The 132,257-nt window shown below is 42.6% G+C and overlaps 8 protein-coding genes across 11 annotated transcripts; 5 read left to right on the forward strand and 3 right to left on the reverse strand.

Moving 5' to 3' along the window:
• Positions 1–236: 236 nt before the first annotated feature.
• Positions 237–2,650, reverse strand: LOC139330696 (galectin-3-binding protein A-like). Its single transcript, XM_070961751.1, has 5 exons — positions 2,590–2,650; positions 1,987–2,178; positions 1,747–1,878; positions 1,376–1,640; positions 237–1,266 (listed from the first exon to the last, which is right to left on the reverse strand). Exons 1-5 carry the CDS (start codon positions 2,648–2,650, stop codon positions 237–239), a joined length of 1,680 nt encoding a protein of 559 aa, XP_070817852.1.
• A 1,561-nt stretch (positions 2,651–4,211) lies between these two features.
• mutyh (mutY DNA glycosylase) lies at positions 4,212–13,054 on the forward strand. The gene is made up of 26 exons (XM_070960806.1): positions 4,212–4,488; positions 4,729–4,797; positions 4,890–5,056; positions 5,187–5,383; positions 5,585–5,669; positions 5,804–5,920; positions 6,191–6,263; positions 6,469–6,598; positions 6,806–6,883; positions 6,982–7,063; positions 7,127–7,136; positions 7,942–8,069; positions 8,567–8,691; positions 8,916–8,955; positions 9,044–9,117; positions 9,209–9,250; positions 9,341–9,412; positions 9,505–9,618; positions 9,725–9,822; positions 10,098–10,242; positions 10,394–10,481; positions 10,559–10,741; positions 10,885–11,030; positions 11,120–11,269; positions 12,078–12,128; positions 12,240–13,054. The coding sequence occupies exons 1-26, from the start codon at positions 4,280–4,282 to the stop codon at positions 12,363–12,365; spliced, it is 2,799 nt and encodes a 932-aa protein (XP_070816907.1). The 5' UTR covers positions 4,212–4,279; the 3' UTR covers positions 12,366–13,054.
• Positions 13,055–13,251: 197 nt separating this feature from the next.
• On the forward strand, positions 13,252–16,639 carry elovl8b (ELOVL fatty acid elongase 8b). 2 transcript variants are annotated; one of them, XM_070960204.1, is made up of 8 exons: positions 13,252–13,432; positions 13,533–13,578; positions 14,005–14,192; positions 14,367–14,447; positions 14,536–14,592; positions 14,674–14,788; positions 15,609–15,736; positions 15,827–16,071. In XM_070960204.1, exons 2-8 carry the CDS (start codon positions 13,533–13,535, stop codon positions 15,989–15,991), a joined length of 780 nt encoding a protein of 259 aa, XP_070816305.1. In that variant the 5' UTR covers positions 13,252–13,432; the 3' UTR covers positions 15,992–16,071. The 2 variants fall into 2 exon arrangements, with proteins under 2 accessions (XP_070816305.1, XP_070816304.1); XM_070960203.1 differs by having other exon boundaries at positions 13,252–13,578; positions 15,827–16,639.
• Positions 16,640–18,653: 2,014 nt separating this feature from the next.
• On the reverse strand, positions 18,654–90,497 carry LOC139329764 (zinc finger protein GLIS1). Its single transcript, XM_070960201.1, has 11 exons — positions 90,335–90,497; positions 65,485–65,491; positions 59,777–59,969; positions 56,901–58,452; positions 38,309–38,470; positions 34,922–35,032; positions 32,093–32,234; positions 28,630–28,810; positions 19,986–20,119; positions 18,954–19,109; positions 18,654–18,851 (listed from the first exon to the last, which is right to left on the reverse strand). The coding sequence occupies exons 1-11, from the start codon at positions 90,425–90,427 to the stop codon at positions 18,715–18,717; spliced, it is 2,868 nt and encodes a 955-aa protein (XP_070816302.1). The 5' UTR covers positions 90,428–90,497; the 3' UTR covers positions 18,654–18,714.
• A 4,588-nt stretch (positions 90,498–95,085) lies between these two features.
• dio1 (iodothyronine deiodinase 1) lies at positions 95,086–96,911 on the forward strand. Its single transcript, XM_070961725.1, has 4 exons — positions 95,086–95,478; positions 95,556–95,699; positions 96,213–96,412; positions 96,756–96,911. The coding sequence occupies exons 1-4, from the start codon at positions 95,142–95,144 to the stop codon at positions 96,819–96,821; spliced, it is 747 nt and encodes a 248-aa protein (XP_070817826.1). The 5' UTR covers positions 95,086–95,141; the 3' UTR covers positions 96,822–96,911.
• Positions 96,912–99,721: 2,810 nt separating this feature from the next.
• On the reverse strand, positions 99,722–115,768 carry ssbp3b (single stranded DNA binding protein 3b). Of its 2 annotated transcripts, XM_070960228.1 has the most exons (18): positions 115,569–115,768; positions 114,783–114,855; positions 114,575–114,636; positions 114,402–114,486; positions 106,970–107,059; positions 105,827–105,901; positions 105,526–105,588; positions 105,354–105,417; positions 105,197–105,270; positions 104,901–104,965; positions 104,757–104,805; positions 104,398–104,433; positions 104,220–104,274; positions 104,065–104,129; positions 102,321–102,399; positions 102,144–102,172; positions 101,930–102,031; positions 99,722–101,706 (listed from the first exon to the last, which is right to left on the reverse strand). In XM_070960228.1, the coding sequence occupies exons 1-18, from the start codon at positions 115,622–115,624 to the stop codon at positions 101,677–101,679; spliced, it is 1,152 nt and encodes a 383-aa protein (XP_070816329.1). In that variant the 5' UTR covers positions 115,625–115,768; the 3' UTR covers positions 99,722–101,676. The 2 variants fall into 2 exon arrangements, with proteins under 2 accessions (XP_070816329.1, XP_070816330.1); XM_070960229.1 differs by lacking the exon at positions 105,827–105,901 and having other exon boundaries at positions 100,157–101,706; positions 115,569–115,741.
• A 973-nt stretch (positions 115,769–116,741) lies between these two features.
• Positions 116,742–125,858, forward strand: acot11b (acyl-CoA thioesterase 11b). Of its 2 annotated transcripts, XM_070960226.1 has the most exons (17): positions 116,742–116,950; positions 118,209–118,353; positions 118,481–118,679; positions 119,567–119,636; positions 120,080–120,140; positions 120,222–120,323; positions 120,415–120,550; positions 120,655–120,808; positions 121,565–121,684; positions 121,824–121,962; positions 122,098–122,153; positions 123,210–123,276; positions 123,378–123,461; positions 123,872–124,005; positions 124,400–124,531; positions 124,706–124,832; positions 124,972–125,858. In XM_070960226.1, the coding sequence occupies exons 3-17, from the start codon at positions 118,490–118,492 to the stop codon at positions 125,128–125,130; spliced, it is 1,731 nt and encodes a 576-aa protein (XP_070816327.1). In that variant the 5' UTR covers positions 116,742–116,950; positions 118,209–118,353; positions 118,481–118,489; the 3' UTR covers positions 125,131–125,858. The 2 variants fall into 2 exon arrangements, with proteins under 2 accessions (XP_070816327.1, XP_070816328.1); XM_070960227.1 differs by lacking the exons at positions 116,742–116,950; positions 118,209–118,353 and having other exon boundaries at positions 118,478–118,679.
• Positions 125,859–128,419: 2,561 nt separating this feature from the next.
• fpgt (fucose-1-phosphate guanylyltransferase) lies at positions 128,420–131,711 on the forward strand. Its single transcript, XM_070960706.1, has 4 exons — positions 128,420–128,611; positions 128,703–128,870; positions 128,990–129,082; positions 129,758–131,711. Exons 1-4 carry the CDS (start codon positions 128,539–128,541, stop codon positions 131,161–131,163), a joined length of 1,740 nt encoding a protein of 579 aa, XP_070816807.1. The 5' UTR covers positions 128,420–128,538; the 3' UTR covers positions 131,164–131,711.
• The last annotated feature ends 546 nt before the right edge of the window (positions 131,712–132,257 follow it).

The raw sequence follows: 132,257 nt of genomic DNA on the forward strand, positions 1-132,257 counted from the left end.
AATCCGAATCATTTCATTCTGCAGCGGCTTTAATTCAGTTCAAACACTGCTCATTGAGACTCGGACCATCAAAATCTAACACAGGCATGGGTCCTGTCCCGTCTTTTCTCCAACTTGACACATTCACATATGTTGCTTTTCAGGTATAAAAATATTTATTCAACCATTCAGTTATTCAGATAAATCATCCTTGTCCACATCCTCTTCGCTTAAGTTCTGTTTTGCTGAAACAGAAACTAATCTATAGAGTACTGAGGACGCACCACCACTTGGTAGGAGAGCAGGCCTGAGTGGCATGGATAGGCTTGTTCTTCGCTGCTTGGGACAAATATCAGATTGTCACCATCAGCAGAATTAAACTCCTCAATGTGGACCACATACCTTCCTTCACACTTGATAACAAGGCTATTGTTGTAATCGATACGTCCCTCGATGGGTAAATCATCGTTCTTTTCCTCTATCTGCAAACTAACAGCTGGCAAAGAAGAGCAAGTGACATTTTCACTGACGCAGTCTTCATCACTAGTATACACCCTTGTTTTCCAGCGCACGTTGTGAAAAGTGAAATAGGCGCTGTTGTAAAGAGGTGTTTGGAAATCATTTGTCAGATTACGGATGTGCTGGCCTTGAAAGGTGTAGAACCCCATATCCGTGTAAGCTTTGATAGCGTAGTAGTGGAAGGTAAAGCTCCACGGGCTGCCAGTGTAAATCCTGAATGTGTAGACATTTTGCTCTTCTGTCAGGTTATTGAGCAATGCCATGAAGGGCAGAGCATTAAACTGAAACCCCTGCAACTTGCTGGCTTTGTACTGTGAGCCATCAAGTAGGTATAAGTCCTCAGCTGGTATCATTGGAAAACGGATGAGCTTCAGAAGGACCTCAGGAATAGCTTTGTTTCCTTGGGCTGCCACCCATCTCTCCAGTCCTTTCAGGATGACGGTTTCATTACGCACCACGAGGTCCGAGCGAGACAGAAGAACTTTGACCAGATCTAATGGAAGACTTGTCCAGGCCGGGGAAGAGATCAGCGCCTCACAGTTCCACGCCAGGTAGCGAAGGAAAACTTCCCGTAGGTCCTCATCGCCTGTAAAAACTGCATAGTCATAGAAAGAGCTCTGATGCTGGAAAGTGGGATCCTCTGGAAGAAACTGTCTGAAAACATCCAGAGCCTCATTCTTAAGATCTGTCAGGCCCCAGGCCAGTGCCATCTTCAGCATGCAATGGGCAGAGGAGAGCGTAACATTAATCTTTCTTGTGTAGAGAAATCTGAAATTCAAAAACATTTTCATTAGCAACGTTCAGCTACTAGAAATCGACTCTGGAAATAAAAATCAGCTACAAGTGGCGCACGTTTACCGGGCAGTTTTACTTTTACCTGACAAAGTTGTTGGCGTGCTGCCGGCAGTCAGAGGTGACGTCAATGCTGAGGCGGCTGAAGTCTGGCTGTGAAGCTTTGAGGTCTGAGTTCAGAGCGAGGATGAGCATGTGGGCACAGATTGTCTCGACGCGCCTGCTTTCCACCATCACTGCAATGTTCACGTCGCAGTTCCGTCCACTGTCGAACAGCTCTCCCAGCTGCTGAGAGAGGCTCGCATTGTGGTCCAAATCGTACTCCAGGCTTAGATTCCTTTTGACAAATTCTGGGCAGAATATGAGCACAGTGAGCGGCAAATTGGTTTCTGACTTTTGATCCTTTATTTGTACATAGAAGACTCATAGATCATGCTTAAACACTGGTTGTCTTACCATTTTTGCATCTAACGCCAGCATCCTCACTGTGACCACAGTCATGGATCCCCCAACCAGGAAATGTACAGTGGAGCAGGCTCATCTCTGTCCCAATACAGTCTACATTGTCCATCCAGATGTTACCATGCCCTTACAGAAAACCAGTCACAGAAAATACACAGAGGCCAAATATTGTTTCAAATCAAAGGATTTCATCATTTATTTTTGGCACACGTATGACTGTGTGAGCTTTATTACCGGCGCCGAACACAGACGATCCCACAGCTTCTGTTGCTTCAGTGAAATGGAGCTGCCGACACACTACATGAGCGTCGTTTATGTCCCAGCTATCGTCGCACACAGTCCCCCAAGCTCCATTATAAAAGATCTCCACACGGCCCTCAAAGGAACCTTGACCGCCAACCAGTCTAACAAAACCTTCTGCGTCACCTAAAGAAGAAAGCAATGTAATGAGCAAGTTTAATCATCTGTGACCAATGATTTCTACTGGAAAAGATGAAGAAAAGTGAGCCGGACCAAACCAAGAGCTCAGGATTTGCCTTTTATTTACAACAAAATTCTACTCATTCTTAGAAAAAACAATCTATGGTCTATCTTGTGAATAATGTCAGTGTCTACTCAGTATCACAAGTTATGTGACTCATGAATCATCAGCGTTCCACCTTGAACCATGTATTGGCTCCACTTTCATGCACAAAACAAGGCCAGATTACTTCAATTCCACCAGATAGGCACAACTTACTTTGCAATGGTTTTGACCAAAAAAGGGAGACAAGAAAAAACATAAGTACAACATAAGTACTCCAGTACAGCTTCATAGAATAAGCGCAATTTACTCACCAGCAGACAAGCTGACACTCAGGAAAAGAATGCAGAAAAATAAGAAGGTATTTTCTTTCATTTTGATTGCAGTTCACTAGAGAAATGAGGGAAAACAAAGTTTCTGTCCTTATTCTGTGTGAAGGATATTTGTCAAATAATGACCATGCATGTCTGCCTCTTTACACCTAAACATAGCAGAGCTGTGTCTGGCTGTAAATCCAGCCTCTTGGTTTCCTGTCACTTTTAGGTTATGGCTCAGTTTAGTGTGAGAAATAAGTGCCAGGCGGCCAGACTTAAGATCAACATAAGAGCAGCAAGTAACAGTGCTGACTGATTTTCAAGAGGCATACTGTACGTGTGTTTTCTTTAATATAACCCAACACACACACACAAACACATGCAACTACAATTTTGCTGAGCGTCTATGGTGGGACTGAAATTATGGTTAAAAACAGGAATGGACTTACCAGCCTCTCAACTGGTGAAATCTGTGCAGGATTTAAATAGTGTACGCAGTACATGTACATGGATCTCAATCTTTTGGGAAATCGCAGTCTGCAAGCAGTTAGCTGCAACCACCCGCCAGCATGAGAATACCTGATTTACGATTATACAGAGTTTTAAAAAGAAATGTGCAGCTCTGATTGGTCAAAACAGGTGGTGATCATCGTGGTTTAGACTTTAGTGCTCCCTCCTTGGTCCACAGGCTGGTCCCAGCCTGTTGGCACACAACCCATCCAATCCATAGGAGACAGCACAATGAAAGAGAAGATAGCTAGATCCCCCCTCCCCTTTATGTAAATTATGTGTTACCTGACACGAGATATGTTAAGTTTCGTTTTCTGTGTTTTCTGAGGTTACTAAAGGTCATGTTGTCTGTGTGGCAATGTGTGCGCAGCTTAAAGTTACTGGAGGGCACGTTGGTTGTGTTACAATGTGTATGTAGCTTATTAAGAGATGAACTCTAACACATGCTGTATTGTGTTAATTTTTAGTGATATTTCACGCGTCAGTGAAGGGCAGCCAGCTAGCTTAGTAGCTGGCTAGATAAAGTAAAACATATTAAAATAGCAGCTAGGTAGCTAGCACCGACAGTACGTAGCCTATCTTGTAAGCTAGCGATGAATTTATCTGTACGCATCTCGCTATATCTCAAATTATCGACAGAAAATAGGTCTATATACTGTATGCTGTTTTGATATGAGAGAGTAATTATTTCTATATATTTTTGTGTACTCTAACGTCTTACAGAATAAATAATATACCTTAAGATCGAGAGCTAGGTTAAAGTTTTTTCTACTTCTCTATAGAGAGTGAACGTGAACCGGAATGTGGAGGAATATTTTTGCGTAAATACTTTTCAAAATAACAAGTACGTAAGGGACACTGCCTACTTAGATTTATAGAAAGCACTTGTATCAAAAACAATATACAAATTACTATCTCAACTTTACTTTATTGGGATTGATATCAGTACTGATCGATACTCTCACTCGCGCGCTGAGACTGTCAAGAGATTGTGGGGGCGTTGCTAAGCAACCGCTAGCTAGCTGCTACAGACAAAGTAGAGGAAGAAGGTAAAAAGCAAACAAAAATGTTAACTTTAGCTTTTTAGAAAACAAGCTGTAGAGCAGTTACCACCAGTGCTCTGCCTGGCTCTTGTTCTTGGGAGCCAAAAAGGTTTAAAAGCCAAATAAGGAAGACCGACATGATGTCAACACAGGAGGGACAAGCGAATATCGGCAAAGTCCTGACGTTTCTCCGTGAATGGGATCGCGGTGACAGGACGGTCAGAGGCCGCATGTTGAACACGTTCCTGACTCAAAACACAGGGAAGACGTTTTATGAGCTGGAGCTGGAGTTTGCGCAGGTTGCCAGCCTCTTCCTGGCTCGACTCACCACCTGGATGAGACTCACGTATCCTCCATCCATGGCTCGTGTCGTCGGATCAGGTTGAACAGAGGCTCTGTCACCGTGCTGTTGTACTGGACGCATTTCTGCACCTCCAGGGTCAACTCAGGGCCCTGTTGATGAAGAAAAGCTTATAAGAACAACATGAACAACGTTCATTTTTCTATATCTTAACTTTCATACATATCTGAATTACTTAATTGCTATTTTATCCATATTGAGTCCAGTCCTTCACTGAACATTCAGATACATGTTTGGGACGTTCCTGGAACTGCAGCTTAAAGCAATCGGGGTTTTCCTTTCTGCGTCAAGCCAGTGAGTGAAATGAAATACTGAACTTTAATCTATTGTATCTTTGCCTCATTATGCACCTTTCAACACTGAACCCCATCTCTCCCGTTGCTCAGTGATCAGTACCTGGTGGAGTTCCTGGAGGATGGAGGCGTCCTCACTCTTCTGGAGATCTTGAGCCGCTCACGGAGCAGAGAGGAGGAAAAGGCAGAGGCCCTCCATCTTCTGCTCACTATCTCAAACGCTGGTCGCAAGTACAAAGAAGTCATCTGTGAAAGCCGTGGTAAATGTTGTAAAGACTAACCGCTGTATGTTTAGTGTTGTTTTGTACCTGGTATGCTGATAACCTGCTTTACCATTTGCATAATGTTTGCAGAAGTGTAGGAGCAGCTCTGTTTCTTCTGTTGTTGCAGGTGTGAAAGCGATAGCAGAGTGTCTGGCTAAGTCAAACACAGACGAAACCCAAGAGACAGCATGGACCCTCCTGGAGTCCCTGTTCCATGGAAACCCCAAATATCAGAACCAAATCTACAAAGGGTTGATTGCTCTCATGACTTGCACCTCCCCCAAGGCCCAGCAGCTGGTCCTGCACACCTTACGCACTGTGCAGGTAAAGCAAGAGAGTGCACACTAAACCGTACATCAATGCAAGCATCTTCATTCTCAGAGCATGCATGTGCCCTCAGACCTTTTTCATTTGACATTACTTAACCACGATACCGAAAAACAGATTTAGCATTTGTAAGGAAATTTTCATAAATTGAACATATGAGAAGAAGTACAATCGTCCTTTTACTGTCATCTCTCTCAGGCCACAATGAAAACAGCTCATCACAGCATGGTAGAACCTCTGCTGAACGTGCTCAGGACCGTGCACCTGGAGGTCCAGGATGAAGGTGAGCCAACAACTACATTTGATGTTTTTTTAGATGCTGAAACTTTCCTTGAAATCATAGATTAATCAGCTAGTAGCCCTTGTGGCTGTGACTGAAAAATCACATTTGAGTCTTGCCTTGTGTGTTTCTGGCAGCTGTAAATCTGATCCTAGACCTGAAGTGTTACGATGTGAGGCCGGTGCTGCTCAGTGCATTGGTGGCTCTGCTGAGGCCTACGAAAGAAGAAATCCAGCAGCACCAGAATATGAAAGGTAGCACTTTGCTCTGTAATTGTGTTGTGCTGTTTTTTGTTTTTTTCCCAAACACTGTACAAATACCGTAAGCAGCTCTTTCAGACCGATCAGTGACAGGAAGTGAATTTCCCTCAGGACGTTGTGCCAACATGTCTGCAGTTTCTGAGATAGTTATGTAATTTTCCAACAATCCAAACCTTTCATGTGTTATTGTTCTGTCATTTTTGACAAAATGTGACCTATATTTGTCACATTAACACTTTTTGTTGATACATACAATCCCGTCAGAGTCTGAGATAATCAGGACGACTGGATCTCTGCCCGTGTTCCTGCAACAAGCTGCTGCAGCTAAAGCTTTACGGTACGGACACAAATATTAGTCCACTGTAACTGAACATAATGTAATGAATGTTTTATTATGCAGCAAAACACTGACAGAAAATGTGATGTTTTATAAAGCGATGTTATGAAATGTATACTGAATATCATATTGCTATTATAGCACTTTGATTACATAGCTGTTGTCATGCAGCACAGTAATTTTTATGCTGCTGAATGCATTGAAGCTTGCTGGCCGAGGGCAGTCAAGAGGTTTCTCGTGAGCTTCTCTCTCTTGGAGTGATCCAAAATCTTCTGTGCGCAATGGGCAACAGGGAACACATTGATGCCCAGATACAAGCCAGTCGGGCCTTGGAGGTACAGAACATACTTGCTGTCATATATGCATGCAATATACACAAACGCATGTGTGTGCCCAAAAGTTCATTCAGTACAGTTTAGATGTGATGATAAAGGCTTTGAGAGTCTGCAAATTTTTGGTTTAGGTACCTTGAAAGTGCCTTTACTCTTAAAAAGCTATGCAAACCCTGAATGAGTGCTGTATCACTGTGTCCTCTCTGCCAGCACTTTGTCCGCTCTTACCCAGGTGTTGAGGAACATGTGCAGAGAGTCACTGGCAGTGCACTGTTTGCAGCCTTCATGGTAAGCGTTAATAAAGTATTATTATTAAGATAAGTGTTGGTTAATGTGGAAGCTGCTCGAAGGCCGCACTGACAGACTCTGACATCCTCTTTCTACAGCAGGAACCTGACACTTTGTACATGAATATGGATGAAACACAAGCAGAAATCCTGCTAACCAACAAGATGAACGTAACTGAATGTAATGTTGTCATTGGTTCTTCTTAAATCTGGTCAAATCGTTAATGTTTGTCTTTTTCCTCAGTTGCCTGTATGTGAGAATGATTGTTTGGGTTTTTTTTCTTGTCTTTGCATTTCAGTTTTTGAAGGTGATAAACTCTGAAGACAAGTGGAACAAATCATTTTGATAATGCCGATGATGAAAGTTTCGTGTCAAAACTGTTATTAAAAGTTTCATTCTGAATGCTGTTTACCTCTTTCATTCGTGGAATTAAAAGAGATTTTAGTTTTGGCTTCAGTTTTCATCAAACTCTTAGCGAGAAGGCAAATAAGTGTGTTTCAAAAAAAAAAGTTGAAGTATTCCTTCAAGAAAAAACACAGGGTTAAGCACTAGGACAGCAAAAGATTAATTCAGTAAAATATACTAAAAAAAAAAATGACATGATATAATCTTTTACCTGACGCACTACACCATGACGGCTAAAGGTCTGTGAATAATACTGTTTTTCACAGGAGGGAGCACAGAGATACTGTAGTGATGGCATGTTGGATGGGGATGAGCTAATAGTCACAAACTACAGTATTTTAACAGTGTAGTAATGGTACTTTTACTGAAGTAAATTATCTGAATACTTCTTCCACCACTGCCAATTAAATCCAACACAGGACTGTGACAGTCAATTATAATCAACGTGAAATGATAGTTACTCAACTACCCAGGGTTCCATTATGCGATGCTCATTTTGACCCGCCCACCGGAGATTACGTTTTATTACGTCTCCCGTTTCCTTGCATTTGATTGGGCAAGCGGCAGTTGTCCATCCTGAGGGTGGCGGGAGCCCAAATTAAATCCGTGAAGTAAACAATGTCGCTCATGGTGTGAGCAGGGAGGTGAAAAAGTCTCTTCATGCGGTATTTGGTGATGAGCACGTTACGTTCAAAGATACGCGGAGGGAAGAGAGCCGGACTGGACATGATTCAAACACCCAAACCACAGCGGAAGAGGTCAAAGACGGCTGTGAAGGAAGGTAGCCACCATGTTGATGCTAAAGTTACTAATGAAAACTCGTTATAACGTGAAACATTGAGATGAATGTGGACATGAAGCAGCGCAGGTCACGTAAGACACGATGAAAGCAACAATTGGACGATGTGTAACGTGAACGCAGCACAGCACAGCATCCACACTCTCAGTAAAAATCTGCATTTTTTGTTAAAACTGTGTCAGGACGGTTTTCATAGTGAAGTCTACAGCTCAGAAATGATCCAACGTTGCGTCCAGAGGTCCAAAAATCAGCTCTCAATCATGTCCTCTGTTTGATATCTTAATAATAAACTCTCATTACAGAAACAGCTTCTTTCAAATGGAGCTTCCTCTTATAAAGCATCTGTGAAGCAGGAAATCCCCCCTCTGTGTGTGCTTACATCACCTCTCAACATCACCCCCCCCCATACATATTTTCTCACTTTAATGTCAGTGTTTTCCTTTTTCTCTGAATGACAACGATGCTTTCTGGGCCTCCAGAGGAAAGCTCGTCCTCGCCGTCCACATTTCACACTTTCCACGATCCGGCTGATGTTTCTCTGCTGCGGTCGAAGCTCCTCAGCTGGTACGACAGGGAGAAGAGGGAGCTGCCATGGAGGACGCTGGTAAGGACAAGCTTTCCTTTCACTGGCTTTGGCTTTTTTATGCACATATTTGGTTTTTGAAGACAAGTTTGGTTGATCTGCAGCAGACAGAAAACCTGTTTTTGTACTGTGACAGGATACTTCACTGATGTTTCACCTAATTTGGTGGTTTCATTAGTATTCTGTATCACTTACTTTGATTACTTTTACTGGAGAACTAACCGGCTCTTATGTGTCTTCTTCAGGCTGTGACAGAGTCGGACCTCAACATCAGGACATACGCAGGTTAGAAAAAATGATTTCTTGTCACATTTATCTTACTGTAACTGCTGCTGACGCCGTTTACAAGACAGCTTCCTCTCTTTTTTCTCAGTGTGGGTTTCAGAGATCATGCTGCAGCAGACCCAAGTTGCCACAGTAATAGATTACTACAACAAGTGGATGAAGGTAGGCGTCGTTGAAGAGTGAGTCCTGATGACATATCGAATGTGATGCTGCGTTACGTGTCATTTTAAACTCTGTCTTCTCTGCGTTCCAGCGGTGGCCCACGGTGCAGGACCTGGCAGCGGCTACGCTCGAGGTGATTACTGAAAAGCAGCCGCTGAAGATGATGCTGATGCTGAAATAGTTTTGATTTCACATAAAATGTACTGATTTCCTTTGTGTGCAGGAAGTGAACCAGATGTGGGCGGGCCTGGGCTACTATTCCAGAGGAAAACGGCTGCACGAAGGAGCTCAGAAGGTCCATAAATCTGCTGTATCAGACTTAAAATGGTGCCTAATAATTGCTTAATGTGGTTAAACTGCAGAGTGAATGGTATCTCTGGTCTTTAGGTGGTGTCAGAGCTTCAGGGACAGATGCCTCGTACAGTTGACAGCCTGCTCAAACAGCTGCCTGGAGTGGGACGCTACACTGCTGCAGCTATCGGCTCTATTGCACTGGGCCAGGTGGGTCATACGTACACATCTGCACCACAGCTGTATCTGTTTCTATAAGCCAGAGTGAACACTTGATAGCTGCACTGCTTCGACTGACAGGATCTCTGCTGTCTAGGTAACTGGAGCGGTGGACGGCAACCTGATCCGGGTGCTGTGTCGCCTGAGGGCCATCGGAGCTGACTGCACGAGTCCTGCGGTGACAGAGGCCCTGTGGTGAGATTCAGCTTCAAACTAACATCCTCAAGGACCCTGAATTTTGGCTTTGATACCAGCATCTACCGTAACATCTGTCAGTGTCACTGGGATGTTGTGAAGTGTGATGTTTCGGATTGGGTGCTCATCTTTGTCGGCTCAGCATGCGATAAACATCAGCGTGCAGCAAAGCACAAAAGGTTCAGACCAGTATTAGGAAGTGAGAGCGAGTTAGTTAAAGGCTAAAGAGAAGATATAGATATAGTCTTAAGGTGTATTAATTGTCTGTATTTTAGGAGTCTAGCCAATACGCTGGTGGACCCTGAGAGACCCGGGGACTTTAACCAAGCCATGATGGAGCTGGGAGCACGAGTCTGCACCCCTAAAGGTCCGCTGTGCAGCCAGTGTCCCGTGCAGGCTCACTGCCACTCTTACCGCAAGGTGAGAAGCATCTGAAGCAGCGCTGCTAAGTAATGTCTGTGCTGAGCTTTGTACTGTAAACGCAGAAGAAGCCAGTGCTAATGTAGATTGTGAATGCCTTGGATCCAACTGGGTGGTGGGTGGTGAGCTCATACAGTGTGTGAATGTGCAGGTTCATGTGAAGCAAGAGAAGAACTCCAGGAAGCTGTTGGGGAAGCCGGACAGGAAGCCGTCAGAGCTGCCCGACATAGAGGACTGCAGTAAGTGTCCGGAGTCCTCCTCCCAGACCTTCACGCAGCGAGGATGCTATATTAAAGTGCTTCCTCCTCTCGCTCAGTGAACAGCGGGACCTGTCCGCTGTGTCCCTCGCAGCCCTGGGACGATGAGCTGGGCGTCCTGAACTTCCCCAGAAAGCCGGCGAAGAAGCCGCCTCGAGTGGAGCGAACTCTGACCTGTGTGGTGGTCAGACCCGGAGAGGAGGGCGAGGACGAGTACCTGCTCACACAGAGACCCAGCAAAGGTCGGTGCCTGCAAAATGAACTCGTCTGCAGCCTGATGATCAGGCTGAGTGGGTGTTTTTCTTTTATTTCCCTCATTGAGAATTTGGATTCACAGATCTAGAGACAGGGTTTTATAAATAATCATAAAAAAAAACCTTTCCAGGTCTGCTGGCAGGCCTGTGGGAGTTTCCGAGCCTCCTGCAGGAGGAGAAGAGCTCTGACATGAAGCAGAGGAGGGCGCTGTGCGCTCAGACCAGCAGGATACTGGGAACCCATCTGACTGACAGCCTCCTGCAGTATGTGGGAGAGGTTAGCCTGACTTGTCCATCTTGCACACAGACCCCTTCTGTATGTGCGCGAGCGCCTTCTGATCAGCATCACTGATTGGCTGTTTGCAGGTGGTTCACGTCTTCTCCCACATCCACCAGACGTACGTGGTGCACAGCGTGTGTTTGAAGGACGGTGACGCGCACACGCAGACCGAAAATGCACAGTGGCTCACCAGATCTGCTCTGCAGGAAGCTGCTGTGTCCACAGGAGTGAAGAAGGTTTGTGTTTTGTTTACGCAGTGTGTGTGTGTGTGTGTGTGTGTGTGTGTGTGTGCGTGCGCATGTGTGTGTGAAGCCCTGCTGTGTAACTGAGGCTACATTCACACTAATAACCTTTTCATTTTAAAGCCAAAATGGTCATCCAGATGAATGTTTTAGCTCTGTATCAGAGGTAATCTCCGTCCAGACTAACACACCTGAGCACAGGTCACATGACCGTTCACAGACACTGGGCGTGCACGTGTGTGTTGTGTGGGTGCTGTGGTAATATGATAAAATGCAGAGTTCTCCTGTAATTTGTTATTTGTGTTGAATTAACCGCTGGTAGTCAAGTCTCATCGATATATTCAGGCTGATTTAGAATTTTTTTTGGACAAGGGTCACATGACAGGGGTGACTGATGAAGGCCAGCCAGGAAGCAACCGTGACTGTCTCTGTCCAGACTACAAGACAGTCCCAGAGTTTTCAAACTGAAAGAGGGTCAGCAGAAGAAGTAAACATAGCAAGAGTTAGCTGTTTTAAAATGAAAGCATGTTGGTGTGGATGTGGCCTGAGGTTTGCAGTCCCTGCAGCAGCAGGAGAACAGGCTTTTACAGCAGAAGTCTGGTGTATAGTGCTTTACAGGTGGTCATTTCCCGTTAAGGTTTCCCTCTTTTTAAGCCATTAAATAAATAAACTGAATTTCAGAGAAGCTCAGGGGCAGTTCAGGTTGTTCGTAGAGTTTGTTTCAGAAAGGCGTGACAGCAGGAGGGAGTCAGTGTGTGTGAACTGTCCATGACTGGGATCAACATGTTCAACTCTCCCGCAGATTGTGAAGCTTTTCGACTCCGTGCAGAGTCAAAAAGAACAGACGTCTGAGGTAAGCACGTCTGTATATTTATAGATTTCATAGTCTTTTACAAGAAATATACCTTATTCCATAATCCTGTGTTATTAATCTGTGTCATTTGTCTCTGTTTGTCTCACTCAGGATGGAAAAAGACCAAAGAAAGACAAGAAGCCACCGACCTGTAAAAAAGCCAGACTGAGTGCAGCTCACGGCAGCAGGCAGCTCTCCCTCAGCTCCTTCTTCAAGACAGTTAAACAGGAGTGCTGATGGGTTTGTGTGAGAGTCCCACAGGCTGCCTTATTATCAGAGTATGAATTAGGAACAAAATGGCAACAAATTATTTTAACAAGATCAGTTTGTGTGTGTTGTACCTCATGTTTTTATCATGTTGTGACTCGTCTTGCTTTGAAATGACTGATGGCATTCTAAAATTTAATGTCGGACATGTTTTTATAAGCAGTTAAGATGTAGGATGTCATGTTTATCACCACCATAAAAATGCAGCGTTCGCGGAAACAAAGCGTAGAGAATGTAACTGTAGACAATAAAGTTCAGACCCAAGACAAACACCAGGTCTCATGTCAGCTGCTGATCATCATCCAGTCGAGATCTGTATGTTATCATGGAGAAAGTGAATAAAAACCTGTTATTTTTCTATGATAAAACAGAAGCTTTCATAGGTTCTAACGTGAAAACGCTCCAGTTAAAGCCTGAAGTGAATATAATGTAGATTACGTTAGAAAAACCTAAGCTTATTCCGGGTTTTGGATGAGATGACTGGTGCCAGGTATGTGAATACTGGAGAAACTGGAGAAAAGGATCAGTTTGACTGTTAGTTGCTACGATCTGTCCCAGCTGTAAGATCAGGGAGGCCTGCATGGATCCAAGTCCCAGTCCTGGATCAAAGTCCACTATCAGTGCTCTGTCCACAGTCAGCACTGAACTAACAGGAGGTTCAACAGAGCACAGGAAAGCTCACAGAAATAATGGTGTATTGATATACAAATTTCAGTCATTTATATCTTAATTAGAAACATCAAATTCATTCATCTCTTGATGGACAATACGGTGCTTTTATTTTATTTTACTTTATTATTATATATATATTATTATATATATTATATTTTATTAAAAACGATATATACTATATGCTAAAATACATGAAGTTATACAAAACATAAGCAGCAAATGAAATGTAAGATCCTAATAATCACAGTTGGTCAGTTTAACAGCGCCCCCTGCTGTGCTGAAAGTGCAACAACCAGCTGCTCCAGCGAAGAAAAACAGGAAACGAGTGTCCAAAGATTGTCCATCGTGAAGTTGCCTTCAGACCAGTGAGCCGTGTTTTACGCGGAGCTGCTGCAGATTTTGGTACTTTTCTTCTTTTCGTTATCAACCCCCTCCCCCTTTTTTTAAAAAAATATATATTTCCAGATGGATTCTGCATGGCAGACTTTCCAGAGGGTCTTGGACAATGGAGGTATGAAGCTGGTCATTTTCCACCACGTGTTATTTTTGCTGCAGCTGTAGAGGACAGTCAATGTAAAGCAAGCCTGTGCTGGGAGTGTGTGTGCAGTGTGTGGGAGCTGCAGATGTGTCCTCACAATGACTGCTTTGTGGCTTGTCGCATGACTCGCCACCATGCCACTCTTTAGATGATATGATCGTGTTGCAGGGGTGGGAGGGACAGGGGCCGGGATTCAGGGAGGACTCTTTCATTGTCAGACCAAATCTACATTTCTAAATATTGGATTTTTGGTTTACATTGACAGACCTGCATGCAGAGTGTAAAACCCTGTCATTTCCTGTGCAGACTGCAGCACAGACTGCCTTTAACCACTGATGAATTGTAACCATTGCAGCTCTGATTTGTAAATGAAGCCTAAAAGTCCCTGTTGTGTTCCAGACAAGAGGACCGACCCATGGCTGCTGGTCTACTCCCCCGTCCCGGTGGCCCTCATCTTCCTGGTTTACCTCTTTGTGGTCTGGGTTGGCCCCCGTCTGATGAAACACAGACAACCCGTTGACCTCCGACTCGTTCTCATTGTTTACAACTTCGCCATGGTCGGCCTGTCTGCCTACATGTGCTATGAGGTGTGTTCCTTCTGCTTTTTAACAGGGAAACCAAATCAATCCTGAGCACAGTCACGATGGAAATCCTCAGTTTTACTTGACAGGTGTGAGTATGTCCAGTGTTGCTGCTGCTGCTGCTGCTTCATGAGATGATACTGGTGTCCTTTCAGTAAGTTATGTATGAATGTTTAACAGTTCCTGGTCACATCCTGGCTCTCAAGCTACAGCTACCTCTGTCAGCCTGTAGATTACAGCACCAGCCCGCTCGCCATGAGGGTAAGCACGTCCACCAGACAGCTCACAGTGCAGTGACGAGACGAAGAATACGCAAAACTCATCTGTCTCCAATGTCTGCGTCCTCCAGATGGCCAGAGTCTGCTGGTGGTTTTTCTTCTCCAAGGTCATAGAGCTCAGTGACACGGTGAGTGTTTGTCAAAACATCTGCAGTGAAGTCAGAGTAAGAATGCAGAGCTGAAAGTGTAACCGTCTCCTCTGCGAGCAGCTCTTCTTCATCCTGAGGAAGAAGAGCAGCCAGGTGACTTTCCTTCATGTTTACCACCACGGCACCATGATCTTCAACTGGTGGGCTGGAGTCAAGTATGTGGCCGGTGGACAGTGTAAGTGTATTTTAGTGATTTACTGAAGGTGCTGTAATACTCATATAAACACACAAACAACAGATAGAAGCACGAGTTTCAGCTGGACAACATTTATTTTTCTCCTTGTCTCCAAATCCCACGAAAAAGACTGAAACCAACAACGAATAATCTTCCTCTTCTGCACAATTGACTTCCACTGTTGTCCAAAAACACACACACTGCACACACTCCTGCAGCGGGAGATCTGCTCCCACATAATTTATTTTGAATCAATCCCACATTGTCCAGGACTGCTGCCTGAAACACTCACCAAATCACCAGCAGTGCATTAATCCGCCGTTGAAAATAGTCCCAAACAAATCCGATGTTTACTCCTGTTTGAGTAACATTTGCTGAAAGCCACAGAGCCCAGCTGGTTTAATGTTTTTCTTACCCCCTTTGATTCTAAAGAAACTATTTGTTTATGGTCTGTTTTTAATGTTTTACAGACAGGTTTGGAAAGTTGGAAGTTCCTGAGAGTGTAGAACAACACCAGCTATAGAATTACACATTTGATTATCGGATTTGTCCAACCTGTATGAAAAGGCCCCTCAGGACGACGCTGAGCTTGAGCGATGATTTCATTCCAAAGAGAGTTTTCAGGAGCTCAAGACAGAGTGTGTGAGAGAGGTGTGCTCATTGTGTGATGTTGAGGAACTTAATCAGAAAACATTTCACTGCTTAAGCTCATTTATTCAAATTCTCCACCGTCTCAGTGGTCAAATGCTGTCTGCAAATGACTGAAATGTTTGAAAACTAAACCTTTACTCATTCTCCTTTCTCTTCCCACATCCTGCAGCGTTCTTCATCGGCCTGGTCAACACCTTCGTCCACGTTGTGATGTATTCTTACTACGGGCTGGCGGCCATCGGCCCTCACATGCAGAAGTACCTGTGGTGGAAGAAATACTTGACGTCTCTGCAGCTGGTGAGCGTCTCCATTCACAGCTGTGAATGTGAGAGTGTGTGTCTGCCTGTGAAGGACGCTGATGTGAACGTCTCCCGATCGTCTCTCCAGGTGCAGTTTGTGCTGTTCCTCCTGCACACGGGCTACAACCTGTTCACAGAGTGCGACTTCCCCGACACCATGAACGTGGTGGTGTTTGGTTACTGCGTCACCCTCATCATCCTCTTCAGTAACTTCTATTTTCAGAGCTACATCAACAAGAAGAAGCAGAAGTGAGTTTCCTGTCTGCAGTACCTGCCAGCGTCCACTAGAGGGAACAGCACACCCACAGGTTTTTGTCAGCATCAAACTGGAATAGTATAGTGCCAGTCAAAAAATGAGACACTGTGCGATCATTCAATTATTTATTTCTTAAATTGAGAAATGACAAACATTCAAATGATTGCTGTAAACAAACTGTACAATTTATACATATAATAATAATAATAAAGTAGGTTGGTTTCGCTGCATTATTGCAGAATTAATGAGTTCAAACCCTCCTCCAGAAATAAATCCAAAAAGAAAAAAAAAAAAACACATTAACAACAAAATACGGAAATGCAAACATTTTTCCCCCACTGTTAAAGCAAACACAGCAAAATTATATATTCTTTTCTACACTTCAGTCTAAAACCGATTGAAAGATGCAGATTAGAGAGAAAAAACACGAGGAGGAGGGAGAGGGCATTTCATCTCCATTCAGGGGTTTCGTGGTGTGTGAAGTTTAATATGGAGACTGGACTAACAGCATGTGTGAGCTTGATCTGACTGTACATGAAGCCTTTTAACACCAGCGTGAGTCAGATTCTTTGTACACGACGAGTTCTTGGCCAAAAAATGCCATTCTGAGCCTGAGAAATAAAGCGTATGGAAGCTAAATCAACAGGGCACGTGTCTGAAAAATTCATCACTGTGCTTCTTCATAAGAAAAAGAGGCTTCTGTCTAATTTCTTTGACTTATTTCATTCCTTCATTCAAAGCGAGTAAAAATCAGAAGAGCAAGATAAAACTTTTTTTTTTTTTTTTAAAGCAACATTATGCAAGAATTGGTATTTTTTTAGTGTCTTTTGTTTCAGTTCTGCTGAAACACAGCTAGTGTTTTCAGGCCATATGCGTTGTTTGCCAAGCGTTTGAATGTGGAGTGTGTGCGCAATCGAATAGCATGTTGGCGACGTGATAGAGGCTAAATTGCTCAGAGTATGCATTGGACGGCTGAATTTTTTACAAGCCAGCTGAGATAGGTTTGCGAGGTTCCTTTCAAGGCTTACTTGGCGTGAGATGAAATTTATGCGTTTGCATGCAGCCTGAGATGGAGCTGAGGTTAGATGACTTTCGGCATCCAGAAAAACTACAAACCTCTGAGACGGATGACGATAAGGTTACAGCCTACGTCGCAATCTTTCATAAATAACATTGGCGAGGATGCACGCTGCTGTTGGACTGCTGTACGACAGATCATACAGCGAACGTCAGGGCAACCCTGCATTAGTCTGTTCAGCTAGAGCGTATAATTCATCGCTGACAGTGTTGAGGTTTGGACTCTTACGGTCTCTTCTGTCTGCACAGAGAATGCTGAGCCAGCTTCTTCTTATAGAGCAGAGTGGAAATGAACGAAGTGTCAGTCCCCCTTTTAAAAGTCAGTGCGTCACTGAAATGATCTTGAAGCTGTTATTTTAAAATAGTTGCATAATGTTGCTTTAATCTTTCCTCTTGAGTGTTTAAAGCCCCTCTAACCCTGTGGTTCTCAACCTGGGGATAGTGGCCCCAACAAAAAGCCACAAGACGAAGGGTCAGAAGTCAATTAAAGGGGCCTTCCACTGATTTAGCATTGCCCTTTCATTAAAGGTCCAGTGTGTTGGATTTAGCGGGATCTATTGGCAGAAATGGAATATTCATGAGTGGGCTTTCATTAGTGTATAAACTAAGAATAATTGTATTTGCATTCATTTAAAATGAGCCCTTTATATCTGTAGAGGGAGGGTCCTCTTCCACAGCGTTCACCATGTTGCACCGCCATGTTTCTACTGTTTTTTTTGGTGATTTTAGCAGCGGCTGTATGGGAGAGTGAAGCGGTGGGTATTCAGTTGGTTGCAATCTGCAACCTCACAGCTAGATGTCACTAAATCCTACACACTGCTCCTTTAAATTGGAGGACTTGCAAGAGCCAGACTAAAAACAGAACGGTCAAAAGGACGCAGCCAAGCAGTGAACATATCCGACTTTTAGTCTCTAATAAGCGTAAAATCACTGGTCCTGCATTTCCCATAATGTCTTTCATTAAACCCTCCCTGCCTGGTAAATGCCTACATATTTCAAACTCCACTTCCACTCCGACTAGAGAGCTCCCTTCACTTCCACAGAAGGCAGTAATCAACAGTTTTTACAAGCTCAGTTGTACTCGTCATGACAATTAAACCGAATTCGGTGTGTAAAATTGTCTGAGTAACAGAGCAGAAAATACAGAAGTTGTGTTCTCTCAAATCATTCGTAGGAATTATTGCATCATTGCATCACAGACAAAAACTAATTCTGGTCAAACTGGTCACACCTGGAAGACCTAAGCGACCGGTGATGAGTTTTTAGGGCTCGCAAGCCAAAAAGGTTAGGACCCACCGCTCTCGCCCACTTGGCCTATTAGACAGGTGTAGTTTGCATCGTGGTCATTCTGTTATGTAAGCAGTTAATCACACGGCAGAATACCCAACCACATGAACTGACTTCCAAACTTTTTACGTCTGTTTCATCTCGCTGGTTTTCCATCCGTTTGGGGAAAGTAGGTCAGAATAAGCTCTAATTTACTGTGATTTGCTGCGTGACCCATATTATGTACTTAAAAAAAAAAAAAAGGAAACAGGAAGTAGAGAAGAGGTGATCCAAGTGTGATGAGGAGGCTGTGGAATGAGGTGGCCTGCAGCGTAGTAGAGTAGGTGTGGTGAAGCGTGCCCGGCTCCAGTGTTGCTCTATGTCTCCGTGTAGACGGAGGACATGTGGCTCAGGCTGCGGTCGAAGCTGCCCACCTGGAAGAAAATGCTCTCCTCTGGGCTGGAAGAGAACTGGCACCCGGCGCTGCCTTGCAGGTCCTGGGTCAAGCTGAAGCCTGGAACAGACGGGCAGTTTAACACGTTGATGAAAGCGATCAGGTGATCTTTTATGATCTCTTACGATTCTGGCATGCGGGCTTGCGGTAAATTGTCTTCACCTGCAGTGCCAGTGTTGCTCGTCGACATGTGGAAGCCATTGTGTTGGTGGGAAGCGTAGGCGTGAGAATCTCCAGGGACGTGGACGCCACCGACCGTCTGCTCCATCCTGTAGGAGTCTCCGAAATGGAAGCAGCTCTGAAAGCTGCCTTGGTATTCTAGGAGATGAGGGAGGATGTCGATGAGCAGGGAGGAGAGAGAGAGGAGAAAAATAGCAGCGAGACTTGATCAACTGCCACCAGCGTCTATGGGTGATTGTCTCCAAGGTCAGCAAGCGTCCGCTCCATCCAGCTGAAACTTGATGTGAATCTCAAATTATGACAATGCTATATTTGTGTTCGTGCTAACCGTGCCAGCCCCATAGTATGTAACATTTGTCCCCATCGTCTCAGTTTGTACTCAGAATCGACCACAGGAGTCACGATAATGGGAAAGCAGCCTTTCCTGGAGCGCTTTTACGCAACTCCCGACCACAGCGTGGTTACAGAGACGTCCATGTGTAGATCTTTACAGGGAAAACAGTGTTTAAAGCATTAGGAAAAAGGCTCGGGAGTGACAGCTGAGCCTGCCATGTTAGGGTGCTGAGAGACAGCTGAATACATGAGCCAGCATTTTGTTGGCTAATTCAGCACAGGGAAAAGGCTTCCGGCATGTGGTTTTCCCCACTCTGTCTCTACGACTCTAATCTCTCCCTGTCCTAAAAATGCTCTGACAGAGCCACAGGGCAGTATCGCTGCTCGAAGAGACAACTTCCTCTGTTTCAGGCCTTTCATGTGGGTCTGCTGCTACAGGAAGCATTTGAGAACGGACACAGGGGTGTTCTTATGTATATTCAAGTGATCCGACTCTGGATTCTCTCAGAGGAAGCTGTTTAGAAGTAATATTCAGCCTACATGTTCCCGAATCACCTGCAACAGCACAAATGTCAGGATATTAAATTGAAACGCCAATGAACGTTTTCAAGTTCAAGTCAAAACCCATTTCCTGAACAAGTTAAGTTCCACTCAGCTGAGATGTGTTTGGGTCAGTCTTACCGTCGTTGGCAGACTGATGGTGGTGATAGTGAGAGTAGGGCTTGTGGTGAGGGTGGCCATGCTGTTTCTCCAGAGGAGGAGGAGGAGGCGTCCCCGTTCCCTTCATCCCCGGGGACAGGAGGGGACCCGACACCCTGGACGAGACGCAGAAAAGGTGGGTGAAATAGAAATTTAAACATCTCGATGTAGTATTCATCCCTTTTGAGACAATCTTTATAATTTCTCAATAAAATGCTTCATGCATTGTGACATCCCAATCAAAGCCGGAGCTACATGCCGGCCCGCTAACCACATGATCCGACAAACCCAGCGGAGCAGTTAGTGATCCTAAACACACAGAAGAAGAAACATTCCAGGCGTGTGGAAACTTGGGCTCCCCACACGTAATCGTCCTCCTACCACATATTATGATCTTAAGTCAACAAACAGCAGAGTGTGCATTCAAGTGAAACCAACCCCCCCCCAATACATACACACACACACACACACACACACACACACACACACACACACACACACACACACACACACACACACACACACACACACACACACACACACACACACTGCCCACCATTGCAGCAACCCCAGGCTCTGAGGCCTAGAGAGAAGAAAGCACAATAGTGTTTACATTCATGACTTTTGAGAAAGAGAAATACTAGGATGACATGTTTGTGACTCTGTGGACTCTTACAGCCTGGAGAACAACTGAGGTTTCCACATCGGCTTCTTTTTGTGGATATTGATCACTTCAATAAAAGGTCTGATGCAGCAGCAATTACAGGCATAATCTCAAATTCTTTAAATAGAGACCGCTGCTCAGTTTTCCTTCAATCTCAGCATGGAAGAGTCACCCTGTGCGCTGGGAAAACCACAATCTGGAGATCAAAGATGTCAAAGCAAATGCTGAAATGTTACCGTCGTACCAGCCGATGGGTAATTCCAGCATTTAGCATCACATCGAACTGGTTGACCCTCAGAATGAAATGAACGCTCTGCAGCTTCAGTCACTCTGTGCAGAAGCCGTCAGCAGCATCCGAGACCAAGTTCTGCATAGCATCGAATCATCTCATGAAAAGCATGCCGTTATCATGGTGGTTGTTTATCTTACATTTTGTATTTGCTGTAAAGTGTGCACATCAAGGGATTTCTAAATATTTGGAGAATTGCACCGTGCATTGTGAGGGGAATTCCACCTCAAAGTCATCACTGTTGTGGAAATAGCAGAAATGTAAAACCTCTCTCAGTCATGCCTCGTGTCACATAAATGTGAAGTTTACATGCCTGTCTCAAATCTAAATACTGAGTCACTTTTACATAAAAGTACCAACTGCATTCTTACTGGGTTGCACCAAGTAACGCTTACGTTAACATGGCATAAGTCTGAACTGAATCACTATGGAGAAATAATTTTCCGAAAGACTCATCGATTTGTTGCTGATTAGTTAGTTAAATGAGAAAATGGATATGACTCATGTCTGTATGATCAGTGTGAAGCTACAGCCAGGAGACGCTTAGCTTAGCTTAGCATAGCATAAACACTAGAAGTGTGGAGAAACAGCTTGTAATCTGCCTACCAGCACGTTATATTGTTGCTTTACATACGACGTGTTGATTGGTGAGCTACAGAGGTGCTGGGAGGTGGATTTTGTTAGCTTCAGAGCAAAGATAGCTGTTCCTGTTTCCAGCCTTTATGCTAAGTGAGACATATTTAATATGTGTCTTTCTCTGCTTGCTTTCATAAGATCACTTTATTAAGTTTACCCAGGAGCAGTTAAGACTCGTGTATGGAATTTATACGGACACTTAAAGATTAAATATGAAAGTTAACAAGAAACTCAAAATGACCACTGATTTAATGACCTAATGCTGTACACTTGACATTAACTTAATGGAACAGTAATCTGGTTCAAATCCAGACTGATAGCCAACAGACCTGCCTTTTAAAAACAGAGCTGGCCAATCCCCCCCCCCCCCCAAAATATTCAACAGCTACTTAGTACCCTCTCATGACTGCAGATCAGGAATGCCACCACATAAACTGCTGCTGTGTTACTATGTGCTGCTGTGCTGAGGAAGCATATGGTTTGCACTAAGCGCTATATGAATGTGATGACAGAGTGCTGCTGGAGGCAGCAGAGCCCTGAGACGACGGCTCGCTGCTGGCCTGGCTGGAGCCTACAGTATGACCTACTGCTCTATGTGTGGGGGACGTCCCACCCAGCACTCAGTAGCTGGCAGCGGCTTTGTGCAGGGCATTTGGCAGAGTCACCGATGAAGGGAGATGGCAAACGCTGTCAAACGAAAGTGAAAGAAGCTGTGAAGGAGTTCCTGCCACATTTTACTTCGCTGTAAGACATAGCTTGAGGCTCCCAGTGTTTCTGCCTTTATCAATAGAGATTATCATCAAACTGTGTATAAAAATACACTTTGACCCACTTGTTTTATTGTCTCTACGAGAGGTCATGTTTCTGCTCCCGTATATCTTCTTTCTGCTGACGTGTCTCATAAAGTATGAATGGATCGCATGAAATTTCTGATTATATTTCTGGGATTTCCATTGTACTAACAACCAGCGGTGGAAAGTAAAGTACACAATCACCATTAGAAAATTAAAATTGCACTGAATCAATAAGAACAAAAAATGCACTGTTAGCATAAATCTCACAAAACATGAAATAAGTCTACACTGTAACCCATAATAGAACAACAAACAAACAAACAAACAAACAAAAAGGTACCAAAACAACTATAACATCTATGATAGATCCCTCAGTCTATGTTTAAAGGACCAGTGTGTGGGATTTAGGAGGATCTACTGGCAGAAATTAATGTTTTTAATAGTGTAGAATCACCTCTTAATGTCTATAGAGGAAGTGGATCCACCATGTTTCTACAGTAGCTCAGAACAGACAAACTAAGCACCGGCTCCAGAGTGCCTTTCACCTTTTCCGTGAGTTTCGTGCTGCAGGTGAGTTTCGTTTTCATGTTTGAGGTACTTGAGTACTTCCATTTAATGCAACTTTGTGTTTCGACTTTGCTACATTTCAGTGGGAAACACTGCACTTTTTATTCCATTAAATTATTTGACAGCTTATAAAATCTGATATTTTTAAAGATTAACCTACACAACATTATATAAAGTAATAAAATTTGCTCCACTTTAACCAGCTATATCACTAAGAATAATCAAATACATACGACATATAACATGGAGAGGGGCCATTTTCCTGCTCTACTTTTTACTGCTCATGTAAAAGTATGAACATTGGATTTTTACTCATAATGGGGTGTTTTTATTGTGTGGTATTGCTGGTATGTCAACGATCTAAATACTTCCTACACCACCGCTAATAACTTTGACACAAACAAAAAGCGGGACTTTTGAAGTTCTGCAGGATTAGCAAATCACTTCAGTGACAGGACTGATGCCTTTGCGAGTAACAGCTGGTTGGAGAATTGTTCTACAGTGAATGTGAGTGCCGTCCTCTCATCATCATGTTCATCTGGGTATCAAATTTAAGTGTTTAACCATATATGGACTGCACTTGACCTCCATGTGTACCTCTACAGAATTGAGGAAGCTTGTGTGGCACCTTGTGTTAGTCCAGCTCTGGAGAAGCTAGCTGTTAGTGAGCGTGGCTAATCCATGAGCTGGCACGGGCCCAGTGCGTGGCCATGTGTTCCTGCAGAGAGCAGCATTCCCCCAGGAGCTGCTGTCAGCACAAACTCAGGAAACAGTTATACTGTTCATATTTTTACAAGCTGCCTCTATGTGCAGCTAAAGTGAATCATAAGCTAATCACTGCCAGCTGCCCCCGGCCCTGCTCTTGCTAGTCTGGTGCTTGCTTGCGACTCAGGCTGGAGGTATGAGGGGAATCTTTCACATGCCACATTAATCTCTGCCCCGATATTCATCTTCACTGACCATCCTGCACTCCACTTTTTCCAGCCAGCCCACCCACTCCTATCCCACCGCAATGAGGGAGTGATTTGACCGTTGACCTGATGATTCCTGAAGGTGGAGGGGATTCTGAGGTGAGGTTGTCAGATTGATGGACTATATTTCAAATACATATAGAGGGTTGAAAGTTTTGGGGAGAGTGTGGACAGATATGTAAAATAAGCCTTGTGTGCTGTCTCCTACAGCAGAGTGATGTGACCTCGACTGCGTGAAGACGGTGTTGGGTGGAGGTGTTAATGCAAACATTTTTGAAGTGATGCACTACATGGCTTTGGAGATCTCACTCCTTGCTCACGGAGAATGCAGTGAATTTCTCTGTGAGTAATGTGAAAACGCTGAGGTCACTGTGGGAATGAGATTTGTCTCAGCACTGAAGTTCGTGACTAAACTCGGTTTTTAGAAATGCTGCAACAAAAGGATGAAAACGACTTCCAGCCTGGACTGGACCCTAAAGCCACACAAGTCCAGAAAAACTGACTTGTATTGAGGTATGTGTGCACATACATTGACTGCAACTATCATCCAGAACATTATTACAAATTGACAACTCTTGTTGTGTGAAAGGGAAGCTGCCCTTGGATTCTTGGCTCTTTGTACTGAGGCGTGATGGGGTCAAAAGAAGATTCATGAGGAGTCCTGCTCTGCTCCTCGTTCGTCTTCCTTCACCTGCAGCTAACTGTCCCACCAGGGAGCAGGGATCAGACCCTGTCCTCCGCAGACCCTGCGTTCTCTACAAACACCCTCTGCCTCCCCTCTCATCTCCACCCCTTTGTAGCCAACATTAAGCCTCTCTGATGGATGACAGGGGCTTCTTTGGCGCAGACTGGTGGGAACACTTCTGGTTCTGGTTAGCAAGCTAAAGCTGTGCTTGAGAGACAGACTGCAGCATCCTGGCTAAAGCTAAGCTAAAGCTAAGCCAGGCCCGCAGGCCCCAGTGTGCAGAGCGTAGCCAGGGATCAGGATATTTTTGGGGCCTTGAAAGCTCTCTGTTAGAACTAGAAAGATAAGTGCCCTTAACACAAATGATCTGTCCTTAATCACCATCTGTCTTGGAGGAGTATTGACAGTAAATCATTTGAATCTTTTCTGTGAGTTAACCGTTTGTGTAGACGGGTTAATTGAAGACTAGACATCTACAACTGAGCACCGCAAAATGAGGGACTGACCACATGCTGCCATGAGCGACTACCTCAAAAATGTTTTTGTTTGGGCTGTGAGATTGACGCTCATTTTCTGGATCACCGTAGAATGATAATGGTTGGAAGACAGACAGTGTAGAGTTACGAGCCGTGAACGTCCCCCTTCAGAGCAGGAACTCTTAATGTAGCTCTGTGCCGCCATCCTAATTCAATTAGCCCGTGTCAATCACTGCTGAGGTATCAAACCACCTCAGACTAATATTTGCAGAGGGGCTCTAATATCAATACGCAGGTAAAGGCAGTAGACTCTCCCCTCCGCAATTATATAACCACATATGGCTGAAGCAGTGAATGACAACATTTACCACCCATCTGTGAGCACAGGCCGCCATGGTGGAACAGCCATCTCTATGAGAGAGGCCCTACACACACACCCACTCACACACACATATGCGCTCGTGCCACGCCAATCGCCAAATGTATTTTAACTGGCATATTTTAATATTAGCTCCAGAAAAATGACACTGGTATTTACAAAGTAAAAGGAGTCTAAATGGCCCATTTGAGCCAGAGTAAACACATTTAGCTATGAGGTCAGAGGCTGCCACACTAGAGGCAGGTTAGTTTGATAATTTTGTCAAAATGTTTAATGTCCTGCTAAACCGTTTGGGAAAAACAAGTGCTGCGCTGATATTGACTTTGGCAGCAGCCTGTATACTCAAGGCTTTAAACATGTAAATCAAATGCTCCATCGTCAGGCAAATGTGAGTAGACGTTTCATGCCCAGCTAGTCGCACTGTAGGTCCCTGCCACAACTCGCTCACCCCACCCTCCGTCCATACTGTGTGATGAACAGATAGGGCACCACAGTGTGCGTGGGGGGGCGTGTGTGTGTGTTTGCATTTCTGAGTACTTTTAGGTCAAACATCTTGATTTGATGAAATCTGGAAATTGCTGCAATTTCAATGTAGCATTGTCATCACATCACAAGTACGTAGGAGCTTGAGGTGAGGTGAGATATACATGAATGGGGTAGATTAATTATATGGCATGGTGCGCATTTAAGTTACACGTGTAAGCACCGCTAACCACTCACATACACCCACACATACGCACACACAATGTTCAGATGTTCCTCATCAAGCACCTAAAGGAATAAGCCCACATCTCATATCCAATATGTCACCCTGCCTGCGTAACCGCTGTTACAGCATCCCCAACTCAGGTCCTTTTCACTTTCCATCGCTCTCCTTGCGCTGGTAATTGTGCATGCCGCCGAGAGAGAGGCACTGAAACCGCAAGGTAATTTCAACAGCGTTCTCCTCCTGCTTTCAAGGCTTGAAACAACACATCACCTCCCAGATGCTTCTAGGCCGACCTGACGTCTCTGAGCAGCGCTCCGACGTTTACATGCAGGCGGTTTCACCGCGCCGGCCCGCTGCACTGTTTGTGCTGGAAGTCTGCTGTGCCTCACACCCCAATCACATGCAATCATGTGTGTTTCCTGGATTACTATATGTAAACTCCTCTCACTCACACACACTCCCACACACAGAGGCACACATGAGTACAAATGCATGCATGGCCCTTAGAGTAAGAAAGCCATCAAAACTCATTCTGTCATAGGCCTATGCTGTATATACTCTCATAAAAGCGTATATACACACACAGACACCCAAAGAGCAGACCACAGAGTTAAAAGAAAGCATGTTTACGTAACACGATCACTTTTGTTACACAGGGTTTATGATGCTTGATTCCATCCACTCTTTCTCAATGTTATTAAACTGTAAAAGACTGTTTTCCTTTTCTACCTCCCTGGTTTTCGGCACATTGTTTAGTACAGTACACAGTGTGCCTCCTGACGACACTCAGCCTCTGTAACTCTGCTCTGCTGGCTCTCTGGGGAAATCATCGGCACTAATAGGAAACATGCTGTGCTCTCTCTCTCTCTCTCTCTCTCTCTCTCTCTCTCTCTCTGTCACTCTCTCTCTCTCTTTCTCTCTCACACACACACACACACACACACACACACACACACACACATACGCAAAGAACAGCGCAGATACATAAAAAGAGTTGCCCATTTGTGCCAAAGTGTCTTTGAGCAAGACAGCTGCACTTCTACGAGCCGCAGGTTCTCCATGCACTCTTGGATATTCTCTGGGATCTAATGGAAGAGGCAGCTTTCTAAAAATGTATTTTAGAACAGTAACTAATTTACTCTCACTACACTCAATTTATTTCTTCATGAAATGTAAAACAGGACTGAATAGAAACTTATTTTCTTCTTTGCCAAAGATGTAGCAATACTGGCGCACTTACTAAATGACACTAAATTGTCTTCAGTTTTATTGCTTTCTCTTTAAAAGTATCCCCAGTTGTACTTATTTTCACAATTATCTGGCAGATGCATTATCCTTTTAAGATGGTATAATCTAAGGCAGTTCATTGTTTGTATTTGTCGTATGATCCCTCAGCAAATCAAGTGTCTAAGGCAGCACATGATGGTCTGTAAGACATGAATACTGGTAGATTTGTACAACAGGAACTGCTTGGTTTTCTGTTTTCAGAGAGAATTAGCTGGAAGACAGACAGCATAGAGTGTGTGCAAGTCTTGTCTTCTGAGAATAAAACAGCTCACAACATAAACACAAAACGATAATCCTATCACGCCGCTTTGACAGTTTACTCTCATTAAATTGTGAATCATGTCCGGCCAAAGTGTTCGGTCATTGCGCTGACGCTGTCGTATCCAGTGGAGATAGGGGACCTTATGAACACTGATCTCCGTGCCAGAAATAGAGCTGGTGATGTGTCACGTTGACCCTGTGGAGACCAGCACGGCCCCTCTTCCCATGAGGGATGTTTTAGGGGTTGTGGAGTTGAGCTTGTTTCCAGTGAGACAGCCAAATAGGTTTGTCAGCAGGACTGAGAGGCTTAGCCTAACATGATCTAAGTGGGTTTGCCCGCGGTTCTGCATTGATTTAGGATGATTAAATAAGTTAAAACCATGAAAACACGGTGGGTCAATGAGGATCATAATTCTATTGGCATGATTAATGGAAGAAGAAAGTTCACAACTGGCCTGTGTGTGTTTGTATAGTTATGGGGATTTTTAGATGTTAATGTGTGAAAATGGTAAATGTATTGTCATCTGCACTCATTTCTGTTCTGTTTGAGACAATGTGTCCCTTTTTCTCAGCAAAGACGATACTCTTGTTCATCTTTATCCATCAAGTGCTTTTGGTGACTTCAGCTAGAAACGTCTGACCTTACCAGACGGCGATGTCGCATGACTCTACCTCACATATTTGTGTTTACTGCAGAGGCCAGTCGGAACAAGTTTTCTGTTTGTGTTGTGACTGAACTGTGACAAAGCCTTGTATGACTATTGGTAGAATTTTCCACTCGTTAATCAAGAAATGCACACTTTTAGCAGATTTAATGTTTATGTTTCCCACCCTTCTGACACTAAATGAACAGTGACCCCGAGCGTATGACACATCTCCACAGCTGAGTACATCCACAAGGGACTCACCCATCTCTCGTGCCGTCCATGGCAGCCAGCGGGGACAGGTGGTGAGGGCTGCCGAGGCCTTGGTCCAGTCGGTGTTGTCGGGAGGGCAGGTCAGTGGTGGAGGCGGAGGTGGGGTTAGGGGCAGGGGAGAGGAGCTCCACTGAGGCGCTGTGATGGGGGGTGCTGGAGCCAGTATACAGGCCTGAAAGACAAACAAAGCTAATTCAGTAAACGTGCCAAATAAACTCAAGGGCCCTGCGCTCCATATTTCCTTTGAGCAAATTAAAAGCCATTTCATGGCAACAGGACTTTGTTTTGACAACCTTCATCCAATCAGACAGCTCTGTAAAATAAAATGTTCTGTGTTTGCCCTGTTTGTAATTTAGGGTACATTGTTTGCGCTGCCACAGGGATTGGCCTTGTTTGTGCTTTTAGTTGTTTGTTCTTAATACACAATAATAAACTAAAATGTTACATATGCTTGAACAGTGACTTTAAACAGTAGGGCTATTAAAAGGGGGGAATAAGGTTACTGGATAGCATCTGTTTTGTGTGTGTGTGCCTGTTTGTGCATGCTGATTGCAGTTACGGTTACGTCGTTGGTACATGCATGGGTATGTGATGTGTTTCTGCATGTGCTGGTCAGCAAGTAAAGTGGTCAGTATCAGTGTCATCTTTTAGACACGCAGCTGGAAATATGCAGAAAAAATATAGCAGAGAACAGTATCGTTTCCTGATTTGGTTCAAAAACGTCCAATCGTCTTTCACTATTCAATCACTGAGTATTTCTAAATCATACTTGATTAACATTTTGTATGGAGGGTTATTCTCTACTGAATCTAGATGCATGTTGCCAGTTTTTTCTACAGTCTCAAGCTGTGGACTCCAATTAAACATTCATTCAACAATTCATTTTTCCTATTCAGAATGCACTAACTACAGACTACCAACTAATTATTATTGCTTATAGATTAACATTTGTTTTCAGTGACAAAAGCCCATCCTAAATTCACAAAGCCCAAGGTTATGTCTTAAAATGTCTCATTTTATCTGACCAACAGCCCAGAACCCAAAGGTATTCCTTTTACTGTCATATAAAACTAAGAAAGAATTATCTTTTCATTTGAGAAGCTGGAACCAGTAGTGTTCGGCCATATTTGTTGGAGTACATTGCCCCTTAAAATCCCTGTTAATTTGTCACCACATTGCGCATATGAGCTGCACATATCATCAGACAAATCCGCTGTAATACATCTGACCTTTCCACCACTTCCCTCGACAAGTTTCCACTGGTTTAATCTGAAAATGTTGCTCCAGAGAGAGGCTTCCGACAAATCATGGTGAAATCTTAATGTTCAGTGAAAAACTAGACATTGTACACACAGTGTCTTGATAAGAACAGTTACACTTGATCTCCACTTGCTCTCCCAACACAATAAATCTGCTCTCCCCATCTTCCACTCCGTTTTTTGGCTAATTTCTTTCCCAGCATCCACAAGGACTGTCTGTGGCAGTTAACCAGCGATGAGCAGAGAGGACAGGATGAGATGAAAGGAAGAGAAAAGATCGGTGCTCCTGGTTTTGCCGTTTGCAGACCCAGCTGTTCTCAAGTGGAAGCATGAGGCCTGATCTGACAGCACTCTGAAATGGCTACAAGCTTGATTCATTACCCCCAAATCATCAATCACAGACCTTAAATGTTTTCCCCTTTAGCCCCAACATCTGCTACCAGACCAGCAAAACAGTCGACAAATAATGGCCGTGATTGCCTCAATTTCTTTGCTAGTTCCTTATGGACGGTGAGCGAGAGAGAGGGGATCTGGTGGCACTCTTTAAGGGTTAATAAAGGATTATGTTCTGAAGATGTTGTGGATTGGCTCTGAAATGTTTCTGGTCGAGTTCAGGAAGAAAGCTCCGCGTGAGAGGGAGATGGAGAGGTACATCGGCCATTCAGCATAACAGCAGGAGCATGTAAACCTCTGCACTAAAACAATGATGAGTTCTTCCTCTGGTTAATCAGAGAACACTCTAATTATGCTCAATAAAACAGAGAGGGGCTTCTCGTAAGTCTCGCTGCAGCCATGTGAATAAGAGCAGGCTTATAACCGGCGAACAGGAAAACAGTTTAGCTCTGACTGGAAGCATGACTCATTTTCTGCTCCACAAGTGTTAATGATGGGACGGCTGCCCACTTTGCCCCACCTCTTCCACGCATCCTATTGGGCCTGGAACAAAGTAAAACTCATGTAAATCGGGACCCGGCATGCCAACCTGCAACATCTTTGCTGGCCTCGAATAACACAGCATCCCTGAACGCTTTGGCGTCGGCTCTCGAGTGACTCCTCCGGGCTTTACAACATTTAACAAGAGAGCAAGAAACATCCACTCAGAAACAGAGGGAGGCCGAGGGGAAAAAGCCAAGATTCGGAGGCCTGGTCCGACATTCAAAGACAAGCTGAGCATTCACAGTCATCAACGGTGCGCTGGAGTTCCAGCAACAATAACAGAGAGCAACAGGGAGCCTGGATGCGGTACAGGCAGAAAACAAGGACAGATGTGTCCATAAACTGAGGGAGCCATGGGGCATCTCTCTTGTCTTTAAGATGGTTATAATAATTTATTTATCTCTCTCTTGTTCCCAATCCAAAGTAGTGTTGACATTTGGTGATGGTCAAATTCATCAATTAGAAAAATGGAAGTTTAAAGGCCACATGTGATGAATAAAAGTTTCTGTTTGTAGCTGTTAGTAATGGTTTTTGCAGTCTTTGCATGACAAGATGACAGGTTCATATAATATGGTTATGAAATTCAAACCAAACAAACAAAAGCTGAAGGTTGTAACACTTCTTTATAAACTTAAAATGGCAAGTAGCGTCCAACATCTAAAATGTTGATACAACATGTGTATAAGCAATTAAAGATAGATTATGGTGGTGTAATTTGCTTATGTTTTACCAAAGGCACCATAAGTATGATTTTTCTGCCTAAAAGCACAAAATTACCATAATACATCTGCAGGAATGTCAACACGGCTGTTGATTACCACCAATGACTTGGTGATTGTTTTGCCAGGTGTTACATTTCTGGCGGTCATATCTCACTTGTTGGCCTGTTCTTCTGCTTTGGAACAAGTACTCCCTGGCCATTGCTATTTTGAGACACGGCCAGTCTCTTGAATTCATATTTTGAATTGCTCAACCACAGAGAACGGTGCTACTGCCGGTGTCACATGACATTGTATTGCATGCATGTGGTATTGCTCATTAAAAGTGTTTATCCTAAGAATCTGTGCCATAATTCATTTATGTTCCAGCATGTTTTGTGATGTTTTCACATATGGAAGGTGTCATAAGAAACTTCAAATCAACATTGATGAAATCATGTACATATGTTGAATTTGTGGATCAATTATTAAAAATGTCTCAGACACAGAATGGGTTACATTATCAGGGTGTAAGATGACAGAGGAGCATCGTGTGTGCACCTGTGAAGATGTCTTGGCCCAGTCCAGGAGAACGACCGTCTTTGCCGTTGTAGAGGTGCTGCGAGGAGGTGGAGGTCTGGAGGTGCTGCATAGACAGACAGTCACTCAGGACGTCCTGCTCCAGGTGAGGACAGGGCCGAAGCTGGTAATCACAAAGACCAAACAGAAAATGTTTATGATAAATGATGTTGAGTCATTTCAAGACAACCCCATCTGGTTTGCAAGATTATACAACCTAAGAACGAAACACAGCTTCAGAGTGCTTTTCTGTTTGTAGGTTGGACCCCACTGTACTGTATGTGGGGTGTCTTTTGTTTTCTCTTTTTGCAATAACGTGATTGTGACGTTAATTTGAAACAGTATCTCAGCAAATGAGAATACATTCTCAGTCAGGGGGAACCAAAGGAAAGATCGTACACTCCTTTTTGAGTCATGCATTGGCCTTGGACATTTGCGGGTAAGTGATCAGTGTACCAACTGAGAGCCAACGCAAGATTGCTTCTGTTTCTCTCACTGCCAACAGTAATGGGGGCAACTGAAGACACATTTCAGCTGGATAGTCCATCACACGCCACACAGAAGTAACCTAAACCTAAGGAAAGTTGTTGGAGAAATGAGACATCTGCCTTATGGATCAGTAGAACAGCTGACCCCTGTTGTATACATCAGTGGATTTGTCTGTAATAAAACATCACAGTTGCTGAGGTACATGCCAGGACTGTACTAACAACCACATCTTTCCTTTACTCAGGAGATTTACCTTAAAAAAACACTGAAAATTCAACACAGGAACTGCTACAGGACTATAGCTGATTATCAGCAGGTAGAGAGAAAGACATTTCAGACCAACAGCATGTAATACAGCAATGTGTGCCAGAATTAAGACAGTGACTGGAAAGAAAGAGGAATCTACCAAAGGACAATGGCAATGGACACGATCTGCTACAACAGATCTTCTATTCATTCATAAAAGCTTGATTATAGTTTGTTCTTCTGTGCCATAGACCGCCATTGTTCTCCACAAACTAATAAAACACATCAATGAGCCACAGTGTTGCACTGGGTGACATTTTCCTAATTATGATGAACAAATATGCAATTATGCTAACCTAAACAAGACTGTTATTTAAAATCCACCCAGTTTCCATCATCGTTAAACATTCAAACAATGATCAAGTGTTAGACCAGATATGTCAACCATATTCAATTCTCTCTTTTATTCTTCAATTTAAAGGGTTCAACTGCTATATATTATCAAGTTAACATTAGCTTTTTCAATTGGTTCAGTTAGCACAGAAGTGTAAATATTAAGGAAAAACTAATCTCTGTACGAACTTTTGTGCAATCTCTACAATATACTGTACATGGGTTCAGTTTCTCAGGAAATCAACACGTAAACTAACTTTACATCAAGTTTGCATTTTGGCATCATGCTGTGATATTAACTCTAAACTATCTTGAATAATACAAACAATAAGTTTTCAGCCAAGTTTATAATAGTAAGAAGTGATAACTTTATGCCAAGAGGCATAAAAACCTGGCAGTGTTGGCTTGAGTCGTTTGGACAAGTACAAGACGACAAGGTTGCCGCTGTTCACTAAGGTTTTTTCTCCATCATCATTCCAACCTTATCAATCTGTCCATCTGTCTCTTTCTGTCCGCTTGTCTTGTTCATCCATCCACAAATCCACCCTTTGTTATTCCATGGAAATCAATTCCACCTTTTGATTTTGTGGTTGGACCGCGGGTGGAAACATTCTTCAGCATTATCACAAAAATCCACTCTACCCTCTGATTACTCCCACAGAAGTTCATCGACAGCAATGAGCCAAGTGGACAGATAACTTCATCTTTGCGTGAGTTACTTCTTTTAAGACCTATCTGGCAAGTGATATTAAAGATGGTTGAACTTTTTTCAGCGAGGTTTTGCTCAACAGTTTTACGGCTGCCATCATCCATGTTGGGATTTCACACTTAGATACTGTATGTCAGTATGCGCATGTCCTCTAGGGGATCCTTGTGAGTGCCCTGCAAAACATTCATCACATGTAATTGGGGTTCTGTTTTCCCCACAGCGACACTCCTAACAGTTTTTCTCCAGTCCGCTCCAAGAGTGGAGTAAGAGCGTTTGTTTGACATTTGTCCATAACATCTGGCCACTGGGGTATTCCGCAGTGCAGCTTATTAACAATGCTACAAGCACACATGTGTTTCCCTTTACGATGCTAAGCGAAGGAACACATCATCCAGCCTGCCACTATCCAGCCCCTTCCACAACAATGAGCCCATTCTCTGTTATTTACCCGCTTCCAGTCAGGGAAAGAACAGGCTTTTGACCATGAACACGATGAAATGTGGTCAGACCTGATCTATTGTCAGGGAAATGATTCTCAAAGACACCCCTCTGCCACCCTGGCCTCCCAATCCCTCAATTAAACCATCTTGGTGGATCTGTGGGTAATGCACATCAGAACAGGAGATAATACATAAAGTGGTCTGTTTGAAAAACCTGTAACTTAACCATATTGACTTGAAGAAATCATGCTGGAAGCTGACTAAGAAAAAAGACCACAGTAGCTTGTGAACACAACATAGCAGTGTACTCTACACGATAAGCAGGAAAAGCCACCCATATGCACGTGTCAACTTTAAGTTAGAGACATTTATGTTTTATCAGTTGCTCTCACTTGATGCTAAAAACAAGGAACTTAAAAATCCCAGTGACAGTAGTCTCTAACTACTTGCAAGACCGTTGTACACTTTTTATTTTAGTTTCTCTTTAAATCTTTATCTATACACTCCACCCCTCTGTTGTAGAACATGTCTTACCTTTCTACGCACCTGTTGCTCTTTGGCCGAGTGGATCTTGACATGTTTGCGTAGGGAGCTGGGATCTGTATAGCGCTTGGTACAGCCGGGGATTTGACATGCGTATGGTTTCTACAAGGACAGAGAAGATATTTCCTATCAGTTTGAAGTGTGAAATACATTTACATTCACTTTATGGTAAGGACAGAGACACAAGGAATTAGGGTGTGAGTGAGTAAAATGTATACACAGTAAGTTTGAAATCTGCTGAAGTAAAGGCAATAAGTAAAGTCCTACCTTTCAGCTGAGAATGACAGAATTTGAAGTAAGAAGAAGAGGAAAAAAAGCATGAAAAAGAAAAAAGAAAAAGATCCATTATAAAATATTTCAATAGCAAATGATCTCCCTGTAGTTTTTTTTTTTTTAATGAATTTAAAGCTGGTGCATGTTATGTTTCACTTGGTGCTTGGTGTTTCTTTCCCTGCTGTAGTAATGAATTTCATCTCTTGGTTCTGCCATCATCAGGACTAAGTGGTCAATATAAATGCTTGACGATGTATCTAAAATTCACAGCTAATATTTAGGACACACAGTAGGGAGTGATTTGGGACAGCTGTGGAGGAGGTACAGCCGGGTAGTCTACCGATCACAGGTTTTGTGGTTCAATCCCCACCTCCCTCCGTCACGTCAAGTGTCCCTCAGGTTGCTGCTCCCCAGCCACTGGGGATACACAAGCCAGCGCATTTGTAATTGCCAGTCCCAAGTGAATAAAACAGGGGGAGTTGCATCAGGAAGGGTATGCAGCGTAAAAAACCTATGTCAAATCAAATACGTGGATCATAATCAAATATCCATGTCGAGTTGGGCGGGGCTCAATTTGCCAGTGAGATTGAAATAGATGATCCACTGCGGCAATCCCTAACAGGAAGCAGCTGAAAGCAGCACGACTCAGAAAATAATGGAGATTGTGGATATCTGTTGGATATTACAAACCAATAAAGAGTAATATTTAATCAATGTTGTCTACTGGTACTCTAAACCATCAGTCTGTAGGTGAGTGAATATGGTGAAGTGCAGACTGGTTGTGAGGAGGGAGATGTAGGCAGATTAGACTAACAGACATGACATCTGTAAAATGACTATCCCTTCTCATTAACCAAGCAAATATAGCATGTAAGCTGCCTCATTGAGGGATTTTTCCCCTCACGACAATTTTTCTTTCATCCTCTGGAATATAAGTTGGCCATTAAAGTGTAAGGGGATACGCGTCTTTATTAGCTCTGCCTCCATACCTCGAACCTCTCTGTAAATAAGCCATTGTTATTGCAAGGCGCTTACAGTGCCACTCATCTCCACCATGTTTGTTTTGCCAAGCAACGCACCCAATACAGTGCAAAAGCTTGAGTGAAAAAACATTAAAAATCAAGCATAACTTCTGTGTAGAATAAATATCATTAAAGCTCTAAAATGATTTTCCCCTAAAGTGTTTCTGGCAGCGCAGGCAGCTGGGCAGGCAGTGAATGTCTTAGCAGGGTGTTAATGTGAAGCCATAAGCATCAGGGTCCCAGATTAGCTGTATCATTTGTCCTACTGTGGAAAGAGTGGGTGGTGGAAGAAAATCTTTAACTGATAGAAAAACACAAGCCCGCATTCAGGACTCTATTTAAGTAAAAGTTCTGAATGATTTACTATTACGTGTACCAAAAGCAATGGTGGCTGGCCAGTGCAGGAACACGCAGGGGAGATATTCTGGAAATATAAATATTATACAAATACAGTTAAAATGAATATCTCTTTCAATTCAAGTTTTGCAGAAAGTGGTGAATTTGACACTTTCCTGATTAAAAAAAATCTCATCCTGTGCCTATATATATATATATAAATATATCTATATGTCATACAATGTAAGAGTAAACTGTTAAGAAATATAGGGCTCTAAAAGAGTTTGCGAGGAACAAATTTAGTTCCACATTGTTAAAAAGCTTTAAAATGATCTTAACTCAACTGAAGAGTTTGGAGTTTTGTTGGAGAGAGGCTGTTTGTAATGACCGATTTTAGGTTATATAAATATAACTTAATTGAGCTGACTGACTGAATATGGCTCTGTGGAAGCAGAGCATTCATCATCAACATTAACTTAATTTTAGATTCAGATAAACACAGGCTTTAAATTCAGTTTAGAAAACTGGTATCGTACTTCTAAAAGGCTTCTTCAAAGACCTATCCAAAATAATGTTTTTTTGGCTGTTTGGCTTGAAGCTGGTAAGTGTATTATTTTAGAGACTGGTCACATATTATTTTAAAGCGTCTAGTAATAATCTCAAACATAGATAATGAAAAGAGGTGTTTGGATTGAAATAGTTGATTAAAGTAGAAATTACTTTAAAATGTACAGGAGAAAACTGTAAGAGAGAAAAAACAAATACCTCAACTGTATTAGGTGCATAATCTGAGCAAAACAACTTGTTTACTCCCTTGCTGTGTTAGCGTGCAGATGGTGATAAAGTGAGGTACTGGTTGGGTTACTGAGACATGACGAGTGGCAGCGATGGCTGACTCAACCTTTCCTTCCCTTTATGCAGGTCAGAGAAACAGGCAAAGCTCTGTCTGAGCTCGCAGCTCCAATCCAAGTCTGTTACGACCCAAGCTGCGACTCGACCTAATGGAACTGATCGTTTAATGATCTGTGGCATGTCGCTGCCAGTGTAACGAGAGTGAGAATGCCACACCGCTCACTGACTGACAGCAAATTAAAGTCTAACACTGTCAAGATGTGGAAATGGGCATTGAGACTTGGATGGCAGCACAGTTTTTAATGTGGGTGTAAAAGTGATGGAGTGATACAGTATGAGCACACACGGCAGGCGCAGGCACACGCACACACACATAAACTGACTGGCATTCATTGCTGCTTATTTGACAACTATATTTTAATTTTGCATATAATCTAATTCCTCTCTCCGGGTACTCCGGCTTCCTCCCACAGACCAAAAACATGCTCATTAGATTGATTGGTGACTCTAAATTGCCCCTAGGTGTGAGTGTGAGTGTGAATGGTTGTGTGTATGTGCCCTGCAATCGGCTGGCGACCGGTCCAGGGTGTACCCCGCCTCCCGCCCGTTGACAGCCGAGATAGGCTCTGGCCCCCCCGCGACCCCGAAAGGAATAAGCGGCACAGAAAATGGATGGATGGATAGAATCTAATTCCTGACCGGATTTGGTAGAAACTAAATACAGTTTGTATCTGACACATGCAAACATTTACACTCAATAATTTCACGCAGCCATCCTTTCCGCAGCGCAGCGGCCTCCCAGGCTAGTATTACTGTCGTCCTGAGACAGATGAGACATTAATCTGTTCTGAAGAAACATTCGGAGGTGAGACAGAGCAGAGGCTTAGCTTCTGACCGTGTCCAGGTGAGTGCGCTGATGCTTGGCGCGGTCACTGGAGTTGCTGAAAGCTTTCTGGCAGCCGGGGTGCTGGCACAGGTACGGCTTCTCTCCTGTGTGGCTCCTCAGGTGGATCTTCAGGTTCTCCAGACGTGAAAATGCTTTGTTACACCCCTCGAACTGTGGAGGAGAGGAGAGAAGTCAGCACACACACGCACAGATACACGCAAAAAAGACAACCACACTCAGGCAGGTATGCACAGGACCACACAAGGAAATAAACAAAACACCCACACCCACACGTATACATGGAGAAGCACACACACACACACACACACACACACACACACACAGAAAAAAAGAAATCAATCATTGTAAAGCTGGCAAATTCTGGTACAATGTGGGCTCTGTATATATGTACGTCTGTGACTCAGAAAGATGCTGTCCCACTCTTTCCCCTCAGTCCCTTGATCACTCGCACAGCTGGAGGAGTTCACTCTACACCACAAATTCACCAGCTATGGAAAAGTGAGAGACGCTTAGGAACATGGGTGGTATAATCACGAGCATTTTTTCCATGGCTCTTGAATTACGCAGCCAATCCACGACCCTTTGTTGAAAACCTCGTCCACTTGAAAGACAGCAGCGTGCGTGTCAGTACACCTGCCTCAAGGCTGTCACTGCGTCTAAATTGCAGGGGAAACTGGAGTGTGCTATACAGCGGCAGTTAATGGGCTGTAATGCATAGCATGAGATAAGTGTTCTGCTGTGTATAGTGCATTAGACTGACAAGTGACAGTGACTGTAAACAAGCTCATATCCGACCCGGCTTGGCCCATTTGATCCAAACCACTCAGCCAATGAACACCACAGATTTGTTAACACGTGAATGATTCATGAGGCTTCTCACATGTCTACTCCTGCTCTTATGCAGAAAACACGGCTGATTGGCTGATGAGGCGGGCCATGTCAAGATCCCCTACAAGGGCTGCTGTGTAAAGAGTCACAAAGTGTATGGATCTACAGTCATATGGGGAAAACAGCTCAATGTTACTTATATACACAAAGAGCAATTTCATTTAGATATTCAGCAGCACCATGACATTGGTATACTGAGACTACTGTCACAGGGAACAATCGTGAGGAGCTCATGTTGGCATCTTTCTTCTGTACACTTCCCTGTGACCCTGCGAGGACTTCAGATGCAAGAAAAAGACAAAACAGTACACAGACAAAAAGTGGTGGAGGTGGAAAAGAGTAATGAGTAGTAGGGCAGAAACGACATGCATGATATTTGATGGGGTCTCGACCAAATAAGCAAGTTCCCTGGTGATGTAAATCAAAACATCTACTAGGCTTTTTTGACCAAAAAAATTGCTGGAACTATGAAATGAAGAGAACTTTTTAAAAGTCCCGTTTGTGTATTTTTGTTTACATTTCACTGCATCACAATAACTGTGAAGATTAGACAAATTATACAGATAAAAAAAAAAAACGACAATATTTGATACACAATTTTCACATAAAAGAAAAATAACAAGTATTTGTATCTACGTATTTACTGTGGCATGATTCAGATGTTTGAGTTTTATCCAACGAATAAATGTAAGGTGGTATACAACTTTGGTGATGCAAGGTTGTAATACCAAAAAAGGCACTGTAGCTACCCAGAATTTAAAATGAGCTACGACCACATAAACCACAGTTTATTTGTTTTTACATTTTCCTTTATGCACTCATTTTTATAGATGTTTTAGAAATGTATATCATAAAGCAAGATAAGATTGAAGAAATGTTAAATGTGTTGAACAATGTCTTTATTCATTCTGTCTCAAGAGGCTAAATATGAGGTTCAAAACACTGAGAAACAGGGAGCCAGGAAGGCATTCGGTGTAATGAAAACATGGTGATCAACTTTAAACTTAAATGTCAGCTGATAACAGCTTCCCCACTCTTAAATCTCACCTAAAACTAATTTCTTGCAGAGGGCTAAGCTGACAGCATGACTTCATGGATAAACTGCAGGTCTGTGGTCTCTACTGTCCATTGTATCCTGACCTTTAGTGAAGCCTACTGACAACAGGTCAGGTTACGGCTAAGGAGAGACTGACACCATTCTTCTAATGGGCCTTCAGCTTCATCTAGGCTCAATACTCATCCCTGGTCTCCTTCATTCACTCACACAGCACAGTCGGGGCCTTCTATTCACCGAGGCTCCATTTAATATAGACGAAACCTAAGCCAGTCATGGTAGAGCCGTGTTGGGTGACCAGGCTGATCTGTGGGTGTATGTGCCTGCGTGCCTAAGTAAGAGAGTCTTAATCTGTCCGATTATGGCAACACAACGCACAGCTCTTCATGAAGTTTGTACGAGCTTTGAGCCGATGAGGTTGGAAACAAAAGCATCCCGTCAAAGTGATCAAAGAGATGCATTTTTTCTCTTTGTCAAACGTTTTTTACAACAAACTAACACCTTAAACTAAACTTGCAAAGTGGATTTTACTGAAAACAAAATTGGACTAGCATATGTTCAACAAACCATTGGATGTGGATGGCTTCTAAGTAGGTCCTGAGTTTACTGAAACTTCTCAAAAACATCCATATCAGAATCATGTTAATTACATACAGTCTATAATATCATATATAATACCATTTAAATTTAGAAATATCTGATCAAGAATAAGTAAGCAAGACCAAGAATCTGATTGAGCATTTCAATGGCAACTTTTGATGCATGAAAGTTTTAATACTTAGAGGTACACACATTTCAGTCTGTAATTAAAAAGAGGTTGGATACACAGCCCAATACACAAGACCGTATCATAATGAGGGCCCATCTAATCAGCTATTTTTAGACCTGTGTGTTGTGTGGTATGTCTAAAGCTGAGACACAATCAGGACAAATGCATGACAACAAGTCTGACTTCGTGACTAGACGGCAGCACAAAAGTCACAATGAGGCAGAGAACTGGAATGTAGTATGAATAAAAAACCCTCCTCATCAACAAACACAGACACACACACGCACACATTCTGTCCAGGCATACAACCATGGAAAATGTCTTTAAGAGTTCACATTGCGCAGTCTTGTACAGTGGAAATATATTATTCTAAAGCCATGCCAATCAAATGTTTCGGATGGAAACGAGAGACGTGGCGAGGGTGGGAAAGTTTAATAAAAATCTGAGTGCAGAGGAACATCCACACTGCCATACCAGTCATGACAGACACAGGCCATGCAGACTGCTGAAATACGGCGCCGAGCATTTCAGTTTGGAAAACAAACACAGCTATTATTGACGTGCCAAATGTGTGTATTTATGTATAAGGGAATAATCACTCTTTCATTGCTTTCTTTTCCGCAATACAAATTTGAGGCTAAATTATAGTTACAGGTCCATGGAGGAAACCGTGTTAATCGTGTAGAGCGTATTATTACTCTGGAAGCTGGACGAGCAGGGAGACGGCTGAGTACGAGGTTTTCCTGCCTGCTGGGAAACCAATAGGCACTGCCACCTCTACGCATGGACGCTACCCAGAAACCTGCATGAAAACTTTTATGCTACAGTAAGATGTTTTTTAGCGTGGCCAATCTGCTGGTTAAAATGACTTCTTTCAGTGAGTTCATGGACTGTCATTTGAGGCACGCAGTTAAAGCTCAGCACTGCTCCTGAAGGATGAAGGATGTGAAAGTGTTTGAACAGTTGATGTGGGCAGTATGTGGTCTTATTTTGGTAAATAATGTGGCAATCATACATCCTAGGTTATGGGTCTGACTCGCACTAAACTGACCAAAGTTAAAAATATAATCATGATATAAACCTCTAAAGCATACATGTCAGTAGGCTCCCTGTATCATCCATGAGGAGTTGCCTAAAATATAAAATGTTTATAAAATAATGAGCACACAGTTTAAAGTGACATAAACAGTTGTGTGGCGGCTGGGGCTTCTGACACAAGATTGATTTTACCTTTCATATCTATGAAAACAGTTTAGACCGCGCTAATCACATTAATTGCTTTAAACATGTTTAGTTTTCCTCTTTGAAACCTCGTCTAAGGTAAACCAGCACATCACCGCATGAGGGGAGCGACGCTGGCAGCACGGAGGGATTTGAGCCCCCTTTGACACCATCTCACTCTTGAGTGGGGGGGTTTCAGCAGCTCGGTAAACATTCGGGATGACAGCGAGGTCTTGACATGGCTGAAAGGGGCGAGAGTGGGTTGAATGGGCGGACGGGCAGCTGATCACAACAGACAGATTATGGGCCCAGCATGCAGGCTGGTGGAGGTGCGGCACGACTGAGGCCTTCATGGGAAATGACTCCTGACTGGCAGGGAAAAGGCCAAACAGTGTCGGGGCTAAAAGGCAGCAGTGTGCGGCCCTCCTCACATGCGGCGGCTCATTAGCAACCTGCAGGAGCCGAACATGATGGAAACAAACCAGCCGTTATGGAGGCGTGCGGGGAGGAAATATGGTTGCTGACAGAAATCTGATTAAAAGCTTTAATGAATGGCGTAAGAAGAGAAATGCAGGGGGAGAACAGTTAAGGAAGAGATTTTTCACTTTGGAAGAAAAGATAGTCCTTGCAGCCAAGGGCATCACCTATAGTCTTTTTTCCAGCAAGAATAAGATTAAATATTTTCACTCCTGACAGTCGATCTTCTCTGCAGTTGCTACAGATGCAGAGACTCTCCTTCGGCACTGACATATGTCTCTGCCCTGGGCAATATTTGCAGATCAGACCTCTGACTAATGATGAGGAGAAAGGATTCAACAGTTCGGCTGCTTACTAGCATGAAATTCACTATTACTCATGTTCAGAGGAGTCCCCATAAAAGAAAAAAAAAAAAGGTTCTCAGACGCTGACAGCCTTCACCGGTTCTCCACTATGATTAGTTTTACCTAATACATCCAGGCTCCTTCACAGCCAAGCGTGACAGACACGATGAAGGGCAAAGAGTTTTGGTGGCAAAAAGAAAACACTGCCAAATAAAACATGTTAAAGTGCCAATGCTCAAAAGCAGCCTGTATAACTTTATAAGTATGAAAAAAGGGCTTTGGGGAATGAGTTGGTTTATCACAAGGTGTCTTTCTCTGCCCTGACCAACGAGGAAAACCACCAACACTTCAGGATCTGTTCGGAGGGGAGGCTGTGGAGCAGAGTGTCCCGGCTATGGATAGGAGGAACATGTGCATTTAATCTGCCTGCTTCCAAATGCCCTGTGGCAACCACAGCAAAGAGCAGAAAAACGTAAATGGATGAAATTATATCCATATGATTCAACGAGACAGCTAAGGAGAGGCAGGTTTCTCATGCGCTTCGTCAGGATACAAAATTAAACACAGCTTTGCTAAAACATTCGCATTACATAGTTTACATATATCATTTCCACTGCGAAGCGGGACCCTTTTAGCAGCCAGCCTCATCTGTTGCGAGCAGGATTTTAATTTGAATCGAGGCTAGCGGTGGACTTTTTTTCTCCCCTTTTCACAGAACAGGAGACAAATGAATTCACACATACTTGCTTTGTTTTCCATGATGCATCTATTTCTCCTGCACTTTGCCTCCTTTTTTGGACAGGCTTGATTTATGAATGGTAAGATATGAGTGCACAGAGCAAATGACTAAAAGCGAGGGAGTGTTCTCCAGATGCGAATGAAAAAGCGAGCGGAGCAAGAGCTCAGCCGATAAATTGGTGGGAGGAAGTAGTCATGTAAATGACTAAAGAAATTGTTCTTAACAGCCATTTTGCACTCATGCCTGAATAGTTTGGGGGCCAGATTAAAAACTATGTGGATGGCACAACAGGAAGCATTCCTATGATGACTAAATGAGGCTGCTCACATAATGAGCCGGCCCAGCTGTTTTGTTCCTCTTGCAGACTGTTAGCTGGAGATTGAGGAGGAAGTGTAGTGATGGATCTGAAGCCCTGTTCCTGCGGTAGAGGCCTGGCAGAGTGCGAGCCTGGCTGCACAACAACATGGTGAGGCTTCATGGAAGCACTTAACCTGCTGTGATTCAGAGGCCTTCATTCAAATGTCTACCAGCTCTGCAGCCCTGCATCAGATTAGAGAGCTAAGATGTGATTTCCTCTTTCACCGGGCAGCCTGGGGTTCACCAGGTTGAGGGAAAAAGGAAAACAGGGTCACATTCTCAAAGAGATGAAGAGGACTGACAGGGAAGAGGATATTTCTTGTGTGTTATCATGCAGCGTTAGAAGAGAACCAAACAGACTTCCAGCTTGATTCCTCTGTTGCCCCAGCATATTAAATTTTCCTTCTGGGCAAAGGCTCAGAGTGTCAAGAAATCATTTTCACAAAGCCTTTGAAACAGATTCTACTCCTAACAAACAACGGACCACGTTTCTAATCGCATCTATATCAATACTTCTCGGTGACAGAGGACAGTGTTTGGTTGCGACAAAACCAGAGCTACAACAGCAGATTGCACAAACTTCATCTATCTGTTAAAGGGACAGTTTTTTGGCAGTTGAATATAGTGTAGGTCCTCTTACATCAATGTTCCATAATGGCTCTATTCAAACATGATGGAGTGTTTGCAGGATATTTGGGTCTGGTGCACGACAGGAGTGCTAAAGTCTTTTTCCTTTTAACTGGCTGCCCTGAGAGAGAGAGAGAGAGAGAGAGAGAGAGAGAGAGAGAGAGAGAGAGAGAGAGAGAGAGAGAGATTGTTTTTGTCTTTAGATCTGTACTATGAGGGGAAAAAAACACAAAGTTTTATTGCTCATTTGCTATGAAAAAAGAAAACTGGCTTATTGACACAATGTCGCGGTTTATTCAAGTGATTTAATTTCCTTGAGCGAGGGAAAAAAAGACAAATTGCTATCTTACTCTTAATTCAACCTTGAGCTGTCGCTGCCCTTCTGTGCATGAGACGATACTCAGTTTAGACTTGAGTCATGTTAGACGTGTTGTGCAAATGTTACTCGGCATGACAGTAAGATTCCTGTCGCGGGTTTTACAGAAAGGTGACAAGAGCATTTAAACATGAGACCAGCATGTGTAGTGCCATTATATTAACTGTTTTAAATGCACATCTGAAAGGGGCTTTTTACGTTTCTATGCAAAACAGAGCATGTACTTATTAGCTCAATAACCCCTGGATATGAGGGATATGGGGTGTTCACTAAAGTGAGGAGACACATGATCTTGTGACTTCTCATTCAGTGAAAGGCTTCTAGAGGAGCCATCTCACTTTGCCTCGTTTATTCTCACTCCCAATCCAAACCATTTATAATGGCTAATTAGAGTGCAATACAAAGCTTCCAGTGCCACAGCCATTAGTAGCCATCAAGGCATTAATTATAAACCCTTTAACGAAATCCGAACCCACCATGAAAAAGACAGACTGGGGGTTACGCAATGAAAATCCTAAACATGATCTGTGTTCCGAGCCGGCGCCTGGACTGATGTTACTGGCAGTCAATGCAGGATCCGGTTTGACGGGTCCATGAGCTACGGCGTCCTCTGACACCAGGGCTTCAATCTGTCCAGCATCTTTCACTCACACCTGCCTCTATTCTCACTCTCGCTTTCTCTCTCGGTCTCGCTCTGCTCTCTCTTACCCCCTTCTGCCAATAAGCTCCTCTTGCTCCAGCCCTACAATGGGGTGTTATGTACCTCGATGTGCTCCATGACATTTTATAGACGCTATTGGGGGATGACAGACACCAATTCAACAACAGCCAGAAATGACAATAAGGTTATGGTTAATTGATCCTCGTTATTGCTCTTTTGTTAAGAGTATTCGATAAATACTGTATCATCCAATGTAATGGTTGTCCTGCGCTTTGAAGTGATGTTTTTCATTGGATTGTCACAATCATCCATCATGTTCTCCTTCCTCTCACTTTGCCCGGGATAGATAACTTTTGTATTTAGGCTTTCTTTTGTCTCTCTCCCCCACAGCTATTCTTCTTTTACTCTAAAAGTTAAAATATATTTGAAGGTTTACAAGCAAAGGAAAGAGCCATGTCTCTTTGTTTCTTTTTACTTTAACCTGCCTTGTCTCTGCTGCAATTTCCTTATTTGAAAATTGTCCAAACAAAAAAGAAAATGTGTCACAGTACACAAAAGGCAACATATCTTGTGATTGCATTTCATTTTGGTCTATTGAGGCAGCTGGTAATGGAGAAATTGGCATGTTTAGATATTGCCACAGGTCTGGAAAGACGCCCTTGCTCTGAAAACAATTCTTGATATTAACCATTCGTGCTTTAGAAAGAACAAAAATCCACCACTGAACCACAGCATCAATCCAGAAAACCAAAGTACATTACCAGCAACTGATTTCTAACAGGGTGAATGTTTTGTTTTTAAAATGTGGATTCTTGCTGAGGTCAGAGACCAACAACACAATTTTATTCTCAATTAAATGCAAACAGGGTCACTCTTCTCTGCTGCATTTGCACTTTGTGATGTGAGATGAAAAGATTCAATCTTGCCTACTGGCTGTAAATTCTTTTGCGACAACCTGATATAATGAATACCACAGTTGAAGTCACATTTTAAGAGACTTGTTAGGTAAAGAATGAAACGGTCTTCTCCTTCTTTGGCAAAGCATTTGCTGTCCACAAAAGGCAAGGGTTGACACAGCTGTCTAGGGCTCACGCCTACTGTAGCATACACTGGGCGACTCTATAACTCTGATGTGACAACAAATAAACACTGCAGAAGTCCACTGAGGTGCCAAGCCAAATACCTTGATGCCAGAAGCACTATAGTATTCAGACAGAAAACATGCCAGCAAAATTAAACAATAGGTCAACATGGCATTGTGATCAACACCAGCCCAAGGACTCAAGCAGGGTGTAGGGGAAGAGAGTGCGTTTATGCAACCCTCTGGAGGGGGACCAGACCACATAGCCTTCTGGGTAAAGAAGCAGCTGCCCAAAAAATGTGGTGCAACTGAGATGCCATGGTGCCTCTAGATTTGTTCACTCCTCGGCATGCCAAGGTTGTGTTCTTTTCTGCTCTCTGTGGGTTTCAGCGTCCAGTTCCCAGTTGTGGAAATGTGGATACGGCTGGTCGCAATACATGAGACTGCTCTAGACAGTCAGTGTGTCAAGTCAAATCACGGCTCAGGCATTGTCAGCGAGCACATCACCATTCATTCGCATTTCGATAAATCAATTCACCACATTTTAGTATTCATATTTGATAATTCAGTCCACAGCAACATGTGTGTGTCCACTGTCCTGTAGGAAAAGACATTTGAATATAAAACCACTCCCCATTCCTGTGCAATTACGACTGACTCAAGCAACACGGCATTGGCAAAAATCCTGAGCTTCTACTTTTTACTGGTACTCTTCAGTAAACGTTTCGATATTTATGGAATATTTCCTTCAAAATTCTCATTACTCGAATGTTTATGTTAGCCGTAATATGAGTGCAAGCCTGGTACTAGCTGGCCTCGCACAATTTGCCAGTTAGAGTGCAGGCACACTATAATGCGCCAATTTTCCCATATACAATATTTATTTCCTGGCTGTACCTTAAATCATGCATGACGTGATCTAAATTTCTTGACTTTATGTCTTTCAAAATGAAACTGGTATGCTGGTGACACTGATGTTTTGTTTGTTTTGGCCCTGACAGGGATGCAGCTCGAAATCAGTAAATGACAGCTGCTACGTGACCCAGTACATAAGATCCCTGTTATGAGAATCTGGAAGAATAGAGGAAAAGCAGAAGGATATGCTCTGACTTAAAGGCTTCTACTTCTACTGTAATTCTGCCCAAATAACTAAACCAATCTGGTTCTAAAGCCTGCATAAACCTTTTTACATCGATGTTAAACTAATTCCAAAGCTGAACAGACTGAATGTGAAACAGATGTTTTCAGAAGTGAACAGAAAGCGAGAGGGCTTCTTTCTGGAGACAGTTAGAGATCATTGGGGTGTAAAACTCAATGGGGGAGAGGTAAAACCATGCTTAAATATCAGTCTCTGTAGTTCCAGTTCTGCTGGGTCACACCATCATAAAATAGAGTAATAGCAAATTGGATCATTGTGTATCGTGTCCTTATATGTCCCACTGCAAAAGATTTTTTGGTCCTGTGTCTCTTTCTCTAATTTCTCCCCACTCTCACATTATCAATCACTAAAGTGGACGTGGTTTTGGTAAAGGCTCACTATTTTGATGTATGTGCCATTTAACGCCACGATGCATGCCTCAATATTCTTCTTGGACCTTTCCATTTGGATCTCTCTCCACTCTCTCACTCTCTGGTGGGCATTTGAAAACACACTGAAGGTCCTCTCAGTGTAAACACACACGAGGCTCAGCTTGGAAAGCTTGGTGGACTTGTAACAAACGCTTGAGTTGTGTGTGCGCGAGGGCTCTGCTAATGCTTCAAAAATGCTCTTGAGTCCACATTCAGTGCATACCAAATCACTTGTCATACATAATGCCTTGTGATGAATTCTGGGCAAAAATGTCGTTTTTTGGGATGACATCAGTGGAGCTGAATTGCCTTTCTGGCTCTGTTTCTTCCAGCCTTCACTTCTTTTCTCAAACATTCAAATTAAACCCGGCACACTAACCACAGAACACTGCAGTGCATAATTTAAACTTGACACCCTTAACGTAAACACATCTTTCGCTACATAATTTATCCATACTTCTCTTCATGTTTATTTTGCACGGTAGCAGCTCAGTTTCTCATATATATTAGCTGCAGGTCTAGGCTTGTCTGCTGTGGTTCGATGTGGGTCTGGCTGGGTGGAGGGATACAGTCGTCCTGGGGTTGTGGCATGGCCCTGAGACAGAAGTGGTCCCGGTGTGTATAAATGTTCTTCTTGTTTGCTTGTATGGTGGGTGATGTGCAGGCGGCCAGGGGTAGATGTTGCTCTGGACTCGGTTCTTTGCAGTGCCGTCTGACAAGTCAGCAAAAAACAAAAACAAACATCTGGATGCTCGCCTCTCACCTCTGTTCAAGACACACAGCTCACACACTACCAACCGGCCAGTTTGGTGGGCATGTTTGTGGAGTGGCAACTGTGGACACAAAACGAGACCAGTGTGTGAATGTGTGGAGTGGGAGAGGATGGCAGTCTCAAAGGAGAAAGGACCCTTTATGTGTTTGCCCCCTAAAATGCCACAAACATACTTTGGCTATAATTATCTGTTTGACTGTAGCAAAGAAACGGTTAAGTACGCCTCCACAATGCACATGATCCATGACGGTATACAACCAAAATGCAGATCTACTGAGCACTAACAACCAGGGGAAACTTGAAGAGTCTTGAAGGTTTGCTTCCACAAAACAGCCCCCTGAACATGGCAGCGACTCTGGACACACACCCAAGCTTCATCTATACGATGTATTAGTAAACTGATCTGGCTCAGTAGAGAGGTTAAACTGATTAAGGTTTTGGATGCAACGCAATTATGACACAATCTCTGTGCAATGTATAACCAGCCGCAGCCCTGGGTCTTCAGGTTTCCGATACCAGAGCGTGATTAAATGCAGAGGAAATGGGGAAACTCAAAATATTGCATTCCAGACAAATGCAATTAGAGTGTATTGCATGTAGTAAATCTTACATGCTTTGATACCTTTCAATGAGGTTGAAAGCAAGGTAGCTGTAGCTGTTTGACCTTTTGTGGCTTGAGTTCAGTGTAGCAGTGTACAACATTTTCAGGAAATGCTTCATTGCTTGTATCGTGCATGTTTTACCAATACTGAATGTTTGTATTTAGAATGTTTCTAAATGCAAGAATCATCTGGGAAAAAGTTGCAGCCATCCCATATGCCATGATGGACAGCTACATGACCTCATTCCAGTCAGAGATGCTTTAAACCATGGATTCGGAATCCAAACACAACAGTATGAGAGCTTCTCAGCCAGCACATACGGCAGAAAGGCTTCTCCTGCTTCTTTACATGGGCACAATAATGCATTTGCATACGTGTCTCCCTTTAGCTCTGCCTGGCACAGCTCATTTGGTGGCTTGATCCCAGCTAAATTTACTCTGCTAAAAGTTAACATGCTCACAATTTTGTTGTAGCAAATTGTGATTTATGACTAGAATCCAGGTGCAGAAGCTCTGCATCGGCAGCTCCACACCTGCACTTTCATACATGCCAACTTCTGACACTTTCTGGCACAGTGTGGTATTTTCTGAGCAAGATGTTTCTTTGCAAGAAATTTGCACAAGGAACTTAACCAGGAAATCCTAATTTTGTCACTTGTCCAATGAAAACACACTAAAATCCTGTTAAAACTAGTATGGAATAAGGCCACAACTGTTGTCATGCTGATATGCATCACAAAGACTGAAAAAGAGGGAGCAACTGACTTAGAAATGGACAACTTCTGAGGTTAGAATGAAAAAAATAAATAACATTGAGAGTGGGCTGTACGGTGGCGCAGCAGGTAGTGCGCGTGCCTCACAGCAAGAAGGTTGCCGGTTCGATCCCCGGGTCAGACGGGAAGTTTGCATGTTCTTCCCGTGCATGCGTGGGTTCTCTCCGGGTACTCCGGCTTCCTCCCGCAGACCAAAAACATGCTCATTAGGTGAATTGGTGACTCTAAATTGTCCGTAGGTGTGAGTGAGTGTGAATGTTTGTTTGTCCTTGTATGTGGCCCTGCAATCGGCTGGCGACAGGTTCAGGGTGTACCCCGCCTCTCGCCCATTGTTGCTGGGATAGGCTCCAGTCCCCCGCAACCCCGAAAGGGATAGGCGGTATAGATAATGGATGGATGGAACATTGAGAGTATATTGAATGGTCACATGGCGAAACACTGAATGTCAACATTGAGTATAAATTAATTAAATTAAACTTTGCCTTTCATGCCAATAATTTGACTGAGGATAAATACTTCCTCAGTTAAAAAGGACATGACTACAGATGACAACAGATGTGTCAATTTTACCAGAATTTTAAATCTAAAATGTCATCATTAATCCAATAAAGAAAGTTTTATTTTATTTAACTTACTTCTTGTTATACTTTGATTAGATTCCATACTTATTTGGACAATATTTATGCATACAGCATAAAACACTCCAAAAATTTTAAATATTTAATATACAAGTATCATAGAATAATTAGAAAAATTCAATAATCAAAATTCTATGTATAAAGCCATTGACAAACAAATAAAACCGCTACAGTAGATTTTTTGTTACTTGAAACCGAGATTTTCAGTGTGTGGATAAACAAAAAATATCTAGAGGGGACACTGAGGCGTACGTTGTGGTTGCGTATGTGCAGTAAGTGTTGAGTGTATCAAAGCAGTGCTAAATGATAGATAGTGGGAGAGAAAGAGGGAGCGAGGTGGGGGTGGTGTTTGGGGGGTTGGAGAGTACTGGACCACATTACTACAAAAGATTGACTGGAAAACTTTTTTCAGCGTGACAAGAAGTTGGCCTGGCCTACTCAACAAGGAAAACAAGCAAGATCCATCAATCCAGGGCTTTCATTCATATGCCAAAACATCAGTCCCAGAGCCCCTCTGCCAGCAATTTCATCATACAAATATCACATGTGGACAGTGTTGTGTTACTATTAGCATGACAACCGGACTACCAAGCAGCAGAGTAGCCCTGACAGAAAGACAGAGGATAACCGCTGGATGGGATTATGGGTTTGTAGAAAGAAGACAGACTATCTAGCTACCTGGTGAACGCATTTGCCTGGGGAATGACTGACAAAGTTAATTCAGAAAATTATTTAATGGGTAGCAGAGGAATGGGGCCTAAAGATAAAGTGCTATAAGTTGATCCCCGCCAGGTCCTTATTTGGGCCTGATTAGGTCTTTGCATTAGTGCCAACTTGACAGACTTGAGTAGCTCCATTTCCAAAGCATGCAGTTCCTCCTGACATGCTGAATCAATGCTCTTTCTCGCCTATTGACCCTGATTACTTTAAATGAGCCATACACAGACATCTCCTCTCCCACTACACTGGAGTGAATGTGTGTGTGTGTGTGTGTGTGTGTGTGTACAGCCTGAGGAACCAGTTGGCCTTGCTGATCCACAATACTTTGTGTTGGTAAATTGGTTTCCACGCATGCCTGAGTTCCTTGGGTCAGTCTGAATATCTGCAAGTTGTTGCTGTTGGGTGCAAAACATTGCGACTGCAATTCTTTCAATTTTTTCTGAGGAATGACATGCTACTTTAAAGAATGAGAAAAGGTGTCTTAGCTCCTGAAAAGCTAACATTTTGCAGAAATAGCAGTTATATCTGTTTATGTCTGAGCCTCTGAGATATACACCATGATCTTTAGGAGCTTCACATATTTTCACTACTGGTAGTTTTGGGCCCAGGTGGTTCAGAAACTGGACTCAGAGATTGTGGCCTCTAAGCTGGCCAGACAGGCCAGAGTGTCAGAGGCTCATACGGGTACAAACACATTAATATCAACGTCACTCGCCGCCCGCACCCAGTGCCCAGACAGCTCCAGTTTCAGGCGGCATTCAGAGGAAAAGCCGGGTCATGTGCTGAACCTCAGTTTTAATTAGCTAATGGCACTCCCTGTTTCATCTCCTGCGTCTGAGCTGATTGCTCACAAAAGAGTCCATTTACCCTTGAAAACACACGCCATCTTGGCATCGGCCCCTGCTCTATGTCTCAACATCTGCCATGGGATTTTGCCAGTCTCCTCCAAAAATCAGTCTAGTAAAGCTGGTTTCACACCAGTGAAAAAAGAGGAAATTCCATGATCTACACTTTTTTCCAGCAGGCCTCAACATCCAACTTTCCTTCAACAAGTGGTTTGACTGAGTGGGTCAGTGAGTGTGTGCGTTTTGGTGTTTGTCTGTGTGTGCGCGCACATGTATATGTGTTTGGACAGGTTCCCATTAAGCAGCTAATGCTGGCTGTGTTTCATCATTGTGAAATGGGCGAGTGGCTGTCTGTCTGCCCTTTGGCTCTCTACCATATGAGGAACACTAAAGTATGTGAATTTACACTTTTCTCAGGAATTTTCTTCTGTTTTTAAATAATTTGTCAATTATATCACCTCAATGGTATGAATCCAGGGAAAAAAAAAAATAGGAACTTTAATCACATAACAAAAAAAGTCATATTGTAAATTACCATAGGCCTGCTGCATAATGGACACATGTTGACCTCCTTGCGTAATGAGATATAAATCACCATTAAGAACACCTTACTTTACTTACATAAAACTCGATAAGCATACCTTATTTGATTTGTATTTTCAATCAGGTGCAAAAATAAACATCTAAATTGAGGCCAAAATTGTCTGAATAACTTTACCTCTTCTTTTGTGACGTTCTAAAAATACCACCTTTCCAAATAATTCTTACTTGAAAATCCTGCATGTCAAGACAGTGTAACAAAACTATTGAATCAGGTTTCATGCCTTGAATGACTGACTGAATCCTTTATCCCACAACAACATAACCTCCTCTAATAGCATTTAAAGTATATTATTGTTTTGAATAAAAGAATGACCAAAAAAGGTATGCCAAAGAAACCAAATAAAGTAGACAGCCTGAAGTGACTCTGCCATATAAACGCTCTGTCCTTTCCACTCAGGGAGCTTCCACGGTTCAGGAGGATATTTTCTGACCTTCATAGCTCACAGTCCAATCTTCAGACACTTCAAATCTGCTGGGCCAGCGTCTGACAAAGCAGAACAATATCAAAGTCTAGGACCATGTCAGGGCTACTCTTGCTGGATATATTTTCAATATTTATGCAGACACTGGAAAAAAAATGTAATAAACTAAAACAACAAGTGAATTAGGCATGAAACACAACAGGATATTGCAGAGAGATTATGTTGTTTCCTTTCACTGGTGTGCCTTTGGTGCTTGCCTGCACTACACAACAGCCCTGGGCTGGCTTTAATTGGCAGGGAAAGGGAACCAAACATATTTTCTAAGAGGTAGCAGGACTTTTTAAGAGTCACAAACTCAGCCATCTACATATGGTCGGAACCAACTTTTTGTAAATGTGGAATTTCTTAAAATATTAGCCAGGTACAGACTGTGACAGGCCCATGCTGGGGTCGGGGTACAACTCTGTGTTGTGATAATGACTTTTTCCTGCCAAGACGCAGCATGAAGCAAGTGCTGTGCAGATGTATGAAGAAAAAAAAAGGTATAGCTTTTATGTGTGCGCGTGTAGATAGACAGATAGACATATATACTGTATATAGATAAATATATATACAGAGAGAGAGAGCGAGCGAGAGGGAGGGAGAGAAAGAGAAAGAGGAGACAGATGTGTTATGTTTGGATGTGAGGATAGCCCTGTTTCATGACTGACCGCTGGAATCTGCCGCTGGAAAGATAATAAAGGGATTAGCTCCGGTTTTTCTAGACCATTTGGTCCTAAAACAGAATGTCTCATCCGCTTCCTCTACACGAATTGCTCAAATTCTTGAATGCCTTTGTCTATTGCATGAGCACAACAAACACAAGAGGCATCAGTGCTTGTGGCCGAAACAGCACACAAACTCAGCCGAAAAAGAAGGATTTGGGATGGACACAACTAAAATACAGGACCTTGCATGCGCTTTCAAGCACACACAGAGACACTAAGTTTCAGTACACAGTGCTTACTTAAATACGTATAGACTACATGCAAACACAAACACAGTTACCAATACACACAGAGAGCATGTTTATTTTCTCTGGCCCTCCAAGTTTATCTGCTGAAGTCCCACATCAACATACATTCAATCCCTGCTGATTAGATGTGTTGATTCAAGCTTGAACACGTTTCACAGCTCTGTTTATGTTCTGTCAGAAAAGCAGGAGTGTTACAACCCAAAGTACTGTACATGGAATCAATACTTCCTATTGTGAGAGTCAATAGAAACAATATCCTCATTTTCATATTACCCCATGGCTGTGAATATGTGTGTTTGTATGTGTGTGTGTGCTTGAAATAAGGGTGATCAGGAGGTTAGGGTGTATAGCAGAGTTTCACAGTGCCTCATGTCTGCAGACAGAGTCCAGTTGCTCGTCCACACTGAGCTGAATTGTTTGAGTGTTCACATATGGTAAACATCTCCAAAAAGACACATAAACACACACACACCTTCACAGTGACATATTCATGTACACATCTATATACCATATGCACATTCTGTACTAACATTCACTCACTGTCTATTTGCTGGGTGTCACCCAAATGTGACTTCAGTCCTTGTCGGACTAAAGATACATCTGAACAACACTCAAAAGAGAGCAACAACACCAACGACAAGAGGAAAAAAAAACACATTCAGAATCAACAGCAAACTTTTCGTTCACACTGAGCCAATGAAGCAGAAACACTAATAACGTAGAGTAACACAAAGCAGGGAGAACAGCAGCAAAAGTTGAGTTTCGGTCTTTTTGGCTTCAATCAACCCTCAGCTCAGATGCACTAACAAATATCAGAATCAGTGAGAATCAACATGAATTACTTACTGTCCAAATCCAGAGAAAACTGCCATAAAATATAACTTTCTGTCAACAAACCATCACCTCAGTTAATTTTACAAGCCACTGTTACTTAGAAAAACAAACAAGACCTGGATTTTTTCTTTCTTTTCAGAAAAAAAGGGCTTGAGATAAAACAGGTGCTGCAGCAATATTGCAGAGTAAGTTTTTCAATAATTAGAACTTGGATGGGGTCCTGAACTTGAAGAGGACCACTTCTGACAGGGGCTTTGGGTGAAACCGTGAATTGAGCAAGACTAGCAAATGTTACCGACGATCCCTCTGTGGCTCCCTTCTCCAGACTACTACATTTCTCCTCATGTTTGGCTTGGATATGAAGCCAATTCACTTAATACTTGTGGGACAGCTAAACATTTAAAGCTCCCATTTAAAAGGATCAAGTGTAGGCATTGTTTAGTTATGTTAACCATATGTGTTGGCTTTTCATGATCTGAATCCCTTCTCAAAAAACAGAGTGCTCATGAAAATAAACATGGCTTCATCCTACACAAATTGTAGACTAATTGTGTATTTGGACTAAATCATTCTTAAGGTTGGAGGGCTTTTTCCATTTGCTAGGGGACGCTGGGGAGTGACAGCTTGACAGTGATTACTGTGTTGATTTGTGCAACTGGAGCCTTACCTGTAAAGAATACAACCACAAATCTATCTATACTGACAAGGTAGTGCTGCTCTTACAGCAGCTCACTTCCTCAGTGGGGGAAAAAAAAACTAATTTTTTACATGTTCCACTAAAAATATAGGAATTACAATCATAACTGTTTCTCAACCAAAACAAAATAAAAGTTTATGTTGAAAGGTAATCAGCAGTGAAGCAAGTCCAGGAAAAAAATGCATGTGCATCTTGAGGAAAAATCATCTTAAGTGACCATATTACTTGAGAAATATGTGCTTGTGTTAAATTCAAAAAAAGAAACATTTAACAGATGGTTGCAATTATAAGACAAACTAGACTCATATTAAACCAATAAATGCAACTTCATACTTTCAAAAAGAAGCAAAAATTAGTAAAAGGAAGATAGCTGACCGTGAGGGGATTTTCTAAGATACTGGGTATATGTGTTGGGTATATAACTGCCCACTGATGTCGTTTTTTTTGGGGTCAGGCCAGTATTGGGTGGATAATCTCATAGGATTATGATGACTCACCATACACTTGTTAGGTTTCTCTCCGGAGTGGACTCTCATGTGAATGAGCAGCTTGTAGCGGGCGTTGAAGGGCTTGTAGCGACGAATGCAGCCAGCCCAGAAACAGGTGAAGTCCTCACCTTTGCGCTGGTCGATGTGGACCTTTTCAATGTGCCTCACAAGCTCCTCCTGCTGCTCATACGCAGCACTGCAGTCAATCCAGCGACAAACCTGCTTATCGGCCAGTGCTCCTCCTCCGACTTCTTCTCGCTCTGTGGCTTTGTGAGACCCAGGAGGGCCTCCAGAAGTCGGTTTGAGTCCCAGGGAAGAGGTTGGTGCTGTTTGCTGGCTCTGGTGGTGCAGCAGGCCCCCAGAGCTTGGCCCCATGTATTGGTGTAGGTGGTAGGGTGGAGGCATAGCAGGGCGAGAGGGGTGGTGAGGGTGACGAACTTGACCACTACGACCACTCAAATGATGGTGATGATGATAGTGGTGCTGAAAGAGTTCGTCTTCACTGGGAGAAAAATCATCCAAGGGCTCCTGCTTGAGGGTAGCCCCTGATCTTTGGGCCCCATCCAAGAGAACCCCAGCTTCAGGACTGGGATGCAGAATCCCAGACATCAGGCCCCCACTCATCAGTAGCCCCAACCCGTCTGAGCTTCCTCTTCCTCCCACACCTGCCCCAGCTGTTCCTCCAGCCCCACGGCCCTGCAGCATGGAGCCCTGCTCCTCGCACAGCCCCTGGCTCTGCCCCTGGCCCTCCGGCTCCACTGATGACACTGAAGAGGAGGAGGAGGAGGAGGAGGAGGATGAGGAAAGGGACAGCAGGCAGGTGGCGGGTGAGGATAGCTGACAGCTCTCCTGTAGTGTGGCCTGCTGGGGGCTTCCGTGAGGTGGGGGCCTCTGGGTGGCTTCCCCTGAGCAGGAGTTAGAAGGTGGGGATGTAGAAGAGGAGGAGGAAGAGGAGGAGAAGCCGGCACTGCTGGCGTGGCTGGGCGAGAGGTTAGTGCGAAACCCGTTGACGCAGGCAACCATCGACATCTGGGAGGAGGAGCAGATGATGGCGGTGATATTGATCTCTTCGGACGCAGCGACAGTAGCTGATGGGGAACTTGCGGCAGCAACGCTGCCAGCAGCGGCGGTTGACTGTGAGTCCAGGGACGGGCAGCGTCTCTTCAGACTGCTAGCACTGAGCAGCCGCGCTGAATGACGGGAGCCAGTTGGGGACAAAGCAAGTGGGGAGGAGCCATCTTCATTATTAAACGGTTGCACTGCATCCCCTGACACAGCACTACCTACGCCGCTCACTGTGCATACGCCACTACCGTTGTTGCTAACATGCGCCGCTCCAACTATCTCGTCTCTTGTCACCCCGAAAACTTGGCCTGCCCTACAGTTCTGAAACCCGGCCTGAGACGTACTATGGACCCTGGACCCTGTGCTGGAGAACTTGTAGCCCATCGAGTTCTCCTGTTTGATTGAATAAGGGAGAGAGGAGTGAGCCCCGTTGGCACTACCGCAGCCCAGGCCAGGTGAGGCCCCCGACAGGGTTCTTTGGAAGGCAGAGGAAGATCTGTAAGGAGAAAAAGACAGAGAGAGGAATATGAGCGCTATTAGCTCACAGGCTGATGACAGATACTGGCTGGTTGATCCTTCCCACCAGCAGCACTGTCAGAGTTTAGCCTCCTGCTTACCCCTCCTCCTCCAATCAGTTTCTCAGTATACATAAAAATCATGCCATCCTATATGAGTCCCACTGACCTAAAACATTTCAAATAAGTCTCACATTCATCATAAGGAACCTTATGGAACAAACATTAACATTGTAGGCCATGTTAAGGACTGACATAAGATGATGTTGGACACCAGGTAGAATGCACTACGGATGATCCAAAGTATTTTTATGAATAAATGAAACAGGATCTTCTGGTAGTGAGAGGATATGAATGGGCATTTACGACTAAGAATAGAGAGAGGGGGAGGGATGGATGGCGACTGAGACTGAGAGGCCACTGGCTAGTGTGTCCATCTGACAGGCTTTGATGACACAAAGGGGTTAAACCCAACCCAACATTGGGGATAAATAGGGAGTCACCTGTTTTGGTGGCATAATTGCAGCCTATGAAGGGTCACCGTTTACAATACTGTGTATTATGGTGGGAATCTTTGCCCTTCTGAATGGGGAACCCAGGTCAGATTTCTCCATGCGTTGCTGTGATCTCCTACATAATCATTCCTGTCAGTTGGCTCATTATGGATTTTGTCCAAAGCCCCTGAGTGATGTGAGAAGAGCTCTCTTTTCTCTGGGCTGTCTCATGAAGGAATCGTCTTTGTCTCTTCCCCTGAGCACACTGGGGGAAAAACAGAGCTAACGCTAGCTAGGATGGGAGAGAGCCACTGGCAGACTTTGTCATCGTTGTTGTTAATAAAGACTTGATCCCCCCCCCTTTCTATTCAGAAGCGCCATTTCCTGTTTGGCTGTAGTGAAAATATTGAGAGACAATATGAGAGGAGTGAATGTTTGTCCAGAAGCACTTTTGGTTGGAAGACTGAGGATAGAGGGCAAGAATGGAGGAGAGGGAAGAAAGAGGGCAAACCCCACAACAGAGAACTTCACTGGAAATTCTTTCTGACTTGACCAACAGTAGTCAAAGAATTGCACAACAGAAGAATCACATTAGTTTAACATAAATGTTGTACTTTGGACCCCTTCAGTGTTTTTTATGAGACTGGGTAAAGCTTTCCAGATTCATGTGTGCATTCTGATTCACAATAGCAAAGATAATGAAAAACACATTGTACCTGCAAATTGTTAGTAATACTATACCCAACAGGAAACATTCAAAACCGGAACAGGAACAAACCGTTTTAAAGCAGCAATGATCGTGACAGTTTACCTGGTGTCTTGGTGAGGGCCATCCTGCAGAAGGAGGTCGGGTGTAGGTCTGTCGCAGTGGAGGCTCTGGGTATAAACCCCCCCTAAATGACCCCCCACCAACAGTGGCAAGCTCTGCCCACATCGCATCAGGGCGCCCTCAGCGTCACTCAGCTCAGCGTCTACATCCTTCTCTGAGCAGTACGCACCATTCACTGAAAGAAGACCAAGAGAAATATCACTGAGCTGGCTAAATCCTTGATATGTGAAGATATTAGTGTGTGTTTTAGCTGACAGAGCAGTGACCCTATGTCATTCGCAAATTAAAAACTGGCAAAGCAGACTGGAGCAAGTGATTTACTGACTGCCCTTTAAGAATAATCAGTTTATAGTAGGATCCATGCCAGCACTGACATGTTGAAATCCTATTAGATTATGAATATTCTCTTGAGGAATAACTGTTGGCTGCCACAACTGTAGAGTCTTGTGATATATGGAGAGCTCTTTGGCAAAGTCCAATTGGTGACAGTAAGAGTCATGGCATAGAGGTTGTTTGCAAAATATTATTGCTGGAGTAATTGAGGAATTGTGTTCCAAATGTGAATGGGTCCATTTTGGAAAAATAAACTAACTCAAATTAGTGTATCCGGACGATCCAGTTAGCAAAAGTGTAATCACTGTATCAATCAAGAAATGAAATTAAATACGGTCCCTTTAAGTTTACCCTCACTTGTTCTAATGTTATGCAATCGATACTTATGTGAAAGTGGTGACCTCATTAATTGATTCAGTTGTTGGTCACTTTATAATGATTGAATCTATCTAATTAATTAATTATTAAATAAATGTAGTTTTGCAGGAAAGAATGTTTAATGTGTGGTGTAAGTACACCGTGATTTACTCTAGAAGTTGGTTCAGATTCTTGAGGATGTTTCACTTCTCATTCAAAAGGCCTGTTCAGTGATTTAAGGTTAAAGTCCATCAATGTACTTAAATGTAAAAACCAACCACTAATGGCAATGGAGGAATCATTTATAACAAATGAATGCTTCATATCTATAAATGACCTGTTTGGTGGGGGGAAATGCATGGGAAAATAAGTGTTGCTAAATTAAAAACTGCCGTGTCTTCATCAGTATTTATTTGTCTTTTTTATAAAGCAGTTCTATTCCTCAGGCAGAAGCCAAACATAACTAGGCATATTTTCAAGATTTCTATTTTTAGCATCATTTTTTATCATTCTAGCATGAATATCTGTTAGGAAATAAAGGTTTTATGAATGTGGCGAAAAACATGAAAAAGAAAAGAGCGAGAGATGAAAGTGAACAAAGGGAGGGCCTCGGTGTATGAGGAAATATTTGTGAAGGGTAAGCCGATATCCCCACAAACTCTTATGTAGGCGGCCACACGTCCCCTGTTCCAACTTTCCTAACTCAATTTCTCAAATTCAATTTTCTCCTAACGATGTTATTGACAATGTTATCACACACCATGAGCTATTATTAATAAAGTCACTCAAACACCCTTTATGTGAGAGAAAACATAAAAAGTCACTGGAAATGAATGAAAAAGGACATAAGAGGCAAAAATGTACTAAATGTGAAAATAGTGACATAAATATTGAGTCAAACTAAGGATTTGGGCTACAGATGAAAAAGGAAAAAAGACTGACAAAGGAGAAAGACATTACAACATGAGTACCAGATGGAGGCAGAGAGTAAACAGTGGAGGAGAAAAGGGGAGGAAGTGTTTTGGAATTTGGGAAAAAGGTTACAAGGACGAACAAAAGACAAGAGAAAACAAGGGAACTTTGTGAGCCATGTTATCCTCAGTTTAAGGAACATCTTTTCACATATCCCTCCTACGGCTGATCTATCCTTAGTCTCCTCTGCATTTGTCTTGTCATGGGTCACAGCGGAAACACAAAGAAGTGGAGAAAAGGCCGAGCGAGCAATGCAAACAGCCCAGTATCACCAGGGGACCGTAGGCACAACGCTGGTTTCACTCAAAGCCGTTAACAGAAGGCAAGATGTCTTTTAGCTCTGGTCTGTTTTCAAGCAATACAAATCGGTCTGTTTACCAAATTCTGGATTGTTCTGTCTTTTTTGTTTTACTTCTTTTTTTTTCACTGCTTGTTGGCCAAGCATATACAACTGTGTTTCTGTATGAAAGTTTCAAGGCCCGCTGATGTGAAGCCAAGTGTTTCCCTGCCTCAAGTCAGGATTAATTCAATCAGGATGGCCAGAAGTGACATGAGTCAGGATGGAGATGACTAACATCATCAGAGATCTTTTAATTTGGTCTTGACTGTCCATATGCATGCACACAGCACAAACAACCAAATGAAAGCACTGTCATCATAAGGAACTGGATGGACTGGCAGTCGGTCAGTGAAGCCTTGACTGGATGCACATGCTCTCTCTCACACACATATTATAGTCACCACCATATAAAACACAGACCCACACCAGGCAGCCCACTAAATGTAGCCACAATTATGAGACAATGCTCTTCCAAAGGTTACTGCTCTGTTCCACAATACAGAATGGATCTTAGCCAGGAAAAGTCCACCATGTAAATGAATTAAACACAGAGAGAAGACCCAGAACACTGACTACCTGTCTGCAAAGTATTTTACAAAAACAGACTGATGATAACACAAATGATTTCCAGCATGATTTACTTGGAAATGTAACACCTGAAAAAATATTCGCTGCCAGAAATCACTGAATGGAGGTTGCACTGAGCTTGGTTTGCTTGGTCTTCTGCTGGCTATTGAACCTGAAAACATTTTGGGAACCAGTGTCTTCCATGTGTCTGTAGAACCAAGGTTGGAAACTGACACCTGCCACCCGCCAAATGACAACAGTTTTGGGCGGTGGTGAAGTTGCTCAATCTACCTAAAGACCACCATCTGTCTAAATGCCACGTCCAGGTAAGATGGTACAGGGTACATGTACAGATGGTACAAAATCAGCCTCAGAGGATACGGCTGCAATGAAGGCACGAAACAAGATGAGCATATTGTTCAGGAATGGCCATGCGATTGCGTCATCAGTTCATGGTTCATGTGCATGTGAGTGTACTATGCGTGTTTAAGAGAAAGAGACAATATAGCAGTAAGTAGTAAGTAAAATGTTGTATGACTTGATTATGGCTTCTGTACGGCTTCTTGTGATCAGACAACATAAAATGTAGGAACTCATTTCACATGTCCAGTGTTTAAAAATCTGCAATGATCTGGAATCATCACTAATGCTAAAGTTGACGTGCTCTTAGTGAACATGTTAAGCACATGGGTAAGTTAAGGGATGTTGGATCAATAGACCACCATGCGGTTTAGATAAATGACATCTACATCAGGGAGCAAGAACAAAGGAAAGAAACAACGTTATTCATTTTTGGATTTTCCAATTAGCTCTTGCTGCCTTTGGAGCCACCATGCAAACAAACCTACAGTAGCTTCCATTTCTTTGGGAGAAGTTTTTTCTTGTGTTCTTTAATAACAAATTATAAATATATCTGGATTTTTTACCTCCTGTGAGCATCTGGCTTTCGCATATGTTTTAAGTGCATCTAGGAGTTCACATGACAATTTGCAGCATAATCATCAACCGGTCTGGTTAAGACAATGAGTGTCATTGAAAGCCTTTTTGCATGGCTTTAATTTACTTGTTCAAATACAAAAAGGCAGTCATGAAGTGTTGCGAAACCTCAAGTGGACTAAACTATCTCAATCCTAGAGACACCCTCTGAGTGTCTCCGGGACATTAAAGTCAAGAGTGTTAAATGAGTGTTAAAGGTCTTGATCCCCCCCGCTGCAGAAAGGTAGCGCACCGCTGATTTAGAGCTTTGCTACATTAACAAAATCAGTCATGCTCAGGTTGGGAAACAGGCTCCTCAACATATGGTGGCTTGGACGGGACCCAGAAGTAAATTCAGTCTGTATTGAATGTGCCATGGTAATTCAGCATCGAACATTTCATTGCGTGTTAGAGACTAGTTTGATCAGGAGGTGGAAGCCAAAGAGAGCATCAGGGCCTGAGGTGAAATGTAAGACCGTTCAGCAGCAGTGACAGGAGGGGTGAGAGGGGGAGAGTCAGAAACAGAGAAAGCTAGAGTGTATGCATGTGTGTGTGAGTTAGTGTTAATGAACGAGTGCATCAGTGAGAGAGAAAGAGCGAGGAACGACCATTTTTCTTTTAAATGTGCAGAGTTCATGGGTGGTCTGTTGTGCTAGGCAGCTGTGTGTTCATCATACTTTACATTCCTTTGGCTCTGGATTTGAATCTTTCCATGTTATGTTGTGGGAAAACTGAAGTTGCTAAAAAATATCTCTCTGTGTAACCCACTGATATAATCAAAAGTCAAGGTACCTTGTGGTTTTTGACCACTAGTAACTCTATGGAGCAATGTTCTGGGGAGCAGGTCCTTGTTTTGTTAGTATCATGCACATGCACAACTTCACGGACGACACAATATGCATTCCTACCACCAGCTTCATGCTATTCCACTGAACAACAGTTGCTGTTGTCAGTAACATGCAAAGAAGCATAGCAATGTGCCTGCAAAGAGGAAGCAGACAGCTATCAAGTAAAAAAGATGTAAATGATACAAAAAAATGAGGAAGGAAATGCATTCAAGAATACACTGGTTAGAAACATGACTGTAAACATAACTTTTGTTTGTTTGAAGATTTGTTCACATGAAAACTCCACAGGGCACTTTTAAATTGATCTCAATCTGTAGGCAGGCACAGTACTGTAAGAATAAATCGTTACATGTACAGTTTATCCCTGCAGATCATATGTTGAAATGGAGTTCAGCATTGTTTCCTAGTCTAGTGTTCACCTGAGAACAAGCATGGGATGCTGGTCTGATACACACAGTTGCAAGCATTCAGGCACAATTAGGAGTGACGGCGTAAGGGCGTGAGATCAAGGATGCAGGGGCAGAGAGAGACAGAAAAAGAAAGAAGTAGGACAGTGCCAAAAGCACCAGGGGCAAATGTTGTGATCAGCACAGAGACCATGTACAGATGTGCTGGCTCACCTTCACAAAGAGCCACTGATGTCAGCATTGCCAACTAATGACACAGGCACAAATAAGGACTGTATTGTTATCTGCCTCTTAAAACACCACCCAAAAAAAAAAATCACTTTTGGAACAAGGACTCTGGACAAGAAACAATCCCAGTTGATAACACAGTGTCTAATAATACTCTGTTAGATCTAAAGTGGTATCTTCCGTTCCGTGAATGTCATCACATGGTATCTATTCACTGACTCTGCCTCCTCTCCTCTGCTGTATAATTAAAGAGGCACGTTCCTTTCAGTGAGCATCACTGCAGGATGACGGTAAACTGAGGAGCTCAGTGAGATGTAAAAGAGGAGAAGAAAAATTAAAGGCACAGTATGCCAATTTGTATGCTCCATTGCACATGAATACAAAATTAATGCTTCCTACAAGAGTGTCATTATAAAGGGATAAACGTGGTTACTCGAGAACTTGTTTTGGGACATGTATGATTATTTTTTGGCTGAGGTTGTGAAGGGAAACAAGGTTCCAATCACCCTGCAATATGCCTGCTCTGATGTCATCCATTTGTCATGCTTCCTTCTTGTCAAAATCCTTTGGGAACACTGCACATAAAGCCATACAACTCAGATGCATCACGACTGTGAGTGGAAAGTGCTCACTAATCCTTTTCCTGCTGATGAATGCGACCACCGTGGCCCTGGTGCCTGAGAAATAAGACAATAGACAGGAACAATGAATAAATGCAGACTTGATAATTCTGATAATTAGGGCACGACTCACTCTTTAGTGGAAAGTTGCGGTCACTGTGACGGTGATTACATTGATTGTTGAACACACTTCACATACTGGATGAATTTCACACTGTGGATCATGGCCAGTTAGGGTGCACTGTAATTGTACACCTATACAGGCTGCCTCAGGGGCTGATGATCAGAGTCATGTTCAAGTTCAGCAGTGTTGTGCCTTGGCTAAAAACTCTCCCCTAACCTCAGTGACTAATAAATGACTAATAAAGCAGAGCAGACACATGTCTCCAATCTAGCAGGACTTAACCCCTCTGAAACAACATCGCCATTATCCCAACGTACGCAGTTTTGACTGCACTACCATACAAAGCATTCCTGTCTATACAATACTAAAAAGATCAAACCACATCATCACATAGTTGAAAGTCTATGTTGCTGTCTCCCTCAATGAATCTCTCTTCTTCTTGCAGTCTGTGGAATCATTATTTCTCCACAGACAACACCAGTCCTCCATCTGATCAGCAGATGGTCTGGACAGCATTATTAAGTGTAATTGGTGGTAATCTGGGGCGATTTTTTATGTCGGTGACACTTCATTTTCTATAATTCTCGCCTCTTCCTTTTAAGTCACCTAAGGTTTGTGTTAAGTGCCAGAGTGAGACCGTGCTTGTGCCAGCGTTTAATGCGTTCAAGTCTTCAGAGACATGCAGGCCTCAATGAAAAGCAGATGTGCAGATGGATAAATGGTTTACGGAGAGGAAAGAGGAGCGATCAGAGGTGTACTGTATTTAAAGCAGGAGGAGGCTGTTGGTGGTGGTGGTGGTGGTGGTGGTGGTGGGGGGGTGTTAGAGAGGGAAATGGGATGTCAGGAGCTTGATGCAAACATCTGAACCCAAGGTACAACAAGCTGCCAAAACCGCAAGACAGATGCCTCTGGAAATCCAATGTGACACCTCAAATGGCCCCACTTTGACTCCATAAATCATAACATTCAGCCCTTAAACAGTTAATAATGATAATTTTATTCCTGCCTGCCCCAACACCCCCACCTGACATCATCCCCGCTCCTGCCTTTCAACATGAGACAGGTCAACAGATACAAGTGTGCGACAGCAAGCAGCAAGACTTTGCAGAGGGGTGCTATGGTTGTGCGTCTTGTCCGGTGCAGATGTTGCGTATTAGGGTCCAAAGCCTTTCCCGGCCTCTGAATCTCATAACTCATGTCTATATTTGTGTCTGCAGCATAGGCCCGGAACTTATTTGTTTGCTTAGTAATGGATGTATGATTGAAAAACCTGGGGGCACAAGTAAATGAAAAATAACAATGTCTACAAGGAAAGCTCTTCTTAGAGCAGGTGCAGAGCAAGGGAAGAAGAAAAACCTCTATTAAATTACTGTTGGAGCACAGAAATGTCAGTGTTTTCGTAGCAGGATTACCAGTACCAGCAGACATGAGAACTTTCATGAGGATAAAATCAATTTGTTCTAACTGATTTTAGCTGATCTCAACCAGGTATCTTTGTTCTTCCCTGTTTTCTCATGGTCATTTTGGTTGTACAATAACCTCAGATTAGCTGCTAGAAAGTTGAATACAACAAGATACATGCAAGAAGCAGAAGGACTCATGTGGCTCCAGAGGCATCCAGCTGCAAGCCTCTACTATTTCTGGGCACAGCACAAAAATATCTTAAAGGTCAACTCCAAAAGAGTAACAACATTTAAGAAATCATTAGTTTATATTTAACTGAGAAACAACTATGAGACCAGTAATCCGAGCAAACCTCTTTGTGGACACATCTGGTTGTTCATACTAAGTGGCTACAAAGTTTTAAGCCATACTGATGAATTCAACGGTCGGTAAATGATTATCTCTCCTGCCTTTTAGAGAAGAGGGCACATGTTGTGGGAAGCAGGCGTCCTCGTAATACCAGGCTCTTCAAATGGAGCAGTGCTAACCGCAGTCATGAACACAAACAAATAGTTGGCAGCCAACAACCCTACCATCCCTAGCCCCATCAATTTACCCCACCCACCCCATCCCAGTGCCAGGCTTGGTGCCCGCCAAATCCCAAGGACCAACCACTTTACCACATGGCTTAAAGAGAGGGCGCTGTAAGTCAAAATCCAAACTGAAAATGTTGTGATGATTATTATGTGACTACACACACACACACACACACACACACACACACACACACACACACACACACACACACACACACACACACACACACACACACACACACACACACACACACACACACACACACACACGTCTCTCTTTCTCACTCTCACACATCTGCACATACACACCCACCCTAAAGAGAACACACTCACTCTGAATTCTACCAGAGGATGATCCACTGAATGACTGTGGTTGTTCCTGATTGTTCCCCACAGCCTCTAACTAACCATCACAGCCAATCATTTTCTCTGCTGTCCTCCTTGATTAACATAATTACAACTTTAAACTTGTGCATGTCACCACCTGGTGGTGGCACCTTGTCACTGGTCATGCCCTCCAGGCCATCCTGTATGAGAGCAACTCTTTCAAAAGGTGATGTGCATCAATGGTAGAAAGATTAAAAAAGACCTGTAGATAATATAGGTTCAACCTCAGATCAGTCAGTTAGAGGTTACATATAGTAGTTTTAGGTGGGTGAACCTAATAAACTGGCCACTGAGAGTATATTCTTTGGGGCTATTATTTGCACAATTTTACATTATTTGGACAGTTTTGCATAAATAAATCACCATTGTGCTCTTCTCTGTTACAAAGTAATAGAAAAAAAGCAGTCCCAGTTCTTTTACATTTGCTATTCTAAACTCTCATAAGTAAGTCTTTAAATAATCATTTGATGCTCAGGAAGTGATGTGTTTACATTTCCAACAGCTACTATAACAGCAAGATAGTCAGGAACAACAGAACTGGGTAATTAACATAAGCAACAATAACCACATGATGCTATCTGAACAGAAAAAGAACAGAGCTCAGCATACAGAAACCTAGACATAATCGCCAGCAAATCCAGGGGGAAGGGCCTCATAGTACTAAAAGACACTGTTTGCACATTGACCTCTGGAAGGACAGTGAAAAACAAAACAAAACACCACAGCAGTGATTGATTAAAATAAGCATATCATCTATCTTTAAGTCAACCTCTTTTAGAACATTCGTTAATATAACAAAAATGTGCATACTCAACAAACCACCTTAAAGCCACTAGTAGCCACAACTCTATCCTGACAATCACTATCATAACAAGATTTTGCCCACAAATCTGCACACTGCCAGGATTAATCACAGACAATCACAAGTTATACAAGGAGTGCTCAGCCAAACCGCATCCTATAATTTGACTCAAAAGCCACGTAATTGTAAAGCGAAACAGTGCACTAAGCATCAGTCAGGGCCATGGACTGACTGACAAGAAGTGATGCACTTGGCTGGCAGACGTGACAGGGATGTCTGGCTTACTGACAGACACCTTTATAGGACTGGTGAACAGCATTTCTCCAGAGTCAGGTCAACAGTGCTGAGACCTCGGCATGGAATCAGGAGGTGCTTCAAAGCCAGACAAGAGGCTGCTCTGTTTTGAGAGGTGGCAGTAAATACAGGCAGAGTAATGAACCACTCCAGAGGACTGACGAGCACCCGACGCACCACACCCTCAGAGAAAGTGTTAAAAGGTAAGACTGGTGCACTTCTCAGAATCAAGTTATTTCCTCCAACTAAACAGAACTAGTGTTAAAGTACTTAAAAACATTTTAAATCAGTGTTTATTTGAAAGGTCTTAAGATATGTAACTTTGGGTGCCTGTGTTATTGTCCGTGTGCGTACTTGTGTGTGTGTTCACTGATGAGAATAACCATTGTATATAAATCTGCTGTTAAAAATAAACACAGCGATTTAATGCAGAAGCTGCGTTCTCCCCTTTCTGAACAACAAGCCTCAGTATGTCCATGTGCCCGCTCAAGACATATCAAAACACAGCAGACGTCCCTCTGAAACTGTAGTGAAACCAGATCCATTTGTCAAACATCAGCATTGCCCTCTATTTGTCAAAATTACTATAATAGCACAATAAATCTGCACTGTTGAGGACGGCCGGGTTAGGAAAACAACTTCAGTCAAACAGAGGTCATTTGTAATAGGGGCTTTATTCTGATATTGAACTGTATTCTATATGACATAGCAACAAAATAGGCTCATGACAGCACAAATTTACTTTTCTTATTTTTACATTTCTTTAAAAAATGCAGATGACAAAGAAATACCCCTGTCAGAGCCAAAATTGACAAGAAATACTAGAGTTAAGTTTCCTCTTATATGCATATTTTTGCACAAAATTGCATTTTGGTTTATGATTATTTTTATTATTTGCAAGAATTGGATATTTTTATGTTGGGATATCATCTACATATTCCAGAAATTGAGTGTTAAGACTTAATTAGTTTGGTGTAGCCTTCACATGTCCTGTTGGTTAGATAACTCGTGTTTCTAGAAGAGCAGAAAGTGATGAAGTAGTTAAGTAGGTGACCAGCTAAGAACGGAATAAAAAACAGGTTTACTGTAGTATAACACAATTTCAAATGTATTAAATCAGAACAAAGAAAAATGAACAAGTCATATATTACCAAAAAACCAAAACCACAAACCAAAAAAACACATAGGGATTTAAATTTTTAGCAAAATAAAAATGCTAGCATGGCAACATGCTCACAATGCAACGCTAATATGTCGATGTTTACGTGCAATGTTTACCATGTTCACCATCTTAGTTTGGCCTGTTAGCATGCTAACATTTGCTAATCAGCACTACATTACTGGTGAGGCCCAGGGAAATGTCATAAACGTAATTTTCAGACAAACTGAAATTCTGATCTGAAAAATTAAGCAATCACCAAAGTTATTACAATTCACCTTGAGTGGTTTCATGAACATCTATACCAAATTTCATGGCAATCCATCCAACAGCTATCAAGAAATTTCACTGAAAACTACATGAATATCACCGCCAAAGGGATTAGGGTACATGGTCTGGGAACCATGAATGTTTGTACTAAATATGCTGTCTTACTGAAGCTCCTCTTAATAAGTTAGCCTATCTCATCCTTGAGTGTTTGGCCTGTTCATTTTGGTCCAAGAGGCTGTCGCTACAAAGCTCAGAGTACTCCTTCAGTCCTCCTCAGCCAGCACCCAATATTTACAAGCAATCCCAAATCTGTGAGAGAATTCGATTGAACACAGATGGCAGGAAATTCCTCGGAAATGACAGTGGCCAAGCTCAACCACAGAACATGAGAGTATCTCCATGTAGTAGATGCATCGAGGCCCATCTGACAGATATTCTCTCTTCTTCTCGCCCAGCAACGCCTCCTGCCATCGATTACAGTTTGACAAGAAGAGATTTATATGACTTCTGTAAAACAAGTGATCAATTTGCAGCAATTACTGTATATTTTTAATGGTTTAGAGGCAGCAGTGGGGGAGAAATAAATGAATAGTTAGGAAAACGTCTGGAGGAAAATTCCCTTGATGGTCGGTGGTCCAACTGAGAGGTTGAATTTAAGTTGGTAATTAGATCACATTTGAATGGAGCAACATTTGAAAATGATTATTTTGTTACCTACACACAGTGCACATAACCTTCTGTTATTCTCAGAGGGGATGCTAGCTGTTTAAAACAAGGACCAAACCAGATGTTTTGTGAACCAAAAGTGGAATCCAATTTCACTTCCTACTTCTTTGTTACTTTTTGTTGTTTTAGCGCAGGAAGAATAATGGAATGTTACTTTGTGAAAAGGATATGTTCAAAGCATGCATAGTAATTGCTTTGGCTTTTGAAGTTTCCGGTAAAAGTTGAGGCCAGTGCTTGTCCACGCTGTCCACAATGAATATTAGCTACTCAGGATGATTAGGGGTTAACTCACCCCCAAAATGGAGCTCTTTGAGGAAAATCCCACAATTTGCTTTGATAACAGAGGCACAGAGGGGAAGCTTTTATTTTGATTTGATTATTGATGTTGTTTCATGTCACCGGTTTCTAAACCCATACATTTCAGCACACAAGGTAAGCTGATCTATTCAAACATAAGGGACTAAAACCTTCTGCATATTCTCAAAACAAATGTTTTCTTACACACAGGACACATGACACAGGAGAAAGTACACTATAGCAATGACCAACTATGTGAGAGAATACTATGGTACAATCATTATCTGATGATGCACTACAGGTTAGTCATGAAGTGACTCCACATGTTGACAGTGTGCTTCAAATAAGTTAGAATTAAGATTATGTTCTTAAATGTTAAATTCATGTGTGCGCACTTTTGACAGTTAGCAAAATGTTTCTGTATGTATTCTGTAACTTACTCAAACCAACAGTGAAGAACTGTGCAAAAGGTTGGCTACTGCACAGCAGTCAACATCTGCCACCAAAGGACATTAATTTGGCTGAAAAATGACCATAACTCCAGTTGGAAAGGGCCCTCCTCCTTGACTCAGAGGGCACCACAGTATTGGGGTTTTCATAGATATATTGAATAAATAAGAGGGGGCCCCACTGAGTAAACCTGTGTTGAGTTTCAAACCACACATACCTAAGGAAGTCAGCAATACCATTCTTTTATTGTGTGGGGAGTCCTCATTCACCAAAGGCTTTGGCACGGAGGACCCCCCCCCCCCCCCCCAACCACACACACACACATACTCACAAACACAGATCACACATAGAGAAAGGAACATGCACTCTAGGTAACTTGAGATGGACAGTCCACCAGACAATATATATCATTCCACATCAAACAGAGCTCCATAAAGCTGATGTGACGAGGGACTACAGTTCAGTCATACAGTTCATAGTTCACTGTTTGAGCAGCGATGGCATGACTCCTGCGCCCCTGCAGTTATAGGGACGAAGGCACAGTGGGGCCTGTAAAAGCCCAAAATGGAACCAAATGACACCTATGGAAACACATTCAATCTTGTGCAGTGGGAGGTCAATACACAGCTATTTACACAGACAGCAGCGCTGTGTGCTGGAACGGACAGGGCCACCATCAAAGAGCTTTATGAGCAAATATATTCTCACCGCGTAAGCATTTTAGATGTCCAGGCATTAAAGCACTCCTGTGTTTTCCCTTCTCTTGTTTAACGGCTGTAATAAGATTCCTTTTATTATGATTTCGGCTCTTGCAGCGTCCCTTCAATACTTGAGTCAGCCATTGGATACGGCCAAAGTGAGACAGGAGTTTTGCCTCAGTAGTGAAACAATTTCAGAGCCGGAACCTGTTGCTCTATTTGACTGTGGGTCAGGCTCAGCAACGTCAGTTAACATCACAAAAACTGAGAACAGTACATAAAGAGGGATTAGTATGATTGTAGTATCATGTATAGTATGATCTATATTTTGCTTTGTACATACTAATTTAGTTCTCAAAATATGTTTTGTATATGACATGTACTTGTATGGCATATATATATATATATATATATATATATGCTTTGTATGTATATACAAAACATGTGGTACATTATACAAAACTAGGCAGGCTACATGAAGTCCTTATTAAAGTGACCACAATAATGCAGGAAAAAACACAAACATACATTCAATTCTGGATAGGGACCATATTTGCATGCCATTCTTCCACTCTCTCCTCATCTGCTGTCATCTCTTTGCTATCCACCACTGAATAAAGTCAAAAATAAAGAAACAGAAAATACTAAGCAAACAAGAATGGCTCTTAGTTGATTACCCAGAAAGTGTGATAAACCAAAAGGAAAAAATGAAGGTTGTAAGTTGATAGATTTTTGGATGGGTCTGTGGTGAGAAGGAGCCTAATCAGACGATAACGAGCACAAATAAAGAAATCATTCTTCATCATCATCTTGGCCTCTGCCATGTGTGTTGTTTGGCTGCTCTTGGCCCGAGAGTGTAAGGGCTGAATAAAGAGGGAACCTCGAAGGGCTCTGGCCTGTACCATGTGTCAGGCCTTTCACATAACCTGGCATTCATTGTGAAGCTCTTTTACGAACCATAAAAAATATTCATTTCGCCCCTGACCTGTTTTCCAATATAGTCTCCAAACCCATAAAAGGGTTTGCTTTTCATTTATTTTTATTTGAAGAACTTTGAAATGCAAATGTTTGTTTCCTTGCACGTAAAAATTGAGAGAAGCCATCTTAAAAGAGAAATTTGATGTGAAATATGAATTCTGGCCATTTTACATCATCCCTAACATAAACATGCGGGTTCTCAGTGCAAGTCTTTTTGTGCTGTTAAATGAGTGTACTTTGGCAGGCTGCAATGTACATATACTGATGCTTTGCCTCTCTCGCTGGACTCCTTCATGGCTCAGAGCTCTTGAGGCTTGTAGAAGACTGGCATCTTTACAGTGGCCTAGATTGGCCATATTTTCGTGTCAAATGACAGGCCTGGCCCTGTAAAAGCGGGCGCTGTGGTAAACTGTGCATTTACATTTACAGCTAAAGCTATCAAGGACATGGCTAACAAGTCCTGGTGAATTGCTGTTTTAGGGGCTAAATATTTCTTTAACTGCAGCCTTTTCTACCCATAAAATGAAAGTATATCCTTGCTAAGCTTCATTTTCTGAAATTCATTCTATTCAGTTTCTAGTTACTGTTGAACTTCCATTTTTTTCCACATGGAATGAAAATCAGCATTCTTCAGGACAATGATAACAGTGTTATTGCAAAAGCTGTTGAAGATTTCTTTTTCCAGTGTATAAAATCATTGCCAAAAATCTATAAATAATATTAAAAACATACTGGCAAGATACTCTGGACGTCAGTACTACACTGCCTTTTGTGTCCAATCAGATATGAGCACCAAGACAATCACAGCACCACAGATGCATAAAAATGACTCAAAAATAAACTTGAATTATTCATCACTAACAGTAACTACCGAAACCATACATACTTTTGTTGAATTTCACAATACTTTCTGCATCAATGTCATTTTAAATACTTCAGACATACTTTGAGCACTCAACATGTCAATACAGGCATGTTGAGGGTTCAACATTTTGGCAGAGATGTACCAAGTGTTCCATGTACAAAGTCCAACTCTGTGCCTGACCTGGCAAGAGGCCTGACTGCATGGTGTTTGTTTGAAGCCCAAAGTGGTCAGACAATGTTGCTAGGCCCACATTAACTGTGTAACAGTGCATGATAACAGGAGAGTCGTGCCCGATGACTATTGGCAGTACTGTTGTGATCAGGTGGAATGGGAAATGTGCTTAACAGTAAAACCAAAGAGCTTTCTTGGAAAAATGGGAAGTGAGAGGGGTTGGAGTTGATTAAGAACAAGACGCCAATGAAAAATTTGAAACTCGACAAGAAGGCAGGCTTTCATCACTTCTACCAGTGTCATCTGTTAAAAGGTATTTGTTTTCCTTTTACCGATCAAGTTAGCTGGCGGGAGACGCCGTGATGACGCAACTTTGTTAAACCATCATCTTAATCTCAAAATCATTCATTTCAAACCACACAGTCGAAATCTTGGCTGTTTGGTTTACAGCTGTCAGTGTGAACTGGTACTTGCTGATTTTGGTGATTTATTTTCACAGTAAATGTAAATCAAGACGATGGCTGCTGCTGTGTTTCTCTGAACTTGTGGCTGGTTTTCTTTCGGTCTAGCAATATCCTGAGGAATCCTGCCGAGAACTAAAAATCTCTGTTCTGATAGACTGAAGAAGAGTCTGACCAACTCTCTACAGCAAATCTGTGGACTTTGCTAATATCTTGTAGAGGTTTCTGACTAATTTCTGATTAACTTTGGGCCTAGTATGCCTTGATGGCCAAATCACGCCACTCAAAGCTTTGACATACACCTCTGAGGAATATGTCACTATGGCTCAAGTGCGCGAATTGCTGGACCAGCAATAAAGACTTAAACAGAACTTTGCTTGAACAACAGGAAAAATGCTTCAAAACTTGTGCACAGACCATAATTGACTGATCTAACAGGAAGATGATGATGATGATCTGTCAAAGCAAGTCTATGATCTCAAGCTGAATCTAGAGATGACTCAAAAGGAATTTGACGATTTTCAAATGTCATGTAAAACTTGGTCCAAGAACTGTAGTGAAACCAGGACAGATTTGAACATAATTTGCAAAAGTTTCATCTCAATCTCAGACAAAACAGACAACCTGAAGGGCCAGTCAAGATATTAAATAGTCTGGGAAAGAATAGGTGTCTGAATCTGAAGAAAGTGAGGAAACTGTTCAGCAAAGTTCAGGAAACATTATAATATCATCATTTGAAAAGAGAGCTGGATTAGGCTCCAAGCCATTGTGGTTAGCTTTCTGCAGTTGAAGGACAATCCTGCTGTTTTGGATAAAGCTACAAATTTGAGGGGTTCAGACATCTTTATCTATGAGTACTTCCCTGAAGCTGCCTGGCAAATAAGGAAAAGACTATTCCCAGCGATGAAGGCAGCTAGAAAAAGCGATACTGCATATCTGAGATACGACAAACTTACTGTCTATCCACCTACCCAAAGCCCACCACAACAAAAGAAGGCCAAAACACAGAGTTTTGCCTTTAGTCTCCACCAATAGACATTCATGCAATACTTGCATGAACGTCTAGTAGCTGGGAAGGACTCAGGTGAATCTGCAAGGCTCATGTGTTAGTCTTAGTCTGTATAGTGTTTAAGATAAAATCAAAATACAATGTAGCTTTCTTCTTATTTTGGTGTGAGCAATTTGAGTGGGGCAGGGTGAAATCAGAGTTAAGCGTGGAGCGACATTGAGCGGGTGGCATGGAGCCGCTTTGAGCGGGAGAGTGGAGGGAACAAACCGCTCCACTCCGCTCACATTCTCTGGACAGATTTTAAGCCTTTTGATGCATCTACAATTGCTGACAATTTTGATGTTGACCCAGACCTAATTTTTTTTTTTAATCATTCAATGCATCTAACGTCTGTAGTTTTTAATGACTTATTTGTTTCTGTGCCTACAAATATATTCTCTACTTTTACCAGCCACTATGACAGATGCATTCATTATTCATCTTCACTCAAACATGATCTTTATTTTACGGCTTTTACAGAAACATGGCTTACAAAGGACTTTAAAGAAATCATTAAATGACCTAAATACAGTTTGGTTGGCTACATATGAAAGGGTGGATCTGGAGGTGGAGAATCTCTGTTGATTCATAGTAACTATGTCTCTGAAGTCAGATAAGGAGGTGAGGCGGAATCTGTTTTTTTTTTAGATCTCTCTGATATTGTTGCTCTCATGACCTTATTATCAAAGATTGTAATGTTTGTCCAGTTCTCTTGAACGCAGACGATAAACTGTTAGATTTAAACAGATTTCAATATAAAGCTCTAAAAAATAAATCAGATACCCTTACTGGAGAGTTTTGTAATATTCTTTTTTTTCCAGTTAGCTTTTCCACTTACTCATAAATCTGCAAGAGTTTAAAAAAATTGAGCAATTTTGATTGATAACATAATAAGTGTTTCGGCAAAAGAATGGAATCTGTGGTCTCGTGTATCTACACTTGTCAGATCATTTTCCCACATTCCAGTGTTCTTTAATCAAGGTTAAAGAGTTAAAAATACCAAGAAAATAATGCACAAAAGAATTACGAGCAGGTCAAATATTTCTAAATGTAAAGTATTTCATGAAATGATCTATGAGCAAAATAATACTGATTTTGCATATCAAAATTTCATGAAAGTTATTAGCTTTAGTTTCAATGAATGTTTTCCAATTGGCAGACATACAGTCGACTTCATTAAGCCTTGGTTTGCAGTTGATTTACTGAAGCTGTTCAGGAAAAAGAATAAACTGTACAGAAAATATGTCTCAAATCCTACTCCTCTTACCCACTGTGTTTATAAATCTTGTTGAAATAAATATGTTAATTCCATTAGATCTGGAAAAAAGAAATATTTCAGTGAAAATTTAAGAGGTGTTCAAAAGATATTAAAGCCACGTGGAAAGTAATAAATCACTTGCTGCAATGAGAAAAGACTACTTCAGAGCAACCTTCAGTCTTTTTGGATGGAGAAAAGTATTATTAACTATCTGTCTGATATAGCTCAAATGTTTAATACATTTTTTGTTGATACTGATAATTAGCTAACAGAAGAGCTCTTTGTAGCGGTAATCCACCAGACATAGCTGACAGACCAAAAACATGGGTCATAACAATATTTCTGTATTTCCTTGTCAAACTGATGAAACAGTCAATATGACAGCCAGAAGATTTAAAAGTTGCCAAAGTTATTCCTCTGTTTGAAGCAGATGATCCATGTTGTTTTAACTATAAATCTATTTTGTTTCCTCAAAAACATTAGAAAAGTAAATATTAAAAGGATTATTTCGTCTGGATTCTAATCTATATTCTAATACAACTCTTTACCAAACTCATGACCCATCAGATGATTTCACCTCTGGGGGCAATTGCAAATTGACTTTCAAACTCAACGACAACCTAGCATTTCGGCTAACCTCTATAAACAGACACTTGAATATAAATGCAGATAAATTAAAAAAGCTAATAAAAGCTAAATGGTCATCAGATGATACCCAATAGGTTCCGAGATTGCATTTTGACCAACTACATATGGAAACCAGAATGCTCATGAAACTAAAATCTTGTGCCTACAGATTCTGCATTCATATGCACATATGTGTTTATAGGGATTCATTCTTTAGAAACACCAGTATGGTTTTTGCGCAAAAAAAAAAAAAAAAAATCACTTCACCTGACTAACAAAACTAACTTTGCACTTAATAATGAATGTACTCTTTATTTTCATTGACTTTTCAAAAGCTTCTGATACAGTTAATCATATTTTACTGCTAAAGCTGTATGAATATGGTCTCCATGATCCTATGTAAAAATTATGTCTCCAACAGAAGACAGTTTGTGTTGAGGGTTGCTATTCCAACAAAGCTAGACTACTCCATGGTGGCTCCACAGGGGTCCATTCTTGGACCATTTTTATTCCTTATCTATCTTAAGGATTTGTCTTATGCCTTAAATATCCCTTCTCCAGTAATGTTTGCAGTTAAGGATGCTAATGTTGGTATGGATAACTTTGTTTCTGCACTGTATATTATTTGTCAACTTGGGCATTTTGTGTATTTTTTTTTAATTGTGCAAAAATAAAACTAATTATATTCATAGTTAGTGTATAAAAAATGCTTACAGGGAGAAAAATGTTTTTTGCTTTGTTTGTACACCATTATGTAAAATACCACAGGTTTTCACAATGCAGCCCAGTAACAATGCTAAACCTTTATTCATATAGTTCTTTTCCAACTCTGACAATAAACTGCTATCCCTGAAAGATATAATGACAGATTAAACAATAAAACCCTCTTCATTCAGTGCAGTATTTCTAGGCTTTTGCTCACTTAACATGTCTTGCATCATTACACCAACAAATCCTGAAAAGCCTGCAACACAGTAGGCCTGTGTGTTCCTCTGCAGGACAGCAAACACACTGTCAAACTCCATGGAGCGCTGCAGAATGCACCGGGCTGTGTAATACTGTGGAACAAGCAGCAGGTATTTGTTAGTTAATCAGCGTTTGAATTAAGCGAGAGGCCAAGGTTGCGTTCAGGAGCAGCAGGCCTGTTTTGACTAAGCCATCTCAGCGAGGGCCCGGTCATGGAGACTCCCAGCATTTGTTAAAGATTAGCGGCCTAGTCCTGCTGTACGGATCTCAGGTCAGGCAGAGTGCAGGGCTCGGACATAAGGCAAGTTTCACCCTATCTCTCCCATCTGCAGCTCTCACACGGCATATCTACTAGTCCAGGTACATGAGACACACTGAATAATGTGATTAAAGGTTTTGGAGCGGGGGGTTTGGAGTTCGCTGAGGGGACATTGTACGTCTCCCCAGGAAGCAGCGTTACCCAGTTTGACAGACAGTCACTGAGGTCATGCCACAGAGGCACTTCCAGCATTTACTGAATAATAAGCATATCAAGATTGCTCTCCTTGTACTTAAGTTTCCTTCTCTGCGTACCATCTGTAACATTTGCATATCTTCTGTTTGTGATGTTTTGGTTGGTTTCTTCTGCATGGCAGTGTACTATCAGATGTGAACACTTCCAGTCAGAGCATCTATGCTGAATAAACGAATAACAATAGGCCACATGCTCTCAGCCTATCATTAGCCAAAAGACTAAATGAAAACCAACTGTGTGGGAACAATAAAATAATTTGTCAAGGGAGAAGGGTGCAGATAAATTCTGCAAAGCATTTTCCAATTGGCTGAGGCTCCAATACGCCGGGCCAAGTGCTCAGCACCTGGCTGTCACGGCCCTGATGCTGCCTAATTCATTTCAACTTTCAAACACATGCCTATTAGATCACTGCTGATATGAGCTGAAAGTGCCTGATTAGGCTTTTTATCGGTATTAGTCAACATGTGCTGTGAGCTGACTTTTTAAGGGCAAAACTTCGACAATCAGAAAGAAGAGAAGACCGAAATCTTACTCTCGTCTCCTTTCTTCACTCTCTCTATCCAGTCACTAAATCTGTGACTACGCTTCAGTGAGGACAAACTGGGGTAAAAGCCAGGTACTGATCCAAAATATTCTCGTCAAAAACTTCTGGTGATATATAAGAGACATTTCCTGCTATGGGAGGGTTTATTGGTTACTGAAACCATGTGAATCCATGTGTCTTGTCTGTGTGGATCCAAGAATCTCAGCATATCAGTTTTAAGGTGAGTGAAGTTCCTCTTGATGGGTTTTGGCTTCATTGTAAAAGGTTGAACACTGAGCAGCGGGAAACGGCTGTAAATGTCAAGCCAGCAAGGACAGCTGCATGCTGGTCACCATTAGGCTCAAATCTTTTAACTTCTATTTTTAACACAACATGCCCACCACTACTATATTTATTAAATATGAAAGAAATCAAGGTTTTAAAAGGTCCAACAGTTGATGATCCAAAGCAAACATTTCATATATTGATCAAAACCGACATCTACACATATACACCTGCAAACACACACAAAGCTAATAACATACAATGTGTGCAAATGCATTTATACAGAAACATACATGGATAACAGGCATGTCTTCAACTGCCACAAAGCATTAAATGACCATCATATTTCTTTGGTGATCGATTCAGTCGTTGAAAAATATCAGTGGCTCAGCATTTACTTTTCCAAGTATTGAGATTCCTTACTTTCAAAAATAAAGTTGCGTGTCCCGTTTTGGAAACATGCAACAAGTGGCTGACCAGTGTTGCAACAGATTTCATTCTCAGGCCAAAAAAGCTAAAAACAATAACATTTTATTAACCTCTTCACTAGACTTCTCTGTTGGATCTTTGCTCTAATTAGCTGGCAAAAAGTGTGTGTATCTTTTATTGACTTTTCAAGGTTTTCATGTTCAGAGTTCAGCAACGTATCCATCTTGTCCTCCACTTTGACCCAAATATCAGCGCGTGTGCACGCACACTCACTCACACACAGACACACACACAGTGTCCAAATTTGCTCACTGCCAACAATGAGCCCCATAAGAGATCTTAAGTGTCCAACATGATGTTTGTGTTAAGCAGTGTATTATAGAAGCTGACTTCTGGGTCTTGGGGGGAATGTTAAGCATGTTAATGAAGAGTGCATACTGAGGCTATTACTCTGTGTAATATGGATCCATTTAACACACTTATTGCACAGCCCATATGAGTTCAAATGGAGAAAAGGGGTCCTACATTTAATCATGGCAACAGTAAACCAAAGAAGAACAGGCCTGATTGTCTACAACAAGAACTGCTTACATCAGAATTGTTTCCTCATTTGGGATTACAGAAAAAACACTGTCAAATGAAAACTGCACAGCTTTCTTGAAATGCAATTTGATGTAGCTGATGTAAAGCAGTTACTTCAGAAGTCTGAAGATAATAAATGTCTCTACTGTTTCAATTGGATACGTCTGGAGAGAGCAACCAGCTCATCTGAGAGATGTGGTTTTCAGTTCTAGGGGGTGAAATCAAGCCAACATCTCCCGTAGGCAGTGACACCACTTCAGAGCAACTACACGCAGTCTCATCTAAGATTCCTTCAACTCCCTGTTTGTCAATCAGGGTGTCAAGGATGATTAAACAAAGACATTGACACGTGACACATAGTTAATCCTTGAATTAGCTGAGAAAATGGACTGGGAGTATGAATCAACAAAGCTCACTCTCCCCTTTAAAAATGTTGACAAAGCACCCTTTAGGCACTCAACCACCATCTGTCTGTGGTTGTAGTTTGACAACTACCAGGTGTGAGGCTGTGCGAATATGATGAAGTAGAGCATTCTTGGGGGAAAAAAAACTTTTAACAAACCCTGAGTAAAATAATACAAGTCAAAATTAGTATTGTCTTGCTTACTGTTTCAGTACTACATGGGGAGTTTTCATACAGAAGATATTCCCACACAATGAAAAAAAACTCACTCACCAGCATCACATCATGGGAAATTGCTTCTTCTTATCACATACTTTATCTCCTCGCTCTGATATTAGCTAACTGAAAAACAACCTTCCCTTTCAAATATAATTGTGTGTAAAAAGTCTGTAAAAATAACCCTAAGCATTACAGATCACAGTGCTGGCATAGGGCCTCTAAACTTTATTAACATCCAGAGTCAGCCTGGCGAGCCTCCCAGCTCCCTGCAACTTGGACTTACAAGTGTTAACCTGAACAGGGCTCCAGCCTCACTTTCTCAAAATCCTCCACTTCCTCTCATCATGTAGCCCTGTGCTGTCCAGATTTGCTACTAAAAAAGAAACATTTCGACAAAACACCATTCCACCTGTGCTTCACTGCTGTCTGTGTGCTGACATTGGATGAACAGGATGATATCACTCTGTGTACTGATGGAACATTGGAGCTTTTGCCTTCAAGCGATACATAAGCTATAATAAATTTTGACTCAAAGATTTGCTTGCCAGTACTTTAAAATATATCATTCAAAGACTAATTCAATAGATATCGACTCTGAGATGAAACTTGGCTCTCTCTCTAGGACAGTAATGTGCTCAGATCTATATCTGCCAAGGCATAATGCACATATGAATATCTGAGTCCAAAACAGCAGAGTACAGAAGTGAAAGTTGTCACGCTCGGGAGTTTGTGATTGATGTCGACCCACATCAGTCAAAGACAAGCAAGAGTACTTTTCTCTGAGCAACCTTTATTCTGTTGTTCCTTTGTGCACTTATTGGTCCTGGTGAGCAAGTTAATACAGCACAGGGGCTGGATTGCATTGCACATGACTAGAGAATAAGTAATTCTCCCAGAATGCTGGGCTTCTATTAACAAGCACTAATAAAGTATATAAACTGTACTATTAGACTTTATAATGTCTTTCATAGTCCTCTGGGACAGCGCCAGCCAATGGTGCAGTGAGCTAACTGGGCACTGCCCCATGGCAGCTTACTGGCAGAGACGGAGAGAGAACAAGAGAGAGGATAAAACTCAAGCTTTTTGGCTGCTTTCCCTTCTGCTCTAATGAAGGCATTAAAACAGCCTCGGTTCACATCGTGTTTGCCCATTTGTTTTTGACCACTCAGTTGAAGCCAGTGTTTGATTGGCTAGCTGATTAATCTCCAACATGTCCAGCCTTGTAAAAAAGGGCCATTTAAGACACCATTTAAACAAGCTGAGAATGAGCATTTGAAACTGTTGCTGTGGCACTTTTAAATCTGTTTTCAAAGAACTGATGCACACTTAGCAACTACTACGTGTTATGAATGTTACTCACTTCTCGATCGCAGTTAAAATGACATAAACTGCTGATTCAGTAGTGGCATAGTCTCTGGTGGAAAAAATGAAATGGGAGCCACCTCATGATTGACTCAGATGTCCAAAACTGCCCTTTCACCCTCAAACAAACTGTGCTCTTGCAGCTTGTTTAGGGAGGTCAGTGAAGCCCTGATCCTAACGGCCACATCTCTCTGCTGCCATCTCACACTCTGTCTGTCTTTCTCTCTCCAGCTGACAGCTGCGAGGGCCCAGTCAGCTCTTGGCCCCGCTCTGGCAGAGGCAGCACAGCGGCGGACAGCCGTCTTAACTGCCACAGTCAGAGTGGAGCGGATTTTTCTTTGATGAAACACAGCAGCGTCGAGCCAAGAACAGCAAGTGGCACAGCCGAGATGTAAATCAAAAACCCACCCGTGTGCTAAGTCATACACAGAGGTCTGCAAGAGGAGCTGCTGCTGTCTGAAAATGCATGAGTAATGCAGACTCTATAGACATGTGGTCAGCTGTGGCATGTCTGTCCAGGCGAAAAGAATGAGAGAGAAGCAGAGACATATCTTTAGCTTTGCTACAAATAGTGAAAAGATAAAACAATTCTGGTCTAATTCACGAGACCTGGCAGCTTATTCCCCTCATCAGCGAGGGTGTAGCACGTGAAACTTTGTGAGTACTTCTCAAGGCAAGGTTTAGGCTAAAAATACATTTTTATGATGACATATCTGAGCCAACTCTGCAGCTTATTCTTGATTAAACTGAGGCCCAGAGCACATTTCTTCTGGTATTTCAGTGATATTTCGACACTTACTCAAACCAGATCATATTTTTGCTGTGTGACTCGACTTGCATTCATTGGCAGAAAGAAAGTCAGAATGCCTTTGGTTACAGTGAGATGCCATAAGCATACCACACTGGTCACATAAGAATGAGAGCATTTGACCTGACTGACACTAAATACAAAGAAGCAAGAGGACAGTTCAGAGCAGGCAGCAACAAAGTTTTGTGTCTGTTTGTGGGTTCATACATGCACATTTTAATTTTGCAACTTCAGAGGACTAATCAGATGACACTCAAGCAGAAACAGTCACAACCACCCATAAATCTCTTTTACTCTCTTTGAATCCATCCTCTGAGAAGTTGATGCAACACTCATCTCTTCCTCTGCCACTTATCTCCTGTTTCCACACACGTCATGTGTATCCTGGCCAAGTTTGACTGAGGTGATTCAGCCAAGCAGATGCCAGACCAGGGGTGTTCTCTCACTCTCCCTCTCTAGTGGCTGTGACTCAGGAAGCGCTCTCATTCCATTACCCAGCATTCTCTCGTCAGCTTCTTAGCCAGACAGAGGTTTACGGGAATACCGCTGCAGAATCATCACCGGGCCTCAGCTTTATGAATCAATGGAACATGCTGCAAACATTACACCCTGCAACACCCTTCCCAGGCAGCACCCTCACATTTGCCCATAACTCACTGCTGAGCTCATACAAGACCTGAGGACGTGGGCTGAAGCACTCTCTTTGGCTCATGGGAATGTATTGACTTCTGAGAAAACTTGTGAAAAGAATGTTACTATCATTTAGTGGGTCCCTATTGACAAATTCTAGGTAAAACATCACTCGGTGCAAACTGACAAGCAGCGCCAAAAACTGTACTGTACAACCTTTTCGCAATCTGGTACAAAAAGGTTCTTATTTAACCTTGGCTGTGAAAGTGAACCACAAGTTCAATGAAAGGTCAAATCTCTTAGCAGCAGTGACAGCAAAATGTTTCCTCTGGGGGTTGATCGGTCTTTCACAACATCTGGGAGGAATAGCACTCTAACCTTGCCTCGCTGCTACAACCTCTTTTGGCATATTCACCAACGGTGATGTTGAGATCCTCAGTGGCTCCTCGACTGTACTTAATAAATAGACATTTTGGTGCTTTAGTTGACTTATTCTCTTTTCCGCAGAGAAGAGTTATGCCGAGGTGGCAGGGATTCAGCATACTGGTTAAGATTCAGGAAGAGAAAAAAAAACATTTGCCTCAGGGTAAGAAAGGAATGACTATATTTCTAAAGTCCAAATGTTTAGGAATAAATGTAAATGTTAAAGTGGCACAAAACCAACATTTCTAGATGCTTGTGTATCTGAGGTTTTGGATATCAACCATAATTGATTGTCAGCTTTACTTGAGGATAATAAAATAAATCAAGATTCATGGCTGCTGTTCCATTCACACACACACACACATACACACACACAGTTGTGTTTCCATCACTATTGGGGACATTACATAGACTTACATTCATTTCCTGGAGACTCACCCTAACCATAACCACCACTTGCTGAAACCCTAAACCCTTACCATAATCTTAACCCAAGTCTTAACCCTAAAATGTAATGATTAACGTTATGGGGATTTGCGTTTTGTCCCCATAAGAAAGGAGAGTTCCCACAATATGACTGCTTAAACAGATTTATACCCCCCCCCCCAACATGAGTAATATACATCCACAGACACAAACACAGCCTAGTGCATGTTAAATTTATAATTCCATTATATAGAAAAAGACACAATACACCACCATACAGCATGCAGTATATACACATGGAAATATGATACCACACAAAAAGTATTTTAAGTATAAAAGTATTTTTAAAAATGCAATGTGCAACATTGCATTGGATAAAATAACTTTAAGCCAATTTAATATCTCAAATGGATTCAGTCTAAAAAATTATTAACGCCATTTCTACTGTTGCACTAAAGAAAGGGTATGTTTAATATAATCTTCTGCCGAATGGCAAAGGCTGATTTTGGTCAGCCAAATTGGCTTGCTTAACAGTTTCTTCTTCAAATATCTCCTGTAAAGATGTTGGAAGCAAAAGTAATTGGAGTTCCCAGTCATCTTATCCAAAATTTTCACACTTAGATTGCCAAACCAGGCACTGAAACCATAGTGAATTACTAATTAAATAGTCAGCACGTGGAAGAACATCATTATAAAGCTTGTATTCACTCCACAGAGCCATCATCTACATAGGAATGATCAAACACAATTTAAACTGTGGTCAAAATTCACACCTCCTGTGCTACCTGCTTAATCACCTATTGCTGGTGATCAATCCATTCATAATGGATACAATTTCACAAAATTTACAATCTAATACCATCTCTTTGGTCTCTCCAACATTAAGCAACAAGATAAGAAATCACTCTGACTCTTTAAGCACCACTTAAATTCTTGAATCATTGACATAGACTTCTGTCACACCCCTGACTCAGCAAAATAGTGTCACAAAAGACAAATGGCTCACAAATTACAAAAAAGAAAAAAAAAAAAAATCACTGATATCCAGGATGAATAAAGATGATCTGTGCAGAAATCAAAGTCAATCTTAAAGCAATTACAAGCTGATCCAAGGTAATTTAAGAAATTGAAAACCCCTTGAAACAGCTGAAGCTAACATTTTTCCAGAATTATAGCTGTATGAACATTTTATGTGACATAAATCTGAAGATTTACTCAGATCAAAGTCTCGAGCTAACTACCCAAAGAAGGCACAGGAATACACAGATATTTTAAATGAGAACACCAGTTTCCTTTTAGGATAGGCTGAGTGCCACATTTTGGGCTGCTTTGATGATGAATAATATGTATATTTTTGGAACATCAATTGCTCTTCTAAATCAGAATTTTTATAAAGAGAACATATGACTGGGCTTCACATTAACAACGAAATCCATCCCATGCAGCACTTATACCGTCTTACTGGGAAAATGAATGCCAACTGCCCTCTACTCTTTCTCTAAATAATAATAATAAATAAACCGCAGTTTGATTAGAATAAGTGACCTTACCAAAAGCACTTTGTTTCTCTGTGCACACACAACCAAAACTATTCACAAGCTACTGGGAAAGTGTCATTAAGCGTTTGACACAGCAGAGGCTCAAAGAGGGGCTGTAATGGTCGGTTGTTTCTCATAACAGTCAGATTATCACCCTGCAGTCTGACATCTACAAATGCTGCTGGGGAAAACACAGGAAACTAAGTCACTTTGAGGAAATTCAACATTGGTGCCAATGCTACCTCACCACAAAAAAGTGTGTGTGTGCAGTATACAAATCTATACATTATGTGTGTGAGTGTGTCAATGTGTGGCATGTGTATGTTCAGCATATGCTGGCACAGTGTCAGTATGTATTAGCAATGGATCCTCGGGGGTTTGTGTGCTTGCACACAGGTGTGCATACTACATGTATACATATGTTGGTGCAGGTTTATAGAAAACAATGATGTGTGTTGACAAAAGATAACAAGAAAAAGCTATAGAAATGCAAAATGTTCTGACACTGATTAAATCCAAAAGTCTCATCTCTTTACAGGCTGAATCAACAGACAGACCTCTGCATTTATCCGAGCGGGAGAGTGGGACTCCAGCACACTACTTTAACTCAAACACATTCCTCAAATAAGCTCACAGACTCCACAGCTTCATCCTGGCCAGAAGAAACTTTAGTAAGGTATCAAATGATGCTAGAGTACACACTTCATTCAAACCTAATATTCTTTTTCAAGAGGCGTCAAGTGTTTTTCTTTGCAAGTAAAATATTTTCTTTGCTGTTGGGCACTAATATTTATAGTACAGTGGACTCGCAGTGTAAGGATGATCAGCCGCTGTTCTACTCATGAAGAGTGATACACATGGTTTCCAAACACCAGGTGTGACATAAGCAACTGTGATGCTTCTTTCAACTTAATGCAAAGAAAAATACAGAATAATTTTCCTTGGATTTATGCTGGGAACATTTCTTATAAAGAAATGGCACAACGATGAGGTTGCACTGAAAAAGCTAGGGGTTTTTATTATGTGTTAAGTTATTTTTTTCAAATCCAAATCTGTATCGAGAATCTACTGACACAGTGACACCTCAGCTTCATAACTCAGTACTTTCATTAGCACACAAGCTCTCTCACTCACTGTCTCACACATATGGACGCAAACACCCTGACGTAATAAAAAGATTTGCACTTTTGGGAGTAATTAGGAAATCGGCAGAGGAGTACTGATGCAAATGTCTTGCAGTACATCCTGGTACACTACAGCTTTCCTCTCAAAAAATAAAAATTCCTACACTGAGGATTTTATGAAACATCAGCAGTACACTGTATTTAATCACATTTATCACTGCGTGATCATTCACATTTTGCAATCACAGGGTATATGTAAAAGGTCAGAAATCTCCAGTCTGAGGTAAGTTCTTCCTCCTCTCACTTCCATCAGGATAAATATTACAGTCTGTGTTTGTTCAGAGATTCCTTTCAGTATAAATCTAAAGTAATGGTTGAGAATGCGCTGAAACTCCAGCTCTGTCCCCAAATGGGAGTATGTAATACGATCAGCCTGAAATGAGGCATGATACAAAAGACTGATGAGTACTGAGATCACTTTCATACTCCATGCTCACCATAAGAGACTATGAACCAACATAAAAATGCCTGAAATAAAGTGCATATTAATACACGACAGAGATAGCAACTTTAGGAGAACAAGTTGAACTGAATAAAACGTTTCATTACTGAAATACTACTGTCAAATATAATGTGGAAATGAATTACTAATCATAAATGCGTAAAATGTTTTAGGGTGTCCATGAATCAGTATGTGTCGATGCTTTTGCGTTCCAAAAAGAGGCTGAAAGCTATTTCGATTTATAACCCCACAAAGTATTGAAATTATTAAAATATCACTCAATTGCCTCGCAGAGCCAGAACCCAACAAACAGATTTGTATGTGTCTGCTTCAGTGTTAATCTGCACAACAAAATCCACAAAGACATAACACATCTTGCATTCCCACAATTTACGGGAAGCAAGTTCAAAAGCGTCGCAAAGACAATGAGACGATTCATTCTGGTTCGGGATGCTGGGGATGGAGGGCTGAGGGCACAACTGTGCTCCAACAGAACTCATAAATGCTGAGACACATTCTGCAGACATATGGTTTGTATTTAGCAAGAAGAAACAATAATCAAATCCGTTGATCCTCTTCTTGCTGCAAGGATGATTGCTAATATAAAAGTCTGTTCCGTCTAATCATAATTTAGTATGGGGCTGTAATTACCTCCGCCCTCTCACAACAACACTCTGTCTAAACAGGATGGAGCAGGCTTCCACTGAGACTCAAAGCCCAGTTTCCACTCTGGATGTTATCTGTATGACAGTGTTCATTTCATCTATGTAATTGTTTTTAGGTTTTTTCACTTTCTCTGTTGAGTCCATGTCAAAGTTTTGGCTTTTTTGTAAGCCACCAAGGGACATTCAAATATGAATTTCATGATTTATTTGGTTCTAAAATTGAGAGGAAAAACTAGAATAAATATTTCTAAATTAATCACTCTTTTAAATATTGTTCTAAACTGTCAAAACTTGAAGTTGACAGTTGTTTCATATTTAACAGAATAAGACAACACAAGTGAACTAAACGCTGTCATGCCTTGTTAACATCCATAAGAAATGTGCACTTGTTGGGCAGTTATACTGTGCATCACTTCACATGGCCCTGTGTGCAACAGAGACTTTGATTCTGGTGTTATTTATGAATTGGCCAATGATCCAAGAGAGCTCTGGGTTTAATTAACAGACCTAATCCACAACTGCAAACAGGGCTCTCAACACAAATACACAGCACAGCTGCATCAAAGGCTGCACTTGAGAAGCCCACATGGAAGCGGCATTGTTTTAGATGACGGCTTTTATCAATCTCAAACAACCTTGAACTGCTAATTGGTCAAAATTGCAAGACTGACACAGCTGCTGTTTGAGTGAATTTGTTATTTGTATCCTCACAGTTTGTTTTAATGAGAGCAATAATCATTATGACATTAAATGTTCCAATGTATCCATAATGCTCACAAATCACTCAATTAGCTAATAAATTCTCTTAATAAACTTTGCAATATCTAATCACATCAACTGTATCACTTAAACACTTAAGTCCTCCTGCTCACGTTTGGATATAAGGCGCTTACCTTGCACGGGTGGGAGAGGGAGGCACGACCGCGGAGCTTTGGCTGACAGATGCGCTCTTTCCTCGGACACGACTTGTCTCTTCGGGCTGCCGCAGCTCATGTGAGTCGGGGTGTCATGGGAGCTCCGGCAAATCTGAGATCCAAACCCGCCGTTCCCGGTTCGCCGCGTACAGATGTCCGCCTTGCTGCCGTACACGGCGAGCGACAAGCCGGTGAAGTCTGTGAAAGTCTGGGTCTGACAGTGGCTGACCATCCCGAACAGCGCTGAGGAGTTCTGCATTGATGACTCGGCTTTCCCATGCAGTGTGCAGCCGCTGCTCACATTACCTGCGCACATGAAGAGAAAAATATCCGAATCACTGCAAACTGCATCAACGCGAAGATAATCTTTCTCAGTGCAACCATTCGTTCATTTGAACAGGAAAATCCAACACATAGAACAAAACGATTCAGCTTAAGGAATTTGGTAACACCTACCTTATCCAATTAGCCAATGAGGAGCAGAAACAGTCTAATTGCGCACAACATGTTGATCAAACTGGAGGGGAGAGCATTTGCAAGCTTGATCGATAGCATCCTCTCACTGAGGATCAGTCATCAGCATCCCATGTGTCTCCCTCCCTCCCTCCCTCTCTGATTGACACCCTATCGCTCCACTGCTCATGCAGGAGCACCAATGAAGACTGTGTCCGTGTTTCTGTGGGAGGATGAAATCTGGATCAAGACTGCGTTTGTAGTTCTGAGCCTGGATGAGAAGTTTGCGAGCTCCTGCGTGTGCGCATGCTATGATACTTGGCGTGTACCCAGTCTTCAAATCTCGATATATGTACAATAGGGTACTCAACCACGATGTTCATATCAGCCATTTCTCTGCTCTCAAAACAATGATGTGTTATATACAAAACACACAGCTCTCAAATTCAGTTTTATGCCGCATAGCTCATACAGGAGGGGATGCAAGTAATAATGCGCGCATCACCGTTCTTTTTTGACGTTCATATAAATATGGGATATTACAGTTAATGGAAAGCAACGGAGCCTGTGCCTTCAATACTCAGCAAGACATCTTTTCTATTTGGTTTCCATCCCGTTTCAAGCTATAGAGAGATGGTGGGGGAATGAGACACAGAGGTACTTAAGAAAACAAGGATGTGAACTCTAAAACAGCAGAGAATTTTTAGGTCAATGTTTTGATATTTTTCAGAGAATGGAAGGAACCACTTGATTAGAAGTGACACACTGAAAAGCATTTTGTTCATATTTTTGCTTGGGCTGCCTACATTATTTCCACTGCATGACATCCTTGCATTCTTTTGAAATTATTTTTTGGATCGTGGTTCATTACGTCTGATTGCATATAAAAGTGCGTAGGGAGCAAAACACTACTGATCAAAATGATTCAGTGGATAGTTTCAGAAAATGTGATTTTAAATGGGACTGGGTTAAAAAACAAGGTGCGTTTAAAAGTGAAATATTGTCGTCCCTAAAGCCCATAATCACGCGTTTAATTCTTTTTCACTATAATAAACCCGATGTTGAGAGGGGACGTTCGTCTGAATCAGTAGTTTAATGTGAGACGTGCTATTCTGTGGCGCCATCTAGCGGCCTTTACCTGGATGGTAAAAATCGTAATTCGGGTCAGAGTTGACGCTGTCAGCAACAACACACTTGTGAGTATTATAAAACACACACACACACACACACACACACACACACACACACACACACACACACACACACACACACACACACACACACACACACAAGGCGAATTGAACAAGCGGCCGAGTTGGTATCCATGAGTGTTGTGGAAGGAGTGTGTATGTTTGTCTGCCAGCACATTCTGAAGTCAATAAACATGCGGAAATGCGTGACAAGAATAACTGGATCTAATGCTGCCTTTGTGTGCTGCTGGAAATGTGAAAACAGTTCAGCATGGACGACCAGTTACTGAGATACGACCTACATCGGGATGGTTACATATAGATACAGCAAGAGCTAAAGCTAGAGACAACAAACTGCCAAACACTTCATAGATTTGGTTGATTTTGAACTTAGGAGTGGTGAAGTTATAGATAAGGACAGATCAAGTACAACAATATGTGCCTCATGCAGGCCTGTAGTTTTAGTATTCATGGCCTTTTCTATAAACCTAGTCCACACACTGTTGCATGCAAGAGGATTCTGTTATGGTGCTCTTACATCTTGTCACCAATGTGGTAGGAAGTAACTTGGACAAGGTAACGAATATGGGCAGATTAGGGGCCGACTGCAAAAATGAGCTATGGACCTCTATTGGTCCTCCCAGTTCTACCCACTCTGTGCATTAAAAAGTAAACAGTACTTATCAAATACAGTGCACAAATTCAAGTACACACACTGTATCATGGTGATAACATGAATCAAAGGTGGCCTGGGGCAGTTACCTGCAAGCAAGGACATGATTAACATCAAGGAGAAAAGGATACAAAAGTGAATCATTTACAATAACTGTTAGCTCATATCGTCGTTATAGTCTGCGACAAATACTGCTGTACCAGGAAAAGCAACCAGATGCACGATAAATGCAGGAACTGAGTATAGAAAGCTGCCCATCAGTGGGGATGACCATGGTGAAGCAAGTGTGCCAGACCTAGTTAAAACAAAAATGTTATGACCTGTCAACATAACAAATAATTATCCATAGTAATGGGATACATGTGCCAGATTTTACATTCCCTTAGTAAACGCAGTACTGCCATAGGAAGCAGCAGCAAAGCAGAGTTGAACTCCAGCAAGTGGTGAAGACACATGTGAGCTAACATTAGCTAGCAAACTCGACCTCGTCCTTACACATATATCGGGTGGCGGCAACAGTTTGACAAAACCATAAAAATTAAATTAGACTTACATTCACCATATGGCGAGAGAGACGTCAGAAGTGAGATGACCATGTCGCTCTGTCTCATGTGGTTAAATTAAGTAGCATAGAAATTGTTTGCTAAGGCGTCAGCTAGCTAGCAACAGCAGTTTGATAGCCAGTACCAGGTCTGACGGAATTAACCGTTAATAATGAAAGCGGCGCGTGCCAAATACAAACGCCGACTTCCCCACATTTGGCTAGCTTCAGCGGGCTAAGCTAGCTTAATGTTCATTGTAAATTTGCTTTCTACTCTCTCTACCTCCCGCGGGTATAACTTTAAATCTCTTATAGTGTCTCTTATACCTCGCATTCTTATGACAGCTTCATCAGTGCTGGAGATAACCAGTGTTTTGGCGATTAAATAGGCGTGTGCAGAGCGACAGAGGTAAAAAGCCGAAAGTGACTAATGCTAAATTGTCGTACTGCTGTTCTAGTGGTATGCGACTCTGAGTCTGCAGAATGACTGGAGTAAATTTTTTATAGCATTTCGGGTAGACAAGTAAATATCTGCGAGTTCATGGATATATATTTAAAGAGGGGCATTTCATTTTTATTTATTTTTTTTTACTTTTCCCCTTCAGTCTGGTAGGAAATGGTAACTGGTAATTGCTAATGAACCAACTTGACCGAGTAACGTTCATGGTGCTGAGGCCACAATGGACTGATCATCTTCTAGCCAAGGAAAGGCCTGTCCTTAAAAAATCAAATTCCATTTGCTTCATGCCATGGGACTGATATGCAGTGTTGTGCCTGAACGCGTTCATTGAACGATAGTTCATGAACTCGTTCATATTTTGGGCGAACATGAACTGAACGTACTGTATTACTGTCTGTGAACTGCACGCTCTCTCAGTTTAAGTTCGTTCAATAGGGTGCCAGATTTCTATAGAGCCTTCCAGGCGAAAACACACCTTCCAGGCGAAAACACACCGTAAACAGGCCTTAATATGTAGTGGAAAAAACACCCAATCTGGCAACACCAGCCACCAGTGTCGCATCGTCCCATGCGTCATCAAAAACAAAAACCAGCATATAGGCGACGAAGCAGCATGGAGGCGTCGTATGATCATTTAAACGAGTTTTATGACAAGGTCGATGAGGATGGTAAAAATCTTACATTTCTGTGCAAACTTTGCCCGCCGGCTTTCAAAAAGAAAATCCGCACTTCAGTCACATGAGGTGAAAGCTGCAGCTGCTACTAGTGTGGATTGAATGGACAGCAGCAAAGCGTTAAAGCAGCAATGGGGAAATGCTGTCCCCTCAATGCTAATGTAAACCCTGGTTAGATAGGGATTCAAAATTGGATATGAAGATGAAATTTGACCCATAGTTACAGTGTTAAAACTGCTAACATGATTGCTGTCTGTGGTTCTATGTGGTCTGTGTCAATAATTTCGAAAAAAAAAAATAATAGCTCGCAGCAACAAATGGGAAAAAAGAACTATGAACTAGTTCATTTTTGGAACGGTGAATTTAGTTCAAAATTTTAAATTATGAGCTATGAACTGAACTAGTTCATTTTAAAATTTGTGAACTGAACTTTGAACTAGTTCATGTAGAAAGTGAACTTTCCCAACAATGCTGATATGTTTCCATGTCTATGTGATATGTCTTCTCCTACTTCTTCGGACAAAGCCTCCTACAGAGAGACCTTGAAGTAAGATACTTTCTTGGAGGTCGGGTAAAATGGAATTGTTAATATTAATTTGTGGATTGAAACGTTTTGATGGAAACAGAACGCAGCCCCACGTATTTGCTACTTGCGGTGTAGAAATTACGAGCTCAGAAACAGGCCTTGAATGCAGCTGTTATCGACCTCTAGCCGAGTGGGCGTTAACAGACATGTTAAACAACAGATGGCAGTTTTGCCAGAGATTTTGCGGAAACGGGTTTTCACCACCAAGGTGCAAGCATGTTTTTGCAAAAACTGATGGTCTATGTGTCGACGGCGTCCTTTTTTTGCTTTATGATAGGGCTCAATTTCGTGATCCGGATCATGCAATTTATTTCACCAAGCCTCACCAAGAAGATCATCCTCAAAATGGGTGAAAAGACCACCATGACCCAGAATCCCAACTTTAAGTATGAGGATTGGGGTCTGACGTTTGCTTCTATGAACTTCGTCAAAACTGCCTGTCATCACATGTGGCTGTCTCTGGGACAAGAGGCATTCGTGGGAGGGAAAGCTCCAGATTCACCTGTGGTCAGCATGGAAGGCAAAAGAACAAGTATCTGCAAATATTTGAAAGGTTCGTCGTGAGAGTCCAGCAGTGATGTAGCTGCATCTCTCTCTGCTTCTAAATTCTGGCCTGTATTTTCCCTTTAGGCAACAGACCGCTGGTGCTGAGTTTTGGAAGCTGCACCTGACCTCCGTTTATCTACAAACTTGAGGAGTTCAAGCAACTCGTCAAAGACTTCAGCGATGTAGCTGACTTTCTTGTGGTGTACATCGCCGAGGCACATTCAGCAGGTGAGTAAAAGTTGTCAGGTGTAGTCATCACCATCAAGACATTTATTGGAGGGACTTTGCATCCAGAAAATGCACATCAGACAAAAATAAAGCCTTTAGAAGTTCTGAAGATGGATGTGTGCTTGATTTTCTTCACCCTAAAACATACAGTATAATCTTGTCTACAGCTTTTTTAAATGCACCAATTTAAAATTTTTATTTTTGCATGAAAACATCACTTAATACAATGAAGAAATAAAAGCATAGAAGTGATCTTTCTTTTTGACTTGTGTCATCATATTTTACCAAAAGAGCGTAACTATAGCCTATAGAAGTCCTTTAAGTTCATGAGATGGGATGAATAACACTACCATAGTCTGTACTTTCACCCTAAAAAGTACTTTAACTCTTCGTGCTGTAGTAATCATTTACAGACCAACCATAAAACAGGATTTACTATATGCATATTAATTGTGATGTGCTGCTGCATTCAGTGTCATCCCGGTAAAATCAATTAGTTTTTCTCTGTGTCAGACGGTTGGGCCTTCACCAACAACTTTGACATCAGCCAGCATCGGACCCTGGAGGACAGGCTGTCTGCAGCTCAGATCCTGCTTCAAAAAGACCCCCTGTGTCCCGTGGTCGTGGATGAAATGAATAATGTCACTGCCATAAAATATGGCGCTCAGCCTGAGAGGCTTTACATTCTGCAGGCTGGGAAAGTTGTCTACAAGGTGAGATCTGTTACTAACACCGAGACAAATTCCTGTTCTTTTATGTTATGTGAGCCTGATTGTTTTTCTCACGCGATGGTGTTATTCGAGATAATAACAGCAATCTCTTCTCATGCTATTGCGTGAGAAGGAGCAGTACAACAAACAGATACAACACTCCTATTGTTGGCACAGAGCCAGGCTAATGTTAGCCATGCCAGAAATGTCGATTTGTACGTTATCATACGATAAAGTCACGTCGCTGATGTCTGCTGCTGGTATGTTCTTAGTGAAATTGCATTTGCTTAAAATGCAAATGTCATCCCTTATGTGTCGTTAACATTCCTCGCTCTGTGTTCTCCAGGGGTTGATGGGGCCTTGGGGCTACAATCCACTGGAGGTACGTCAGTTCCTGGAGAAGATGAGATAAGAAGGTTGTTTAACTCTCAAGTCAAACCACGTATTAACCATCCAGTCTAGAGGGCTCCAAGGGGACGGGGATGTCAACATTGTAAACAAATAACTGATATAACACAACAATTAAATCAATACACTGGAATATCTACATGTAGTTCTTATGCTGCTCTTTGGCATGTCTTACATAAACCACTGCATGCGTAGAAATATTGTAACTGCTCCAAACTTGCACTAATATTGCCTTCAGGCTCTCCTGTAAATCACGAAAAGGTATCTCGCTCTCAATCTCTGAGCTTGAACCCGCCTCTCAGTGTTTCTTGGTGACGGCTGCGGATCAAACCGTCGGCTTCTGTAGCCAGATGAAGTGAAGCACAGAGAGAAAGTTCAGTGGAGAGTTTGAGTTTGAGGTATCGCACATGACGTACAGGAGACGCCACCAAACTGTAAAGTTAAAAAGACCTAAACATTTAAGTCAATGAAAGCTCTTGTTTTACACTTCTCTTGCAGGTTCAGTTATCTTTAAGTATACCATCAGCATTTTAATCTTTGCTAATCATGTCTGTTTTTACATGAGGAGGCTGCTTTTTACATGATGGTTACAGTGCAAACCTCTGGGAACTGTAATCTGATTCAAAGATGACTTAAAAGTAGGCCTTCTCTGAATTATGTAGCATTCATGATTTGACTCATCTAATGTATCATAAACATCTTGATTAACCATCTGCTTTTCTTTTGAATGTTCACAATACAATTAGTTTTTGAATGTTGATATTGTAGTATAATAAAAAAAAAATAACCTGAAAAGACTCCTGTATCATTCTCAATTTATATGCAACATCTATGGATCTGTGCGGTGGAAATGAAAAAGGCTGCAGTATAAATAACATTTTTTTTAAGTTTTCACTCGGAAAACATGGATGATCACAGTGGTTCCTCTCACAGTAAATTGTTCAAATGAGAATAAGCCATTGTTTTCCACACATCTGTACTCGTATTGTCGCTTCTCTGAGTCGCTGTGACTCATCCTCTCTCTCCCGCTGACCCATTAAGACAAAATGAGATCGTCTGCAAACCTCCAGAGGTTTTCTTTTTTTTGTTTTTACATCATGTTTCCTCAGAGAAAATGGCTGCAGGGCTTTAATGTTGACACACACAGCAGTATTCCACCACATGGCACTGTGGCTGTTGTTTGCTGTCTTGTCTGGAAGTGATAAATGGTAAACACACTGTACTGAACGCAGGGTACAGTGAATATGAGTTAATACTCAACTGTCTAATCTTGGCACATCCATTGATTTGGACTTCGAGTGCCTTTAAAATGATCCTGAACTACAATGAACCTGCCTACAATAGTGTTGCAAAACAATGTAATCAAATAAGACGGGTTTTTTTGTTTGTTTTTTTCTGGCTTTTCAAGGCCTGTGTTTCATTGATGAAAGCCTATTTAAATAGTGAATGAGCACAAAATGGCTAATAAATATTTTAATAATGGAAAGTACTGTGGATGCAACAGATATTTTAATTTCCCTCAAGGTAAGTATAATTAGAGTCCCAACAGTATTTCTCATAATTTGTTTAATTGGCTTCCCTCTTGTCTTTGCTGTAGTTTTTGCCTCTTGTCCCCACTAAATGAATAACCTGCTCATTTACTCGGGTACATTTTAATGTTTTCCTGTAATATTTTTCATGATCCACGCTATAAAAGAGCAGGGTTAGTGGTAATGTGACTTGTTCGACTAGTGTGTGACAGTAAAAGTAAATCCTGGGGAAAAAAAAGTAATGACATATAAAGCATAAAAAGCCCCCGAGACTAATCAAATAAGACTTAAAAACTACAGGATCGTAACTCACGGTTACAAGTCTGCTCTTAGGATATGGTAGTGAACAAAGCAGTTTTGTGTGGCTACAGCTTTCATAACATTAAGTGTGTGGCTCTGATGTTGGAGAGCAGGTTTGGCTGCTGCCCAGCCAGGCCACATCCTGTGGAGAGCGGCCAGCAGCGACTCAGCCTCGTTTCCTATTGTTACACCGGAACCAGAACGCTGACAGATCCTCCCAAGCGCAAACTTTTGTTAAGATTCATGTATGAATCTTAAGTAAAACCAAGGCCAGCCTGTATAATATGTTCATTGGCTTTTAGGGATGGTAAATACTGTGTCTAGGCCAAAGGTCTGTGCAAAGCAGGAGGGTCCACTGAAGCCCACCAGAGGGCAATGTGAAGCCATTTTTAACCCAACAGCAGAACAACGGACGAGAAAAACATGAGGCTGTTTTCCTTGAATGCTCCCAGGCTTCAGAGTGACCCATCTGGATGAGTTTGTATCATCTTCAAAAGTAGCTGCCCCACAAAAAAAGGTATTAACTCCCATAATGTAATAACGCCTAGCTTTCAGAAAACGTATGGAAGGAAGTTATAAGGTCATCTTAAAGCAGGCATGTCAAACTCATTCCACAAAGGGCCGTGTGGCTGAAGGTTTTCTTTCCAACCAAGCAGCAGCACACCAGACTTGACTCATTTCATTAGCTGATCTCAGTCTTCAGACAGCTGATTGGTCAGACTGTGTGCTCTTGATTGGTTGGAGGAAAAACCTGCAGCCACATGGCCCTTTGTGGAATGAGTTCGACATGCCTGTCTTAAAGCTTTATAGCTGTCCACCCCTCCCAAATATCTCACCACTATCCTATGTGCACTGTGAAAAATGGCAGTGTAATGCCTACCAAGTAAATATTTGTTGTCATTTGTTGCAGTTCACAATGCTGTGTCGACCAGAGGTTCCACCTTTCTGCTTCTGACCCTCTAACATACAGCAGTAGAGTCTGCATGTGACCCCCTCATCACAGGTAGATAAAACTATCCCATATTTCTTAAAAGTCTCCACAAAGATTAGGAAAAAAGAAAATGAACACAAATTTGTGTCGTAGAACTTTTCTTATTTCCAACCATTTTAATCCTCTCCTGATCCACTGCAGTGGCCCTCGCCCCTCAGGCTGAGAACCACTGGCAAGTGAAACTGTCCCTTCCTCATGTCACAGCATGCAGAGTGTTTGCCTGCCATTGAGTCTCCTTCATGCTCCAGGATTTCCTCTTGTTGGTCTGGTGGCTGTGGACTACAGTAACCCCTGGCTCCACCGCAGGTGCAAATAAGTGATCGGTGATCTGGTGGTGGCCATGCATCCTGCCTGCCACAGGCTGGTGTGTGTGGTGCCGCTGGAGCAGTGGCAGTCAAATGGCAGAGGTGTGGATGTAATGTTAGCTGCTGGCTGTTGGACCTCTGTTCTCCCAAAGTAATGAGCTATTCTGTGCTGGTGAGGACAGATCCTTCCTTTTACATTAAATTACATCAATCTGTATGGTATTTTTTATGCATCAGTTGAAAAAAAAGTATAACTTAAGCATTAATTTAACATGACTTTTCACGACCACAGTTTCAGTAGCATATTCCAAATGTGACAGCGTATAAATCAACATTCAGGCAAAATAAAACAACCCACACAGGAAGTTAAGTTATTGTAAAATTATATTAACAAGCAATCTTTCCTCAATTTGAAATAAAAAAATATCAGCAAATAAAGGCAACATAGGACAGATGTGTATAATGTGTAATGTTCACAGGAAGAAAAAAAAAAGAAACAAAAAATTCATCACATTTACAACACTGCCGCTAAGTTTATAATGATGCCTACTAGAATCGGTTTAGAAAGCTTTGACTAACTCTGAATAACTGGGGCAATATATACGTAGTCAAAGATTGTATCAAAATATAAAAAAAATGTGTGGGTGGGCAAGAGGGGCCAGGAGCAAGGGGACGACCAATGATACAGGAGGGAAATATGAACAACCAATATGTGTGAGAGATTAAAATGGGCAGCTCATTCATAGCCAGTTCATCATAATCAACCAAACTGGAAATAACACAGAAGGCTACGACGATGAGGAGCACAGAGTGTTAAGCACAGACAGGTAAAGAGATATACACCACATCTTAAAGCAGGTGTCCACATAGAGAAGAGCAGCACTAGGTAGTATGTTGTACACAGATTCTCAGCATTCATGCACTCACTTCTTATGCCAACGTCTGGTTTCCCTCGACGGAGCGCAACAGCAGTCTCGCCGTTTTAATTAAAACAGCAAAGAGCGCAGGATCGCGTCGCTGTCAAAATAAGAGACTGAGACTGATCAAACGGGATCAGTCTGACATTGTGAGGACCATCTGAGCACTTACATACCGTGAAAGGTCGTCACAATAAAAGCCGTCTTTTCAGACCTCTTTAAATAGAAGGGTGGGCATCGGGAAGAGTAGTACATTATTCATAAAGGTGGCCACAGAGTAAAAGGCAAAATCTGAGTCCTATGTCAACTGACTTTTGTGACACAGTATGCATGGCGATAAGTAAAATGACAAGACAAAGACGTTCCAAGCTCACAATGCATATACACACTCTCCAGTGTTTTAAGTGACAAAAGCGGAGACATTTCCTGCACATCTTGCACCACAAAGCAATAATTAAAAAGTACAAGAGGTAAACTTCAACCTTTTTTTTTTTCCTCTTCGCTCTAGGGTTGAGGGGGACTGGGAGGGTTTCTGGGGGCTCTGCAAAGAACATAAAACGTGTCATGTATGCATTTTCAGTAGCTGGTTTTGTCACACTTGGGGTTGTGATAAATGGAGAAATTGTCCTTCATTTTGAGCAAGGAGCAGTAGTCGCCAGCCATTTCGATTTTTCTCCGATCAGCATTCTGGCGTTGGTGTGGAACCAAAATGGCGCCTGTCCCTGATTCGGTGCTGATGTGTTTGGCCGTGTCCTATAGTGAGTTCAGATCCTCGGAATGATGGCAAATAATGTCGGGTGGGTTGGAGGTGGGGGGGTCACACGCTCATCGTCATGGTTGGAGAGTACTACGGAGGCACAGAGAACAGAGGATTAAAACACGGCCTTTCCCCGCGAGCTCTCCAGGGTCAAACGCCCGGCTAGCTCTCCACGCTGCTGCTGCAGGCGGTGATGTTAACAAGCTGCGACTGTGGCTTCACTGTGTGGTCAACAGCGCTCTACCTCTGGCTTCATCAAAGCACCAGTGCAGTGTTAGCTGAGGAGAGGGACTTGGCACAAAGGGAGACTTACGTTCTCGCTCTGAAAGGAGTGGAGGAAGTTTCCACTCAGCTCCCCGTCATCCCTTGGGGTCCCAGGAGGATTGCTAATGCCACTTAAATTGTTTGGGGAATTCTGGAGACAGAGTGCACAATGTTTTCTTTTTTTTCATTAAATGTATAACATTTCACTCGAGTCAAGACTGAGCTCTGAATGCAAAGATCATCCGCACGGTTACAATATTTACCTTGTTCATTCCATCCATATCACCAGAGCCTGAGAACGAAACAATATGAGAAACAATGTTTGTATTCTTTGACCATAAGAAAGGCGTTCAGAAGTGGCTCCATCTGACATACAACAGACTGCTGAATCTTAAAAATCTGTGTAGTGTTATTCAGTGTGCTGTAGTGGGTGGTGTTACCTAGTGACCCGTTCATGTGGTGTGGTTCCATCCCAGCCATGGCTCCCAGGGGTCCGTCAGAGCCGGGGCCCATAGGGAACTGGTGGGGAAACAAGATGGCATGGACTCACTAACACCTCCACCGCGCAGTTAGCATACAACAACAGTGGAGGTCAACAGTTCCAGGTTCAAAGGTAAAAGTGACTGAAAATAAAGAGTTCTGTTACTCTTCAGCGCATTTACTCATTTCTGCTCCTGTGAACCTGAAAAATCCTCGTTCTGATCAGTCCAGCTCCACGAGAGTGGCTGAAACAGTAGCCTACGGTGTCAAATAACACACACAAACGGAACCAGTATAACAAGTGCATTTGTTTTGTTACTATAAGAATCTCTTCTGTACATTCCTGGGTGGATAAGTGAAACTCAGGAGCAGTGAAAATGTGCTTTAGTGAGACGTCAGGATGCTGGTGTTGAGTGAAACTGTTTTTATGCAGACCTGCTCTATTTATGCTCAAGGAAGTGGACTTTGCTAAATAAACCAGAAAAACTGAATACTTTAAATGTGTTTTTCTTTTAAAAAAAGATGATGACCAGTGTTTTCTGTTGTGGTCTCTCTTCTTCCTGCAGCAGGAACAGGGGCAGGGGCAGGGGCAGGGGCAGGGGCAGGGGCAGGGGCAGGGGCAGGGGCAGGGGCAGGGGCAGGGGCAGGGGCAGGGGCAGGGGCAGGGGCAGGGGCAGGGGCAGGGGCAGGGGCAGGGGCTCGAGTCGACATGTGTTGATCTGTCTGAAGTCCTGAATCTAACTGTGTCACATAATGTTTAAATTTGGTGGTCTAGGACATTGTGAAATTTAAATCTCAATTCAAACCAGGTTCAGTCACTCTAACACATGGCTGGCACCAGAGTCCGTGTAAGAATTTCACTAATTTAGGGATTTTTAGATTTCCAAAATGAATTTGGACAGCAACATGGACGTATAGACCAGAGGATGGAAATCGTCACCGTCCCACCAGCTGCACGCAGTCATTAGACAAAGGAGTGTGTAGAGATGAATGGTAGAGACGTCGAGTGTTTCGTTAATGGCACAAGCCTTCCTTAACGACCAGTGGAGCTCACAGCACACTAAATACCTCAGCCACTGAGTTGTTGTCCTCTGCCAACCACTTTTAAGTGACCCCCATTTAATTCACAGGGCTGAACAGGATGTTTAGGTGTGTTGTTGTTAAAACAGATTGCTTGTCACAGGACAACACTGATACAGGCTGTGGGCTTGGTACAAAAGAGATGTAAGTGATTAAGTTGGCAGTGAGATAAAAAAAATTACCAGTATCACTTAATACTAAGGTACACATATTCGGTAATAACAAGTTGCATATTAGAAGCATATTGGCTCTTTATTAGTAATTTTAAGGGACTTATTATGCTTTATTCTGCATGACCATATCCTACAACTATTAGACCATTAAGTAAGAGGTTTCCTTCAATAATCTCCTAATTATAGCTTACTGATAGCAAGTACAGAAGTTCTTGTACATGAATTATGATGAACCCTAACCCATAATAACCCTGATTGCAAGGATAAGGTATCAATATGTGCTTTATGAGGACGAATAAAGAGCCAGCGTGGTACTAATATGCATGTTAATAAACAACTAGTAAATGGTGAATGTGTGAGCCTTCATATAAAGTGTTAACAAATGATTTTCTAGTTCTGCAAAGCTCAATGATCACAATATCCACACTTAGAATGATGGAAAGAAACTTACATTATTTCGGTTGCCGGGTCCAGTGTTGATCATGGTGTACAAATTGTCACCAGAGTTGTTTGAGTCTGGAAAAGGTGTAATCATACATGTCATTTGCACTGGATATGTGCATGAAAATGGTAATGATTAAGAGCTTGAATCAGGAAAGTGCTCACCTGCAGGGCTTGGCATGATGGGAGTTCCTGGGGGACCGCCACCTCCAGAAGCACCCTGCGGAGAAGACATGAAGGATATGTTACACATTTACATGCAAAAACCTCCTTTAAAATGTTATTTTCCTCAGCTGAAATTCATGTGGTATGTGTGCGTTAAGAAGCCAGGATGTGCTCTCACCCCGTATGCACCAGGAGAGGGTGATGAGTAAGGCATCTGAAACCAAAAAAACAAACATTACAGACCAGAAATGGGTGAGTGCAAACCCTTTCTGTACCTCAAAATGTCATCATTCATCATTTGATCATCCTAATACCATTATGGCTGTCTGTCCAACTGTCTGTGGAAACCGTGACACATAATACTACAATTACATCCCAGACTAGAACCTTGGAACACATTAGACCTCGGCAGCTCTGAGAGGAGATCTGACTGCAATCTGAACCAGCATTTTTCTGGGTGCATGTGAGTGTTTATGTGTGTGTGTGTGTGTGTGTGTGTGTGTGTGTGTGTGTATGCGCGCGCGCATTAGCACTCACAGAGTTGGCATTATTGGGATTGGGCCATGGCCGACCAGTCCCGGGGCCCCTGGATGGTTAGACCAATGGAAATTTCAGTAAGATAATGCATTCAGGTTGAAAGACTTGTAAGACAATATAGTTACAAAATTTTATAAAGCTCACATGTTCACTCCTGGCATACCGGGACCCATGGTGTTGTGTGGGGGCCTCATCCCACCACCGAAGTTCTGAGAAGACAAACAAAAACATCATCATATTTTCTGTGAAACGGGTGCAAGGTATAGTACTAAAAGAAAAATCCAGGCAAACCACCAATATGACCATCAAAAGGGCTTTGGTTTGGAATCGGCTGGTACAAAATTTACAAAAACAACACCAGCACCAGTCTAGTAGAGACCCATGACTAACGGCCCATCGAGGCTAAGGTGAGACTACTCCATGTAAGCAGAACAGCCTACCTGAGGGCCGGGCCCCATGGGTCCCATGCCTCGAGGGCCACTCATTCTCTGCATTGGCCCCAAGTTAGGATGACCTGGAGGCGAAAAAAAAGAAATTTATAAGAAAGAAGCCAGGATATAATTTCTCTATTGCAGGTGTAGTTTAAGTGAGTCACACCTTGTGGTCGTGTCGGGTCCATGTTGGGCAGCATGGGGTGAGGACCTGGTCCTCCGCCGGGCGGCTACAGGGGTTAAAACACAGACCCAATGAAACAGCAGTTTTAAACATACACTATTGTAGTACACTATGCATTCTGCATAATGTGAGAGTGTGTGTGTGTGAGCTGTACCTGGTTGGCCATCCTGATGGGGGGACCTCTTGGGCCTCCGGCGAAGCGAGGCGACATGAAGGACTACGGCAGAAACAGCATTGCTCCATGAGATGAGTCAGTAAATGACATAAATATCTCAAAATGTGGTAATACTCTAATTTCTGAACAGCATGTTTGTGTGAGTGCTGAAAGCAGCATAAAGCACTGAGCTGAGACGAATGCCAAAGCATGAAGCATCAGCACCGAGAACCAGCGTTCCCAAATGACCGCGGAGAGCAAAAACAGAGAAAAAGAGAGAAAGAGGGAGAGGGAGAGTTACCTGACTGTGAGGTCCCATCATACTGTTAGGGGGAGGAGGCTGAGGGTGAGGAGAGCCCTGGGGACCAGGAGGACCCTGTGGCACCACACAAAATAAAGAGGCAAGGAGGAAGAGAGAGGAGGGAGACGGGGGGGAGGATGAGGCGGAGAGAAAGAGGGAGCAAGAAACAGAAGCGACAAAAGAGGGTCAGAGAGAAGCAGGGTTACTGCAGGGCAGAGGACAGTCGGAGTGCAAGACCCAGTGTGGCGCAAAACAAAAGGTAAAAATGTACAAAAACAAAAAGCTCGTTTTCATGTACCCAACACAGTGAAGAGAGAGAGACTGAGCTGAGAGGAGCAAGCAAATGACTTAGCCTTGGATGAGAGAAAAGAGACAGGGAGATGGAGAGGATGTATGCTCTTTTGCCTGTCAGTCAAGACATTAAGAAGCCTGCTGCATGCAGCATGTTATCAGTGCTAATTTCCCTGAATTAACAGCATCAATTAAGCTCTATGCAATTAGCTGTATAACAACACTAAACACCGGCACTGTGTCGCTAATGTTGCTGATCTGACAGAGTGAGGGGTCTAATTGAGCCTCCTCCAATGGATTCTGGTATGGAAAGTGTGAGTGCGTGTGCCTTCATGTATCAATGTCAAAATGTCTTTCCTGATATTAACATGATCACATAATGAGTCACGCCTTTGTGGCTTCTAGTACGTAATAAGCTGGTGGATTTAAAGTGAACAGTTCGGTCTAGTGGAGGCAGAGCAACACTGCAATTTTATGTCACCTCTTACAGCCACAGTTCCACACAGTTGCCTGCCAAGTTTATCCTCATGAGATATTGATTTACAGTAGGTGCTGCACCTTTCGATTTCTCCATTAGGGAAAATGGTCAGGCCACGCCTGCCTGTTTACAGCACTGGAGGGGCCCAGGCAGACAGAATGTCTATGACGTTTACGACAAGTTCGCTGAGCAGAGTGGAGCAAAACAAAAGACAAAAGCAGTACGGATACCAACGTGATGCAGATGACCAAAACCCTGACAGCACTTCACAAAGCTGGAGCCTACAGAAGCGCCGATACGACAATTCTGATAATTGGTTCTGGAGTCAGAGTATTTCTAGTCATGGACAGGATCATTCGTGGCAATTGGCTGACCTGGAAAAAGCCGGGTGGCATGGGTCCTCCTGGCATGCCCTCACCAGGGGGCATCCCTCCCATCACAGGACTGGGAGCTGCTGCTGCACTCTGAGAAAAGAAGAAGAGACAAAACAGCAATATTACAACACAGTGTTAACTTAAAGATAAGCTGACTGGTTAAGATCCAACTACAATCAGCACATGTATTAGAGCTGCAAGAATCTGTCAAATAATCAAGTTTTCAAGTGTTAAATTAATTGCCAACTATTATAGCTGATTAATTGTTTTTAAGGAGAAATGTCCAAATTATCTCATTTCAGCTTTTCAAATGTGAATATTTTCTGGTTTCTTTGGGTTGTGAACAACACTAGTCCATCACCCAAAGCTTTGAGAAACAGTGATTTTCACCATTTTTTGACATTTTATGGACCAAACAACTAATCAATCAATGATGATGGCTAACGAGAAAATGATCTTTAACATGCCGATGAAGTGTTATTGTTGGAAGTCTGTTTTCCATTCACAGCATTGGCTCTTGGCACGGCTGGCCACAGGAGGAGTACATCTGAGGAACTGAATATTGTCTTGGACAAACACAGTGACGCAGGCTAAACCTGTGCTGGCTATCGATCTGAAAGGGTTCGTGTGCATTATGCGTGCAGGCTTCATGACGCTCGGACAGACTCAATGAATCTAATTCTATGTAATTGCTGTTCAAGCATCATTTAACCCACCCTCGACTTATCTAAAAAGTGAAAGAAACCAACATGCGATTGGCAGACCTGCCTCATTTGTGGGTCTCCAATAAGTAAAGGGTGTCAATGGGGCCCTTATTGAGGCTTCTGAGCCCTGCTGATCCAGTGGATCAGATAAGGATCAGTGGGATTCACTGAGTCAGTGGCTCCAAAGTGCTGCTGCACAGCAGGGGCTTCCTGGGCCGATTTCCTGCTCAAACCGCAGTCCTAATTCACTAATGTGCCATTTGCTTCAGTCACACGCTCCTAATTGACTGAGTTTTTCTTCCCTGTAGCTGAAGCAATCTGAGATGGGCTAATGTCCTCAGAGCTGTGGGGTTTAGCTTCCAGAGAAGAGCTACAGAGCAAGAGAAGCTCCTTCAGTCCTGTTTGTTCATACGTAGCTCGTGGATGTACACAAAGAAGCAATGATTACTACAGGGATGGATGTACCAGAACCCCCACTCACAAACACGCCTTGTCTCTGTCCAGAGCTCTACAGACATCACTGGTCAATAGCCAACACACTCCCTGATATCGACTGCACCTCCCCTAATTATATCTGCTCAGGCTGCCACTGCAGGGCCACTGTGAAATACCTCAGCAGGGAGAGAAGTGAGGCCACGGGGAGAAGTCACGTCTCATCAGGCCCCAGCACCACTGGGACATGGACACAGAGACACAGACAGCCTGTAAATCCTATTTCTTTACTAGGCGGTGTCATGGGGCGCTGTAGGAAAAAATCAGCAAGTTGCGAGACTGATAAATCCTCAAACATGACTAACATCTGAGCTCTGCTTTAAAGAATATACTGCTATGTGTGCAGGAGAAGATATTTTCTGGAGATCTTACTCAACCAAGCACCCAATGCAGACAGGGTGGCTCTTAGAACTGGGTAAATCTGTGTTTAAATACATTTAAACTGACTAAATTTCCACAGTTTAAGATGTTTATGTCAGATAAGAATCAGTGGGACGCCTGTGGACCTGCAGTGACTCACTCAAATTCACAGCCTGTTGAGCACCAACTTAAACGACATAGCTCACATACCCAGAAACCATAAAACGCGATCCCACTAAGGTGCAGCATGCCCATGTTTAGTGACCTGGCCGGTCTCTACCAAAGGCCCAGAAACCAAGTGCTCCCTCAGTGATGACAGTTTGTACTTTTCAGTTAAGTTTTAATTTGTTAAAAGTCCGCAGTCAACACCAGAGTTTTGTTTTGGCGAATCTGCAGGGCCTCCATCAAGTTCCACTTTTTATTTCAAACTGGCGAGACAAATGTCAGTTCACATCATTTCAGATTATGCACACATTTAGCAGACATGACCAACCACAATACAGTATATGTCTGGATATATTTCCAAAAGAGCATCACGCAAAAAATAAAAAAGGTGTTGTTCTTATTGTGCCAGTGTTACAGTTATACCGGTTCACCCTTGAGACCCCCGTGCCCGAGCGCTCCCTCAGGACTGCTTTCTGTATGAAGGTAAGAAGTTGGAGCGTTACATGGGCAGGCTACCCCAGAGGTTTACTAGTGCCGTGATGCGGGGTCATCATATTTGTACTACTGGCTATGTTTTGTCATCTAACTTTACTACCATCTACTGGATTTTAGGATGTATGTCATTATTTAGGGCCAGCTGCCTCATCGCGTAATGTTAAAGATGAATAATACTTTGTGTATCTGCCTCGTGAAGCAGATCTGCTCCAAAGTTGAATGGGCTCTTCCTTGGCCCATGCTACACCCTACCCTGGAGGTAACAATGGAAAAAACACACATACATACGACACAGCAAACACACTGATAAAAAATAACATATACATATGATAGCAATAAAAGGATTATGATGATGTGACGACAGGTCGATGCAGCACTCTCTCAGGGCCAAACAAAGCATTGCAAATTTAACTTCTCGGCATCAACCGCTCTCAGACTCGTCGTACCTCTGAAGCGCAACACGCTGCCTTTGGTAGGATTTACCATCAATTATGCAGTTTTATACCCTATCAAATCTGCACATACATGTATTCACGAGGTTTCTCATCCGTGCCTGACATGAGAAGATTCACGCCGACAATCACATGACAAGCAAACTAAAACTTGATGCACACAATAAAGTCTTTGTGGCACCATTGTAAACAAGTACGGCTCTGAATGATGTTTTACAGAAGCCTTTAACAGTGAGACTACGGCATGCATAAAACATACAAGGCATTTTCACCTGAGATTATAATTTACATTTAGCATCTCTATCATCTGACAAAGAAGCATTTCCAATGAGTTACGAACATCATTAATGTTCTGTCCTCTTTACATCAGATTATTATTAAATATGCATCATTTTGGCATTTATTCTGATGTCAGAGTCGGCCCCATACTGGGATTATATACTTTACAGCAGTTAAAAATACAACCCAATCATCTGCATACATACAGCACGACCTGTTTTGCAAGAGCTGAACTGCTCAGACAAGTCAGCCATATGCAAGTTAAACAAGGACTAAGATCCTATTCTGCCTGACACAATTACTCACATGAGAGGAGTCATCCGGCCATTACTCAATGTAAGCTGCCTGCCCGACAGGTATACCAACACACAAGCATTCTGGGTACTATTGCAATAGCATCTGAGAAGCACATGAACACAGTGGAAATGTGATGATAACTGGAAATTATTTCTTTAAGAGTAATGACGCAAAAAAAAGTAGGAGAGTAGCTGGAGCTACAGCCTCACTGATATTACTACTATTTTACAGTTTTATACGATTATATACTGCTTTCTGCTTTAGGACAGGAAATAAAAGGCCTCCCAGATCATGGTATGCAGGAAGAGGAACAAGTTTTTGATTAGCGTATTTTATTAACGTCTGGCTTTCTGAGAGCTTCAGACACTTCACCAGACCTCCATTATTGTGCACTTTGTAAAGTCAGCATCATCAGCTGTAATGTTTTTGCTTTGCACCTTGTTGAATACACCACAAAGCTTGCGCCATAGCCTAAGAATATTAACAAGTCACTTGCATGAAATGGTGAAGGCATTATTCGTGATCTCTTCAAAATTCATTGGTAACTCGTACTTTGGGATCTTTTAACAAAGTAGAGAATATATTTAAATCAGGCATTTGTAGACATTAAGATCATTTTTCCTATCAGCTTCAATGAGTTTATTAATTAAAGCTTGTCTCTAAATATATTCATCATTCTTATAGCAACAGAATGGCATATAAATTGCTCCTCTGGGAGTGACATATTTTTATCAACATCAGTACTAAATTCTTCAACTCCAGGAAAGTGTGTGTTATATTTCAGCATAAACACATGAAGATGTTCTACAGGAAGAAGTTACTCTGCTTATAATAGATAAAGATTGATCTACAGTTTATGGCTAGTTTCAGATGTCTGGTCCCTTCACAGTGAAACAGCAAATGCAGTTTTTGCAAAGAAGTAACGAAGTAAAAATGAAACTGTGTTTAATGTATTGACCACAAAGCCATAAAACAATGTCACCAATGTATACGGCTCTGTAGAAGTCAGAAACTGTTTGCAGACTAAAAATGTGCATGGTGTGTTCCCAGGCATGTTGTGTTAGATCTTTATCATGTTCCACTAAAGCCCACAGCTGTGCTTGCTGGGCTGTCTCAAACAGCTCGATGCTGCTTTCGGTCTAAACGAACCAAGTCTCGCCTCAGACTCTCTGGTACAGGAAAGGGGCAGATGTCTGAGCCCTGCCCCGGGCCATGAGGCTCTTGTCTGGGGCCTTCCTTACAACTCCCCAGGGGACCTCCTTTAAGACAGACAACCCCCTCGACCCACCGTGATTCAGCGTGTAAATGTGTGTACTTAAGAGCACACGAGCAATTCCAGCCAAACAAATTTTCTCTGAATTCTTGAATCACTGAAGGAGGTTACAAAAGGCCAGAGTGGCGGCGGATGTGCTCTTGCTCTCTTTACAAAAACAAAGAGAGAGAGGGGGACAGGGGAACACATTGGGAGGAGAGGCAAAGAAGGAAAGAGGGAGGAGGCTGAGGATGGCCAAGAGGTTGACTGGGGTAACTGTGAAAAAAGGGTATACAGAGACAGGGAGAGACAAACAAAAGAAGAAAAAATGTAATATTTAAAAGGGGATGAAGGAGACGTGATGCGGCCTTGCCAGCTCCTGACCTAGCGTGCTCACAACAGCCTCACTTCTTCCACTGGAACCAACACTCAACAGAAACCAGCCCCAATGTTTAGCTTGTAAATGTTTAACCATCAATCAACATCATAAAACCCACTTTGAATCCTGACTGGATTCTCTCTCTCTCTCTCTCTCTCTCTCTCTCTCTCTCTCTCTCTCTCTCTCTCTCTCTCTCTCTCTCTCTCTCTCCTTACTTCTAGCAGGTCCCTTCCACTTCTCATCTCCCTCCTCTCCTCCTCCACCAACCCCCTCCCCTTTTTATTCCCTCTGCTCCTCTGCGGTGGTGGGCATATGCCACAGTGCCACTCCCCTTTCCTTTTTTCCAATCTGCCCCTCAGCTCCATGACAGCCATCAATCAGACGCTGACGCCATGGCGACAGGGCCCCTCGGGGAGCGTTCATCAGGCCGCCGGGGCTTTACGAGTGCTGTCGGCTAACAGAGCAGCACTCACCTCCCCCACACCTAGACAAAGGCGAGGGTCCAAGGACTAGTACTGTCCACACACACACACACACACACACACACACACACACACACACACACACACACACACACACACACACACACACACACACACACACACACACACACACACACACACACACACACACTTGCCTGACCCCCACCATCCACAAACGAACACAAGGAGAACCAACATCAGAGCGAAGGGCAACCACAAGATGTCTGGGAGCGCCGGCCACACAGAAACTCTGAAAGCTCCCCACCACAGCAGCACACAGCCCAGAGTGACGTTTCACTGCTCCCTCATTTGCTTAATGTTTTCCACGTTATGAAAACGGTCTCAGTCAAACCACCGGCTGCAATCTAACAGCTTATTTTGTGTTGTTTAATCATTCAAAACGGGCCTGGTGAGGTTTCCTCATTATCATATGAAGGAAACTGCTAAACGATTTTAGAAAAAAAATTGTTCAATTGTTCTCACACCTTTGCTTAACACAGAGTTTTAAGAATACAGTGGTAATTAATGCTCGGAGAGACGATTGGTCCTAAACAGCTGAAGTATTCTGAAATAGGCGACACTCAGCTGTATTCTGCAATTTAAGACACAACCGAAAACAAACCTGACATAAAGAAGCAATCAAAGATACTGCAAACAATTATTATAAAACAGGCTGGGCAACGAAGAGGCTGGCTTCAAACAAAACACGCTCCTCCTGTGTCTGTCTGAGTTCGAGTAATAAGGACCGTGGTTATTGAAAGGGCAGAGCCTCGCCGTAGCCTCCCTCCTGGCTCCCAGGTCACCGCCAAGATCAGGAGGCCTGTTACCCTGACAACCCTATCTGCCAAGAGCAGGGCCAACATCTATGTTTTAACCCCATCTTGGCTGACACACCACCAGCCCACCTACAAACCGGGCTGCGTATCAGTCATCCTGAGAGGGCACCTCTAATGTCTTCCCTTGAATATGCTGACGCAGCAGAACCTAAATAAGCATCTTTATTTTATTGACATCAGCCGAACGATGCTCGTCTCATCTTTTCGGATAAGACCAGAGAATCACAAGGGTGGGAACAGGAGACGCCACTGACAGACCGTTCACACTTTCTTTGATCCTCATGAGACTCTTTTTGATCTTCCTTTTGAACGCTGACTCAAAGTAGGAAACAATGCAGGACACGAAGAAGAAAAACGGTCTAAAATGGCATAATTCTCAGGATGCAAAGCACAAATACCACGCAAATGTGGATGCGCCATCATGAGAGGATGCACTTGTCCTGAGCGACGTTTCATAGATTTTGGATACGAGACCGCCTTCACAGTTCTTCAGTTTCAAATCCACTAGGATTATGTCATTGCAGATAATACGTTTCAGCATGTACTTGAGCTACTTCACATCAGGTCAGCTGGAGGTCTTTGTCAAGAACCGAGCTGTACAAAGCCTCGGGAAGCTGTGCAGAACACACAGCAGGTTCTTTTCGTCTTCACAACTGAGGCGGGGAGCTGGAGCGTGGCGTGGATAAGGGGAGCGCACTCGACAGGTCTGACTCAGGACATGCTGACATCAGCATCATTTTCCCAGAAGCCTATAAAGCTCAATGTTGGCCCACCGACGGGCAAGATGACCGATCGTAAATTCAGGAGGAGAAAAAATATATATACTGTCACAATCTGCACTAGGCGGTTAAATACAGGTACAGGAGGGTGCAGGGGGAATACAAAAAATGAGCAAACATACTCAAAAAATGTAAAAATGGCAGAAACCAGACAGGCATAATTTTGGGGTGAATCATTATAATTCCTCACACTCAAGGGGAATCACAACAGCCTGAAGTGCGGCAGCTGCATCACTCTTGAAAGGGAATGTTTGAGATTTTGTCCGGACTTGAGTGTTGACAAACAGAGATTATGAGGTCTGTGCTCTGATAGCTCCACCAAAAATTCTGACTCATTGCACAACCGGAGTCGGAGGCACATTGCTTACACCACTTCTTAGTCTCAATAGCAGAGCTGTTGTCTTCTTTAGCAGAAGACGGAGCAATCTGTGCAACAGTTTCCAGTGTAAGCACTACTCACGTAATCATGGAAGGCTTTTGCTTCGCTGGAGTGGTCACATGTCTCTCTCCTCTCGGGTGCAGCGCAATACAAGTCCCAGAATACACTGTGGACAAGACAGGTCATGAAGCAAACAAAACCACACAAACAACCCCTGGACGTGTTTACAGGGAGACGAGCACGTTATCTCTTACCACCACCAGGAGTGTAGGAATCCAGGGGGTTCTCCGAGTGTTATGTTTTTCTCCCATCGGATCTAAGAAACAGGGATTTCAGTAATTAGCCACGTGTGTCAATTAAATGCATTCAAATTTTAGAGTACATGCAATACATTTACATGATTTTTTTTTTTTTTTAAATATAAAAAGGGTATTAGGGAACTTTTTCCCCAAATCATCATACCTCTGATAAAAAGGTCTGTGCAGACTTCTGTGCTCCTATGTGCAGCAAATACTCATAGACATACAGAGCCAACCTGTTTGGGGGGAAAAATATCATTTTTAATTTAGCAAAATAAATAAATAAATAATAAAATAAATCAGCTTCAAAAAAGCAGGTTAAATGTTCTTCAACGGGCACACTGAGTGACTTGAATCGGGTACAGGCCCACTGAACAATGGCTGCCAAATAGCCTATGCCAAAAAATTAAATGGGGACTGTGTAACCAAGCCAAAGCCAGGTTAAGATTCACCACAATGAGGAGGTTGGAACAAAGTGCCAAAGCAGCAGCAACATCGTGATGTGAAATACTAAGAAAAACAGCACCAGCCTACTGTGTATGAGCTAGGTAGAGTATCCTGGAGGCACTGATGGGCTGAGGGGAATAAAAACGGAGCCGATCCGGAGCGCAACAGAGAAAACAATGTACTGTGAGGCAACACGATGTTATTGTTTTCTCCCCTCCGAGCTCGCGACTGAATATCCGCAAAAATACGAGACAACGGCCGGTTAAAACACAACCAAACTGCTCTCGGTATCGGTGGGCAGAGGTGTAAAGAGACAGCAGCGAGCCAAAGGTAGAAGAAACAGAGCTGAGGGAAGGAATGGCGAGCAGACAAGGCGGTTCATTCAATTCCATTCTCGGTAGGAGGAAATCGCCTCTTGCTAGCCTGTCCAGCGAACAACAGAGAGCAAGAGGGAAAAACTTACGAGGCAAAAACACACAATAATTAACGTTTGTGAGCTTACTTTTCTCGTGCTTGGCCGTCCGACGGCACCGGGGTGCCTTTGCCTTTGGGGAACATTGTTTTTGTGGGAGGACGCCCGCCTTCTCTTTCTTTTTTCGCTATTTCATCTGTCAGATCATCGCGGCCGCGACCCTCTCGCACTCCAACCGCACTCCTGCTCAACCCGACGACTCAACCGAGCCTGGTCCGGGGGGAAGAGGCAGGGCCAGGCCTGATTGACGTTCCCAATAACCAATGAGAGCGCGCCATTCGCTTTAAGGTCTGCCTCTTCATGCTTCCAGTTTGCTGTTTTGACGTTGGTAGCTGCTGTATCAAAGGAGCGTAATTTAATGAAGAAATGTATAGTTCCTCCGTAATTGTTTGCTTGACTTGTTTTGAGCATATGCAGTGTAAATCGGTTATTCTGGAAATCAACCGAAACATGTTTTGTTTCTTTACAAAATAATATTTCACGGTAAAATATATACGTGTATATGAAAATACCTATTTCTAATATAGAATAATTACAAAATTCATTGTACCTCGAAAAAAGTTTTTTAACCAGAGGTTTATATTTCTTTTTACCCTTCGTTTTAATTATAAACCACTAACTCTTACTAATAGTTTTACTTTTATTGGCTATATGAAGTCAGTATTTTCGTCCGTTCGACCAATATAGTTGTATTTTTCTATATTTTACTGGCTTTTAACTGAATTACTTATCAGCAACTTCTACTGTAGGAAGAACTGCATATGTTTGCCTCATCATACCAAATAATGGTGATGATCTGGGGCAGGATACGCCCGTTTTTTTTTCTTACATAAGAAATTAGCGTATCCTTAAGCAAATATGTAGGCCATAGAATGCACAGCAAATCAATAAGAAAGTCTCAAGTTCCTTAGAGGAGATCATTGATAGTTCGCCTTATGATGAAGATTTTAACTTTTCTACGGTGCTCGAGTATGGAAGAGATTAAAAAAGGCCCACATGTTGAACTAGGGGTTAAAAACACTACAGTTTTTCTAGTATCCATAACATGTCTAGTTTGCGTCGTTTTATTTTAGTAAGTGTATAAATGAGGTCACTACAGTTCCACCTTAAATGTGGGCGTAACGTAAACGACTACAGGAGAGTCCGTCTCTCTCTCTCTCTCTCTCTCTCTCTCTCTCTCTCTCTCTCTCTCTCTCTCTGTGTGTGTGTGTGTGTGTGTGTGTGTGTGTGTGTGTGTGTGTGTGTGTGTGTGTGGTAAGTTGTGTTGTTGAGGAATGGGTGAAATGATCAGGAGTCACGGTTAGGATCTCATGCGCCAGTCTGTCAGCCGGTCTAGTGTTTTGTAGTCGACCTCCATTGGCACGTGAAGGACTTTATCTCGACTCCGCCAGCAACAGTAACTTTTAACCTGGGTAAGAAATTTAATTTTGTTTTCAGTGTGAAATACGCCGGCGTGTTTACGGGCGAAGACTTGTCTATGCAGAATGAATAACAGGCTTTAATGCGGCTGATGTGCGCTTGTTCGTCTGCAGTCGGTGTAAAAGGTCACTGCGGCTCCTGTCATCGGTAACAGGACCGACAGGTGACCACTGCGCACCACTGGTGCACAAGTTACGGCCAACCACTTGTATCCCAACAAATAGTTTCCACGAACACCCCGTTTAGCGACATGCCTTAAAATAGACTGCATGCGACTTGAAATAGTTTCTGTCGCAGCTTGATTGAAACTGCTGTGAAAAGGCAAGTCCAAGCCTGCAGTGAAGTCAGAGATGTATGTGAAGCTGTATTCAATGATAGTTGAGAAGCAGCTCAATCAAATGCTCCATTACATGTTGGGACGTTGTGCAACGCGTCAATAAAAATAATCATCTGCACAAACTGTTCACCAACAACAGTTTTTATGCATGCAGTAACAGCCTTAATACAATCACGTGTTCACAAAGTGGTGAACTTTGCTGCATCCTTGCTTTCAGACACAATCATGACACCATCAACTGTCACCAATGAGCCTGTTTACCTGTGTAAGGTCCAAACAGGTGTTTATGGAGCATTCTGCAACTTTCCCAGTCTGTCGTTGTTCCTGTCCCAACTGGTTAAAATGTGCTGCTGGAATTCAGAATAAGAACATATTTAGAAAAATCAATGAAGTTGATGAGGTCTAACATTAAATATATTGTCTTTATGCTGTTTTAAAATCAGTAAATGTCCGAAAGGATTAGCAAGTAATCACGTTCTGCTCTGCCTATGTTTTACACAGCAGCTCAATTTATTTGGGATGTGGGTTGTAAATAGGCATTTCAGGTTTTTCCTGAAGGTTTTTTTCAGGTTTTTTTTTCTTATCCTTGTGTTGCAATAAAAAATCCTTCAGACAAACTGAGTTGCAGATTACTGAAAGCGTCTTAGGTTGCAGCACTGGTGCTTTTTTCAAAATCAAAGCATGTCAATGAATTACAAATGTCTGTGTTTTGGTAGCAGTTGTTCTCAATGCTTAAATTGTAGGTGTTGTTAGCAGTTAGTTTGTGCCAGATGAAAATGTCTCAAACTGTTTTCATTTTTAAGAAATCTCTTTTTTAGGATGGGGCGATGCAAATATTATGTTGTGGTAAAGGAAATTAAAATTACAAAATGACAAATTAAGCGTACATTTCTTAACCTTTATAATTAAAACAGAGGCCTGGGGCTCATTTTGAAGAAGCACTGTTCCTGTGTTATCTGGATTGCTGAATTAAACCTGGAGGTGATATTTCTACATCAGGACGCACTTCAGATTTGATGCTGCAGAAGCTCCAGTTTTACTCCTTTGTTTACAACCAATGTAAGCCATATAATGTAGATTATCTGAAATAATTTCTAATAATCCTGTAGTACCTGAGTCCAAATTAAAGTGGACGGTGTCCTGGTTCTGCTGTCACTAATTTTGCCTGTGTTTCCTGTCTGTGTAGCTGTGAGTTATGACGTCAGAGAGGAAACATGCAGACACCGTCCAGGACCCTCTGTTCATTCAGGAGAGCGAGGAAGGATACAGAAACCCCACTGAAGTGAAGATGAGTCAGATTGTGCTGCCATGCCATGCCAACCATTGTGGAGAGCTGAGTGTCGGGCAGCTGCTGAAGTGGATGGACTCCACAGCCTGCTTGTCTGGTAGGAAAACATCAGAAAACCTCTCACTTTTCGATTAAAAGTTATACTCTCAGTAGCGTTCTTACATCACAGCATCTAGCTCATGATATAACTGCTCACCAGGAGATCATAAAGCATTAAACTTGGTTATGCATCTGCAGCTGTGAGCTTGCACAAAGGTTAGCCAAGATTATCCCATCATCTCCAAAGTGGCGTGACATTTCTCTACTAAGATTTCAGGTGGATAAACCACATTTGATGTCAAGTTCCGATACTTGTTAACCTGCTTTATTGTTGGACAAGGCCACGAGTTGTGACTTTGTTACAGATCAACTTTCCAACCAGGGGTGGGTGTTATATATCTTCAATCCCATTATACGAAATTTGAGATTTTCTGCATTCATGTGCATCACCATGTAGAAGCAGAGAGCCTGTTAAAGGTACTTTATCACATTAATGTGAAAAAAATCTAGAAATTATTGAAGAGATAGCTACCACAGCACAAATTGTATAGAAATATCTGTGACGGTTTACAGATTTACATTATGTCATGGTTGTATATTTTCATATTCTCCGCCCCTATTTCACTGCACATGTAGCCCATAAACAAAAAAGGTGTATTTGCCTTTATTTCAGCCCCTTTGTTCAATGCATTGAGTAGGAGTGGTTGTATCAAAATCACCCCCCTTCATATGTAAATACATCCGATCAAAGCAATAGATCTGGTGCTGCATTTAATGCATTTAAATGTGAAACAGGTCTGAAGTCTTTCTGTGTGATTGATCATTTCTGTATGACTCCATATGCACATATTTACAGCTCATGAGCTTTCACTTTGCCCGATTTACTGATGCTTCGTGACTTTCAGCTGCACGAGCTAAATAGTCGTGTAATGTCTCCCCTCGCAGCTGAGAGACATGCGGGTTGTTCGTGTATCACCGCATCTGTGGACGACATCCATTTCGAACACACCATAGGGTAAGGCATTAACCTTAACGCTCTTCCAAGGTGTATCTCAGACGGAACATGTTGCATGCAGTGACTGTGGGGGAGAACAAAAAGGGTCAACATTCACCAAAGCTGCAAAAGAAATGCTGCTAAAAAGTCTATTTTCTGTTCCAAAACGCTGATAACAATGTTTGAATAACACTTAGGTGTTACATAAATGCTTAATTTAAAAGAAAAGGAATAGATAAATGGATCTTTGAGTTTTACTCTTCAGAGAATACGAGCTGCTAAGTTGAAATGTTGGCCACTCTCCCTCCAGTTACAGGCAGAGAAAGGTGGACACTGATGGCCAAACTGGTCCAGACACAGACTGAGTGTTGCGTCTCACAGTAGAGACATGCATACTGTGTTGATGATATAATCACTGCTTCATGTTGATAGTAAAGAGAAGCATCTGTGTCTGTTTTCTCCAGGGTGGGAAAGGTAGTCAACATCATAGCAAAGGTCAACAGAGCCTTCACGTCCAGCATGGAGGTTGGTGAATGTTGTTTTTGAGTTCAGCTTCATGAACATCCATGTTATTCTAGAGAAATGTGGTGATTCTGTTCATTTCAGGTGGGTATATTGGTGACTTGTGAGGACCTTTACAGTGACAGACAGTGGAAGGTTTGTCATGCCTTTGCTACCTTTGTTGCCAGACGAACTGAAGCTGGAAAGGTAAGGGATAATAAGCAAAATATGGACACAAAACCATTTTAGCCATTTAGCCAATGGCATTTCAACCTCCGCTGGGTTTGTGTGTGCACAGGTACAGCTGAAGCAGGTGATTCCTCACACACAAATGGAGCAGATGGAGTACAGCCTGGCAGCAGAGCGGAGGAGGATGAGGCTCATCCATGCTGAGATCATTACAGACCTACTGAGCAGCAGCACAGCTCAGCTGGGTACAGGCAGCGGACGCAGGGCTTTATAACACAGCACTTGGCCGGGCGGCGGCACCATTTGGAATCCGATTGATTAAAGCTCTTTGTTTTTGTGCTGTTACCAGGAGAATGCCGGGAGTATCAGGACGCTGTGCCAGCCGAGCGGACACGAGTGGAGAGCGTGGAGCTGGTGCTGCCGCCACACGCCAACCACCAAGTCAGCACCTTTGGGGGCCAGATCATGGCCTGGATGGAGAATGTGGCTACAATCGCAGCCAGGTGTGCACCTAGTTGTTCTGTTTTTCTCTGATTTAAAAGACTTTAAAGAAATTGATTTTTTGAAGAATATTTTTATTCACTTTCCTTGCTGAGTTAGATGAGAAGATCAAAATCATGTAAAATAAGAGGCTACAGCCAGCAGTCCCTTAGCTTAGCGTGGCATGGAGACTGGAAACAGGCGGGGGAGAGCTGGCCTGGAAACAAAATCCACTCACCAACACTTCTAAAGCTTCCTAATTAATGCATTATATCTTTTTTGTTCAATGTGTTTTTTGGGTGAGTTATGCCTGGACTATTTCTTGGCTTGTCCATGTGGTTGCCAGTAAACCACCAGAGAATACAGCAAGTCACTGCACCCTGCCAAGAAATAGTCCCACACAAAACCCCTCCAGAAAACAACAATTAGTCTGTTTGTATGCTTAAGTATTTACATAGATTGAACAAACAAGATAAAACACGGTAATTGGTGAGCTTTAGAGATGGTGGTAGGTGCCAGGGGAGCCGTTTCCCTCTGTTTCATGTCTTTATGCCAAGCTAAGCTAACTGGCTGCTAGCTGTAGCATCATATTTAATTGGCGGATTTGAGAGTGACGTGGATTTTCTCCTATGACACAATAGGCAAGAGAACAAGCGTATTTCTAGTAATTCCCAACAAATTGTAGTTTACTAAGAGATTATCTGTAATGAGTCCAAGAATCAAAATAGCAACAAACAAGACAAACTACAAACACTTTTTTCTCTTTGCCTCGGATCTAGTCGTTTGTGTAATGCCCATCCAACCCTGAGGAGCATAGACATGTTCCATTTTCGTGGCCCGTCTCATATTGGCGACCGACTGGTGCTGAAAGCCATTGTTAACAATGCCTTCAAGCACAGGTGAGTCAACACAGCATGACAAATTCTTATGGCATTAAGGGCAGATAAACTATTAAACATTTACAGTGTCTCTCTAAGTTACACATTCACAGTCTGAGTGTGTTTATATTATATATTTCCATGCGTACATGTTGTCTAGCATGGAGGTGGGTGTGTGTGCTGAGGCCTACCAGGGTGGAGAACCTCTGCGCCATATAAATAGTGCTTTTATGACCTTTGAGGTGCTGGACAGGGACAGGAAACCAAGCACACTGCCGCGGATACGACCTGAGCCCGTGGTGAGTTTTTCTTAAGAGCCCATCAAGTTCAGTAAAGAACTGAACTGAAAAAAAGCAAATTTTTAATACCAGGTTCACTAAATGAGCATCACTTTGTGAGGTTTTCAGCATTCGGTTTTTCCCTATGTTTTACAGGATGGAAAAAGACGCTATCAGGAAGCTATTGCCAGGAAGAAGATTCGCCTTGATAGGTTAGTATCTCTCCTTCAAGTGGAAGATTTCAGTCCTGGTTGATTTAGCGACACCTCCAGTAACTGGTGGCAACAGCAAATGCTGCAGGTCACATCATTCTGGGGGCAGTAAGACAAACCATTATTAATAAAGAAGCCATACAATAATTGGTATTTTGCCATTATTCTGTGTGCAACCGTGATCTGGTTTTAGGCTGCACACGGCATCAGTCTGCTGACAGCAGGGCACAGTGAAACGAAGGAAGGGTTGTTACCTTGCTGAGAAGTTGGAGGTGTGCAGCCTGTCGCCTGCAGCTCACGTGCACATACACAAACACATTACATTTCCTGTGACTGCTTCACAATGATAATCAACTCGTAACCATCATGTTTTGTCCTGTTTGCAGCCTACTGATACATCACAGAGCTGATGAATGTTGTTAACAGTGTAGATTTTCTGGGTCCCAAAGGACAAACAACAGTGCCATCTGCTTCCATTAAAACAGTGTATTTATTACATCAGGAACAGTGTGTTTTGAGTCTAAATTGGCTCTTCATCAGGTACAGAGGAATCAAACAGATTCCAGTTTATGTCATTCAACAAGGCTTAATGCTATCCACTTCATATCTAGTTCACACCAAAGTATTGTGATACTAATGATACACCAAAAACCTACACTGCATGCAAAACGAGTCATCATAAACAATTACAAAACCTACAAATACACAGAAAAAAACTGTCACAGTACATAATGCAGTCTAAAGCACTAGAAGTCATTATTACTTTGTGTGTCCAGTGTTGTTCTACAGAGCCCATTGTTTGCGATACTCCGCAGCAGCACATGACTTGGCAGAGCAGCATATCACAGCTGAGCAGACTGGTACAGAGTCTGTCAAGCATAATCGCTTCATTGTTCAACTGTAAAATACCCGGCCTCCAGTATAATCTTCACTCCACTGCTTGATAACCAAATGTGCTGGATCATTGCTAGAGTGAAAAAAGGTTCATATCATTCAGGTTCCCACAACTTTCTCTTGTCCCTGAATGTAAATCATTTTGTCTTACATGTTTTACAGGAAATACATTATCTCCTGCAAGCAAACTGAAGTGCCTCTGTCTGTACCCTGGGATCCAAGTAACCAGGTATTGCAATTTCTGGCAGAGGCTCGCATGCTTAGCAAGACTTATTAGATATTGCCACTGTATTCAAGAGTTCAGACAGCCCTTTGTTCTTGTTTTTTCAGATGTACCTGAGCTACAATAATGTATCAGCACTGAAACTATTGGATACCAGAAACAACTGGGTATTAACTTCTGAGAAAAACAAGGTCAGTACTGTTTGTGTTATCATCTTGGATATAGCCGTTTAAATCGTTGCAGCTGTTGTGATTCCACCATGCATTCTGATCTGTATTATTTTGGACAAGCGGCAGGTTCACAGTGTCTCTCCTGGAAGTGGACCCATATTGATTTAATTACTGTAAACTGTGGAATAATGCAGGATAAGTCAGAAAGCCTAAAGCTGAGACTTTAAATTTCTGCTCCAAAAGTCATTTTCAGGGATTGAGACCTGACCATACTAATCCTCAAAATATGGATATTTATATTTTCAATATCTCATGCACCCACCAGTACATGTGGCAGTTTTGACAACACCCATACTTAAAAAATAACGGGGAACATATCTTGTTTGTACACGTGGAGCCCACCTCCTCTGTGTGAATGTGCTCCTTCTTAGGTCAGACTGTACACGCTGGAGGAAAACCACATGCTGTGTTTCAAGGTGGAGATGCACGTCAGCGTACCAGCGGAGCAAACGTTCCACCTACTGTCAGATCTGAGGAGGAGAAAGGAGTGGGACCCTCACTATGAGTCAGTGACAGATACTGTACATTCTTGGCCTTAGGCGTCCTCTGGCGCACAGCAACTTGCAGTCAGCAGAAAACACCTCAAGGACAATTCACATGTTATTCTGTATTTTTCCTTTCGTCAGTAAATCAAATAACACCCAAACCTACTGTGCCTGTCTGTGGCACTCAGCCTCAGGCCCGTTTCTCTCTACGGAAGATGTATATCTTAAACAAACAGGCCACAATATCCAGTTTTGTTTTTAGCAAATGTTACTGAGTAATGAGTAACTCCATTCAATGAGTTACAGAATTACTTATTTGTCTTATTTCGTAGTGACGGCAGCGTGAGAGCTGATTTAATTCTGCATCTTTAATGTGAGTTTGATCGCATGCTTGTTGCTTTGTGGCTACTGCAGGGAGTGTGAGGTGATCAACCATGCTGATGAAGAAGACACTCTTTATCGCATAGCTATACCGTCTATCAGTAAAGGGGGCAAAGGGAAAGACTTTATCTTGCTGGCATCGAGGAGGAAGCCATGTGATCCCAGGTGTTGTGACATACTCCATGATTAACACATTGCTCATGTCTCTTCACATTTTGGTTCTTGATTTCCTATTCCACCACATGCATTATATTTTTATGCTACCAGTTATTGCACTACTGCCTCCCGCCTGTGCTTTCATAAAGTCTCATGATGCCATCCTCTTTTTGTCCCTCTCAGGGACCCGTATCTGATCGCTCTGCGCTCTGTCACATTGCCCACTCACCCTCCCACTGAGGACTACACTAGGGGAGAGGTGCTCTGCGCTGGCTTCACACTCTGGGAAGAGTCCAGTGCTGTCACCAAGGTTGGCCAAATGAGAAGGGCACACATGCTAATAGCACATTGCTGCACCCCAACAGCTCACTCCTGCAAAACTAAAGCAAAGTAATTAGTCCATTCAGTGGTTTACTGCACCACATGTGACCTGATGTGTTATGTTTCAGATCACCTACTACAACCAGGCCACACCAGGTATCCTCCCCTACATCTCCACAGACATCGCTGGCCTCTCCTCCAGCTTTTACAGCGTCTTTTCTGCCTGTAGTCAGTACCTGGAGGCCAACAAGGACAGCCTGGCTGCTCTGCCACCGTCTGCACTGTGACACAACAGAGGTGTCTTCCTACAAGAGGAGCAGCAGCATCAGTAGGAGGGATTAGGATCATTTCTCCACCTTTGTCCCATTTCTCCCTTGTTCTGTGGAGGTACTGTGGAGTAGTATTTTTTTAAAGTCTTTAAACCTTAGTTATGACTGTATAACCTTGTTATGGAGATTGTTATCCTCTTTAAAAAGGATAAAGAAATACACTGTATAGTTTTATTTTTTCAAGAATTTGCTTCATGTTTTCAGCGAGATCAGTGGGTATGAAGCAAGAATGATCAGTGTTTCTGAGTCTCTTTGGGATTTTAAGCTTCTTAAGTTTTATTAGGGCCACGATATTGTGGAGAATATTCTGTGCTATGCTAATTTATAGACCAGTGGATTTTGGTAAACATAGGTTTAAGCATTTAATGCAATCGCAGTGACCTATTATCTTCAGTCTTTACAAAAAACTAACATGAGGATAAAACTAATTTCAGATGCAATGTTTGAATTAGCCTCTTTTGATATAGTTTATTTTCTACCTCCTAAATAAAGTTTTTAATATATTTGATTAAGCTGTAAGCAAGCCAGTATGTACATTTAGTGTGCAATGATGCTGTTTGTATTTTGAGATGTATGTACTCCTGCACTGACTGTATAACATGTTGACATGTAATGGCCAAGTATCTCACCTGACAAGCAGTTTTCTTGATTGAACTGAAACAATAAACACAAAAGACTGGTGGATTATGCTCATTTTTATGCTCCCTCACTCTGCATTCCTGCCATTCTTTAACCTTGTCGTGTGAAGAAAAAACAGAAAAGCTTGCAGTTGTATCCCACTGTGACTTGTGATTGTCATGTTGTGATAGATGCACAGGCCACCAGAGGAGCATGATGGAGGTGAAACAGTAAGCCTCTGCTGGCTGCCTCTGACAGGAGTTTAAAGGAGTCGGTAGCTCTGCTTGCTTTCCAGGTATTGTGTTTGTTCCATGATCATCCTGTTATGCTCACACTGCTTCCCAGAAAGCAAAACCAGGGAGAATAAAGAGTGTAAGCGAATGCATCTGTAATGATGTAACAATGAAACACTGTCAGACTCAAGCCAGCCGGTGATCCTGTGATCCAAAGCATCCCTGGAGGAGTGTATCGTGTCTTGGCCTGCAGCTTGACGCTCGCTGCCAGCTCATGCCACTCTGCAGTTCTGATGTGTGCTATTCTCGTGAAGGGCCTCAGTCAGTGAGGCAAGCTGCTGTCATCCGTGCCCACTCTGAAGCCATCCTCCCTCTCGGCTGTTTCTGAAATGCAGCATGCTTCTGCCCAGCATCCCGCACCTGCCTGTCTCTGCTGGCTCCTAACACTTTCAGGGCAGCCTCCATCTGAGACCGGTTTACCAGCTCCTTCTGTTCAGGGTCTGCCTGCAACCTGTTGGCTGTCATCTGGGAGGCAGCCTTGTTGACAGAACTCAGCAATGCTGGGAGGATAATGTGGTTGAAGGTAGCAAATTCTATGGTCTGCGTGCAAAATGTAAGACCAATAACACACACAGTAAATATGGAAATGAAATACTTAAAACTAGTGGATGTTGATTAACACACAAAGAATTATATAGAGAATCATATTTTGCATGTCTTGTTAAAACTCAATAGTGATGTTTGTGTAGGAGTCATTTGTGTGTTCTCAAGGTCCTATGTTTCCCAGATTTATATAGCACATAATGGGGGCATGACAAAGGGTCCTATGTTCCCAGGGTCCTATCATCAACCCACCCAGGGTTGGTGTTAGACAGTGTTAACACAATATTGAACTGGGGAAAAGAGGACCCTGGTAGCATTTGTAGACACACTCCTAATCCAGTCCACTCACTATGGAAGGAACTGACTCCAACAGTTATAAATAAATCTGAAGTTGTTGACATTGTCTGAATTCTTTCTTGAACCTTTTAAACAAATGTGCACTTTTTTGACCCAGCTCTTTCCTCAAGTGTCTGTAATTGTGTTTAACTTTGCTATTTGGCACCACTGGGGTTTATTTTTTGCAGACAACCAATCCCTGGACTTTCACACATATGGTTGTCATCGAGCATCTTAAGACACAGCACCAGGAAGGTGGATCATGTCAAAGAGGATGCATTTTGTAACAATATGCAACTTAATGTCACGCAAACATATTTGCAATTGATTTAACAGGCTACATTCAGGGAGTCAAGTGCACTTTCCAATGATTGCATTTGTCGCAATAGATTAGCTCATGGATACAGCAGGCAATTAGTCACGTTCAGAAAAATAAACGACTCAGTTGACCCATTTGCTGGCTAGACCTGATTTGTTTACATCAGGAAGTGGGCCTGTTTGTGAGGTAAGATCAGTTGTCTGCTAACGACAGTAAAGTTAAATCACAAAAACAACATTAGCAGTTGTAAGGGCAGCTCACAGGACCACAGCTACCACTGAGGACATCATTGTCATGTCCTTTTGATTGTGTCCAGTAATTTGGGAGGTTTTAAGAACAAGAGGAGAAGTTTAGATTCAAAATATCTGAATTAGACTAGGCTCATGATTTGGTTAACAACAACAACAACAACAACAACAACAACAACAACAACAACAACAACAACAACAACACAGAATTAAATTAGATTGAAAATAAAGTTAATCAAGTTTTCAGCCATTCTTAGTGTTACATGTAGTTTGATGAACTCACATGACTCGCAGCTCTGCACACTTTCAACCTGAGTTCCAGGAAAATCATCCAGACACATTAAAACACCTGTGCACCGGTGCAGGAACACAGAACAGTAAAATCATAAAGAAATATAAACATTTTACATAATCTTAGGTTAATTTCTAATGGAGGCCAAAACAGCAATACAGAAAATACAACAATAATAGGCAGAATGCTACAAAGTCAGTCAGCAGAGGTCTATTTCAATATAAATAACAAATATAAAGTCATAAAAAGCAAAGGTTAAAGCATAATAAATATGAAAGAATAATATATTTAGCCTCAAAATAGACCGTCTTTCAGGAAAATGCTTGAATTGGAAGCAAACTTCACTGATTCACGATGTTCATGGAAGTCCACTAAACTCATTTGACTCATTTGATATTTGTAGCTATTTTGTTTATAAAGAAAAAAAAAATCTACAATAATAAAAAAAAATATTTTCAGTAGACCTCAGATGCAATCAGTGAGATCTAGTGAAAACAAAAAGAACACCAACTTAAAAAAATGTTTTAATTAATGTTTGATTTTGTACTTTGGGCTCATGCTCACTTCACGCTTTACGTTGCAAACGCACCGTAACCACGTGACGACACCCGGAACTGAGAGGCGGTCTGCAGCAGACTGGTTCATTACACTTCACCGTCGGATATAAGTTTCCTTGCAGTATCGCGAGTGTATTTAATCGACACAGGAAGCGACAGTATGAGCCATGAATTTACCACAAAGCTACAAACTTCAACGAGAGAAAAACTCAGAAAATTTAACTCTCTGCGAGGTGAGTGTGTCAGTATTTTGGCTAAAAACAACATGCCTGTATTTCACTCTCTGTGCGAGGTGTCATTGCTAGCTGCTCTTTCTTCCTGAAGCCCGGGAGCTGCAGCCCGGTGAGTTTTGGGACGTGGTGGTTTTGACCGCTGTGGATGTGAGCCAGAGGGAGGCTTACGAGCTGCAGATCCATGAGAAAGTGGACAGGAAGGAGCTTCCCCTCGGAGTCCACTACAAGGTCTTCTCAGATCCGCCCGGAACTAAAATAGGTGAGTGAGTCAGACGGACACTCTCCAGTTTCATTTGACTGTCCTCTGTTTGCTGCTGAGGGACATCGACAAAGCACTGCATTCCTATTACTGCTAATATGAGCCCGTGTGTGTTGAAGGGAATGGGGGCTCGACTCTGTGTGCGCTGCAGCAGCTGACTGACATCTATGGGAAGAGCCTGAGCAGGCTGAGAGTCATCCTCATCCATGCAGGTTTGAGATTTACACCAGTCACAAGTCATTTCTCCTGCTGCTTTTCCTCCAATGCATGCTGATACGGCTGCACGTTTTCATATAGAGTATATAGTTTTCCAGTTTCTGATACGTCGTCTTCATGTTCCTCTTTTTGTCCGCAGTTAAAAAACAAAATTGAAACCAAGCCTAAATTAAGCAACACGTTTTCGCATTTTAGAGGCTGGAACCAGAGAGTCTTAAACTGAAACAGTTCATAAATGATCAAAAATTTGGCCAATGAATTTATTTGATTACTTGACTAATCACTTCAGCACCTCAGGTACATGCCACGATGACCTCTTGTGACTTGTGAACCTGAATGAAAATAACGAACTGAAAAAAAATGATTGATGGGTTGCGAGCTTATTTAAAAGTCATTGAAAATACAGTAATGCTCAGGAGTTGTTAAAGGCACTTGCCAAGTCAGAGAGCAGACAGTATTACTGCCCTATTAAAATAAGCTACGACACTTGGACGTGGTGTTATGGCCTGACTCTGCCTTTCAAACTGCGCTCTGCTTCTGGACTCACAACGAGACTCACGATGAGACCAAAACATGTGACCATATTCTGATGACACACATTTAAAGGAAGTGTCTTAAACTGACTTTAATGCACGTATTCCACTTGAATGTCTCTCTTCTCGTCCCTCCAGGAGGGTTCAGTCAACGCTTGCCCAGCGCCAGCGCTCTGGGGAAGATCTTCACCGCCATGCCGCTGGGTGACCCTCTGTACCAGATGCTGGAGCTCAAACTGGCCATGTATGTGGACTTCCCCTCACAGATGAAGCCCGGTGTGCTGGTGACTTGTGCAGATGACATAGAGCTGTACAGCATTGCAGAGAACGAGAGTGTCAGGTTTGACAAAGCAGGCTTCACAGCTTTAGCCCACCCCTCCCCGCTCTCTATCGGCACCACCCATGGAGTGTTCGTGCTGGATTCGTGTGAAAAGTCTGCTCACTCAGAAATGGAGAACGCGTCCTGCCTGCGCTTTCTGCACAAGCCGAGCGTCGATAAGATGCGAGATAGCGGAGCTGTGTGTAAAAGGCAGAGCAGCTGTTTTTCTCTCTCTGACGCTGAGTTTGTCTACACGGACAGCACCTATTACGTCGACTTTGCTACTGCAAAGTCTCTTCTTGATTTGCTGAAAGAGTTGGGGCCTTTGGACTGTGAGATAGACGCATACGGGGACTTTCTCCAAGCGCTGGGCCCTAAAGCCACAATAGATTACACCAGCAACACTGCAAATGTCACCAAAGAGGAGAGCGGTCTGGTGGGAATCCGGCAAAAGATCTTCCATCTTTTAAAGGGGACTACCTTGAATGTCATCCTCCTGAACAACTCCAAGTTTTATCACATCGGCACCACGTCAGAGTACCTCTTCCACCTCACAGAGGACGCGGTGCTGAGGAGCGAGCTGGGCCTCCTGTCATGTGCCTTTAGCATACACATGAATGAAGCCTCCTCTGGATGCTGCGTTATGTACAGCGTCCTCGACCCCAGTTGCTCTGTGGGAGCTGGATCAGTGGTGGAGTACTCCAGACTGGGAGCAGGAGTTTCCGTTGGTGGGGGCTCCATCGTCAGCAGCTGCCGGGTCAGCGCAGGCCTCTCGGTGCCAGATGGAGTCTTCATGCATTCACTGTGTGTGAATCACGAGCAGGAAACCAGGTGTGTAACCGTCGTGTTTGGGATTAATGACGACTTGAAGCGCAGTGTGGAAGCTCCCGCGTTCATGGAGGAGCTGAAGCTTTTCGGCTTCAGCCTGGCAGAGTGTCTGTCCCACTGGGGGCTGAAAAATGAAGCCCTGAGGTTCTCAGGCGATGCATCCAGCTGTAGTTTGTGGAAGGCTTGTTTGTTTCCTGTTTGCTCTGATCCACAAAGTTCATTCGCAATGTCTCTGGAGATGCTGCAGGCCATCCTGAGCGGCTCCGCATTCACCCTCCCCAAAGACACCAAGCTGATGTCCATGCAGGAGGCCCTAGAGCAGAAGAACCTGGAGGAGATGTTGAAGTTCAGGAAGGGACTGTACGAAGACATCACACGGTGGAAATCGAACAGTTGACAAGGCTCAAAAGTTATGAAGTCAGAGTTTTCCAGGCATGGAAATAGTTTGGAATTAAGTACTGGTGTCACATGATGCACATTGGCGTATGCAGCTAGTTGATGGCAGGAATGTGTAATAAGCCAGTGAAATGATCAAGCGCTAGCAATTTGCCCATAAGCAAAAAGGGAAGTGTGGGTTTACTAATCTGTCCCTGTCAAACGGCTCGTATAACACATGGCTTAAGAGTGGCAGATCATAGCCACGCTGGGTGTTAGCGACATCAGGTCAGCCATGCTAAAGGGAAGAAGCATTAAAAGGTCGCTCAAAAGGCTTCCAGTGTTGGCACATATTTCACAGCTGCCATAGCCGGGACAGATAACGCTACTGCTTCTACCAGCACAGCAAACTGCTGTAGCTGAAACACAACGTTAACTGACTAAAACCTGGAATGTAGGCTCACAGGAAGAGCCACATCATTTCACCCTGTGATCACCATGTAGGCCTGCAGGTGTTAAACTGCTTGGAAGTCTTGGAAATGGGGGAAAATGTCATGGAAATCCTTTGATGACTTCTTGGTAAAAATGTGTGGGAACCCTGAATTGAAGTAACTATTTTTGATTGAATTTTATGACACTTTTTATGTTGATTGTGCTACAAATCATTCATATTTTGTATGATCATCTGTTGATTAAAGGATTTTTCAGCAGTCAGGACTCTGAGCTTTTGTCAGCTGTGTTGTTGGAAAGATTCAGATCAGGCGCGGCTTGATGCACGGGCACGTCGGCCGAGGAGGGAGGAAAGTTTCTGCTGCCTGAAAGCTTTACCTTCCCACGCTCATCATGATGCACTCCACTGTGTGTTTTCTGGATTCTTCTCATCTTTATTCTGGTCACAGAGTCAGTAGATAGGCACCACAGCGGGGCTGAGCCTGCTCTCTGCTCAGTCGTCCACCAGTTTAACACACTTCCTAGTGAGGCACCATAATTGCCTGTTGTTCAATCCTGGTGATTTATCTGTGCCGTAGTGATTCGTTGCTGATTGGAGGTGATTAGCAAATCAGTTTCTCTGTTAAACTCTGAAGGTTATGATCTTACTGTAGGCAAACTTAAACA

This window comes from Chaetodon trifascialis, chromosome 4 (assembly GCF_039877785.1).
Source record: "Chaetodon trifascialis isolate fChaTrf1 chromosome 4, fChaTrf1.hap1, whole genome shotgun sequence".
In the NCBI taxonomy this organism is placed as follows: Eukaryota; Metazoa; Chordata; class Actinopteri; order Chaetodontiformes; family Chaetodontidae; genus Chaetodon; species Chaetodon trifascialis.

Bases quoted from the DNA above. Each gene is read 5' to 3' on its own strand.
- LOC139330696 (XM_070961751.1), bottom strand. From the start codon at position 2,650: ATGAAAGAAAATACCTTCTTATTTTTCTGCATTCTTTTCCTGAGTGTC. The intron at 2,179-2,589 runs GTGAGTAAATTG...TTTCTTCTTTAG, and splicing joins GAGTGTCAGCTTGTCTGCTG to GTGACGCAGAAGGTTTTGTT. The intron at 1,879-1,986 runs GTAATAAAGCTC...GTTTTCTGTAAG, and splicing joins ATCGTCTGTGTTCGGCGCCG to GGCATGGTAACATCTGGATG.
- mutyh (XM_070960806.1), top strand. From the start codon at position 4,280: ATGATGTCAACACAGGAGGGACAAGCGAATATCGGCAAAGTCCTGACG. The intron at 10,742-10,884 runs GTCGGTGCCTGC...AAACCTTTCCAG, and splicing joins CACACAGAGACCCAGCAAAG to GTCTGCTGGCAGGCCTGTGG. The intron at 11,270-12,077 runs GTTTGTGTTTTG...ACTCTCCCGCAG, and splicing joins TGTCCACAGGAGTGAAGAAG to ATTGTGAAGCTTTTCGACTC.
- elovl8b (XM_070960203.1), top strand. From the start codon at position 13,533: ATGGATTCTGCATGGCAGACTTTCCAGAGGGTCTTGGACAATGGAG. The intron at 13,579-14,004 runs GTATGAAGCTGG...GTTGTGTTCCAG, and splicing joins GAGGGTCTTGGACAATGGAG to ACAAGAGGACCGACCCATGG. The intron at 14,193-14,366 runs GTGTGTTCCTTC...AATGTTTAACAG, and splicing joins CTGCCTACATGTGCTATGAG to TTCCTGGTCACATCCTGGCT.
- LOC139329764 (XM_070960201.1), bottom strand. From the start codon at position 90,427: ATGAGCTGCGGCAGCCCGAAGAGACAAGTCGTGTCCGAGGAAAGAGCG. The intron at 35,033-38,308 runs GTCAGAAGCTAA...CTGTCCTTGTAG, and splicing joins AGCGCACTCACCTGGACACG to AAACCATACGCATGTCAAAT. The intron at 28,811-32,092 runs GTGCACACACGA...TTTGTCTTTCAG, and splicing joins GGGCCAAGACATCTTCACAG to GCCTGTATACTGGCTCCAGC.
- ssbp3b (XM_070960228.1), bottom strand. From the start codon at position 115,624: ATGTTCCCCAAAGGCAAAGGCACCCCGGTGCCGTCGGACGGCCAAGCA. The intron at 114,856-115,568 runs GTAAGCTCACAA...CCCCCCAAACAG, and splicing joins GACGGCCAAGCACGAGAAAA to GTTGGCTCTGTATGTCTATG. The intron at 105,589-105,826 runs GTAACTCTCCCT...TTTCTGCCGTAG, and splicing joins TGATGGGACCTCACAGTCAG to TCCTTCATGTCGCCTCGCTT.
- acot11b (XM_070960226.1), top strand. From the start codon at position 118,490: ATGACGTCAGAGAGGAAACATGCAGACACCGTCCAGGACCCTCTGTTC. The intron at 121,963-122,097 runs GTGAGTTTTTCT...TATGTTTTACAG, and splicing joins GGATACGACCTGAGCCCGTG to GATGGAAAAAGACGCTATCA. The intron at 123,277-123,377 runs GTATTGCAATTT...TTGTTTTTTCAG, and splicing joins CCTGGGATCCAAGTAACCAG to ATGTACCTGAGCTACAATAA.
- fpgt (XM_070960706.1), top strand. From the start codon at position 128,539: ATGAGCCATGAATTTACCACAAAGCTACAAACTTCAACGAGAGAAAAA. The intron at 128,871-128,989 runs GTGAGTGAGTCA...TGTGTGTTGAAG, and splicing joins TCCGCCCGGAACTAAAATAG to GGAATGGGGGCTCGACTCTG. The intron at 129,083-129,757 runs GTTTGAGATTTA...TCGTCCCTCCAG, and splicing joins AGTCATCCTCATCCATGCAG to GAGGGTTCAGTCAACGCTTG.